This window comes from Lampetra fluviatilis, chromosome 71, assembly GCF_964198595.1.
Source record: "Lampetra fluviatilis chromosome 71, kcLamFluv1.1, whole genome shotgun sequence".
NCBI lineage: Eukaryota > Metazoa > Chordata > Hyperoartia > Petromyzontiformes > Petromyzontidae > Lampetra > Lampetra fluviatilis.
In genome coordinates this window covers 901,436-1,035,643 of record NC_136345.1, presented here as the reverse complement: position 1 = coordinate 1,035,643, position 134,208 = coordinate 901,436, and the positions used below count along the sequence as shown (strand labels likewise).

General features: G+C 46.5%; 1 protein-coding gene across 1 annotated transcript; it reads left to right on the top strand.

The window, feature by feature from the left end:
* The first annotated feature begins 37,173 nt into the window (after positions 1-37,173).
* LOC144952999 (guanylate-binding protein 2-like) lies at positions 37,174-133,964 on the top strand. The gene is made up of 15 exons (XM_078883483.1): positions 37,174-37,357; positions 51,485-51,542; positions 56,189-56,229; positions 57,090-57,146; positions 57,621-57,686; positions 60,517-60,543; positions 61,617-61,744; positions 80,999-81,108; positions 84,998-85,262; positions 102,176-102,353; positions 105,659-105,939; positions 115,977-116,183; positions 118,885-118,987; positions 120,151-120,254; positions 133,833-133,964. The coding sequence occupies exons 1-15, from the start codon at positions 37,174-37,176 to the stop codon at positions 133,962-133,964; spliced, it is 1,941 nt and encodes a 646-aa protein (XP_078739609.1).
* Positions 133,965-134,208: the final 244 nt, after the last annotated feature.

Genomic DNA, 134,208 nt, shown 5'->3' with positions numbered 1-134,208 from the left:
CGTCAAAGATGGCTGCACCCCCCCATGCAGCCTCGGACACAAGCAGAGTTTGATTTTAATTCTTTGCTTTCGTGGTGACTGCGAGCACGACATGATGGTAACAGTTGAATGATTTTAGACCTCCAGTTAGCTTTGTAATACTAGAAGGATTACTTTAATAGCGAACACAGATGGAAATTATGAAACCAATGTGCGGGTTTAGAAGTTTTGTTTGCCCGTCTAATGAAAGTGGTGGGTAAGGTGGCAGTGTTGAAGTGGGTTTTGGGCTCTCGTTGGAATTACACCTGTGTAGGACTCTACAACAGTTGTTAATCAATCTGAAACCTCTTGAGCCAACAACTCATGGAATGTGACTTTAAATCATGACCAGCATCGTCCATAACCAATCTAAACAGTCCCTACCATCATATTAAACGATTATATGTTTATCCATAATAAAACTATTCATCTGTTTGGCAATCTCACCTGATATGCCATGGAATGGCTTTATGACTCATCTGGGTAAAAATGCATTGAAGAAGCTTGAATTTATTTTCTGTGCCAACAGGGGTGCCACGGTGGTGAGATGTTAACTAAATCACCTGATATGCAGAAGGTCGTGGGTTCATCCCTAACCCTGACGCCTGTTGTATATTTGGAGTTTGCATGTTGTTCCCGTGGTCTCGTGGAATTTCTCAAGATACTCCAGGTTTTTCTTCCACATTTAGATTGAATGTGCGTATATGGCTGCTATACATTTCCACATAAGCCACTTTGGTGAGCTATAATGTGTGGCCAGGTCGCTTCTAAAAAAAGCTTTATGGATCAGTGAGCCTTACCTTGTAAATATAACAATAATTACTAGATGATTGAGCAATAATTGATTCACTCCAGCCACTCTAAAATGGTCACTAATATTGTGGTCATTATTCGTGAATTTCATGACAATGATTTGGTGAGATCATTACGTGGCCAAACCAAAACATCTAACATGAGTTAGTTTGCTTCTGGGACAACGGATTCAGATAGAGCGTTCAAGCCTCAAGACTGTCTCTTGTTTTGGATTCCACACTTTAGTTGTATTTTTATTTATTGTGGAATTAAGATAGGTGACAGCTAAATTGGGGAACCTGTCATCCAGCAATACATTTAACATCACGGATGGACTTCTGTACACCAAGAAAACATACTGAAGTTAGCTCATAATGGATAATCTAAACGAGTGTTATACATCCATGTAATAATCAGAGCTAAATGCATAAACACTTTCTGCCTCATGTTTAACCTCTACTAGTTATGAAATATCTAGACAGATAATATATAAACAAAACAGACAAATATTAATTATTCACTTATCTATGCCTTCTGGGAGTGCATGATTTCATGAGCATTGATTCCACACAAGCACATTTTTTAACTGACGTGTTCAGTGTCTCATCACTGGAGTGAGACTTGCTTGAACCAATGCTGAACTGTCAGATGTTTAGATAAGGGTTCAACGCAAAGCTAATAAATACATAACACTAAATAATTTGTATCGTTGTGGAAAATGTAAGTAACAAAAAAATTACTAGACAACATTACCTTTTCACATATCTGTCCTTCCTACTAAAGTATAAAAGTATCTTTAACCTTGTTAAAAATGTTGACCGGTAAGACCATTTCAGAAAAACAGCTTTGAAACTTTATCAACACTGTACGTAGATACGCGTACCATTCAAAGGTCATTCCAGTACACTGCAAACAAACCAGGCAACGGGTCTAAGCATGTGTAGTGACGCACTCAGATACACTATGAGTAGGAGGCACTCTATTTATTAACAGCCTTCACAGGTTACAAGAGGTAACTACAACTCTCAGTCAGGGCAGCTGGCAGACTGCCTGACTGACGACGCCGAGAAGGTGAAGGCGTAGATGGTGACGACGACTCCAGCAGCACGACGAGGGGATCCCACTCCAGGCAACAGCCCGAGCCTTCGCCAGGGTCCCCTTTAATCCTCCCGGCGTGGCCTCGCTCTGCCCCAACCACGCCCCCCTTCTAGAACCTACTCGTGGGTTCCCGGGCTTACCTCACATGCCCCCTCTAAAACCTTTCCCCTACATCCCTCTCTCTGGCTTATCACAAAACCTGCTGACAGACAGGGCTGCTGCAACTGCAGATCCCCTTTTCTGCCAGCAACCCTCGCTATGCTACGTAGTGACCCATTCCATGTCACTATACATGTAAAGGTGGGGTGATATATTTCCTTACCAAATTCTCTTTTAATTGTGAACAAGTATTACTACATTGCATCTGAGCACAAATCCGAGCTAAGTATGAATACAATTGTCATATTTATACTGGAGCAGCCAGTGCAGAATGCGGGGATTTAGGCAGTTGAAGCCTTACTGATAGCCTCTCACTGCCAATACATCAACAGCCACCGTATCGTAGTCCTGTTCTCACCAACTCTGTCCATGTGTCCGACAGGATATCCATTCCAGTAGCAGAAGCTGGCCCTTTTAGCGAGAAAAATGCTGAACCTGCCAATGTGTAAATGTATCATAACGCTCAGCAACATAATATTTTGCACCAAAGTCAAAGGTCATTGGAATATGAAAAAGGTCAGAAATATGTTTATCGATAACACACCTACAGCTAAAACCGTCATGTGGAACACGGACAAGTTATTCCCCGAAATAGAGTTAGGCAAAGGCTATCCACTGCAAACAACTCTGATCAATCTGTTGAGGAATCACCATGCTGCTGGATATAGGAGATTACGTGTGATAGAATGTTCTGGGTCACTGTGCAGTTCACAGCTAACATAAACAAGAACATGCCAGCCAAAGTTGTCTGAGATGTTGGGAAATAAGTTGAACATACATAATACGTCTTTGAGGATACCCCTTTTGCAGGTTAGCATTGTTATCATAACATGTGCTTATACCCCGACTAGACGAACGGATTCAGATAGAGATATTTCAAACCGGCTCAACAACGCCTCTTGTTTCGGATTCTACATTTTAGGTGTTTTTTTGAATCATGGAATCAAGATATGTGACAGCTAATTGGAGAGCTCTTCATTCAGCAGTGGATTTAACATAACTGATGATTACATACTTTTTTTTATACCAATAAAACGTTAAACTGAAGTTTGTTCATAAACGATCATCTTAAAAGTGATTCTGACTCCATGTTAGAAACCTCTCTTGCTAACAAAAAAGTTGGACAAGTAATACATAAGCAAACAAATATAAATTCTTTACTTATCTGTACCTCCACGTAAACAAGAAAAAAAATATTCTTACATAAGCCATCAGCTACGTGAACTGCTGTGAGTGCATCATTTCATGAGAATGTATTCAACACAAGCACATTTCTGAACCAGTTTCAACATTCTGTGTCTCATCAGCAGTGTGAGGCTAGCTTTAACCAATTCTGGTGAACTGTCAGATGTCTATAGGCTTTGACCCGTTCAGTTAGATAAGGGTTCAAGGCAAAGCTAGTAAATACATAACACGAAGTATTTAACGTTCAAATTCAAGTTCATTTGTAGGTATAGCCCTGTGAGCCATTCAACTCTTGAATCGGATGCAACCGTAACAAACAAAAAACATGAACAAGAATACATCTTATAGTGACTATGTGCAAACAGAAAATCCAAGAAAAGACAGCAAAATATTGCAGAAAAATCACCGTACACCAACACTGTGTGCAAAAATCCCAGTGGAATGCAAGTCAAACAACAACAACCACAAGACAACTTAGATTAAGGCCATCAGTCTAACAACGTTGTTGTGGAGATTATAAGTAACAAAGAAAATTTCCAGATAACATGCCTTTTTCACATTTGTCCCTCGTAAAAATATAAACTTATTTTTACCCTTTTTAAAAACGTGGAGCAGTAAGAATGCTTCCGAAAAAAAGTTGTTGGTGCAAGTCACGTTGGGAAGATATCGCATCAGTAAATAGTACTTAGCTTGCAGACTTTGGCTGAGTCAACATGAAATTGTGTTGAGACGTTTACCCACCCCTATCCACAGTATATAACTACAGGGTGACAAAGCCAGGCCTGGAGAGGCAATAGTTGGCACACTCAGAACAACTAATTTCGAGCTAATAAAACTATATTATACTCACCTACATATATATCCATGCATTTATGCATACTTACCCTCAGATACTATATATATATTTATCCATGCACCCACAGGCACACATCTATTCAAACACTCACACAGAAACTAATATAGACATTGGTTAAGGATGTTAGACATCCTTGAAAAGCGTCTTTGGAAGCCATGCAGGATATACATACAATATACTTATCTAAAACATTACATTTTACCAGGTAAGGCCCATTGAGCTATACAGTTGTCTCGCTTAACGAGCGTTCTTTTTACGAGAATTTGCTATAACAAGCAACAATCAATAAAAGGCGTCCCGTGAAAGCAGCGGGCGCATCACGACCGGCAGCTATTTGCTTGGCAGCTGTACCATGCTGCTTGAACCGCGTGTGGATGCAGGGGGGTTGGGAGGCGTGGGTGGCAGAGGGGTAAAGTGTGTGGAGTGGTGGCACAACAGTTAGCGCACGATGCTAGGAACCCAGTAACCAATTTCCATTCCCACTCATGGCCAACACCAGTGACGATTCTAAACCAGTCCTTGGCCTCCCCTAGGACGACTCAGACTCAAATGATTACCTTATCCGGTCTGTAAACATCACCACTAGTGAAACAAAGGCGGTTGGGCGTGGTGCTGGCCACCTGCCCCTCATGTGCATACTGGTCTTCATAGGTGTTCAATATCCGCACTTGACCTAACTGTCTATTTTGCCTCTACGGGGGATCTTTGTTTTGGGGGGGGCATATTTGTATGTGCAGTGACGCACTCAGAGACACTAGGAGTAGGAGGCACTATATTTATTATCAGCCTTCACGGGTTAGAAGAAGTAACTACACTCCCAGTCAGGACAGCTGGCAGACTGCCTGACTGACGATGCCGAGAAGGTGAAGACATAGATGGTGACGAAGACTCCAGCAGCACGACGATGGGATTCCACTCCAAGCAACAGCCCCGAGCCTTTGCTCGGGGTCCCCTTTTATCCTCCCGGTCGTGGCCTCGCTCCACCCCAGCCACGCCCCCTTTCTAGAACCTACTAGCGGGTTCACGGGCTTCCCTCACGTGCCCCCTCTATCACCTTTCCCCTACATCCCTCTCTCTGGCCTATCACGTGACCTGCTGACAGACAGGGCTGCTGCAATTGCAGATCCCCTTCTCTGCCAGCAAACCACGCTATGCTACATAGTGACCCATTCCATGTCACTACACATGTGTAGAGGAGTAGTGTGGGTATACAATGAGGGGGGCGAGCGGAAGGAAATGCGAACGGGTTGAGAGTTATGTGGGGCCAAGGACGATGTAACATTATGTGTTACAGAAGGGGCTTTCAGGTGGCACTTGCGAGAAGGTGGGCGGTACCAAGCTGGGGGGAGGAGCCGCCCAAAGGGGTTCTTAAGGAGGACCCCGGGATGGGGCGGTGTCGTCGATGGCGGCCTGGGTAAGAAGCGGCTGGAAGAGGGTCTCTCTCCTCATCGCGGAGCGGTGGTGGCTGATCCCCCGCTCCGGGCAGATGAGTGAGAGAGCTGAGAGTATAGCCGGGGTAGGCTCAAAATAGTTACTAATTGTCCGAGTGAAGGACCGAGACATAGTGCACCTACACTGGTGTGAGTGTAGGAAGACATGTGAGAAAGTGTTTAATAAACGACAATAGCCGTTATGTTATTCCTCATCTCTGCGTGGTTCTACTGCACAACACATGTGTAGTGAGTCAAACTGAGTCGCAGACGTTGACTTAGGAGAAACATGTTTATTAACTATTTGCACAAAATACTCCAGGCTATTAACACAACATACTCTCGTGTGGTGACTACCCAATTAACCATGCCACGGTGGAACTAGACACGGTTCCACTATCCCGCTCCGGACCACAATCTGGGTCCCGGACCGCGTAGCTGGAGGCTTCTTCAAACTTGATGTGGATCTCCTGCCTCTCTAAAAGTAAGAACCACGAGCCCCTCACAGGACCCCATTTTATCAGGCCGGGCTTGGGCTGGCTCCGACTCGCGCCCCGCCCACCTTCTGGATCTCTCTCGCCCTTGCCCGAAGGATCTCGAGAGTTCTTCCCGGACCATGTGACCACCCATTGGCCCCCTCCTCTGGTGGCCCCACTCCAGTATCATACGGTCACGTGTTGCCAGGTCAGTTAGATTATCATGCCCCCAAAGTAACCCTAACTGGCTGACACTCTCTGGCTCTCTCAACGGGAGCCCGCACCGCATGCTGTGTGGTGCCAACGCGCTTAACCAGCGCTCACCACAGCCCCCACTAGGGCTGGTACTACACCACGTGCCAAGGGTGTACACACAACAGTATACATCCTGCCGTGGCCTCGCAGTCACTACATCATCCCCCCTTCCATACCACTCAGCCGTCCCAGCTGTCAACTTCCCCTTAATGAAGCAATGACGAAATATAACAACATAACGCACATGTGCTCCAACAATAACAAAAACAATCAATAATAACCCAAACCCGCTTGTACAATTATACATTGGCTAACAATAAAAAGAATGCTGAACAACAATAACAATCGCGACATGCAGGGCCCCCACAATCAACATCTCCCACCCACAATATGTAACAACTCTCGTCAGCTCAATGGCGAGCAGGATCAGCCAATCACCTGCTATAACTCACGCGAGCACGACAACCTATGATGGTGTGGGAGTGTGTAACGTGCGGGGATTATGCAACCCGAGTCTTTGAGCGAGTCCGCGAAGCTGGGCCTCCAGGGGGGTTGGGCTCGTCCGTCCTGGACAAGCATGCACACCCACCGCCCACGGGCAATCTCGACAGGGCATCAGCGTTTGTGTGATGAAAACCTTTGCGATACATAACACGGAACGAAAAATCCTGCAGCATTTCAAGCCAGTGTGATAATTGACCCGAGGGCTGATCCACGCAGCGCGTATTGAAGTGCTGTGTGGTCGGAGCGCACCTCTAAATGTCTGCCATACAGATAAGGCCGGTATTGCTGCACAGAAACAACAATGGCCAACAATTCCCGGCACGTAATGCAATACCGCTGCTCAGCCGGGGACAGCACCCTGCTCCCATGAGCGACCACGTGCTCCACGCCATTGACAACTTGAGATAATACCGCTTCAATACCGGTATTACTGGCGTCCGTATCCAAAAGGAACGGTAATGAAAAATTGGGATAACGCAGGGGATGGCTTTGACCAGCCCATCGTGAATGGAGTGGAGCGCGGCTTCCTCCTCCTCCCCCCAATGACATTTTTGGCCCTTAGCAGTCAAAGAGTGGAGAGGCTTAGCAATGGATGCAAAGCTGGTGACAAATCGGGGATAATACGAAGCAAAGCTGATAAAAATGCGCACCTCACTTGCTGAGGTCGGGTGTCGGCCACGCACGGACACACGACGTCTTCTCCGGGACCGTAGCGATATCCGATTTGCTTACTATGTTACCCAAATATCGAACCGATTTTTGGAGGAGGTGACACTTCTGTGGTTTAAATTTCAAGTCGGCCGCACACATCTTAAGAAAAACAGCCCGCAGGCGATCCAAATGTTCATCAAACGCACGACCGAAGACAACAACGTTGTGAAAATATATTAGGCACAAATCCCACTGGAGGCCCGCTAAAAACAGCTCCATCAGCCTCTGAAAGGTGGCTGGTGTGGAGTGGAGGCCCATAGGGAGCCGGTTAAATTCGAAAAACCCTTGCAGCGTACGAAAGGCAGTCTTGGGCATGGAAGCCTCATTGAGCGGAAATTGACAAAATCCCGATAGAATGTCAAAGGTGGTAAAGAACCGTGCTCCCGCCAGGGTGGATGGTGAGATCATGTCCGCGGCCATCATCTCATCAACCACCACATGAACTTGTTCCTTCTCAGCCGGGCTCAAGCGGTAAGGATTTTGCTGAATCGGGGCAGCATTGCCCATATCAAAATGGTGGCTCAAAAGGGATCTGTGGCCAATATCAAATTTACTTTTACTAAAAATGTCAGAAAATTCACGCAAGAGAGCATGCAGCTTCCCCCTTTGTCCCATAGATAATTCGCCGCACTCAGAGCAAAGTTTATCAATCCATCCCTCGTCCACATCCCTGAACCCGCGAGCTTGAGCGCCGACCCTGACACTTACCACAACGTCCCTCTTTGGACACGCCGACGAATCATGTGCCAGCACGGTACCCTCCTGGATGACCGTTGTGACCGGCCCAGCATTAAGAATCTGAATAAAAGGTTCTTGGTCCTGGGACACCAATATCTGGGCTGGCACTAGCGACATACCGCGATTAAGTTAATTGGAGGATACCAAAACAACACCCTCTTCCGCAGTGCGCACATCAAACAGTTGTCGCAACCAGGGGGACACTAACATTTGTGCGCCAGGTGGAATCTGCACTGTTCGTCATGCAATCGCCTGCACCATTGCGTTAGCAATTCCAGACAGCCCTGATCAACACACATTTTCAGGGGTATTTTGCCCTAAAAATTGGTCTCGAGCAAACACGGGATGGCTAGGGCCGTAGAATCCAAAACGTGGCCTGACAATTTGACATCGGAGATACGCAACTCAGCCATTATCTGTCCAATTAATCCCAACGATCCGCCATTGGCTGCATAACACGAAGCATCCACAGGTTCCAAAACGAGACACCGGGGAGGTAAAATGTTATAGATAAATTCAAAAATAATGGTCGAAGATGCGCCGGTATCAACGAGCATATGGCTTTCCACTCCCTCAATAAACCCGAGCACGGCCGACGAACCCGCGGCTGCCGCGACCACTCGATGGGCCAGCTCTGACCACTGATCTGGTGAGAATGGGCACGCATCACGAACACGTCCCGACTCCCCCCGAACCTGCGCGCGACCCCAACCCTAACCAAACCCCCCCGATGGATGTAGTGAACTCCGGAGCTGAGTGTGGCGTGCGCCTCGACTCGCCTTATGAAGCGGGGAGTCGTATAAAGGTGGACTTCCTGGGGGCTGCCGTCGAGGTACCTGACAGCCCGATTGGATGTGCCCCGGCAAGCCGCAGTTGTAGCAGATGACCCCGCCACTCCTGGACTGGGACGATGAAGACCTCGCCCATCGCTGGTCGTCCCTCCACCAATTGACAGCACCCCAATGGAATCCACCCTGCTGGTGAAGCGAACCAGGCTCCGTCTCCGCGCAGGCCTCCGGCTCTGTGTAGGATGTGGTGCACGCTACCAACACCCTGTCGTGGTGCAGGGTCTGCTGCGCCTGGATGCACCTGGCGACCTGGAGTGAAGATACGACATCGTCCTCAGTGGGAAGCACAGTATGGAGGTCTTTCGCAACTCCCAGCATCTTCTCGAGGACCAAGGCGTCAAGACCGTCGTGGTCCATTGTAGGGAACGCGACCTTTGCTAGCGCCAAAAGCGCACTACGGTAGGTGAGAGACGACTCACCCTCCTCTTTACGTCTTATGGCAAACTTTTGCCGGGTGTTCACGCCTGTATGAGGGTGGATCTGTCGCCCTCGACGACAAGGCGTCGTCGTCGAGGGTGGCGGGCAGCGCTTTCAGCGCCTCTGCCTCCATCCATCCCGCCAAGTCGGCATTGGTGAAAAATCGCCGCTTAAACACTACCCAACCGCCGCTGGCAGCAACAAATTCTTCAATGAAGGGCAGTCAGCGGTGGAGCGACGGGATGCCCATCGGCGAGGACAGCTCCACTTCGAGCTTGGCCAGCTCCACCATCTGCGCCAGCAGTAAAATGGCGGCCGCGAGCGTGGGCAGCGTCGTCGACTTTCTCGCCCTTTGTGAAATGGCAGCGGAGTCGCTCTGTCCAGATGACTCCACCGCTCCCTCCTTCGCCGCAGCAGTTAGATGACACAACTCAGTGAGGATCGAGGATGCCATCTGAAGAAGCTCCGCAAGGCGACTGTGCGCATCTCTGACGAGCGCCTCCAACGATGGCGAGGCGCCGCACGCTCCTACGGCGCTCTGCTCCGCTGGTAGCCCCTCCGCTCCGTTGTCGGCGGCCGTGGGCGAAATCAACTCTTCATCGTCTTCAACGTCCGACGCCCATGTACGAACTCTGCGATGTGTAGACATGACCGTCTACTGCTAGCTATTTTCTAGCAGGTTGGCCATTTTCGCCACCAGTTGTAGTGAGTCCAACTGAGTTGCAGACGTTGTCTTAGGAGCAACACGTTTATTAACTATTGGCACAACATACTCCAGGCTATTAACACAACATACTCTCGGTTGGTGACTACCCAACTAATCACGCTATGGCAGAACTAGACACAGTTACACTATCCCGGTCCAGACCACAAACTACAGTAAGAGAAAAAGTATTTGATCCCCTGCTGATTTTGTACGTTTGCCCACTGACAAAGAAATGATCAGTCTATAATTTTAAAGGTATGTTTATTTGAACAGTGAGAGACAGAATGACCCCCTCTCATTCAGAAAGATTTCATACAGGTAACGAGCTGAGATTAGGGGCACCATCTTAAAGGGAGTGCTCCTAATCTCAGCTTGTTGCCTGTATAAAAGACATCTGTTCACAGAAGCAATCAATCAATCAGATTCCAAACTCTCCACCATGGCCAAGACTAAAGAGCTCTCCAAGGATGTCAGGGACAAGATTGTAGACCTACACAAGGCTGGAATAGGCTACAAGACCATCGCCAAGCAGCTTGGTGAGAAGGTGACAGCAGTTTGTGCGATTATTCGCAAATGGAAGAAATACAAAAGAACTGTCAATCTCCCTCGGCCTGGGACTCCATGCAAGATCTCACCTCGTGGAGTTACAATGATCATGAGAACGGTGAGGAATCAGCCCAGATGGATGGGTATTCCAGCATGACAATAACCCAAAACACACGGCCAAGGCAACAAAGGAGTGGCTCAAGAAGAAGCACATTAAGGCCCTGGAGTGGCCTAGCCAGTCTCCAGACCTTAATCCCATAGAAAATCTGTGGAGGGAGCTGAAGGTTCGAGTTGCCAAACGTCAGCCTCGAAACCTTAATGACTTGGAGAAGATCTGCAAAGAGGAGTGGGACAAAATCGTTCCTGAGATGTGTGCAAACCTGGTGGCCAACTACAAGAAACATCTAACCTCTGTGATTGCCAACAAGGGTTTTGCCACCAAGTACTAAGTCATGTTTTGCAGAGGGGTCAAATACTTATTTCCCTCATTAAAATGTAAATCAATTTATAACATTTTTGACAAGCGTTTTTCTGGATTGTTTTGTTGTTATTCTGTCTCTCACTGTTCAAATAAACCTACCCTTAAAATTATAGACTTATCATTTCTTTGTCAGTGGGCAAACGTACAGAATCAGCATGGGATCAAATACTTTTTTTCCCTCACTGTAGGTCCCGGAAAACGTGGCTGGAGGCTTCTTCCAGCTTGACGTGGATCTCCTGCCTCTCCAACAGTAAGAACCACGAGACCCTCACAAGGCCCCCCTTATATAAGGCCGGGCTGGGGCAGGCTCCGCCTCTCGCCCCGCCCACCTTCTTGATCTCTCTCGCCCTTACCCAAAGGCTCTCGAGAGTTCTTTCTGGACCATGTAACCACCCATTGGCCCCATCCACCGTTGGCCCCCCTCCGGTATCATCTGGTCACGTATCCCCAGGTCAGCCAGAGTATCATGCCCCCAACGTAACCCTAGCTGGCTGACTCTCGCTCTCTCAACGAGAGCCCGCACCGCATGCTGTGCCACCGCACTTAACTAGCGCTCACCCAAGCCCCCACTAGGGCTGGTACTACACCCCGTGTCCGGGGTGTACACACACCAGTATACATCCCGCCGTGGCCTCGCAGGCCCGGCACCACACAGTGACATTCCCAGTCACTACACATGTAAAGGTGGGGTGATATATTTCCTTACAAAATCCTCCTTTAATTGTGAACAAGTATTACTACATTGCAGCTTAGCACAAATCTGAGCTAAGTAGGAATACAATTGTCACATTTACTGTCGACCCTTCCACATCGCGCGGGTTAGGGGCGCAAGCCCCCGTGATCTGGAAAAACCCCATACTTTTTTTGACTACAGTTTAGGGCACTAAAACGGCACAAAAGAATACGAGAAACGCGAGATACAAAGATCACTGCGAGATAACTGCGAAATATCACGTGAGAGGCTGCCGTAAACACGCTTGGCGTCCGCCGATCAAGTGCACACTAACTTTTACTAAATGTATCTTTTTAAAAATGTGTATATTTAAGGTATTAAATGATAAAGTACATTAATATTATACAGTAGTGTACAAATATTTGATGCATTTATGAGTTACTACACTTTGTGTGTGTTGTCTGCTGGCCTTCGCGTGTTGTCTGCGGCTTTCGCAAAACTCCCAAAAACTCCCAAAAAATTCCCATTTAATTTATTATGCCGACCCTGCTATATATCGAAACCGCGATGGGGAAATTCGCGATGCAGAAGGGTCGACTTATTGTGGAGCAGCCAGTGCAGGGTGCGGTGTGTTAAGCAGTTGAAGCCTCACTTATAGTCTCTCACTGCTAATACATCAACAGACACCGTATCATAGACCTGTTATCACCAAGTCTGTACATGTGTCTGACAGGATACCCATTCCAGTAGCAGAAGCTGGCCCTTTTAGCGAGAAAAATGCTGAACCTGCCAATGTGTAAATGTATCATAACGCTCAGCAACATAATATTTTGCACCAAAGTCAAAGGTCATTGGAATATGAAAAAGGTCAGAAATATGTTTATCGATAACACACCTACAGCTAAACCTGTCCTGTGTAACATGGATAAGTTATTCTAAGAAATAGAGTTGGACACAGGCTATCCACTGCAACCAACTCTGATCGATCTGTTGAGGAATCACCATGTTGCTGAATATAGGAGATTACGCGTGATATAATGTTTTGGGTCACTGTGCAGTTCACAGGTGGCCTAAACAATTCAAGCACACGCCAGCCAAAGTTGTCTGAGATGTTGGGAAATAAGTTGAACATACATAATACGTACTTTGAGGATACCCCTTTTGCAGGTTAGCGTTGTTATCATAACATGTGCTTTTACCCCGACTAGACGAACGGATTCAGATAGAGAGCTTTCAAACCTGCTCAACACTCTCTCTTGTTTGGGGAGCTCTTCATACAGCAGTGGATATAACATAACTGATGATTACGGACTTATTTTTAATACCAAGAAACATTATACTGAATATAGTTCTTACATAAGCCATCAGATACGCGACTTGCTGTGAGTGCATAATTTCACGAACATTTCTGAACCATGATAATTGGTTCTTTACCCTTCTATCTGGCAACAAAACTGACACCTTTTTTACAAGGAGTCATGTTTGCATAGACCGCAATACCTGCAGTCATAATACAAACAAAATAACATAACTCTGATAATGTGCAATGTCCTTAAAGTTGATTGATCCACACCCGAGACAGCTTTCCTTAGAGCCTAGTCTCATATGGGTTGGACCAGATGACGCCAAAAGGCGCACAACTCAAAGACAATGCACCATCAGAGTATGAGAGCTCGGGGCAAGCATCTACACTATGGGAACCTCATTTGCCAGTAAAAATATGATAATTGGTTCTTTACCCTTCTATCTGGCAACAAAACTGACACCTTTTTTTTTTACAAGGAGTCATGTTTGCATAGACCGCAATACCTGCAGTCATAATACAAACAAAAGAACATACCTCTGATAATGTGCACTGTCCTTAAAGTTGATTGATCCACACCCGAGACAGCTTTCCTTAGAGCCTAGTCTCATATGGGTTGGACCAGATGACGCCAGAAGGCGCACAACTCAAAGACAATGCACCATCAGAGTATGAGAGCTCGGGGCAAGCATCTACACTATGGGAACCTCATTTGCAGTAAAAATATGATAATTGGTTCTTTACCCTTCTATCTGGCAACAAAACTGACACCTTAGTATTTCTGAACCAGTTTCGACATTCCGTGTCTCATCGGTAGTACGAGTCTAGCTTGAACTGCCAAATGTTTATATAGGCCGTAAGGTGAAGACGTTTTACGTTTAATCCCGTTCCCATATATGGGGCACTAAATTCTTTTCATTCTAATAAAAATATCTATTGCTTTTGGCCGTGAAAATAAAAGTTCTCCATGTCTAATCCTGCAGTTTATTTTTTATTACTGTTTAAAGTCGGCAATATTTCTTTCCTCGCGTAATCATATTTTGATCGTCAGTGATGAGGCTTTGCATCACGTGCTTCCCGCTAGACCAATAAGGTGGCCGCTTTTTTGGGACGAGAGGTAAATATTAGTCCAAGATGTCTGCGCCCTTGTTGTCAATATCGAGTAGTGAAGAGGAGAAAATTACGGCCAGACCTCCTTCAAAAGTCTGTAAAAAGTATTTTAAACAATGCTACATACATCTCACGTCCATAAAGAAAGAAGAAACAAAGGATTTTACACGCACACGGTGGGATACATTCAGAAACTGCGTCAAACGGTGGCTTTTTTTGCAAGGTGAGAATCGGAGAATAGCAAAAACATACAAACATTGTCTAGAAATCGAGTTTGACAATGTTCCCGAAGACGCTGGGTTTCACTCCACTTGCTACAGGCGTTTAATGAGTTAATGATGACGTCACCCTGCTGCTGCTCTATATAAGAACGGGAGACACAGCAGAGCCTCACCATTCTGGCGAATTGCCCGATGATGCTGGATGCAATTACCAGCGAAACGTCGTACTCAAATTGTAAATGTTGTGGTTTCACGCTTCAACACACCGGTGGGCTAAAGCAGTGAACTATTTGTCTTTTGTCAACGTGACACTTTTTTTACTGATTGGCCGTGTCGGGTGGTGGAGGGTTACGACACATTTATAAATAACGCGATCTAAACCCAAAAATCGTTGATTATGTACAGGCGTTTCATTGACAAAAAGCGCTTGGATGCGGCCGAGAAACGGGCCACAGCGTCCTGAAGCTCAAGATCAAGGCCAGTCTGTGCCATTGGGTAGTAACGTTAGTATCGCTGCAGTTGATTGTCCCGCAAAAAAACTTAGGTCCAGAACCGGCCTGCCAGTAGCTTGTGCTGGTCCTGTGCTTTCTGCCTTGTGCATAATTTGTAAGAAAACGGACAAGTACATTACTGTGGGAGGCAAACGCCAGAAGGACCATCTTTCAAAGGCAGAAACGTCAGCACGTAGGTAAAAACAAAACACACAAACACATGTTTGAACTTTTATTCCCTTATGCTGGGTACCATGGCTAACTTTCAATTACAATTACATAATTTATGTAATGTTTATTTTACAGTCAGAGACAGATTTGCATTGTTTTGCATACAGCTACAGCCAGAACACTCAATATTGTTTAACTCTTAACACAGTTTTTTATTAGTTTAATTAGTATTTATTTATTTACAGGCAATTTGCTGAAAGCTGCTGAGATGAAGGAAGACACTAGCATTCTTGTGCATATTCGAGACAAAGACTGTGTGTCTCTGGAGGTGCGATACCACAAGGCCTGTTATAGACAGTACACCAGGTTCTTGACAAAGTCTAGTGCATCAGTTACTGTGACCTCAGAAGAACAGTGAGTTAGCAATATTTTATATTAATTAATAATTCCCTCACATTTTCACATTTCAAAAGTAGGAGGTTGGCCCGTGATTTCCCCTAGCTGTTGTTTCACTACCCCAAGAAGCGCAGCATAAGTGAGATGGTTTTCGTTGAGACATTGTCTGCAGATAAGCTGATAGACAGGCTACCTCATCCATCAGGTACAGAAACAACAGTCAACTGAGGTAACTAGCGAAAGTGACTGTGAAAACAGGGCTAGTGCAAAAGCTGGTCCACAAAGACCAAGTTGAATGGCCTCCATCAATACTGCAGAGGACACGACGACGCTTTACAGTGCGGCATTAATATTAAAGATGCTTCTGTGTGACTCTCTCGGTATGAAATGCCCGTGGCCACCCACATCAGATGATCTAAATGTGAGCGAGGCAAAATCTGTCGTTCCAATTGAACTGTACAATCTGATTTCCTGGATTATTGGTGCAACTGAGGAACCAACACTGGCCCATTATGTTGATATTCCAGATGATTTGAACCTAAAAGTGATATGTATCTGTCAAGACATTGTGTATCTTGCATCTAAGGGTCGGAGGCAGACCCCTAAATCATTGTGTCTTGGTCTAACGGTTCGCCATTTAACAGGTTCATCACAAATTGTGTCACTTCTAAATAGACTAGGACATTGTGCAGCATGGGACACAGTTGTCAGTCTAGACACTAGCCTTGCCCAACTTCAACTAGTAGAGGGCAGAGACAAAATACCAAAGGGATTCTCAAAGAAGGTTCCTACAGTACTTGTGTGGGACAATATTGACTTTGGGGAGGAGACACTGTCAGGTCGTAGAACTACCCACCACACAAATGGGATTATGCTGCAAAGTTCTGTAGTTGAACCTGTGTCAACAACAAACAGACAACCACTACAGAAGGGAAAACCCTCATTGAAAGTACCCCCTAGCATCCCTGTCGAACAGTACCATCAGTCTAATAGACAAGGACCACAGAACTTGTTTCATCAGGAAAGTGTTCCATTACAGGCGGACACATACAAATTGAACACAGCGTCTGCTGTACAAACTGTACTGGCATATGTTTTTGTAAAGTCCATAGATGCTGAAAGATGCACAATACCAATCCGGACATGTTTACATACATTAATTCAAGGTGATGGCACTCTGCAAAAGTCAGCACTGTATTATCTTCCAGTCATTAAGGCTTCACCGACAGAGATGTCAACAGTAAACACAATTCTGAAGCGAAGTGTCCAAATTCATAATCAGTTAGAACTGGACCATATAGTGTTAGTTTTTGACAAAGCTATATATGCCAAAGCTCAGCAAATCTGCTGGAAAGATGATGACTTTACTCAGCGTAAAGTGATTAGACTAGGTGAATTTCACACATGCATGTCCTACCTGAGCATTGTAGGAAAAAGGTTTGGAGATGCAGGACTGCAAGACATACTCATTGAGTCCAAAGTTGTTGCCCCAGGATCCATCAATGGAGTGATCAGTGGAGCTATTCTCTTTGATGGCATGGCAGTCATTCAAGCCATTCGGTCAATACCAAGTACCTTTGAAGAGCTTGCAGAGACCATACTGCAGTACATAGTCAAACTTGCTCTGAAACAAACTGTACACGGATAGACTTTGTGATTGACCAGTATCCAAAAATGAGTATTAAAAACCTAGAACGGTCACGTAGAGCTGGTGGTGGTACACAAGTGGTGAAAATTTATGGACGGGATCATAAGACATCAACACAATGGAAAAAGTTTATATCAGATGGAACAAACAAAGAAGCACTGGCAGAATTCCTCTATGTTGTGTGGCGAGAGGCTGATCTTACCACTGTGGGAAAGGACTTAAGCTTGTACATAGCATATGGAGACCTGTGTCACTGCGTGACTGTAATGGAGGATTTACATACTCTCAGTGCTGTTGAAGATCTGACATGTGATCATGAGGAATGTGACACCAGGGTGTTTTTACATGCACAACATGCTGCACAGGAACATCAAACTGTAGTCATCAAGAGCCCTGATACTGATGTGCAAATGTTTCACAGGAAACAGAAGACCTACATGGGATGATGGCTCTGATAGTGATAGGGATGATACCGATGAGTAAATATGCGCTGTGTTATAATTTAGGGTGATTTTGGGCTGTAAAGAATCTGTGGTAGAATTGTAATTTTTTTTGGCAGCATTCCAAAACAAGGGGACAGTGTAGCATTTCGAGTCATTTCAGCCAACTTGGGCCAAACTGTGCTTATATTTGTATCTTTCTGTGATTACACAGTACCTACTGAAAATGTTGATGTACAAAACATCACAGTTTTGCTAAATTTAAAATGTTTATGTTTAATTTTGCTTAGTGCCAATCCGTGAAGTTGAAGCATATTTTCTACTAATTTGCCATATTTCATGGTCTACATTCACACTTGAGTATATAATGCACCAAAACCTGTCTCAAGTGTTTAGGTACATATATAAGTGTCAGTTTGAGAGATATTTGGTGTTGCTAAAATGTATATAAATAAAGTTACAAACAAAACCAGCAGCATAAGATTTTCGTTTTTTCCAATTCACAATTCTATACATTTATGGATTTGAAAAAAAACTGCAGGGTATTTTGCGGAGAACTTTTAACATAAAGTCGAAAATGGTTTTGTCTATGAAAATTTTCATTTAAAAAGTAGTTCCCAGGCGTGGGAACGAAAATCATTTTCTAGCCACTTTTTCCTTGTTCACCTTACGGCCTAATAGGCCTTGCCCCTTTCAGTAAGATAAGGGTTCACGGCAAAGCTAGCAAATACATAACACGACGTAATTAGTGTCATTGTGGAGATTATAAGTATCAAATTAAATTACCAGACAATATTCCTTATTCACATATCTGTCCCTCGTAAAAATATGAACTTGTTTTTACCCTTTTTAAAAACGTGGAGCAGTAAGAATGGTTCAGAAAAAAAGTTGTTGGCGCAAGTCACGTTGGGAAGATACAGTGAGGGAAAAAAGTATTTTATCCCCTGCTGATTTTGTACGTTTGCCCACTGACAAAGAAATGATCAGTCTATAATTTTAATGGTAGGGTTATTTGAACAGTGAAAGACAGAATAACAACAACAAAATCCAGAAAAACGCATGTCAAAAGTGTTATGTATTGATTTGCATTTTAATGAGGGAAATAAGTATTTGACCCCTCTGCAAAACATGACTTAGTACTTGATGGCAAAACCCTTGTTGGCAATCACAGAGGTCAGACGTTTCTTGTAGTTGGCCACCAGATTTGCACACATCTCAAGAGAGATTTTGTCCCACTCCTCTTTGCAGATCTTCTCCAAGTCATTAAGGTTTCGAGGCTGACGTTTGGCAACTCGAACCTTCAGCTCCCTCCACAGATTTTCTATGGGATTAAGGTCTGGAGACTGGCTAGGCCACTCCAGGACCTTAATGTGCTTCTTCTTGAGCCACTCCTTTGTTGCCTTGGCCGTGTGTTTTGAGTCATTGTCATGCTGGAATACCCATCCACGACCCATTTTCAATGCCTTGGCTGAGGGATGGAGGTTCTCACCCAAGATTGGACGGTACATGGTCCCGTCCATCGTCCCTTTGATGCGGTGAAGTTGTCTTGTCCCCTTAGCAGAAAAACACCCCCAAAGCATAATGTTTCCACCTCCATGTTTGATGGTGGAGATGGTGTTCTTGGGGTCATAGGCAGCATTCCTCCTCCTAAAAACACGGCGAGTTGAGTTGATGCCAAAGAGCTAAATTTTGGTCTCATCTGACCACAACACTTTCACCCAGTCATCCTCTGAATCATTCAGATGTTCATTGGCAAACTTCATACGAGCATGTATAGTGCTTTCTTGAGCAGGGGGGCCTTGCGGGCGCTGCAGGATTTCAGTCCTTCATGGCATAGTGTGTTACCAACTGTTTTCTTGGTGACTATGGTCCCAGCTGCCTTGAGATCATTGACAAGATCCTCCCGTGTAGTTCTGGGCTGATTCCTCACCGTTCTCATGATCATTGCATCTCCACGAGGTTAGATCTTGAATGGAGCCCTAGGCCGAGGGAGATTGACAGTTCTTTTGTGTTTCTTCCATTTGCGAATAATCGCACCAACTGTTGTCACCTTCTCACTAAGCTGCTTGGCGATGGTCTTGTAGCCCATTCTATCCTTGTGTAGGTCTACAATCTTGTCCCTGACATCCTTGGAGAGCTCTCTGGTCTTGGCCATGGTGGATGGTTTGGAATCTGATTGATTGATTCTGTGAACAGGTGTCTTTTATACAGGTAACAAGCTGAGATTAGGAGCACTCCCTTTAAGAGTGTGCCCCTAATCTCAGCTCGTCACCTGTATAAAAGACACCTGGGAGCCAGAAATCTTTCTGATTGAGAGGGGGTCAAATACTTATTTCCCTCATTAAAATGCCAATCAATTTATAACATTTTTGACATGCATTTTTCTGGATTTTGTTGTTGTTATTCTGTCTCCCACTGTTCAAATAAACCTACCATTAAAATGATAGACTGATAATTTCTTTGTCAGTCGGCAAACGTACAAAAACAGGAGGGGATCAAATACTTTTTCCCTCACTGTACATGCCGGTGAGTGTGTGCATGGGTATGTTGGCAGGGTGGAGGAACTAGGGCAAGGGTCACGGAGGACCTCGTCTGGAAGCCCCTGGAACCTGCTAGTAGGTTCGAGAAGGGAGCCGTGGCCAGGGCAGAGTTAGGCCACACTGGTAGGATAAAAGGAGCCGAGAGCAGGAGCTCGAGGCTGATGATCCTGGGATTGCACTCGTCTCGTCGATGTTGTCATCTCGTCACCGTCATTGGTGCCATCTTCACTCAGTATTGTGCTGCCAGATAGTAGTTGGCTGTCTTCGTCAGCGCTGTCAGTGTTAGATAGCTAGTGTTGTGTATAGCGACTGTAGAGAGTGTGTAAACGAGACCATGGATACTCTTCAGTTCTTTCGGTAAAGTCAAGTAGGTAGAAATAAAACAAAATAAATCACGACGTTTCAGCTGCAACACAAGCAGCCATCATCAGGTGGACTGTCGAAAAGCCACTTTAACAAGTGGGTTTATATAGGCATAAGAGAAGGGGGAGGATGAGGAATGGGGAGCATGTGGAAATAATTTGCATATACTCATTAGTTCTTTCAGCCAATTCGCGTAACTTTATCGAAAGAACCAATGAGTATAGCAATTATTGTCATGTGGCATGTGGATGTAAAGAGGTTCAAAAAAGGAGGGGGAGGATGAGGGATGGGGAGCATGTGGATGTAAAGAGATTCGCAAAGGGGGGGATGTGTAACGATCGTCAGCTCGAAAAGGGGGGCCACAGTGCTGGAAAAAGGTAGCCATGTTGTCAACTGCAGAGGCATAGAAAAGGTGCATTATCCGCTGTAGCAACAGTGCCGTCTGTTTGGCTGTGAGAGGATCACAGCGAGTTCGGACAAACCTGGTTAATGACGTCCCAGTTGTTATTTAGCTTTATCTCTATGTTTATAGATCTGGATGGCTTCATGGACAAATCTTTGATAGTAGCCTGAAGCTTTGCAGATAACGTTGGTCTCGGAAAAAAACGATATTGTGAGAACCCACAGTGTCGTAACAGTGGTCGGCAATAGCGGAGGTGTTGGTTCTGCCGTGTTTCAGGTCTGCCTTGTGTTAGTGAACCGTGAATTGTCGATGACATTGTCATTGCCCTAACGTGCTTACGTCATCATACGTAAGCACGTTTCATCCAACAATATAATTTGTCGCCACCTAGTGGAATCTTTAATAAAAGAAACTTGAGTGGATTGTATATTAATAGTGAGTATAGAAACAAACAAGATGTATTGTAAGAGTCACTTTATTTGTCATTAATATTAAAGAAGTGAAGTTGCCTTTACATGCTTAAGCTGTTAATTTATCCATTGCATGGGTGGACCTTATCCTTATCAATCATCCAGACATTTGCCCCCCCTGAGAGATTTTGCAGGAGCCGCCACTGCACGCTACTGAGGTGGTAGTGGTCTTGATTTGAAGCTTTCGTGACTGGAGGAATCCATACTCTCTGGTTCTTTCGGTAAAGTCGCGTAGATAGCAAAACTAATAAAAGAAAACACGAAGTTTTGGTCGCAACACAAGCATCTGAGTGATGAGCGGTGAGGGTGAGCAGTGATGGTGAGTAGTGATTGGTGAGGGTGTACTTGATGAGGATGAGTGGTGAGTAGTGAGGGTGAGTGATGAGGGTGAGTGGCGGTTGTGAGTGGCGGTTGTGAGTGGTGATTAGTGAGTGGTGGCGGTGAGTGGTGAGCGTGAGTGGTGAGTAGTGATGGTGAGCGGTGATTGGTGAGGGTGTGATTGGTGAGGATGAGTGGTGAGTAGTGAGGGTGAGTGGTGAGGGTGAGTGGTGGTTGTGAGTGGTAATTAGTAAAGGGTGAGTGGTGAGCGTGAGTGCTGAGTGCTGAGGTTGAGTGGTGAGGGTGAGCGGTGACGATGAGCAGTGAGGGTGAGCAGTGAGGGTGAGTGGTGATTGGTGAAGGTGAGTGGTAAGGGTGAGTGGTGAGCGGTGAGGGTGAGTGGTTGTTGTGAGGGTGAGTGGTGAGGGTGAGTGGTGAGTGGTGAGAGTGAGTGGTGAGGGTGAGTGTTGAGGGTGAGTGGCGGTTGTGAGTGGTGATTAGTGAGTGGTGAGGGTGAATGGTAGTGGTGAGTGGTGAGCGTGAGTGGTGAGGGTGAGTGGTGAGGGTGAGTGCTGAGCGGTGAGGGTGAGCAGTGAGGGTGAGCAGTGAGTGTGAGTGGTGATTGTGAGGGTGTGATTGGTGAGGATGAGTGGTGAGGGTGAGTGGTTGTTGTGAGGGTGAGTGGTGAGAGTGAGTGGTTAGGGTGAGTGGTTAGGGTGAGTGGTGAGGGTGAGTGGCTTTTGTGAGTGGTGATTAGTGAGTGGTGAGGGTGAGTGGTGAGGGTGAGTTGTGAGCGTGAGTGGTGAGTGGTGAGTTGTGAGTGATGAGTGGTGAGGGTGAGGGGTGAGAGAGTGGTTAGTGGTGAGGGTGAGTGGTGAAGGTTAGTGGAGAGAGGTGAGTGGTGAGTGGTGATTGGTCAGTGGTGATTGGTGAGGATGAGTGGTGAGTAGTGAGGGTGAGGGTGAGTGGTGAGGGAGATTGGTGAGGGTTAGTGGTGAGGGTGAGTGGTGATAGTGAATGGTGAGTGCTGAGGGTGAGTGGTGAGGGTGAGTGGTGAGCGGTGAGGGTGAGTGGTTGTTGTGAGGGTGAGGGTGAGTGGTGAGGGTGAATGGTGAGAATGAGTGGTGAGGGTGAGTGGTTAGGGTGAGTGGTGAGGGTGAGTTGCGGTTGTGAGTGGTGATTAGTGAGTGGTGACGGTGAGTGGTGAGGGTGAGTGGTGAGCGTGAGTGGTTAGTGGTGAGGGTGAGTGGTGAGGGTGAGTGATGAGTGGTGAGGGTGAGTGGTGAGGTTGAGTGGTGAGGGTAAGTGCAGAGTGGTGAGGGTGAGTGGTGAGGGTGAGTCGTGAGGCTGAGTGGTGAGGCTGAGTGGTGAGTTGAATGGTGAGAGTGAGTGGTGAGGGAGAGTGGTGAGGGTTAGTGGTGAGGGTGAGTGGTGAGTGGTGAGGGTGAGTGGTGATTGGTGAGTGGTAATTGGTGAGTGGTGAGGGTGAGTGGTGAGGGTGAGTGGTGAGAGTGAGTGGTGAGGGAGATTGGTGAGTTGTGAGGGTGAATGGTGAGGGTAAGTGGTGAGTAGTGAGTGGTGAGTGTGAGTGGTGAGGATGAGTGGTGAGGGTGAGCTGTGAGTGGTGAATGGTGAGGGTGAGTGGTGAGTACAGTCAATATGCACTGCTGTAATCATAGCAGGTACCACCACCGCAGTATGTACTGCTCTCATTAGAGCAGGTACCACCACCACCACAGTATGTACTGATGTCATCATCGCAGGTACCACCACACTCGGTATGTACTGCTGTCATCATAGCAGGTTCCACCACCACAATATGTACTCCTCTCATCATAGCAGATACCACCACAATATGCACTGCTGTAATCATAGCAGGTACCACCACAGCAGTATGCACTGCTGTAATCATATGTACCACCACAGCAGTATACACTGCTGTAATCATAGTATGTACCACCACAGTCAATATGCACTGCTGTAAACATAGTATCTACCACCACAGTCAGGATGCACTGCTGTAATCATTGCAGGTTAGTGGTGAGGGTGAGTGGTGAAGGTGAGTGGTGAGGGTTGGTGGTGAGGGGTGATTGGTGGTGGTGAGAGTGAGTGGTGAGGGTGAGTGGTGAGCGTGAGTGGTGAATGGTGAGGGTGAGTGGTGAGGGTGAGTGGTGAGCGTGAGTGGTGAATGGTAAGGGTGAGTGGTGAGGGTGAGTGGTGATGGTGAGTAGTGAGAGTGAGTGGTGAGTGGTGAGGGTGAGTGGTGATGGTGAGGGGTGAGTGGTGAGGGTGAGTGGTGATGAAGAGTGGTGAGGTTGAGTGGTGAGTAGTAAGGGTGAGTGGTGAGGGTTAGTGGTGAGGGTGAGTGGTAAGGGTGAGCGGTGAGGGTTCGTGGTGATGGTGAGTGGTGAGGGTGAGTGGTTAGGGGTGAGTGGTGGGGAAGAGTGGTGAGGGTGAGTGGTGAGGGTCAGTGGTCAAGGTGAGTGGTGAAGGTGAGTAGTGAGTTGTGAGGATGAGTGGTGAGTGGTGAGGGTGATTAGTGAGTAGTGAGGATGAGTGGTGAGTGGTGAGGGTGATTAGTGAGTAGTGAGGGTGAGTGGTTAGGGTGAGGGTGAGTGGAGACAGAAAGGGTGAGTGGTGAGCGTGAGTGGTATTGTCAAAGCCCACCGGGCTTTGACAATACCTTAGTATCTGTATATATATGTAAGGTTATTAAGAAATATATTTTTCACCCGGGCAACGCCGGGTACTTCTGCTAGTCTCTTATAAATGATCCGAGGTCTAATACTCCCATAATTATTATTTGGTTTAAGCTTAACCTAGATTTGTGGCAAACAGTAATTGTTACCAAGGATATTCGTAGAGTCCTATTAATCTTTGTTCCCCGTCTGTATCGCCAGGGATCCGTGTTTCTTATTGTCAAGTTATTTTTTTTATATACTGAGGTTGAAGATATAGCAAAGCTTGGAACTCTCCTGCTAAACTTTTAAATCCCAGCCAGCTTTTAATGATTATAACCACCTTTGGGTGGATTTCGTTGTCCTGTGCGTCCTCCTCTTGAAGTAAATTTCGGGGTTTCTCCAGAAATCTCATTAGCCCCCATTGGTCTTGCCGCTGTTTTTTGTATATGTTATTACTTCCCAAGCCAGCTTGTGAATCCAGATGTATTTTGTGTGGGCGAGACAGTGGTGGGGGTGGGGGGGGGGTGATTCACCACGTGTTTGTGCCACAGCGCTAAATTACTAAAAAAAGTATTCCATTAAAAATAGTTAGACTCACTCTTAATATAAGTTTTATGAAAAGGCATACATACAACAATGTGAAATTGTTGTTGATGCCCTGCATATACGTCAGCCATACGACATAATACGTTACACCTGTATATGCAATAGGCTACATTTCTGAAAGTGACCATTGTTCAGAGCACATATATCAGTAGCAAATATTTTGAGCAGATAAGGATTCGATAAGGATGTGCATGCACAGGGCGCTCATTAAAATGCTTCAGCAACTCAAAGCACGCTGCATATCATCTCTTTGTAATTTTAATTTCTATCGCACCTTGATTAAAGCGCTGAGCAATACTAAAATACAGTATTTGTACAACAGAATAGTGTGATATGACATACGTTTATGAGCAGGATGGTAGTGCATAATGAATATGATGGTAAGTGAAATAAACAATGTTGAAAGTGACAATGAGTGGTTACGATGAGCGAGTATGATGAATGGGTAGGAAAGATGGGGAGGATAATGATGTTAATGATGGGGAATGTAGGAGTAACAGGAGTTTGGGTAAGCAAGGGAAGAACATGGAGGGCAGCTTGTTCCAGTGTAAGGAGACCAGAAACGAGAAAGAATGGAATCTTGTCTCAGCCATTCCGTTCCCTGCTGCAGTCTACCATCGTGGACTCCGAGTGGCAGCCTGCAAGTGGGAAATCTGTCAGTCGGGGCGATGCTGACGTGTTTCATTTTCCCCCCAAATTGGAGAATTCTCAGGTAACATGGTAGATTGGTAGATGCTGCCCCCCGCCTCGTGACTCATCCCCTGCCCCATAAATGTGCTGCCCTCGTCACTTAACTCACCCCCTGTCCCCTCTAGGTGGTGCCCTTACCTCCTGCCCCACCCTGCCGCCTCAAGGTGCTGCCCTCAACTAACAACAACACTTGATCCAACATTTTTTTCGAGGTTATACGGGGGATCTTTGTCTATATATAATCAGTATCTGTGAGTGTGGATGCATATGTTTCTGTGTGTCTATGTTGGTGCGGATCAGTTTGTTAACGCGCTGCACTATGAGTTCGATTCCCGCTCACGGCCAACACCAGTGATGATTATTTGAAGTGGTTCTGTGCCTCCCCTAGACCGACTAAGTCTCAAATGATTACCTGGTGTGGTGTGTAAACATCGCCACTAGAGAGACAAAGGCAGTCTGGCGTGGTGCTGGCCACCCATCACCTCGTTTACCGTTCCCACCTTCATATGTGCTCCCTAACAGCACTTTCCTCATTCGTCTGATAAGACTATATGGGGGATTATTGCCTTGTCTATGTTGGTCAGTATATTTTCGTTTCATTACCTCGAGGCTGGGTTTGTTCTAATGGTTGCCAACTATTGCCCCTCAAGCGCCTGGGTTGGGCAAACATCAGCTCACCATTGCATGCTGATGCAGGCAAAGCCATTCAAGTTAACCACTATTGACTGATGGCATTAATTCCCAACGTGACTTATGCCACAAGCTCTTTTATTTTGAACCAGTTTTACTGGTCGAAATTTTTTTAAAGGCTAACAATACTTACATATTTTATTAAGAGGGACAGATATGTGAATAAGTCATTGTCTGGTAGTTTATTTTGTTACTTATATTCTCCGTGATGACGATCAGTAATTCGTGTTATGTATTTGCTAACTTTGCGTTTAACCCTTATGTAACTGAAAGGGTCAATGCCATCAAACATCTTGCAGTCCACCAGCATTGGTTCAAGCAAGGCTCATTCTGCTGATGAGGCTCTGAATGTCCAAACTGGTTCAGACATGTGCTTGTGTTAAACGAATGCTCACTCAAAGCATGCACTCACAGAACACCGTATAGCTGAATATATTTTTTTTACTTGGAGACACAGATAAGTGAGTAATTTGTATTTGTCTGCTAAAATATTTTCCATACAGCTATTTTGCTACAAGTAGAAGTAGAAAATTATGTTGAAAGTTTACGCATTTATCTCTATTTATAACATGGAGTCAGACGAACTCTCGTTAAGATGAGTCATTATGAACGAGCTTCAGTATCATATTTTATTGGTATGAAAAAGTTAATAATAATCAGTTATGGTTAATCCATTACTGGATTAAGAGTTCCCGAATTAACTGTCACTTTTCTTGAATCCACGATTTTAAAAATCCACCTAAAATGTGGAATCTGAAACAAGAGACAGTGTTGAGGAGGATTGAAAGCTCTCTATCTGAATCCGTTGTTTTAGCAGAGTAATATTGTATCTTTTCCCAACAGGGCAGCAAGCTAACTAAAATTAGATTTTGCGTTTGGCCACGCTAATGATCTGGCCAATTTGTTGTCATAAAATGCACTGAAATGGTGACCACGATATTAGTGACAGTCAGTAAGCGAGTGGCCCAAGTAAATCAATTATTGCTCGATCAATCTTAATTTTGGAGCTTTCGTGACTGCAGGAATTATTCTTTGGTTCTTTCGGTAAAGTCACGTATAAAGATAAAATAATAAATTAAATAATAGCATAATACGACGTTTCGATTGCAACACAAGCAATCATCATCAGGTATAAAAGAAATAGCAACAAAAATCTAACCAGAAAACTATAGACAGACATATAAGCAGACAGATATCACAAAGATACACAGAGAGAGAACACGTATCTTTGTGATATCTGTCTGCTTATATGTCTGTCTATAGTTTTCTGGTTAGATTTTTGTTGCTATTTCTTTTATACCTGATGATGATTGCTTGTGTTGCAATCGAAACGTCGTATTATGCTATTATTTAATTTATTATTTTATCTTTATACGTGACTTTACCGAAAGAACCAAATAATTATTGCTCGATCATCTATTATTTTATTTTTTACTCGGTAAGGCTGATTTTTCAGAAGCGACCTGGCCACAAATTAGAGCTTAATGAAGTGGCTTATCACATGGAAATGTATATCAGAAAAATACTCTTAACGTATGTTGGTTTCAAATGTGGATGGTAAAACTGGAGGACCTGGAGAAAAACCCAAACAACAGTCGTTTGTGTCGGGATCGAAACCACGTCCTTCTGCATACCAGGTGAGGGAATTAGCATCTCGCAACTGTGGCGCCCCTGTTGGCACAGAAAAGAAACCCAAGCTTCTTCGATGCATTGTTAGGCAGATGAGCAATATAGCCGTTCCATGAAATGTAAGGTGAGATTAGTGTGCCTAGCGGATAAATAGTTTTACTATGGATGAAAATGTAATTGTTAAATGTAATGAGAGGAACTGATTGGATTGATTATTGCTGCTGCTGGTGATAATTATTAATCCGCATTCCATGAGTTGGAAAATGAGATTGATTAACAACTGTTGTAGAGTCCTACATGGATGTAATTCCCACTTTAACCCACAACCCACTTCAACACCACCACCTTACCCACTACTCGACCCAATACACTTTCATTAGCCGCGCAACAAAAAAGACTAAACCCGCACGTTTGTTTCATAATTTCCATCTGTGTTCGCTATAAACGTAATCCTTCCAGTATTACAAAGCTTACTGGAGGGCTAAAATAATGAGCTGTTACCCTCATGTCGTGCTCGCAGCTACCAGAAGAGTAAATACTAAAAATCAAACTCAGCTTGCGTCGGAGGCTCGCGTGGTGGGAAACCATCTATGACGTCTCCTTGCCAAACCACATTCGGAGGCGCTAGGAAACTGTTGAGGTACCCACGCATGCCGCTCCCGTTCATCACGACGGACGACTCTGGGAGATTCCACATCAACAAGGACACGGCGCAGGTTCTGGGGAGAATCGAGAAGCCCCTGGTGGTGGTGGCGATAGCTGGAAAATATCGAACCGGGAAATCCTTTCTCATGAACCGACTCGCGGGTAAGTGGTTGAGTGAGTGAGAGATTGGGTGATTAAGGTGGATCAGTTCGTGATTGGATGGATCAGTATTTTAGTTCCAAGTTCGGTGAGTACATGCTTGAATGGATGTCAGGATCACTAAATGGTCTTGTGAAGTCGTCTGTTAAATGTTTGGGTGTTAGATTGAGTATCTGATCAGGAGAGGGAGTGATTGATAGACATGGATGTCTGGTCAGATGATTATGCAGTCGTCAAGTGAGCCAAGTGCATGGGAGGATGAGCAATTTCCGAGTATCTAATCAAGTAGCTTAAAGCTAGGAACTCGCAATTTAAAGATTGCGAGTTCAAATCCTTGTTGATAGCTGACACAGATTATCAGAAATCTTAGGTTAATGAAATGAGTATCACATTATGGGAAAGTCAACAATCTTAAAATTGTGTACGAAACGCACCCGTCCATATGAATGTAGAATTTACACCACTGTTTCTGTGCTCTGAACAGTTGTTGAGCACCATATCGATAATAATTTGAATAAATTTTGCCTCTATCTGGTCGGGTGAGTGTCAGGTCCGGTTAATAGTTGGGTGAGTGTCAGGTTAGAAGCCTTGCATCATATTTAAGACATTCTGGTTCTGGTGCGGGAGTGAAGCGTTGGTAACTGGTTATCAGGTAAATTTTTGAACCCAGTGACCTGAGTCTAATTCGCGACCATCACTAACGTCAGTGTCAAGTAGTTGCTGAACTTGTTCTGGACATTCCACTTCGGGGTATGAGCAAACATTTCATGTGACCATTCATCCAGCAGTGGAAGCCTTCATCAGACTCTGATCACATTTACAAAGGCACAACACTTCAAACGTGTAGATAAGAACCAACACGTGGGTAAGTTGGTTGGGTGAGTGGGTAAGTGGGTGGGCGAGTGGGTAAGTGGGTGGGCGAGTGGGTGAGTCGGTGAGTGGGTGAGTTCGTTGGTGGGTGGTTGAGTGGGTGATTGGGTGGGTGGGTGAGTTGGTAAGGGGGTGGGTGAGTGGATGGGCGAGTAGTTGGGTGGGTGACTGGATTATTTGGTGAGTGGGTGGTGAATGGGTGAGTGAGTGGGTAAGTGGGTGGGTGAGAGGGTAGATGAATGGGTGAGAGGGTAGATGAATGGGTGAGTGGGTAAGTGAGTGGTTGGGCGAGTAGGTGGTTGGGTGGGTCGATTATTTAGTGAGTGGGTATGTGGGTGGGTTAGTGGGTGGGTGAATGAATGACTGGGAGGGTGAGTGAGTTGGTGGGTGAGTGGGTGGGTGGGTGAGTGGATTATTCAGTGAGTGGTTTTATGGGTGGGTGACTGAGTGCGTGGTTGGGTGGGTGAGAGTGTGGGTTGATGAGTTGAGGAGTGAGTGTGTGGGTGGGAGATTGGGAGGGTGAATGGCTTGATGGGTGGGTCGGTGGGTGAGAGGGTGGGTAGGTGATTTGGTGAGTGGGTGGGTGAGTAAGTGAGTATTTGGTTGGCTGGTTGGGTGAGTGGGTGAATCAGAGGGTGGGTGAGAGGGTGGGTTGATCAGTGGCTGAGTGGGTCGGTGAGTCGTGTTGTGGGTGGATTGGTGAGTGGGTGGGTGAGTAGGTGGGTGGTCGAGTGGGTGGGTGAGTGGGTCGGTTGGTAGGTAAGAGGGTGGGTGAGTGGTTAGAACTTGGGTACGTGAGTTGGTGAGTGAGTGTGTGGGTGGGTGAGGGGATGGGTGTGTGAGAGTTTTGAGCGAGTGGGTGAATGGTAGGGTAGGTGAGTCGGTGGTTGAGTTTTGTTGTGACCTGCAGTATTGTGTTTAAAACAACAGTTTTTTGTTGATTCGTTGTAAAAATGTAATATTTGTTCAGAGTTAAATACATATTTGGCCTTGAACACAACAAAACAAGATTTTCTGGTGCCTACTTCGCCTGAATAGTAATACAGCCTTTCCTGAATGAGCAGATGACATTAATTTTCTAAACACATGGTTTTACTATGAATGAGTATATCATTGTTAAACATTATAGGAGGAACTGCATTATTGCTAGTCTTACGTGATATCATCACTGAATTTATATAGTTAATCAGGTTTTTGTCACACTAATCTTGAATTGTAACTTAGTTAGTGTTGTATAATCACCTCAAAGAAATGTCGTTTCTCTGAACTTCGCTTTGAGCAAGTTTGTCCTGAGAACATTGCCATTACTCCAAACAATGAGAATTGAGGATATCCCGATCATCTCTCTGTTTAGTTATCAAGTAGTCAATCGGATGCCAGTGTTTACATTGTGGATGTATCCATGATGTTTTTAGTCTATCTGGGAGGCGGAACAACATTTTCAATCATAGTAAAGTCATTTTCGCAAACCTGTGAGAGCAGCATTACTCCATTTGTTTGATATTTGCCAACACCATTCCTTCCATATAAACCTCTGCATGTCTTCATTTCCGTGTCAATCCTTGCACCCTCAATGATTATCTAGTCTTCATTGGGTGTTTCTTTTCCGAATAACGTGGAACAAATCAGAGTGAACTCTTTTCATACCTTTATCCAGATCGGTCGTGGTAAGGACATATGCACATGTAATGGTAAAAATGCGGTTCTGCAGAAAGAGCATCCGCAAAGTGTTTCATAGGGATGGAAGGAGAGCCGAAATTCTTGGAGTTCAACTATGTCCAGGCCATAAATCGTGTACGATGTTTCAGGCTCTGAACATGTTGTGTGTCAAGCAATGTTCTAACATTCCATTTCGTAAATGTCATTCTTGTTATTCTTAGTCGAATTTTATCCCCAACATCTCAGCCAACTTTGATGGGCTGGTTTGTGCTTACATTGTTTAGGTAATCTGTGGAATGCACAGTGATGCAAAACACCATATCGACCTTAAGCACCTTTTTTCCAGTGGTCTGGCGATTCCTCAACAGATGGAGCAGCGATGTTTGCAGTGGAGAGGCATTGCGCAACTCTATTGCTGGGAATAACGTATCCCTCTTCCACAGCACGGTTTTAGCTGATGGTGTATTGTTAGAGGAACAAATTTCTGACGGATTTCATGTTCCTACAAATTTGCAAACTTAGCATGCTCCAGTTTCTGAGAGTAGGTGGGTCAGGATCTAGTATAGACCACAAGTAGTCTCTCGACTTGTTGATGTCCAACTGAAAACTGCAATGTGGTGTATTACTGAAACCCTAAAGTCAACCTCAATACCCTGGCTGCTCGTCTTGTCACAAATCTCTCCCCCACCCATTCGCCACAATGCTGCATCCCTGCAGGAAGTCCTGCGAATCAATGAAAAGAGTCACCTTCACATTCATCAAGACCTCAACAACGTCCCTCGTCATTGCTTGAAGTTCCAAAAGCTATTTTGCACACATGTGTTTAACATGTAATGAAGTGAGTTCAACCCCGATGAAATTGGAGAGCTGAGTTCAAAAGAACTCAGAAACAAATACCTTGTGAAAGATCCAACGAAGAAGATCCCTGGGTTTGATCTTCCACAAAACTCATGTCTACCCTACAGCACATCCGCACAATCCATAGTAGATGTGGATACCTGATGGACAAATTGAAAGTAAATTTTTTTTATCCAATCTTCGACTGTTCTCATTCCGAACTGATCATATAACGTATAGCGACGCAATGCCCAATTCACAAATACAAAGGAGGCATCACAGGGATGATGTACTCCATTGCTCCTGACGCGGATATCTGGATTCACCACCTGAATGTGAAATTGTTGTTGTTGCCCTTCATTTAAGTCAGCCATACGACAGTTACACTTTCATATGCAATAGGCTACATTTCTGAAAGTAACCATTATTCAAAGCACATATGTTAGTAGCAAAAAATTTGCACAGATAAGGATTAGATAAGGATGTGCTTGAGCAACTAAATGCACTCTGCTTATCATCTCTTTTGTAATTTTAATTCATCTAGCACCTTGATTAAGGCTCTGAGCAATTAATAAAATGCAGTATGTGTACAACAGAATAGTGAGAGATGAGGTGATTTCATGAGCAGGGTGGTAGTGCATGATGAATATGATGGTACGTGAAACAAACGATGATGAAACTGACAATGAGCGGCTATGACGAGTGAGTATGACGAATAGGTATGAAAGATGGGAAGAGGGATAATGGTGTTAATGATATGAAAGGGAGGGGTAACAGGAGTTTGAGTAAGCAAGACAATAGCATGGAGGGCAACTTGTTCCAGTGTAAGGGGACCAGAAACGAGAAAGAAATGAATATTGTCTCAGCAATTATGTTTCCTGCTGAAGTCTACCAATGTGGACTCCGAGTGGCAGCCATCCCTACATGGAATGAGGTTCATGCAGTACCGGTGTGCAAGTGGGAAATCTGTCAGTCGGGGCGATGCTGACGTGTTCAATTTCCCCCCAAAATTGGAGAATTCTCAGGTAACATGGTAGATTGGTAGATTATGCCCCCCGTATTATGACTCACCCCCTGACCCCTCCTGGTGTTATCCTGGTCACGTGACTTACCCCTTCCCCATCCAGGTGCTGCTCTCGTTACGTGACCCACCCCCTGCCCCCTCTAGGTGCATATATTTTTGTGTGCCTATGATGGTGCGGATCAGGAGTATATTGGTTAGAGCGCTGCTCTATGATTTAAATTCCCACTCACGGCCAACACCAGTGACGATTATTTGAACTGGTCCTGGGAATCTCCTAGGCCGACTAAGTCTCAAATGAGTACCTGGTGTAGTGTGTAAACATCGCCACTCGGGAGACAAAGGCAATCGGGCCTTGTGCTAGACACCCAACCCGTCGTGTACTGTTCCGGCCTTCATAAGTGCTCGCTAAAAGCACTTTCCCCAACAGTTTGTTAAGGCTATATGGGGGATTATTGTCTTTGTCTATGTTGGTCAGAAAATTTTCGTTTCATTTGCTCGAGGCTGGGTTTGTTCTAAAGGTCGCAAACTCTTGCCCCTCAAGCGCCTGGCTTTGGCAAACATCAGATCACAATTGCATGCTGGTGCAGGCAAAGCTATTCAAGGGAGTAATTTTTGACTGATGCTATTACTTCCCAACGTGACTTGTGCCAAAAGGTATTTTTTTCTGAACCAGTCTTACTGGTCGACATTTTTTTTAGGCTACAAATACATTCAAATTTTATTAAGAGGGACAGATATCTTCTTGGTTCTTTCGGTAAAGTCACGTAGAAGGGAAGTAATAAAATAATACAAATAAAGCATAATAAAATAATTCTCACGACGTTTCGGCCACAACGCAAGCAGCCGTCCTCAGGTGGAGAACAGGTTTGTCAAGTAGACAGAGTCTGAATGGCACGCTCCAGGCTTGGAGCGACTATTTATGCTGGGATGGAGGGGACTAAGAGCGTCTTGACAAAATAATTTGCATATCAAGAGGAATTTAGCATATTTATGGGAAATGCAGATATGCGATTAGCATTACTTGTGAAATGCGTAGGAGGTTTGGCGAGAGGTTTAAAGTCATTATGCCCATGCATTATGCAGGATTAACAGATATGTGAATAAGGTATATTGTCTGGTAATTTATATTTTACTTATATTAACCGCGACAACGATTATTATTTGGTGTTATGTATTCGCTGTCATTTCGTTGAATCCTTATATAACTGAAAGGGTCAATGCCTTCAAACATCTTGCAGTCCACCAGCATTGGTTCAAGCAAGCCTCATTCTGCTGATGAGGCTCTGAATGTCCAAACTGGTTCAGAAATGTGCTTGCGTTGAACCAATTCTCATGAAATCACGCACTCACAAAATACCATATAGCTGAATATATATCTTTTTTTATTTGGAGTCACAGATAAGTGAGTAATTTGTATTTGTCTGCTTATTTATTTTCTATACAACTATTTTTTTAGAAGTAGAGTTTGAAAATAATGTTGAAAGTGTTTACGTATTTAGCTATATTTATTACATGGAGTCAGAATAACTCTCATTAAGATGAGCCATTATAAACTAGCTTCAGTATATTCTTAGGTTTTTTCGGTAAAGTCACGTAGGTAAAACATTAAAATTAATAAAAGTAAAATAAAATGAAGATCACGACGTTTCGGAGGCAACACAAGCTTCCGTCTTCAGGTGGAACCGTCACAGCCACGACAGCTGTATCAAGTAAATGAGAGATTGCAGGAGCTACCACTCCGTTTATATAATTGTTGGAGAGGGGGGAAGGGGCAAGTGCAGCACACTTTTTATTCATATGGTAAGGTGAGGCTTAAGAGGGTGAGCCTTTGTTATGGAGAGGTACGGTTTGTGACTCAACCTGGCCTACCTAACAATAGTGTGAAAAGGAGAAACAACTAAACATGGTAAACCTGTGATAGTTGTCTCTCAAATAAGATTGGCCAAATAAGTGTAGTTAAATCTTTTTTGCATGGTTAATCACATCTTTCCAATGATTACTCAGTTTGTAACCATCATCACGGTTGAAATTATGTCTGTGTTTGTATATTTGTATGGCTTCGTGTACAAACCTTTGATGGTAGCCAGGAGGTTTGCAGAGAACCTTGGTCTCAGAAAAGACAATTTCATGAGTTGTAGCAATGATCGGCAACGGCCGAAGAATCAGTTCTGCCGTGTTTCAGATCTGACTTGTGCTCGCGGACACGATCAGAAACATGACGTTTCGTTTCTCCAATGTAGCAATCACCACAAATGCAACTCAATTTGTAGATTCCAGGATACTGTAAGTCAGGAACGACATCCTTCACAGATGGAATCAGATCACGGATTTTATGCACTGTACTGAATCGGACTTGGATCTTATGTTTGTTTAGAATTTTGGAGATCTTTTTGGTCACGCCTGCTATGTATGATAGTTTTGGTCGGAGTTTCATGTGGCTGTTTCTGTGTGGTGGGAGAAATAGCTTGGCGGATAGTGCGGTCAGATCTTTATTTTATTTTACTTTTATTAATTTTAATGTTTTACCTACGTGACTTTACCGAAAAAATCTAAGAATATGAATCCTTGCAGTCACGAAAGCTTCAAATCTAGAATTAGCTTCAGTATACTCTTTTATTTGTATGAAAAGTTCATAATCATCAGTTATGATTAATCCACTGCTGGATGAAGAGCTCCAGAATTAGCTATCACGTATCTTGATTCCACGATAAAAAGAAATCCACCTAAAATGTGGAATGTGAAACAAGAGACAGTGTTGAGGAGGTTTGAAAGCTCTCTATGTGAATCCTTTGTTCCAGCACAGTAATATTGTACTCTTTTCCAACAGTGCAGCAAGCTCACGGAGCGAGTGCCCTAAGTGAATCAAATTATATCTTAACAAAATGGCTCATCACGTGGAAATGTAAAGCAGCCAAATACTCTTAACGTATGTTGGTTTTAAATGTCAATGGTAAAACGGGAGAACCTGGAGAAAAATCCATACAACAGGTGTTAGGGTCGGGATCGAACCCACGTCCTCCTGCATACCAGGCGAGGGAGTTAACATCTTGCAACCGTGGCGCACCTGTTGGCACGGAAAATAAACCCAAGCTTCTTCGATGCATTTTAGGCAGATGAGTAATATAGCCGTTCCATGAAATGTAAGGTGAGATTAGTTTGCTCAGCGGATGAATAGTTTTGCTATGGATTAAAATATAATTGCTAAATGTAATGAGAGGAACTGTTTGGATTGATTATTGCTGCTGCTGGTGATGATTTTCAATCCACATTCCATGAGTTATTGATGCAGGAGGATCAGATTGATTAACTCTTGTAGGGTCCTACATAGATGTAATTTCAACCAGAACTTACAACTTGCTTCAACACCGCCACCTTACCCGCCACTCGATCCAATCCAATTTCGTTAGACACGCAACTAAAATAACTAAACCCGCACATTTCTGTAATATTTTTCTGTGTTCTCTATCAACGTAATCCTCCCAGTATTACAAAGCTAACTGGAGGGATAAACATGATTTAGCTGATATCCGCCACCAGATGAGTAAAGAATAAAAATCAAACTTAAAGCTTTCGTGACTGCAGGAATTCATATTCTTTGGGTCTTTCGGTAAAGTCACGTACATATGTTGAAAGAAAATAACAAAAAAATCTACCACACCCACGCCCACTCACACACATACCTATTGATGTATACAATAGCTTTTGAGCATGACAAAGCTGCACCTGCTGAGACACAGACATACACACCTGTTGAGAAAAACACAGATACACACTCGATGAGAAAGACACACACAGACACCTGCTCAAAGAGACAAAGGAGCACACACACATACACCTGATGAGAGAGACACAGCTACGTATCTGTTGAAAGAGACAGAGACACTCACACATTCACAGAGATCAATACAAAGAAGTAATGGCCACGTCGTCTCCGTACCCACGCATGCCGCTCCCGTTCATCACGACGGACGACTCTGGGAGATTCCACATCAACAAGGACACGGCGCAGGTTCTGGGGAGAATCGAGAAGCCCCTGGTGGTGGTGGCGATAGCCGGGAAATATCGAACCGGGAAATCCTTTCTCATGAACCGACTCGCGGGTAAGTGGTTGAGTGAGTGAGAGATTGGGTGATTAAGGTGGATCAGTTTGTGATTGGATGGATCAGTATTTTAGTTCCAAGTTCGGTGAGTACATGCTTGAATGGATGTCATGATCACTAAGTGGTCTTGTGAAGTCGTCTGTTAAATGTTTGGGTGTTAGATTGAGTATCTGATCAGGAGAGAGAGTGATTGATAGACATGGATGTCTGGTCAGATGATTATGCAGTCGTCAAGTGAGCCAAGTGCATGAGAGGATGAGCAATTTCTGAGTATCTAATCAAGTGGCTTAAAGCTAGGGACTCGCAATTTAAAGATTGCGAGTTCAAATCCTTGTTGATGGTTGACTCAGATCATCAGAAATCTGAGGTTAATGAAATGAGTATTACATTATGGGAAAGTCAACAATATTAAAATTGTGTACGAAACGCACCCGTCCATATGAATGTAGAATTTCCACCACTGTTTCTGTGCTCTAAACAGGTGTTGAGCACCATATCGATAATAATTTGAATAAATGTTGCCCCTATCTGGTCGGGTGAGTGTCAGGTCCGGTTAATAGTTGCGTGAGTGTCAGGTTAGGAGAAGCCTTGCATTATATTTAAGACATTGTTGTTCTGATTCTGGTGCGGGAGTGAAGCGTTGGTAACTGGTTAGCAGGCAAATCTTTGAACCCAGTAACTTGAGTCTAATTCGCGACCATCACTAACGTCAGTGTCAAGTAGTTGCTGAACTTGTTCTGGACATTCCACTTCGGGGTATGAGCAAACATTTCGTGTGACCATTCATCCAGCAGTGCAAGCCTTCATCAGACTCTTATCACATTTACAAAGGCACAACACTTCAAACGTGTAGATAAGAACCAACACGTGGGTAAGTTGGTTGGGTGAGTGGGTAAGTGGGTGGGCGAGTGGGTGAGTCGGTGAGTGGGTGAGTTCGTTGGTGGGTGAGTGGGTGGGTGATTGGGTGGGTGAGTTGGTAAAAGGGTGGGTGAGTGGGTGGGCGAGTAGTTGGGTGGGTGACTGGATCATTTGGTGAGTGGGTGGTGAATGGGTGAGTGAGTGGGTAAGTGGGTGGGTGAGAGGTTAGATGAATGGATGAGAGGGTAGATGAATGGGTGAGTGGGTAAGTGAGTGGTTGGGCGAGTAGGTGGTTGGGTGGGTCGATTATTTGATGGGTGAATGGGTGAGTGGGTGAGTGAGTGGGTATGTGGGTGGGTTAGTGGGTGGGTGAATGAATGACTGGGAGGGTGAGTGAGTTGGTGGGTGAGTGGGTGGGTGAGTGGATTATTTAGTGAGTGGTTTAATGGGTGGGTGACTGAGTGCGTGGATGGGTGGGTGAGAGTGTGGGTTGATGAGTTGAGGAGTGTGTGGGTGGGAGGGCGATTGGGAGGGTGAATGGCTTGATGGGTGGGTCGGTGGGTGAGAGGGTGGGTTGATCAGTGGCTGAGTGGGTCGGTGAGTCGTGTTGTGGGTGGATTGGTGAGTAAGTGGGTGGTCGAGTGGGTGGGTGAGTGGGTGGGTTGGTACTTAAGAGGGTGGGTGAGTGGTTAGAAGTTGGGTACGTGAGTTGGTGAGTGAGTGTGTGGGTGGGTGAGGGGATGGGTGGGTGAGAGTGGGTGAGCGAGTGGGTGGATGGAAGGGTGGATGAGTGCGTCGGTGGTTGAGTTTTGTTGTGACCTGCAGTATGGTGTTTAAAACAACAGTTTTTTGTTGATACGTTGTAAAAGATAATATTTCTTCAGAGTTAAATACATATTTGGCCTTGCACACAACAAAACAAGATTTTCTGGTGCCTTCTTCGCCTGAATAGTAATACAGCCTTTCCTGAATGAGCAGATGACATTTATTTGCTAAACACATGGTTTTACTCTGAATATCATTGTTAAACATTATAGGAGGAACTGCATTATTGCTAGTCTTACGTGATATCATCAGTGAATTTATATAGTTAATCAGGTTTTTGTTACAATAATCTTGAATTATAACTATATTAGTGTTGTATAATCACTTCAAAGAAATGTCGTTTTTCTGAACTTCGCTTTGAGCAAGTTTGTCCTGAGAACATTGCCATTACTCCAAACAATGAGAATTGAGGATATCCCGATCATCTCTCTGTTTAGTTATCAAGTAGTCAATCGGATGCCAGTGTTTACATTGTGGATGTATCCAATATGTTTTTAGTCTATCTGGGAGGTGGAACAACATTTTCAATCATAGTGAAGTCATTTTCGCAAACCTGTGAGAGCAGCATTACTCCATTAGTTTGATATTTGCCAACACCATTCCTTCCATATAAACCTCTCCATGTCTTCATTTCCGTGTCAATCCTTGCACACTCAATGATTATCTAGTCCTCATTGGGTGTTTCTTTTCCGAATAACATGGAACAAATCAGAGTGAACTCTTTTCATACCTTTATCCAGATCGGTCGTGGTAAGGACATATGCACATGTAATGGTAAAAATGCGGTCCTGCAGAAAGAGCATCCGCAAAGTGTTCCATAGGGACGGAAGGAGAGCCGAAACTCTTGGAGTTCAACTATGTCCAGGCCATAAATCGTGTATGATGTTTCAGGCTCTGAGCATGTTGTGTGTCAAGCAATGTTCTAACATTCCATTTCGTGAATGTCATTCTTGTTATTCTTAGTCGAATTTTATCCCCAACATCTCAGCCAACTTTGATGGGCAGGTTTGTGCTTACATTGATTAGGTTATCTGTGGAATGCACAGTGATGCAAAACACCCTATCGACCTTAAGCACCTTTTTTCCAGTGGTCTGGCGATTCCTCAACAGATGGAGCAGCGATGTTTGCAGTGGAGAGGCCTTGCGCAACTCTATTGCTGGAAATAACGTATCCCTCTTCCACAGCACGGTTTTAGCTGATGGTGTGTTGTTAGAGGAACACATTTCTGACGGATTTCATGTTCCTACACATTTGCAAACTTAGCATGCTCCAGTTTCTGAGAGTAGGTGGGTCAGGATCTAGTATAGACCACAAGTAGTCTCTCGACTTGTTGATGTCCAATTGAAAACTGCAATGTGGTGTATTACTGAAACCCTAAAGTCAACCTCAATACCCTGGCTGCTCGTGTTGTCACAAATCTCTCCCCCACCCATTCGCCACAATGCTGCATCCCTGCAGGAAGTCCTGCGAATCAATGAAAAGAGTCACCTTCACATTCATCAGGACCTCAACAACGTCCCTCGTCATTGCTTGAAGTTCCAAAAGCTATTTTGCACAGATGTGTTTAACATTTAATGAAGTGAGTTCAACCCCGATGAAACTTGGAGAGCTGAGTTCAAAAGAACTCAGAAACAAATACCTTGTGAAAGATCCAACGAAGAAGATCCCTGGGTTTGATCTTCCACAAAGCTCATGGTCTACCCTACACCACATCCGCACAATCCATAGTAGATGCGGATACCTGATGGACAAATTGAAAGTAATTTTTTTTATCCAATCTTCGACTGTTCTCATTCCGAACTGATCATATAACGTATAGCGACGCAATGCCCAATTCACAAATACGAAGGAGGCATCACAGGGATGATGCACTCCACTGCTCCTGGCGCGGCTATCTGGATTTACCACCTGAATGTGAAATTGTTGTTGTTGCCCTGCATCTAAGTCAGCCATACGACAGTTACACTTTCATATGCAATAGGCTACATTTCTGAAAGTAACCATTCTTCAAAGCACATGTGTTAGTAGCAAAAAAATTGCACAGATAAGGATTAGATAAGGATGTGCTTGAGCAACTAAATGCACTCTGCTTATCATCTCTTTTGTAATTTTAATTCATCTAGCATCTTGATTAAGGCTCTCAGCAATTAATAAAATACAGTATGTGTACAACAGAATAGTGAGAGATGAGGTGATTTCATGAGCAGGGTGGTAGTGCATGATGAATATGATGGTACGTGAAACAAACGATGATGAAACTGACAATAAGCGGCTATGACGAGTGAGTATGACGAATAGGTATGAAAGATGGGAAGAGGGATAATGGTGTTAATGATATGAAAGGGAGGGGTAACAGGAGTTTGAGTAAGCAAGACAATAGCATGGAGGGCAACTTGTTCCAGTGTAAGGGGGCCAGAAACGAGAAAGAAATGAATATTTTCTCAGCAATTATGTTCTCTTCTGCAGTCTACCAATTTGGACTCATAGTGGCAGCCATCCCTACATAGAATGAGGTTCATGCAGCACCAGTGTGCAAGTGGGAAATCTGTCAGTCGGGGCGATGCTGACGTGTTTAATTTCCCCCCCCCAAATTGGAGAATTCTCAGGTAACATGGTAGATTGGTAGATTATGCCCCCCGTATTATGACTCACCCCCTGACCCCTTTAGGTGCTATCCTGGTCACTTGACTTACCCCTTCCCCATCCAGGTGCTGCCCTCATCACGTGACTCACCCCTACCCACTGTAGGTGCTGCCCTCGTTAGGTGACTCACCCCCTGCCCCCTCTAGGTGCATATATTTTAGTGTGCCTATGATGGTGCGGATCAGGAGTATATTGGTTAGAGCGCTGCTCTATGATTTCAATGACCGCTCACGGCCAACACCAGTGACGATTATTTGAACTGGTCCTGGGCCTCTCCTAGGCCGACTAAGTCTCAAACGATTACCTGGTGTAGTGTGTAAACATCGCCACTAGGGAGACAAAGGCAGTCGGGCCTTGTGATAGACACACAACCCCTCGTGTACTGTTCCGGCCTTCAATAGTGCTCGCTAAAAGCACTTTCCTCAACAGTCTGTTAAGGCTATACGGGGGATTATTGTCTTTGTCTATGTTGGTCAGAAAATTTTCGTTTCATTTCCTCGAGGCTGGGTTTGTTCTAATGGTCGCCAACTACTGCCCCTCAAGCGCCTGGGTTGGGCAAACATCAGCTCACAATGGAATGCTGGTGCAGGCAAAGCTATTCAAGTGAATCATTTTTGACTGATGCTATTACTTCCCAACGTGACTTGTGCCAAAAGGTATTTTTTTCTGAACCAGTCTTACTGGTCGACATTCTTTCTTATAAGGCTACAAATACATTAATATTTTATTAAGAGGGACAGATATGTGAATAAGGCATATTGTCTGGTAATTTATATTTTACTTATATTAACCGCGACAACGATTATTATTTGGTGTTATGTATTCGCTGTCATTTCGTTGAATCCTTATATAACTGAAAGGGTCAATGCCTTCAAACATCTTGCAGTCCACCAGCATTGGTTCAAGCAAGCCTCATTCTGCTGATGAGGCTCTGAATGTCCAAACTGGTTCAGAAATGTGCTTGCGTTGAACCAATGCTCATGAAATCATGCACTCACAAAATACCATATAGCTGAATATATGTTTTTTATTTGGAGTCACAGATAAGTGAGTAATTTGTATTTGTCTGCTTATTTATTTTCTATCCAACTATTTTTTTAGAAGTAGAGTTTGAAAATAATGTTGAAAGTGTTTACGCATTTAGCTATATTTATCACATGGAGTCAGAATAACTATTATGAACTAGCTTCAGTATACTATTTTATTTGTATGAAAAAGTTCATAATAATCAGTTATGGTCAATCCACTGCTGGATGAATTGCTCCCGAATTATCTGTCACGTATCTTGATTCCACGATAAAAAAAATCCACCTAAAATGTGGAATGTGAAACAAGAGACAGTGTTGAGGAGGTTTGAAAGCTCTCTATGTTAATCCTTTGTTCCAGCACAGTAATATTGTACTCTTTCCCAACAGTGCAGCAAGCTAACTAACATTAAATTGTTGGGTTTTACCACGATAATGATCTGGCCAAATTGTTGTCATAAAATGCACAGGAATGGTGACCACGATATTAGTGACCGTCACGGAGCGAGTGCCCTAAGTGAATCAAATTATATCTTAACAAAATGGCTCATCACGTGGAAATGTAAAGCAGCCAAATACTCTTAACGTATGTTGGTTTTAAATGTCAATGGTAAAACGGGAGAACCTGGAGAAAAATCCATACAACAGGTGTTAGGGTCGGGATCGAACCCACGTCCTCCTGCATACCAGGCGAGGGAGTTAACATCTTGCAACCGTGGCGCACCTGTTGTCACGGAAAATAAACCCAAGCTTCTTCGATGCATTTTAGGCAGATGAGTAATATAGCCGTTCCATGAAATGTAAGGTGAGATTTATTTGCTCAGCGGATGAATAGTTTTGCTATGGATGAAAATAGAATTGCTAAATGTAATGAGAGGAACTGTTTGGATTGATTATTGCTGCTGCTGGTGATGATTTTTAATCCACATTCCATGAGTTATTGATGCAGGAGGATCAGATTGATTAACAACTCTTGTTGGCTCCTACATGGATGTAATTTCAACCAGAACCCACAACCTGCTTCAACACCGCCACCTTACCCGCCACGCGACCCAATCCAATTTCGTTAGACACGCAACCAAAATACCTAAACCCGCACATTTCTTTAATATTTCTCTCTGTGTTCTTTATTAACGTAATCCTCCCAGTATTACAAAGCTAACTGGAGGGCTAAAAATGATCAGCTGATACCCTCATGTTGTGCTCGCAGCCACCAGAAGAGTAAAGAATAAAAATCAAACTTAAAGCTTTCGTGACTGCAGGAATTCATATTCTTTGGGTCTTTCGGTAAAGTCACGTAGATAGGTTCAAAGAAAATAACAAAACATCTACGACGTTTTGATCACAACACAAGCGGTCATCATCACGAAAAGAGGGGGGATGACGACCGCTTGTGTTGCGATCGAAACGTCGTAGATTTATTTTGTATAGGAGGCTCACGTGGTGGGCATCCATCTATGACGTATCCTTGCCAAACCACTGTAGGAGGCGCTAAAGAGACTGTTGAGGAGCATGGAGAGCAATCCAGAGACACAAACCAGTTAAAGCCCCAGACAGAGATGACCTCCAAAGTCATGAGAACATTGGAATTACTCCAAACAGTGAGACTTGATGTAACTGTGGATGCATAGGTGTTGCATTTGTTGCATTGGGAACCCCCTCCAGGTGATTATTACCACTCGTCTGTCCAACCAATACATTCCTTATAAGGGAAACAAATACCAATGAATAACAATTGAATGATTACCAATCTATATAATTACAATACCCTCCCCCTCTTTGCCTCGAATCACTGCACCAGATTGAATTGAATTAAATGATGACGTCACCCTGATGCTGCTCTATTTCAGACCGGAAGCAACAGGAGAGCTTCACCATTCTTGCCCGATGAAGCTGATTGTAATTACCAGCGAAACGTCGTACTCAAAATTTAAAAATGCGGTTGATTCTCTCTTCAGCACACCGGTGGGCTAAAGAAGTCAATTAATTTGTCCTTTGAAAACGTGACGCATTTTTTTCTGTTTTGCCGTGTCGGGTTGTGGAGGGTTACGACGCATTTATAAATAACGCGATCTGACCCAAAAACCTCTATTATGAATAATATTGGTCGCGAAAGCCTACGTGTTAAATTAATATATATTGTACCCTTTACCCTATATTTGTTTACGTGGAGGGAGAAATATGTGAATGAGGTAGATCTGTCTGCTAACTTCACGTGTTTTTTATATTCCTCACAACGGCACTAATTATTCCTTTGCGTTGTGTATTAAATATTGTTGCGTCAAAACAATTTCTCACAAAGAAGTTCCTCCCTTTAAAAATCTGGCGTTCACAAGCCAACCTTGTTCAAGCAAGGCTCGCTCTGCTGAAGAGACACTGAATGTAGAAACCCGTACAGAATGTTGCTTGTGTTGAACCAATTATCTGAAAACAATGTACTCCCAGAAGATTGTGCACAGTGACCTTCGTGCAGTATGTTTTTAATGATATACTTAACGAGACCCCCCTGGAAAACTTTGGCCAGATACTTCCCTGCTGTTCACAGGAGAGAGATTCTGCAGTGGATATTGCAATCACTCCAGTCACCTTTTCTCTTGTATTTAGCAACAATAAGGAAATCCTTAAGTAGTATCTTGTTCAAGCCTTTCCACAATTTATGACCTTCTCCATTGCTGGAGCGGCATCAAGATGGTGATTTTCTTTTTCAAAAGCTCAGAGAAATGCTCCCTGCCATGGTCAAGAATTGTATTGATCTGTGTGGAAACAAAAACTTGACACATCTGCATACCTAAGAAAAGCTGATCCATTCATTGAGGGACCAAATATTCCTTTCATGGCCTCACACAAACCCTTCTGATCCTTAAAATCGCCCAAGACCTAAATCTGTTTCCTTATCGTCCAAGCAATGATTCTAGAATGATCACAAATTTTTGTGTGGTACAACCCAGGATTTATGGAAGGCCAACGTCTTTGCCTGTGACCCCCTTTCCTGCATGAGTGCATTGGGTGCAGCCCTCTTCTCCTTGAGAAATATGCCAATGGTGGTGTTCTTCTGGTCAAGACCTGTCGTGGTGTTTGTACCTTGTGGTGCTAGGCACCCTCACAAACACCTCCTGTGCTGTGTATCTGAAGAACTTCCAATGATCCTCCAAATCTAAAGATGAATGCTGTGCAGCGACCTCCACTACTGCTGCTGCCATGGCTTCCTGGAACTGGGTAATTGTTGCATCAGAATCCAAATGGAAAATGTTGAATTTCGTTTTGGTAGTTTGACACAGACCTCTTGAACTAAAGGCGGATGTAAAGGGACCTCATAGTATGCCACGTAACATGCTCTGTATCCAACTCAGCTCCATGCATCACCCTGGTTAAAGATATCCCGAACATCTCTCTGTTTAGTGATCATGTAGTCAATCGGATGACAGTGTTTACATTGTGGATGCATCCAAGTCGTTTTTAGTCTTGTCTGGGAGGCGGAACAAACATTTGAATAATTGTAAGGTCATTTTGATAAACAGTAAGATCAGCATTTGTCTATTAGTGTGATATTTGCCAACTCCATCCCTTCCATCTATACCTCTCCATGTCTCCATCTCCGTGTCAATCCTTGAATAGAGAGCACCCTTAATGATTATCTAGCTCTCATGAGCTGTTTTTTCCCCCGAATAACATGGGACAAATCAGAGTGAAATCTATTCTTACCTTTATCCGGATGGGTCGTGGTAAAGACATATGCACATGCAATGGTAAAAAAAGCAGTCCTGCAGATGGGGCATCCGCAAAGTCTTCCTAAGGAAGAAAGGAGAGCCAAAAATCTTGAAGTTCAACTATGTCCAGGCCATAAATCATGTATGACGTTTACTACGTGAACATATACCATCATATTAACATCTAACACAATTTATGATAGTCTAACATACAATTCTACATTTATTCAAATACATTACACTTAATGTATGTTGAAATTCTTTCACACTGTATGTAGCCAACCATGTTAATTGGAGGTATTGCCTGCCACGTCTTGGTACCTGGTGGGCACATAATGATCACATGACTCCACACGTATTTAAGGCCCAGATTGGTGAAGCAGGTTGTAACTACATCATACCCAATTATATACGCTATTGATTTTCAACACACCGGTGTCCTGAAGCAATATAAATTGTCACATTGTTGACATGACAAATTCAATAATCGACTGTGTGTATGTATGTTGAACTTTATTAACATCGTACGTAACCAACTGTGCTAATCGCCAGTACGCTGAGTGGAGGAAGGTTTACGACACGCATTTTACTTATGCAATCTGACCACACAAAAAATATACAATGAATCAGAATATAGGGGGCATCTCTAGGCACTTTCCCTCATTCCACCTTAGACGAGATATATGTTTTACATATGGCTTAAAATCCTTACCTTAGGTGGATTCAGAGACAGCATTTGAAGTTGCTGAATGTCTCTTGTTGTAGCGGGAAGTAGCTGATGATGCCTTGATAATTTCTGTTGAGAACTCCTTAGGTTTAGGTTTTTTTCGGCACAGTTAAAACCCATTGGTCATTGAATGCTCATATTCTTTGGGTTTTTCGGTAAGGCCACGTAGATAGAAAATAATAAAATAATAAAAATAATAATAACAATATGCCGACGTTTTGATCGCAACACAAGCGGTCGTCATCAGGAACATGGGCGGTTAGCTTCTAAAGACAACTGCTTATAAAGTTTTGAAATGGGCGTAGAACAATTGTCAGCAGCCAATGCCAATGCAAGTTGTGGGCAGCGACCGTGGCGGTGGTGAACTTTCCATCAATCAGAGGGCTGCCAGGCAAAATTAGCATGTCAATGCAAGATCGCCGACACTTCTACACGGCGAGTGCGCCAAGGTGGTTATGTTAATGTTAATGTGTCTGCTTCACAGTGGACATTAAATATATTATTACGTCATTCAAAAGAGTAGGCCATAGTGTGCTCGTGTCATGGTCCAAATTTGAGTCCTAAATTGCTCAGTTGAGATTGCACATGGCAACACAACCCTCTTTAGAAAGAAAAACAATAAAAAGAGACTGCAGACTATTTCCTTCGATTGAAGGTGTCGATCGAGGGCTTTTATTGGAGGCATTTGATTGAGGGTTTTGATCAAAGGCGCTATCCCATCACGGGACACCAGTATGTTGCATGTTTAGTGGCATAGCATTGTAATGTAGCAGCATAGCGCTGGCTGCTGGCAGGGAAGGGGATCTGCAGCTTTCAGCATCCCTGATGTCAGCAGGCCAGGTTATGATGGGAGTTACTCCAAAATTAAAAACGATCCCACTAAAAGCCTAACGACGAAAACCAACAGTATCATCACGAGTTCGACTTCCCTAATCGAACCAAGCAAACGTCCCTCTCTAATACCATCGGTGGCAAGACCTCCCAGACTCTATGGTCTTCCCAAAATCCATAAGGAAGGCACCCCGCTACGACCCATCGTGTCGACGATAAACTCTCCTACGTACAAACTAGCCCGTTTTCTATCAGATACTCTGCTCCCCTTCACAGGCAAGACCTCTTCGGCAGTACTCAACTTAACCCAATTAGTCTCTATGGTTAAGGACATGGTACTATCCCCTGATGACATCCTCGTCAGCTTTGATGTAGTATCTTTGTTTACCAAAGTCCCAGTACCGGACACCCTAACAATAATTGAGGACTTAGTCCAACATGGATTGAATTCTGATGCACCTGCGCTGGTTAGGCATTGCCTCACCAACACCTATTTTACCTGGAATGGCACCTTCTACAAACAGAATGAGGGTACCCCTATGGGCTCCCCCTTGTCACCAGTTATAGCCAACATGTTCATGGAAAAGTTTGAATCAGACGCCATCCAGACATCCACCCTGCGTCCTTCCCTGTGGAAGAGGTATGTGGATGACACTTTCGTCATCTGGCCACATGGCCTCCTAGCATTGAACCACTTCTTGGACCACATCAATTCTAGACACCCATCCATCAGATTCACCATGGAAGTGGAGAAAGACGGTAAACTACCATTCTTGGATATTCTGTTTGAGAGGAGGCCTGACGGATCCTTGGGACATTCTGTCTACAGGAAAGCCACCCACACAGATTCCTACTTGAAACCGGATTCCCACCACCACCCATCTCAAAAGAATTCTCTCATCAAAACGCTATACCATAGAGCCCATGGCATTTCTGACCAACACCACCTGACCGGTGAATTAAGACATGTACATCGGACCCTCAGGATGAACGGATACTCTGACCGTACTATCCGCCAAGCTGTCTCTCCCACCACACAGGAACAGCCACATGAAACTCCGACCAAAACTATCACGTTACCATACATAGCAGGCGTGACCAAAAAGATCTCCAAAATTCTAAACAAACATAAGATCCAAGTCCGATTCAGTACAGTGCATAAAATCCGTGATCTGATTCCATCTGTGAAGGATGTCGTTCCTGACTTACAGTATCCTGGAGTCTACAAATTGAGTTGCATTTGTGGTGATTGCTACATTGGAGAAACGAAACGCCATGTTTCTGATCGTGTCCGCGAGCACAAGTCAGATCTGAAACACGGCAGAACTGATTCTTCGGCCGTTGCCGATCATTGCTACAACTCGGTGGGCTCTCATGAAATTGTCTTTTCCGAGACCAAGGTTCTCTGCAAACCTCCTGGCTACCATCAAAGGTTTGTACACGAAGCCATACAAATATACAAACACAGACATAATTTCAACCGTGATGAGGGGTACAAACTTAGTAATCATTGGAAAGATGTTATCAACCACGCAAAAAATGCTTAATTACACTTTTTTGGACCATCTTATCTGACAGGCACTATCTTACTTTACTTTACCGAGTGTTAACATCCCTAGTGTTTAACAGTACTCTCTTCATTGTTCAGCCAGCATTGGTATAAACATGGGCATTTTCGTTCTTTTTTCTATCATGTGTATCAGGCCTCCCCCTCCCCCTCTCTGTCCAATGCGTTGGCGTTGTGCAACAGCAACCGCGTCCACGCCGACGTGCATTATTTTGGCCCCGCCCCCCCCTCCCCCTCCCGATGCGTTCCATTCATTGGCTACCACATTCTGATGAGCTCCCCCTCTCCTCCCCCTCAACTTGCTTTTTAAGGGATTACATCTTGAATCATTGCCTCACTTGATGCAGCTAATCCGGCTGTGACGGTCCCACCTGATGACGGAGACTTGTGTTGCCTCCGAAACGTCGTGATTTTTGTTTTATTTTATTTTTATTAATTTTGATGTTTTACCTACGTGACTTTACCGAAAAAACCTAAGAATATGAATCCAGAGGAGGATCTAGGGAAAGTTCACAGAAGGAGCACACCAAGAACCCGCTAGTAGGTTCCAGAAAGGGGGCGTGGTCGGGGGCAGAGCCAGGCCATACTGAAAGTATAAGAAGGGCTCCTGTAGGGGACCTCATGGCTGTCATATGGAGTGGGATCCCCTTCGTGCTGCTGAAGTCTTCACCATTCTTCTCCTTATTCTTTTCGTCGCCTTCACCATCCTCCTCGTCGTCGTCTCCATCTTCACCATCTCGGGGCGTCACCAGTCAGGCAGCCTACCAACTTTCCTGACTGAGTAACGTCGCTGATCATAGGCTAACTTATTATAAAAGTGTTAACCCCGATGGTGCTTGTTAATAAAGAAGTGCATCTAACTCTTAGTGTCTCCGAGTTAGTCACTCCACATGTATAATAGCAACAGAAACAACAACAGCAACAATAACAGTGAGAACAAAAGCAGCAACTGCAACAATAACAGCAATAGCAATAGCAACAACAGCAGCAACAATACCTTACGATGACGATGTTGCAACTTCTGCTTCTCTTGTGGGACTCCAGCTGAGCAAGCCCAATGGTTTTGTGAAGCAATGCCTCCCTCTTGAATCGGGGGCCATACCCAAAACTTATCTTGGCCTGGATCGGCAAATCAATTCTACCTCATCCAGTGCCTTACCAAAGTTGGTACATCTGGATTCAGTCCCTGTTGGACCAAGTGTTCAATGATTGCAATGGTGTCAGGTACAGGTACCTTGGTGAACAGGGAGACTACATCGAAACTGACAAGTAAATCATCTGGAGACAGTCAGATAGCCTTGATTAGAGAAACTAAGTGAGCTGAGTTAAGTGCAGCTGAGATAGTCTTGCCCGTGAAAGTAAGCAAATCAAGATTACACTACATATATTCCATCCATGCATCATCTCATCTCCCAGCTCCCGCCACCACTCTCTGCCCAACACCAGAGGAAGGGGGTGAGAAAAGCCCCTCCTCCTCCTAACAAACACTTACCCCGTTACCTCATCCTCAATCAACATCATCGTATTCACCATGGAATTCAATCCTCAGTATTTAAGGTAAATAAAATTATTTAATTGTTTTTTATTATGTTATTTGAAAATGTATTGTTTTTATTATTTTTGCCTCAAATTTTTGTTCAGTTAAGGATAGGCAACTTAGGCATTGCCCTAATTCCCCATATCCCAAAAGGCCTTAGGATATACAACTGTGGTTTTGGCCAAACATTTAGGGCCACAGAGCTTGCTAATTGGTTGCACCAACATTTGCAACCTGCTCACTTGAATGTGATTTATCGTGCTTTAGAATCATTATGTCCCTGATGATGAATTAAACATGTGTGCATTTTAAATTCTGAAACTTTTGAGATTACATATTCATTAATAATGCTGTATATATGTTTTGTCAACTATGCTTATTTTACCACTGCTTTGTCTCCTCACAGCAGAAGAAGTGAATCCTGTCCTGAATCGGCACAAAATGCACGCGTTTGTGACGAAGAGGTGATTCTTATCTGTCTCCAGTGGAGATATGAGGTGGCTGGGTTGGCTTAGAAATCAGTACCGAGTTGGCAAAAATGCAGTCCTTGATTTGAATTTGGGTTTCAGCAGCCTATAATTAAACGGGCTTCTGAAGTGCAATTTATGGTCTCAACCTGGCACCTGAGTATGGAGAAACAAGATTGAACTTACATTAAGTTTAAAAATTGTAAGACTTGTCCTTACTCCAATTTTATATGGAACTATCTTAACTACCCGGCTTCGCCCAGGACTTAGATTATTGTCTTGGATTAATTTCATATTCCCTTATATTTCACTGAAAAACCCTGAAAAAAATTGATGCTTGCAAGAAAGAAAAAATCCGAAACATATTAAATTAACTAAATCGGATGTTTTTCACTCAAGGAAATGCAACCTTAACCCACTTGTATGTAAGGTCGATTTTGGCAACTCTGGAAGGGAATGATGTGGCGAGCTGAAAATGGTCGCGTTCACTTAGAAAATACAGACAGCATAAGCTGTGCAAATTTCATGACACCAAATCTCAGCGTTCGAGAGTTTTTGCTGCTTCACACAAACAAACAGATGTATTTTCTGCTTTATATTTAAGATAGCAGTTGTACCCGTTGTTCGCACGGATATGTATTGAAACTCCGAGGAGCCAATGGCCTCATCGGCCAGGAGCGAAGCGCCACCTAAAATCTCCCGGCATGCTGTTAACAGCTCTAGAACTATGGCGCGCGAAGAGCCATATGGTAGGGGTAAGTATTGCAGACCGCTTAACTCAGGTGTGTTGTGTGTTGACGCCACACACTTCATGGTAATTTCTCCCCCCCCCCCCTCCCAAAATACAAAAGTCTATTTTCATGATTTTTACATTGTGTACAGTATGGAACCTACCCACATGCCAAATTTCTAGTTTGTAGCATGTTGGGAAGTATGCTAAACATTTCGAACACACATTCACAAATTTCCCTTTTATATATATATAGAAGATAGCAGCCCGTGCCTCCTTTGGACGTGTCCGTCCAGCCAGAAAGTAAAACGTTAGTCTAATATGACAACAATTGGCATGCATTTATGCGGGATACACGGCCGACGCGGAGGGTGGGGGGAGGGATGCGTGACATCAGCAGGCACACTGCGTAACGCTGCCGCATGCGGGTGACATCACAGATGTGACGTCACCGCTCACTTGCCATGCTATATATTATATCCATTATTCCTCCCCCCCCCCCCCAAATATAAAATTAAATTTTTAATACTTTTTACATTGTGTACAGTAAGGAAGCTACCCATATACCAAATTTCAAGTTTGTAGCATGTTTGGAAGTATGCTAAACATTTCGAACAGACACACATATCCACAAATTTCCCTATTATTTATATAGATTAATGGGCAAAACATTAATACGTTCCATTATAAATAAGGGATGATCAATACCACCCTTTAGATAGACATTACTCATCTTCACACACAAGTGCACTCTGATAAGCAGACACACAAATCCAAAAACATGAACAAACGCCTCCACCATTAATTTTAAAATACTCTCCCTACACTCTTATAAATAATGACGCAACTATTTTTAACGGACTACTTTCGACTTCCGGTTTCACCATGAACAGTGCCCAATCGGACCTCTTCGACCCCTCCATAATATCAGCCTAATGCATGAGGTTTCAGAGAGTTTTTTGGTCAGAAAACCCCAATTCTTGCGAGCCTTTCTTCCTGCAGAAAAGTTTTTTTTTTACTTCGGCCTGTCTCATGTAACTGAATCTTAGGCCTGTGTTTGCCTGCCTCACACTCCACATGCTCAATGGCGGAAATATCCATGGGAAATAAATCTAAGGCATCTTCTCCATTGACCTCCGCAATAAAGGAAAGACATGAGACAACTCCTGGAGGGACTCGTGGGATGTTACAAGCTCTACTTGAAAAGGTCGATCAACTTTTCCAAAACACCTGGGAAGTTGGTCAGCAAACGGAGCCAAAAACCACTTTACTCCATGCTGTAACAAAACACTAAGTGGGATCAATGAGAGGATGGAGAAACAAGAGTTAGCAATGGCATCTCTTCAGATCACGTTTGAGCAACACAGGGACTTGAGCAAGGTGCATAACCACAACTCAAGGAGCTAGAGAAGACGTTTAATAAACAATATGGTAATGGCAGGGAAATTCAACTGAAGGCATCTGGTCTCCCAGAGGGGGTAGAAAACACCGCTTCCGAATGAACCCTCTACTCTTCTCAAAAACACATACTCTCTGCACTCAAAAACCTAAAAACTCCATATCAACAACCGATACAATTGGTTGAAAGGTAAGGTTAAATGGAAGCAAACAACCCTAGACTCGTCCCCATGTTAATCCTCTTCTCCAATTGGCACAGGGCTGCAGAAGCGCTAAGTATGGCAAGAATGCCAAAGGGCAATGCCAATCAAATTTAAGGAAACAAGCTCTTCATAGTCCCTGACCCTACTTTGGCTGACTCGAAGAAGAGAAACCTCCTCCCACTGCACAGAGATCTGGTGAACAGGAATGGGGTGAGCTCGCAATTGCTCTACGCAGCCAAACTTCGGATCCACATTGGAGGGAGGAGGTGGGATTTCCTAACCCGAGGTGAGGTGATGAGGTGCCGGGGGTTCCAGGAAGTGCTACTGAGACTGAGGGCAAGTGAGGGGCAACTGAAGGAGTGCTGCTTGAGGCTGCTGGTCGCTGGGTGGAGTGGATTTGGAGCACCAGTCCTGCATCTTCCGTGCCTTCACAGCACATATCTTTACCTGGGCTGAACAAAGCACGGAACTTTCCCTTCCCAATGAGCTCTCCACTTTCTCTTTTTAGACTGCCTCTCCTCCCATCTCCCCCCTCAATTTCTACTTTTTCCTCATCCCCTTCTTCTCGGCATAGGGCTCTCACCCGGTGATGACGGCTCCCTTATGCGCTCACCTGAGGGTACAGTGGGGCACGTGCGGTGTGCAGCTGTGAGCGATGCACGTGGTGACAGGAGATTGTGAGTTGTGACGGGAAATGGATAAGGTACGAAAAATCAAGGGAGGGTACGTAGCTTCCATGGATAGAGCAGCGCGAGTGTAGGCGCCGATGGCCAGATGTTTAAATAACTGCGCACGGATATTGTTAGGTAAACAACAAATAGGCCCCCTCCCGTTAACTAAGGCCAAATAAATTAACACATGTTTTAAGGACATCTATGAGGCCCTTTTACATCAGTTTCTCGTTAAAATAAGGTAATCGACGCTAACCTGATAAAAATTCTTCTCCGTAGCCTAGATCTTAAATGGATAGAGGACTTGGGCATATCCATCGAGACACAAGAGTTAAACGAGGCCTTGGCATCATCACATTCGGGGAAGACAGCAGGTCCTGACGGATTCCCTCTGGAAATTTACAAAAATCAAATGGAGCCCCTATAGTCTTCCAGTTATCGCTGACCATTAATGCAGCATTTCACTATCAATTGCCTTCCAGGCTACCTTGTACCTCATGTCTGTTCACGAGTCCTTATCCTCTGTTTACGTTGGTGTGTTCAACCTTAAGGTGAACACAAAATTGATCAGTCTTTTGAAATACGTGGTCAACCAGGTTTAGTGTCTAACTGTGTTGTTGGCCGACTGGGTTGCATCGCATTATATTTCTAAGCTTTGCCGAGTTCGCGTCTTTCATCTTCTTGCTGTATTTGCCTCCGTGCAGTTTGCCGTTTTCGGTGTGCTCTGTGTGTGATGTGCATCTGTGTGTTCCCTCACTGTGTGTTTTACGACATTTTCACCTGAGGACGAACGCTTGTTTTGCGTTCGAAACTTCGTGATCTATTTTAATTGTATTCTTATTTTATTTCTACATACGTGACTTTACCGAAAGAACCAATGAGTATAGTATTTCCGGCAGTCACGAAAGCTTCAATCCTATACATTGGACGCTTTACCACGGTTTTACAAGTATGTAACAAAATAACCATTAAACCCAAATATTCACAACCAGTGAACTTCAACTCAAGCATCCGAAAACGTCACAATTAAAACACTTTCCTCACGTGACAAATTCTGAAACACCACAATCACAAATTACAAAACACCACAATCAAGTACACAACAAGAATGGTAACATCGCCACAATATCCAAGATGAAAATGTATAATTTCCAACCTCCACACAACGCTGATTGTGCTGAATTTAATTTAACTTGACTGACATGTATTTGTTGTAGCAAAGGGATCAAGCAGAACATACAATTGTTTTAATCTCTTCCCCAATATCAAAATAACATGTTGCATGAGCCACGCAACCTCTGGGAGTGCATACTTTCAGCAACATTGGTCCAACACAAACAAACAATTGTACTAGTTTTGAAAGTGACTTATCGGTAAAGTCACGCTTGTTTGAACTTATGCAGGTGAACAGCCAAGTACTTTTAGATAAGATATTATAGTCACGGGTCCTAGCTCACTACAAAAAGATATATCACATTTAACAAAATAATCACAAGTTTTGTTGTCGATAATTTAAAGTGGGATTTGAAAATACACTTTATTTTGTATATGTAGAGGCAGAAATGTGAAGGATACATATAGTCTACAGATATATGCTGTTAACTATAGGCTCCACAACGACACTAATTATGAATTATACAGGTCAGATGGACAATCAAGCCGAAATCATACTGAAGAAGCAGGTAAACCATATGTACTTAACATATACACGCAGTGTTGTACCACACTTAGAAAATAGCTGTTTGTGATTTGTCAAATTTGCAGTGGATGGGGTGAAAATAGAAAGGATTTTAACAACCCGCACTATATCAGCATGGCAAAGTACGGTCAAACAATACCCATATAACATGTAGAGACATTTGTCCAATTATTAGACATACATATATTTTATAATGATAATTGAGTCTCAAGACTCCGAAACTGTCCTGGTCACACACGTTTGATAGATTTAGCTATTTCTAAACTATGTAACGCTGCTCTTTAACTGGGAACCAGGGGCCTGAGTACAGAAACAGTGCATAACTCCTGCTAGGGAGGGGTTTACATAGGCTCCTAAAAGGCATCGTGCAAATTCGGGAGTATCTGCACCCGTCCCAGCCACTTTAGAAATATGGACACGCATCAGTGGTTGCAAGATCAATGGGCCCGCATAATGCGCATGCATAATGTACTTTGACTCAAGAGCGCAGAAGTTTGGTCACCACATCGAAACAGGTGGACTTCTTCACAAATATGGCTGTCGCCTGATGAAGCTGGTTGTAATTACTGGCGAAACATTGTACTCAGATTGTAAATGTTGTGGCTTGGCTCTCCAACACACCGTTGTGCTGTACTAGTGACGAAATTGCATGTTCTGTTTACGTGACAACCCTTACTAGTTGGCTGTGTTGGGTGGTGGCGGGTTTAATGACACACTTATATATTTACACGATCTAACCCAAAAAGCCTCTTATGAACCACAGTACAGTTGCACCACATGCACACTCAATAGCCATGCCACTGCAATGAAGCACTGACTTCCCCTGTGTTTTTGTTCCCACAGATGAAGAGGAATTCGCCGACGTGAGGAGCATGGTCAAGTGCTGGTCGATGAGAGTGTGTGTCACGCAGAAACAGATGTTGAATGTGTGTTCGATGAGAATTAACAAAAACATCACAGCGGGTGCACCCTCAGGAGTCGTTTCACTCTGAGAACCGATTTACCAGCGGTTACCAGGCACATGGTCTTGTACAGCCCTTTTGTCAATCCAACACTGGATGAGGGCCTCCACTGCCGTGCAGGTCATAGGTGTTAATTGACCATACTTCACCAATCTAGCCATTGCCGACTCTGAAGGCAGTGAGCACACAGATGCACGATCATTTAAATACTTATGAGGGTAATGGATTCGATGTAACAACACGCACACACACTGTTTTTTTGCTCTTAAACATCTTCATATGAAGGCCAATGATTCAGCTTCACTACATTAAGCTGGGTGTTGCTGTGTTGCTATGCAAAGAGAGACAGCCGTTTGATAGTCTTCTTTTAATATATTTTGTGTTGTGTACTTTTTATATTTGTAACACAGAGATGGGCAATTTGAGCAGAAGCAACCAAAGGCCAGGTCTGCGCTTCCCAAACCCCTGCAGACTAGAGGTTGGTTCATATCAAACATATTCCTGTGATAGGTCCTGCACTGCAGTGGTGTTAGGTGTGGGTGGCTTGGAAATAGCCCAGTGTATACACTGTTATGCAGCCATTTGGGGTCGTCCTTAGCTCTGTACAAGTCTGGCAGCTTGAGCAGTGATTGTAAAGTTTTGGGACCCCATAGACATGGACATTAAGCATTGGGTGACGTTTCTAGTGTCGTACATAGCGACGGATCTTCTCGGTGCTCTCGCTGGGGCAATGTTATAAAAAAAACTCCCGCTTTGCAGTCCACATTAAACCATTTTGGAGAGTTACATTTCCCTCAAGTCCTGAAATTTGTAATATAGGTTGCCATGCCAACTACAATGAAACAAAACAATAGCTTACATTTCTAACGTTTCTATAATGTAACAGATGTCTCAGAGCACGGTTGTAAAAAAATAACCCATAAAAACAAAGTTTTTCACTATAAATCCTTTATATGCGTGGCATCGGTTTTATTTTATTTTTCATTTCTGTTTTTCTTGAGTAAGAGTTTCATTTTTATCACATTGGCATTTTAAATTAAATATGACATTTTTTTTTTCCTAAAAATTGGAAAAATCTGGAAAAAAAATTTTCACGAACATTAATTGTCTCGCACAACGAGTCTGTGTGCAAAATGTCAGCTCGATTGGATCACGGGAAGTGGGTTAAAAAACGACCGGAAGATTTGCACGGTCGTAAGCAAGCAAGCAAGCACGCAAGCACGCAAGCAAGCAAGCAAACTTAATATAAGTATATAAGTATAACCCGTAAAAAAAAAGTTTTTCACTATAAATCCTTTATATGCGTGGCAGCGAACTTAATATAAAGGATTTAAAAATATATTCGCCTGTGGAGGACGCGGGGATCGATCCCGCGACCTTTGGCATGGGAAGCGAGGGCGCTACCAACTGCGCTACTCCGCCACGGCCTGGGGAGGGGTTACGCTCTGGGCTCTTACACTCTGACGTTCAGCCAAAGCCATGAATGCGTTCTATTTGAATATATGTAAAATATTTTTTTTTTGCCTAAAAAGTGTAAAATTTTGGGAATTCTTTTTTCACGAACAATAATTGTCTGGCACAACGAGTCTGTGTGGAAAATGTCAGCTCGATTGGATCACGGGAATTGGGTTAAAAAACGACCGAAAGATTTGCACGGTCCTAAGCAAGCAAGCAAGCACGCAAGCAAGCAAGCACGCGAACTTAATATAAAGGATTTAATAAAGGATTTACAAGTAAACCCGTAAAAGCAAAGTTTTTCACTATAAATCCTTCATATGCGTGGCGGCTAGAGTCCTCTCGTCCTCTGGCTTGAGATGGCTGCCACCTATGCGTCAGATGATTGTCTGCCACCATTAAGCAATTGGTAATTAAATATTTAATTTGTTTTCCCTAAACAGTGTAAAATTTTGGATTTTTTTTCACGAAAATTAATTGTCACACACAACGAGTCTGTGTGGAAAATGTCAGCTCGATTGGATCACGGGAAGTGGGTTAAAACACGAGCGAAAGATTTCCATGGTCCTAAGCAAGCAAGCAAGCACGCAAGCAAGCAAGCAAGCACGCGAACTTAATATAATGGATTTAAAAAAGAGGAAAATGTCAGGGAATGGGAGGGACCAAGCAAGAGAAGGATAATCAAAATGCAATTGAGTGGGTCTAAAGTCACAAGGGTTTAAAGATTAAGTTTTGAGGAGCGACCTGAAAGCTGAGAGAGAGGAAACCGTATAGAGTTTCCTGGGGATGCAGTTATAGAGAGTGGGAGGACATTGACCAGGAAAATAATAATGATATCATTAACAATAATGATGGGGAAGTGAGGGGTTTGGAGGCATTGGTCCTGTTTAAGTAGACCCCGTGCTGGTCCCGGGTAGGCTGAGCAAGCACCCTGTGGGCCTGGCACCTGACCTCAGAGACACTCCAAAGGTGGTCAGTGATAGAGAAAACGCCATCGGTAGGGGTTAGGGATAGGGTTGGGTGGGTGCCACGTACCTGCCCACTTCTAGTGTGGTGCCTGGTTACCTTTTTTGTACTGCACACCTGAGCCACACGATTACTGTGCCAAGTCAGCCGGTCACGACGATGTTTTTTTTCCCCGGCAGAAAGCAAGCCAAGGTTGCTGAAGTCACTGTTTTTGTCCTGGGAACACTTGCAGATTTCCCAGGATAGCTACCTAGAAAAACTTAAACAGGTGGCAGCCCTAGCTCTGCCATATGCACAAGTGTGTGCTGTGCAAGAGGTATTGTAAGTGTGTTGGGTGTATGTTTGTAATATATATGATGGTTTATGGATAACTCTGGTTTCATATTCTTAGGTTTTTTCACGACGTTTCGGAGGCAACACAAGTCTCCATCATCAGGTGGGACCGTCACAGCCAGATTAGCTGCATCAAGTGAGGCAATGATTCAAGATGTAATCCCTTAAAAGCAAGTTGAGGGGGGAGGAGAGGGGGGGGGGAGCTCATCAGAATGTGGTAGCTACCACATTCTGATGAGCTCCCCCCCCCCCCTGGTAGCTACCACATTCTGATGAGCTCCCCCCCCCCCCCTCTCCTCCCCCCTCAACTTGCTTTTAAGGGATTACATCTTGAATCATTGCCTCACTTGATGCAGCTAATCTGGCTGTGACGGTCCCACCTGATGACGGAGACTTGTGTTGCCTCCGAAACGTCGTGATTTTTATTTTATTTTTTATTAATTTTGATGTTTTACCTACGTGACTTTACCGAAAAAACCTAAGAATATGAATCCTTGCAGTCACGAAAGCTTCAAATCTAGAATTAACTCTGGTTTGTTTTATTCGCTTTACAGAAATTGGTGTTTCTAGCACAATGTCAGGTAACACAAACTACATGCATGTCATGCATATATGGCATGTATAATACGACTCTTACTCACGTTACACCATGTGCTTTGAAACCAGAATGTTCCCACCACGTGTGTGTTTGTGTACTACTTTTTCCCGTGTTATTTATTTGAATAACACAAAATTATTCCTAACGTGGAGAATATGAGTAACAAAACACACAAGCAGACAACGTATTCTTCCTCTATCTGTCCTGGCACATAAAACAAGTATTTAAAGACAACCCATTGGTCCCACGGCTTTCTGGGAGTACATCATGTGATTATATATGTATATCGTCCGTTCATTTGTTAGTTTTTCAATCCGCTTGTCCTGGTGAGGGTCACAGGGGCAGCATGATGAGTAGGGCAGTCCAGACCTCCCTTTCCCTGGCGACAGACTCTAGCTCTTCCTGGAGAATTCCCAGACATTCTGAGGCCAGGCGAGCAAAATAGTCCCGCCAGCGTTTCCTGGGTCGGCCCCGGGATCTTCGCCCAGTGTATATCATGAATATTTAGGAAATGTATTTATTTATTTCAGTATATTTTCTTTAACAAGTATAATTGGCCATTGATGGATGACAAACAATGAGCACTTTACAATGATAAAGAGGGCTGAGAAGTCGGCAATGTGTCACCACATGTTTAAACAAGGACACAATTATAACAACAAAAGTGTATGCATAATTGATTTTATCCCTGTGCATATAGGCAGAAGAAGGTTCCTGACGTCACGGTACAGTTATACATCACTTGGGCTTAGAAGGGGAAACACTATTGGGCAACCACAGGAGGAAGGCGGATTCTAAAAACTTAGAGGGAAGGACCAGATGGGGAATACATCTGTGATACTTAAACCGGGTCACAAGTGAAGAAGACAGAACATCCAGGAGACACGAGGTTGTGGGACCAAACATCCACTTACAGTTTGCAACAAGGAACCTCTTGTCCTGTCACTGGACACATCCTGTGAGTGCACCCGAGGTAGTAGAGCTCACAGAAAAAGTGTGTGGGCCATATTGTACGTTATACACAAGATGACTCGTTTATTTGTCTGGCTTCCTCAGGTTTCTCACTGGGTAACACAGTGCAGTCGCAGACCAAGGGCATCTGGATCTGGCCAGTCCGTCACCCCCGCGACGAGAGGAAATGTCTGCTGCTGCTGGACACAGAGGGGCTAGGCGATGTGGAGAAGGTGAGGGGCTGTTGTGCTTATACCCTGAAAACAAAACATTTGGTGTTAAGAAGGATTAATTGTCTCAATAAAATTATGTGTTTCCATAATAAGCACAATGATAATGAGGGAAATTATAATTAATTCGTTAATGGGAATCCTGATTCAGCTGTGGAGAAGGTACATTCTTGATTTTAAGCTTTCGTAACTGCAGGAATCCATACTCTTTGGTTATTTTGGTAAAGTCACGTAGGTAGAAAAAATTATAGATCACGACGTTTCGATCGCAACACAAGCGATCGTTATCAGGTGGGACAAACACTGCAAGAAAAAGCTGCTGAAGTAGGCGAAAGATCTGCCGTTGCACGAGGTTATATATGCCTCGGCAGTAGGGGAGCACAGATAAGGGGGAGGGGGGGAAGGAGGCGGGGCAGAAAGTGGACCCGCAGCAGCACCCGGGTCACTGGAGTAAAAGTGGACCACCACGGCAGCACTGGAGAGATTGGCTGCAGGGGGGAGAGAGAGAGAAAGACAGAGTCGGAAATAACAGCTGACATGGGCAGGTAGGATGGAAACATCACAGTCAGTTAAGACTTTACCTGGTTAATAACGTCCTTCCAATGATTGCTCAGTTTGTACCCATCTTCTCGGTTGAAGTTGTGTCTGTGTTTATATATCTGGGTGGCTTCATGAACAAATCTCTGATAATAGCCTGGTGGGTTTGCAGAGTACCGTCGTCTTGGAAAAGTCAATTTCGTGTGAGACCACTGCGTTAAAACAATGATCAGCAACGGCAGATCTGCCTTGTGTTCGTGAATGCGGTCCGAGACATGTCGTTTCGTTTCCCCAATGTAACTGCTGCCGCAGCCACAACTCAGTTTGTAGACACCCGGGTATTGCATATCAGGAATCACATCCTTTACAGATGGGATCAAATCACGGATTTTGTGTACTGTGTTGAAACGAACCTAGAGCTTGTATTTGTTTAAGATTTTGAAAATATTTTTGGTAACACCTGCTATGTATGGCAAAGTGATGGTATTGGTTGGATCCTCAGGTGTTTTCTCCCCATGGCTGGGGAGACAGCTTTGCGGATTGTATGGTCAGATTATCCGTTCATCCTGAGGGCATGGTGTACGTGCTCCAGCTCACTGGCTAGGTGATGCTGGTCGGAGATACAACAGGCCTAATGGTGTAGTGTTTTGATGAGGGAATTCTTCTGGGCTGGATGGTGTTGGGAGTCAGGCTTTATATAGGCATCCGTGTGGGTGGCTTTCCTGTAGACACAATGTCCCAACAAGCCATCAGGTCTCTTCTCGATCAAACATCCAGGAATGGTAGCTTGCCATCCGTTTCCACTTCCATAGTGAATTTGATAGATGGGTGTATGGAATTGATGTGGTTGAGAAATTGGTTCAGTGCTGGCAGGCCATGTGGTCAGATGACGAACGTGTCATCTCCGTATCTCTTCCACAAGGAAGGACGTAGGGTGGATGTCTGGATGGCATCTGTCTCAAATTTCTCCATGAAAACATTCGCTACCACTGGCGATAAGGAAAAACCCAAAAGGGGTACCATCATTTTTTTCGTAGAATGTACCATTCCAGGTGAAGTAAGCGTTGGTAAGGCAGTGTCTTACCAAAGATGTGACATCTGGATTCAGTCTCTACTGGACCAAGTCTTCAATAATTGCAATGGTATCAGGTACAGGTACCTTGGTTAACAGGGAGACTACATCGAAACTGACAAGTAAATCATCTGGAGACAGTGAGATGTCCTTGATTAGATAAACCAAGTACAGCTGAGGTGGTCTTGCCCTTGAAAGGAAGCAGGGTCTCAGACAGAAATCGGGCCAGTTTGTAGGTGGGTGAGGTAATGGTGGAGATGATAGGACAGAGCGGGGTACTGCTGTATATATTGGGTCTTGAAAATGTAATAGAAATAATAGATATTAAATGAAATTATAAATGTGTAATTATGCTAATTTATGTATTTTTGTAATTATGCGAACTATTTATGCTAATTGGGATGTGTTATTGTATTAAGTTATGCAAGTGTTTGCAATCATGCTAATCAGGCTCTGCCTCATTGTCTCGGGTTGTATTCTCAATCGGGATAATACAATGAATTGTATGAAGTTATGCAAGTGTGATGTACAGCAATAATGCTGATTAAGCTCGGCTTCATTGTCTAGGGTTGTATTATCAATCTGGATAATACAATGATTCTCGCTTCCACTTTTACTGATTATGTCTTAGTGTGTTTATGTCAGGTCTCAAGATTCAGATCTCTCCGCAGGATACAGTTCTTTTAATTAAGATTATTATGCATGAACTTAGGAAGGCACCGAGCAGACTCTTCTGTGTTTAGCAACTTTAATCTCTAAACAAAAAACATGACACTCTAATGAGCGAACATTTATGCTAGGAATTGTCAACACAGTACTCCTCGAGATGCCCTACTCATTGATTCGTACATTTAACCCTCAATGATTACGTTTGTTAAACTGGGTAACAGAACAATCGGTTAATTCCTCAGAGTAAAGCAAACATACACAGCGATGGGAAAAAGTCCTTAAAATTCAATGTGACAATATTCATACAAACAGCAATAAAGAAACATTTCCCGAAAGCAAAAGTAGACCTCAATGAATTCATTGGTAAGATTATGCAATTAACGAAATGTCTTGGAACAATGGTGTGCGGCAGTGTGGCTGCTTGTCTAGCAAATGTTATCAATTGGCGAAGGTTTCAGTAAATTCGCGGGCAAAATTCTGTGATTTAAAGAAAGATTTCAACACAATAGTATCCCTGTGAATGTGTAGATTCGTAACATAGATGTTTCTAAATGTTTAGTTTCATCAGTGAATTCATTGGTACAGTTAAGCTGTTAACAACAATAATGACTAAAATACTTCTAAACGACCGTTTCTATGTAACTCAATAGGCAGCAATGCTTTTCATGATCAGCTAACAGTTGATGCACCACCTCAGGATGGCCCTGTTCGAAACACAAGGAGAACTTTTGGAGTAATCTTATTAGTCCCGATACGTGCATTATGTGTGTGTTGGTGTATTGTCTCCTTGCTCAACTCTTTGCGTTAAGCAGACGCCGTGGTGGGGCATTTCTTGTACCAAAAATGCCTTGGTTCCCTGCTGGGCGATGAATCGTGGGTGTGTGAGTGTGGGCGTGTCATACACACGGCTCTCTCTCTTTCTTAGCGGCAGACCTATCTGCTGCTGGATCAGCTGAGTCGGCACGATGCTTGTCTTTGAAGGTGCCCGATTGCGCTCGCAGCTCGTCCCCAGGTCGCCGGGGCTGGCAATCTCGCTCGGTGGCGCTGGTTACGCGCACTCGCTCCTGCTCAGTGCTCTGGCAATGCACGATTGCGCTAGCAGCTTGTCCTCTGCTGCTGGTCCTGTGCGATGCTCGCTTGGTCGATGCTTGGCGCTGTCCGCCCTTACTTCAGGGCTGCGCTGGCTCAGGCTTTTTCCACTGCTACGTTTTTTCTCCTTTGGCGGGCAGTTGCCAGCTTCGCGCTGGCATTCAGTGGTGCCTCTCCCACCCTTCCTTCAGGGCTTCGCCTTGTCGTTGCTCAACTTCCATGCTCTCCACCCTTCCTCCAAGAGGGCTCCTGCTGTGAGCTGCTCGTCGCTGGCTGGGTCACTCACTCTTAAAACTTGTAAATTGTATTCGCACACCTGTTACACAACTCTGATAACTGAGTACAATACAACTGATCGCAATCCTTGACTCTGCAAGCGACTCAAGACATCAGGATAAATGTAGAATACAACTTTCAGTGATACTCTGTCGGTCCATGCCGAACTCAGCACCTAGCAACACCTTGCCCCTCTTCTCTGCGAGACACGACACCCATGGTTGATCTCGAGGCCATGCCCTGGAGCCTGCCCCTCGCAGTACTAAGTTGCATGATCTGTGTCCTTGCGAGAGAGAAAAAAAACCAGATGCCCTTTGTCTCGTTCTCCTCCCATGGCTGCAGCCGCCTGGTTGCCCTCCCCCCCACCTTTGACTGGCTGCTTTTAATCACCATCTTCTTGGTTCTTTCGGTAAAATCACGTAGAAGGGAAGTAATAAAATAATAAAAATAAAACATAATAAAATAATTCTCACGACGTTTCGGCCACAACGCAAGCAGCCGTCCTCAGGTGAAGAACAGGTCTGTCGGGGAGACAGCGTCTGAATGAATGTTAATAGTATGTAGCTGCAGTAACTACAGCTACATACTATTAACATTCCTTCCCTTTATTAATGTTACCCCTATCCCCTCCCTTTGATGCTGCTAATCCTGCATAATGCACGGGCATAATATGACTTTGAAACCCCCCGCACACCTCCTACGCATTTCACAAGTAGTACTAATCACATACCTAAATTTCCCATAAATATGCTAAATTCCTCTTGATATGCAATTATCTTGTCAAGGCGCCCTTTCCCCCTTCCAACCCAGCTTAAATATACGCTCCAAGCGTGGTGGTGTTTCATTCAGACGCTTTCGTCCCGACAGACCTGGTCTTCACCTGAGGACGGCTGCTTGCGTTGTGGCCGAAACGTCGTGAGAATTATTTTATTATGTGTTATTTGTATTATTTTATTACTTCCCTTCTACGTGACTTTACCGAAAGAACCAAGAAGATGAATCCCTGCAGTCACGAAAGCTTTAAATCGAAATTCAATCACCATGTTTATGTTTTTGTTTGCAATTCCCCCCCCCCCCTCTGTCTTCGTGGTGTTTTCTATCTCCAGGGGAGGCACCCTTCTTTCATACGTATTTTATTGCTATCATGTGCCGTGTCAAATTGTTGGAAGACAAAGGCGGCCGGGAGGCTCTGATTCCATGGAATACATATTATCTGGTCTTGTGTGTTTGACCTATTTTCCTTTTTATCTCTTTTGAGTTACCCAAGGTCTAATACCTCATGATTATTATTTGGTTCATGTTTAACCAAGATTTGTAATGTACCATTAGTTGTTACCTCCGGTATTTCAAGGGTTTCATTAACCTTTGCTCTCTGTCTGTATCCAGGGATCCGTGCGTTTTATTCTCGAGTTATATTTTGAAATCCTGAGGTTGGAGATGTAACTAAGTTTTCACTTAAGCTTTATTGACTGCCGGAATTCATATTCCTTAATTCTCTTGGTAAAGTCACGTAGATAGAAAGATACAACAAGAACCAATATATGAGGTGAATAAGGGTGAAATAAAATAATTAATAATAAAAGGCACTTATGCAGACTGCAGCCAAGCTTCGAACTTTTACCATTAAAGGAAACGCCAGTTGTAATGTCCATTTGCCCCTGCTCTGTGTCTGTGTCTGGAGATGTTTGTGAAACGTCCAAAACGTCCGTAGAGGTCATGTCATATGGTCCTTTGACAACCTGCAGATTTTCCAGAGCGTCGTTAACCTCCCTTTGCCCCGGAGTTTATTATTTAATAGCTCTTTATGGCCTCCTCCCTCGAGTTGATTTTGATGTGGCAAGGCAGCTTGGTGTGAGGGGTGGGGTGTGCCTCACCCTTTCATTCCCCATGCTCACCCCGATCGATTATTTAAAAAAATACATATATATTGGCAGAATTATTCTTAATATAAATTTTTGGAAAAAGGCCTATATATACAACAGTACCTTCTTTGTGGATCTTTAGAAGGCCATAAAATCTGGGTGGTCTAGCAGCCGAAGGTTTTAGAGAGCGCTGTTTGTTCGATTCGATTAGAGACGTCGATTTAGTGATGATATTGTTGGTTTTTGTAGCTAGGCGGTTGGTGGGATCTCTGTTGATTTTGGTATAGCTGCAATCATTAAGAAGGTCCTGATTTTGTTGCCTTACGTGGGTTTATCCAAGATGACAGTGGCATTGCCCTTGTCGGCTGAGCGGATGACTATGTCATCTCTGTGTTTTAATTGAGAGAGTTCAAAACGCTCGTCCTTGCTGATGTTGCTTATGGGTTTCTTAGCGTTTTTGAGGATAGCAGCGATTTCAGATCTTGCAACGTCTGCCGGGATGTTTCCCAAGCCTTTGAGGGCTACGTAGACCTGGGAATATGTTTAAGGGTGACTGCGAAATTCAACCCTTTAGATAGAATCGATTTTAGGCTGTCGGACATTGGGATGTTACTATGATTGATGACAATCTTGTTAACATCTAACTTTTTAGCGTGTGTCTCTGGCTTCTTTTTTGACAGGAGGTTGAATTTAGCAATCAAGTTAACTTTACATTTTGTTGACATAGAAGCTAAAGAAACTGTCATGTTATCTACGTGGTTCCAATCAGACGTGGACATTTTATCTGTTAATTCGAAGTGTGATTGTAAGAGAATCTTGTCTAAATTATCAAGTTCAAATCGGAGCAATCTTATTCTCTCTGAGATTAGAGCTAGACTGGCCCTAAACAAAATCCGTGTAGAGTTAGTAGAAGTGACAGCAGCAGATGTGAGTGTAAAGGCGATCGGTATTACCTTGGTGTCGCAGCATCTCTTCAGAAAGGCGAGAGACACGATCAGGTGAGCCTTCTTGTCTCGCAGTCTGTTAAAAGGTATAATAGCTGTGTGGAAACCCTCCCCGTAGAGGCGGTTTAATCTTGATTTGAAGCTTTTGTGACTGCAGGAATCCATACTTTTTGGTTCTTTCGGTAAAGTCCCACCTGATGATGGTTGCTTGTGTTGCGATCGAAACGTCGTTATCTATTATTTTTCTCCCTATGTCACTTTACTTAAAGAACCACGTATCGACATGTCTCGGACCATGTTCGTGAGCACAAGGCAGATTTGAAACACGGCAGAACTAATACTTTCGCCGTGGCTGACCATTGCTATAATGCTGTGGGCTCTCATGATATTGTTTTTTTCCGAGACCAAGGTGCTCTGCAAACCTTCCGGCTACTATCAAAGGTTTGTTCATGAAGCCATCCAGATATATAAACATAGACATAACTTCAACCGAGAAGATGGATAAAAATTGAGTAATAATTGGAAGGATGTTATTAACCAGGAAAACCCTTAACTGCTTTATAGTTTGCCTTCATATCCGCATCTGCAGTTCTTCAGCCTCCTACCCCCCAGCCCCACTCACTTCCCAGCCCCGGCATTTTGTCGTAATCGTGTTGGAGCTGGCACTTCCCAGCCCCGGCATTGTGTTGTACTCGGTGTTGGAGCTTGCACTTCTCCACTCCCCCTACCCCACACCCCCACCTTCTCTATCGCTCCTCCCTGGCTCCTCCCCTCTCTCTTACTTATATAGCCTCTTGTTGCAAGCAGCCCCTTTAACCCACTTCAGCAATTGTTTATTGCTGTGGTTGTCCCACCTGATGACGGGCACTTGTGTTGTGCCCAAAACGTCGTGATTCAATTAATTTTATTTTATACCTACGTGACTTTACCGAAAGAACCAAAGAGTATGGATCCCTGCAGTCACAAAAACTTCTAATCTAGATGGTCACGAAAACATAAAATCTAGATCTCACTGTCTCCAGATGACGTACTTGTCAGTTTCGATGTAGCCTCCCAGTCAATCAAGGTACATGTACCTGATACCATTGCAATAATTGAAGACTTGGTCCAACAGGGACTGAATCCATATGTCACAACTTTGGTAAAACAATGCCTTACCAAAACTTGCTTCACCTGGATTGGTACATTCTGCAAACAAAATGAGAGTATCTTAATTTGGAGCTTTCGTGACTGCAGGAATTACTCTTTGGTTCTTTCGGTAAAGTCACGTATAAAGATAAAATAATAAATTAAATACTAGCATACGACGTTTCGATTGCAACACAAGCAATCATCATCAGGTATAAATGAAATATAAACACAAATCTAGTATACTTAGAAATGGAATGTAATACAACAGAGAGTCGGATAGCATAACAGTCAACACCCTACCTGGTTGATTACATTCTTCCTGAGAATGCTAAATTTGAGAGAGAGATAAAGCACAGAACCAGAAACATATAGACAGACATATAAGCAGACATATATCACAGAGATACATAGAGAGAGAACAATTTATTAATCCAAGACAAGAATCCAAGTCCCGGGTGAAGCCGGGTAGTAAAGTTAGTACCTGATAAATTAAACTGAAACTAAAGGTACATGAGCACAAGTCAGGCTTGACTAATCCAACTACAAATAACATCCACAATAATGCAAGTGGCAGGCTTCGTTGTTAACTAGGCCTCATATTCATCATAACAATTTAACAGCATTATAAAGGCATTAACAGCAATCCTAACATCATAACAGCATTCTCAGTATTATAAGAACATAAACGAACTTATAGACAATGCTTCTTAAAGTCCCACAATGAACAGATGCACTTGTCTTCACTGAAACGCTATTTATGCCTCCATTTTGTACTCTGTGGAATGGCTGACACCCCTGCCTCTGATTTAGAGAACCCTAAATCATAACTTCCTGGTCACGTGACCAAACTCAACACCATATCAGGAAGTTCCTGTGTAAACACACCCCCATATTTGCCGTGGGGCAGAACACCTACTCTGTTCCACACTGAAAATGCATTGCAATGCCACCTTCTGGGTCATTTAATACATCATCACGAATAGTCAACAAAGAAACGTTGTGCCTATCGTGTGAACTCTTGGGACAGCATTCACAAAACTGATCTTGCTGCCATTTCAGGGTCAAAAGTGATTTGTTTAAACCATGTGTCAAGGAGGTGACTATGGGGACAGCGCCATTCTATTGCAGGTCACTCTGCTTCAAACGTCGACCGCCAATTGAAGTGAGCAATTTGCTGGAGTTTGTGCATCAAGTTGGGCAATGCATCCACAAAGTGATAGCTGTTTCCTTTGAAGTAAGCTCTCAATCTATAGAAGACTGGTCAGTCATAGATGTAATCGTGACATTTATTACAAAATGTTACCATCTGACGCCAAAAAGGCGTCTTTAGTATCGCCTGTGGAAGGACTGCAGCTGACCCAAATCAGCTTGGAGAAATGTCCAACAACAACAAAAATGAAACACAGTAGTGATAGAATCTCCATTTGGTGCCCCGACTTTGGGACCAAATACAGTTTAGACCCTTCATTGTTCCTCAGGCCAGACCAATTCAGTGCATGACATGAGGCCTACATCATCCATCAGAGGTGCAACAACTAATAACTATGCTTGGTCGTGTCATGCAGCCTATGTACCTAACCAATACATTCCCAGCTTACTCTTGTTTATCTGGCTAGAGGACACGAATCAGTCATAACATGCACAAAAGAAGACGTGAGCTGATGGGTTCAGAGTTACACGAGGATCTGGAGCTGAATTGACTGGTGATTGTGGGAAGGATTTGGAGCTGAATGTAATTGAACGGTCTGGGCATTCCCATTCGTGAGCCCATTTGGTATGGAAGGTTGCATTGGTAGGGCCATGTAGCCCTCATGGGCAGCAACTGCATAACCAGAAAGCTTATGTGTGGCTGGATAGAGGGGGTTAAATGAGCATGGCGCAGATTACTTAAAAAATGGGGTATTGTATTATGCGACGATTTTGAGCTGATTAAACTTGCCACGAAAAGTACCAGTGGTGTAAACATTGGCCCCTGCAGAGGGGACTCGTGAAGGACTATGCCAGGCAGTTGGAGGAAGTTGGCCCTCCAGCAACCACGGAGGGCGGAGGCATATTCACAACAATGAGCATCACGATGAGTGGCTAAACACATGGTGACAGTGGGGAGCACAGGTGGTGCATCTGCGAGTCATCTCAGTCACTGCGTGCTTGTGAACTTAAACACTTCGTGTGGCCTCAAACTGCACCTATTCGAGAAAAATGCCATGGTGATATCACCTCAGTTTATTGGTGAATAATGGATGTGTATGTTGATTCCATATTCATTCGTAATAATCTTATCTTTTCAGCAGTTACTTTCTCATTTGTTTACATATTTACCAGTCAGGAAATGAAAGTTGACCAGATTTGCTTCATATAATTACGAGTGGGATGATGGTGATTTTCTGACAGGGACTCAGGATTCAAACCAAATGTATTGAGCCGTGCTGGCTGAGTATTCTAGCTTGGGAATGAGCAAAGACATGAGTCAAAATGTACTTTTGGCGAGGCCACCTGATTATCTGGACAAATTGTTGTTGTGTATCCCTCAAATATCCGATACAGTCAAACATGTCAGCAAGTGTTTAAAGCACAAAATATTATATTAGCACACCGGTAATTTGAAGAACAATTCTCAAAACTACATTTTGCAATGAGAATGACATTTTGCTTAAAACTTCCTCAAACATTTAGGCCAAAAGCCCAGAAGACTGAATTGTAACATTAGCAATGAAAACACAAGTATACAAAACCGGTGCAAGTATAGTGGATTAAAACTGAGTCGCAGACGTACTTCTAGGAGGCAACACATTTATTTATACCAACACATTAACACAAAGGGGTAACTGCTCCTTCACCATATAACTGCCTATGGTGGTGGACCACCAGGCTAAACTACAGGGTGTTTGAAAAAGATAGACCCAATTTCAAAACTGTATATTTCACGATGACAACATGTTACAATTACACGAAAAGTTACAAACGGTTTAAAGAGTTATAAAGTTTTACTAACCATTTTATAAATGCTCTAAATGCCCTCCACCTGCTGTATGGACAACATCGAGATGATAGTTGAATTCGTTCCAAACGCCTCTCTTCTCACGTTTACCTCTGAGGTGCGTGGTCGCCCTGTGCTCTTCCCCTTACATAAACAGCCTGTTTCCTCAAATTGTCGGTACCAACGACGAATGCTCTTTGACATTGGTGGATCAATGCCAAAACGCCATTGAAACGCACACTGCACCGCAATTACGGATTCAGTCTTGCTGAACTGCAGAGCGCAAAACGCCTTGTGTTGCAGGGTCACCATCTTGCGAATGACTGAGGCCAGAGGCTGTTTGTGCGCTAGGAGAGGCACCTAGCAATAATCATTTTAAACTCTATGCCCCGCCCTTTCAGAGTGGTAAGAGTTTCATTCATGAGTGGTTCATGGTTGCAGAGATATAGCGATTTTAAATCGGGTCTATGCATTTTAAACACCCTGTACATTCACCACACTGGGAGTAGCTACAACGGACCGGACCCCAGCCTGGGTCCAGGTCCACGTGTTGGTGAATCTTCCCGGACGTTTAACGTAGATATTCAGATGACGACAGCAACGCTGGACTTCAGTCCCTGTGGGGACTCGGTTTATATGCTCCCGGGTCGTGGCTGGCCCCGCCCTTAGCCACGGCCACCTTCGAGAACCCTCTTGTCGTTTCTCGACCTTTCCCGTAGGATCTTGCCCCGACACGTGACCACCTCCTAGCCCCCACCTGGGGGACTTGTGTTGACTTTACTGGAGACGTGTCCTTCGGGATAACCATAGTGCCATGGCCCATTGTAACCTTGTTCCTCTGTCCCGCAATCTCACAACCTACCCTATAGGGGTCAGCACTACACGAAGAGCGTGGTGCCACACACCGCTGTCAATCAGCGCTCACCGAGCCTCCTCTAGGGCTGGTACTACACCCATATATACGGCGTGTCCGTGATGGCAATACATCGCACGACGTGCTTCACTAGAGCTGGCATTACCCAGTGACATCCACGATGTCGCTACACAAGTGTTAAATTACATACAGCGTGGTCTTTGTACAGTAGCCAACATAACCATAAGGATATTATTCAAATACCACGTTTCATATAATGATGCATATGTAGTGGTGGTATTGACGTGCGCCGACTGTGACAGTGATGGATCACGGGGCGGCGCGGGGTGCGGGGTTGGGCACGCGTTGTGGGCGTGGTGTGGACGCGCGCGCCGGGAGTGACAGATGACGGGGCGGCGCGGAGTGAGTGGTGAGGCACGATGAGATGTGGGAAAAGAGGATCGTAGCCAGCGCCCGGCGATTGGTCGAAGAAGTGGGTGCTCGCAGCGACGTCCGCAGGTGGGGTATAAAGGGGGACGCGCGAGAGCACTCGGGGAGAGTTACCCAGTTGAAGACCCGAAGACGGAGCTGAAGACTTAGTCGCCGAGTAGCTAAGTGGATGTTGGTCATCCGAGTAGCTCAGTGGCGTTAGTCGCCGAGTAGCTAAGTGGATGTTGGTCATCCGAGTAGCTCAGTGGCGTTAGTCGCCGAGTAGCTAAGTGGATGTTGGTCATCCGAGTAGCTCAGTGGGCGTTAGTCGCCAAGTAGCTAAGTGGGTGTTTGTCACCCGAGTACTAAGTGGATGTTGGTAATCCGAGTAGCCCAGTGGCGTTAGTCGCCGAGTAGCTAAGTGGATGTTGGTCATCCGAGTAGCTCAGTGGGCGTTAGTCGCCAAGTAGCTAAGTGGGTGGTTGTCACCCGAGTACTAAGTGGATGTTGGTCATCCGAGTAGCTCAGTGGGCGTTAGTCGCCAAGTAGCTAAGTGGGTGTTTGTCACCCGAGATACAAAGTAGGTGTTAGTCACCTGTAACCAAGTTTGATAAAATAAAGAGTGTGTTACCCGTGAAGTCGTCTCCCGCCGAGTTACTACATTACAACTGGCGTCAGAAGTAAACCTGTCTTCAAGAAGTATGGACACAAGGAAGACTACCCGTACCCACGAGCGAGGTCGGGATGACGACGGCGTACCGGGGACACCGACCTCGGGAGTAGAGGACGAGGAGTTGCCGCCGATGCAGCACTTCGCGGTGATGGCCGACGCTCCGCTTGCCTCCGACACCAGCCTCCAGGACGCGCACTCCCGGTTGGCGGAGTTGCTACTCGCCGCCGCCGCTGTCTTGGCCGACATCTCCGTTCCGGCGAGCGGAAAAACGGCTGCGGGGGTCGTGGAGGAAGCGACGTTGGAGGATTCCCGCCAAAAGGCGCTTCGCGCCAAAAGTCTGGAAGTTGCCGCCGTTTTTGGGGGGCCGCCACCGATTGGCGGGAAAGACGGACGCCACGTGGCCGGACACCTCCGCGCAGCGCAGCCCACGTCATCAGCGCGCGCCGGAGCCCTCCATTTTGCGCCTGACAACCGAGCCGACATTTTACACAACTCCAGCGGAGCGCGGGAAAATCTCTCCGACGGCGACGACGATCGGGTCCTCCAGCAAAGATTGCCCGCGCTGTCGGCATTCAAGGCGGATGGGGGCGACTGGGGAGCCTTCCAACGAAGGTTCCTCGCTCATCAGGAGATGTCGGGGTGGTCCGACACCACTGCCCTGCGTGCGTTGCCAGCGATGCTTGACGACGACGCGCTTGCAGCCTTCACATCTGCTGCAAGGTCGTCCCGCTCTACGCTCCAGGCCGCACTACACCTGATGGCGAAGGTGTTCGGGCCGCCCTCCACGTGTCGCCACCAGTTCTACGATCGGCGGAAGGTGGCTGGGGAAACGACGCTAGCCTACCGCACGGCACTACTCGCCTTGGCGGACGCAGCTTTTCCCCGCATGGATAAGGAGGGGAAGGACGCCATGGTGACGGAGCAGCTGCTGGTGTTGGCCCACGAGTTGGGGGTCCCCATCAACGTGGCAGACGAGATGGAGATCTGCTCCCTGGCGATCGCCACGAGCATTCACGCGTACGAGGTCCTCAAACGCAAGCCGGGGGTCGTCTGCAAATGGCCGGGGAACGCGGCACTGGCCGCCACTATCGCCGAACCTCAGCCAGCTGCGGTGCAGGAGCAGGCCTTCACTGCATCGCGTCCGGGGGAGTGGAGAACGGGAGGTCGTTCGCCCACACGTTCGCCCCGCAAGCTGGAGCAACCGAAACCTACGACGTCCGTCGTCTGCTACAACTGCGGCCTTCGGGGTCACGTCGCAGCCGGGTGCCGGGCCCCGCGTCCGCGCGCCGCAGGACCACGTCGGGACGACGACCAGGGCCACAAGTCATCCCAACAAAACCCGGCAAGTCGCGGCACCTCACACGTTCGGTCCACAAACACGGCACATTCGGGTCGCCGCTTCGCGGTGGGGGGTTCGCGGCTGGGTGCCGGGGGTTCAATTCGGCGAGGGGGGTCCGTACGCGGCCCGCAAGCAGTCGAGTGGTCCGAATTGGCCCACAGGATCGTGGCTGCGTCAGCCGGGTCGTCCGTGGTAACGGGGTTCATTGACGGGGTTGAGGTCCGGGTGCTTGTTGACACGGGTGCGTCGGCCACCATCATCTCGGACCTTATTTATAACATTCTTCCCGTCCAGAGTAGACCCCTTCTGCCAGTAGACGTGCCATTTTATGCGGCGAATGGGGGATCCCTGGGGATCATCGGCCAGATTCGGGCGACTATTTGCATTGGGGACATTAAATTAGCGGGCCCTATTTTTGTATCATCATCGCTGGCCGTTCCCTGTTTGCTAGGTACGGACTTTTTGTCAAAAATGCCCATCAAAATTCTTATTGATCAGGCCTGCATAGAGCTTCCGTCAGGTCGGCGGGTTGCCTTCTTGTCGAGCCCTATCAAAGTGCGCACGGTTTGTGCGACGGTGCAGGCGCTGGCGACTCACACTGTACGGGTACCCCCGGGATCGCAAATGTTAGTACCCCTTCGGTTCAGGAAGCCACTCGAGGTGGGTGCGGAGGCACAGGGGGTGCTGTTGGGGCCGTCAAACAGAGCCAGTAAGGGCCTCGACTTAGCGGTTGCTCAAACCGTGGTGAGAGGGGACAGTGAGCCGTTCGTAATGGTCCTGAATACGGGGTCGCGGCCGGCCGTAATTGCGCAGGGAACGGTGCTGGCTCACGCCGCGCCGCTGCCCGTTGAGGAACGGCTCGTGGCTCAAGCAGATTTTACTGTCGAGTCGCATCCTCAAAGTGATGAGGGGACTGAGTGGTTGGACTCGCTGTGTGCGGGTTCTGCTAACTTGTCCGGGGTGCAATTGGGAGCATTGAGGGGTTTGCTCATCGAGTTTGCTGACGTGTTCAGCAAACATAAGTACGATATCGGCTGCACTGACCTGTTGCGCCACCACATAGCTACAGGGGACGCGGCCCCTATTCGTCAGAATCCCTTCCGGCTCAGCCCGGCCGAGAAGGAACATGTGCAATCGGCGGTTAATGATATGTTGGCGGCCGATATCATTTCGCCCTCTTCTAGTCCGTGGGGTGCTCCTATTGTCCTAGTAAAGAAACAGGACGGGTCCTTGCGGTTTTGTGTCGATTTCCGCCGCTTAAACAAAATCTCGATGGCGGATGCGTATCCGCTCCCCAGGATGGATGAGTCGCTGGATGCCTTGGCGGGAGCGCAGTTTTTTTCCACACTCGATCTGCTTTCTGGATTTTGACAATTGCCACTCGATAACGAGTCAAAACCTAAAACTGCTTTCCGGACACCTGGGGGCCTATTTGAATTCAACCGTTTGCCCATGGGCTTACATTCCGCTCCCGCCACGTTCCAGAGACTCATGGAATTGGTTTTGTCGGGCCTCCAATGGGATACCTGTTTGATTTATCTTGACGATATTATCGTCTTTAGTCGGACTTTCGAGGAGCACCTCCAGCGACTGAGAGCGGTGTTCCTCAGGATGCGTTCCGCTAAGCTTAAATTTAAACCGGCTAAATGTTTTCTGCTTCGGGAATCGGTCAGGTATTTGGGCCATATCGTGAGTCGTTCCGGGTTCTCGACGGACCCTGCTAAGACGCATTGCGTCAGCTCATGGCCAACGCCAACCTCGGTCACGGAGGTTCGTAGTTTCATTGGTTTTGCCTCCTATTACCGTCGTTTTGTCAAGCAATTTGCCACCATAGCCAAGCCCCTGCACGCTTTGACGGCTAAGGGTGTGAGGTTTCACTGGGGGGCGGAGGAGGAGGCTGCGTTCTGCTCCCTCCGTGACGCTTTGGTGCAGGCTCCCCCCTTGTGTTACCCCGATTTCACACAACCGTTTTTGCTTGACACGGACGCCAGCAATACGGGTATCGGGGGGGTGCTCTCACAGTTGGTCGGGGGGGTTGAACGGGTGGTCGCCTACGGTAGTAGGGTTCTTTCCCCCGCAGAACAACGCTATTGCGTAACTCGTCGTGAATTGTTAGCCATTGTGTTTTTTACACAGCAATTCAGGCCGTATCTTTACGGCCGTCATTTTACGGTCCGGACGGACCATGCGGCTCTACAATACGCTATGCGCGTGGCACAGCCATCGGGCCAATTGTCCCGATGGTTGGAGGTCCTTCAAGACTACCAATTCACGACGATTTACCGCAAGGGGTTGCGGCACTCAAACGCGGACGCCTTGTCGCGGTTGCCGCCGTGCACGGACTGCACATGTTTGTTGGGATCAGCGCGGTGCAAACCCCCGGTCGCCGGCACCCCGGGAGTTGCGCTCGCCGCCACTGACACCCCGGGAGAGGACGCCCCCACGGGGAGGGATTCGCTGTTGTCGTTGCCCCTCATTGAGTGGGGCCGCCTCCAGATGTCCGACAGCTCCCTACTTACGCTGCGTCGGAAAGTTGGCGCTCCCGAAGAAGGGGAGGCGCGGGTCGGTTCCTGGGTGTGCAGACAGGGCCTTTTGATGAGGTGGGACAACATGTCCCGGCGTCACGTGCTCGTTGTGCCTGTTGCTATGCGGGGTAGGGTTGTTCTGGCAGCTCATGAACGGCTCATGCATCTGGGTTTTCACAAAACGCTCGCCCTAATCCAGCGAGACTATTATTGGCCGGGGATGGGTAACGACGTGGCGAATATTCTTAAGGGATGCGTAGGGTGCGCCAAAAGGAAACCGCCACCATTGGCAGCTAATCCACCGCTGCAATCCATTCAGGTTTCGCGTATAAACGAATTGGTAGCGTTGGACATCTTGGGGCCCTTTCCGGTTACACCAAGGGGAAATAGGTTCCTGCTGGTTGGCGTGGAATACTTCACCCGATGGCCTATGGCATGGCCGCTCGCCAACCAGTCGGCTGCGGCGGTGGCGGACGCCTTTGTCCAGGGTTATGTGTTGGACAAGGGCGCCCCCGAACGCTTGCTGACGGATCAAGGGAAGAATTTTTCGAGCGTTTTGTTGCGCGAGGTGTGCGACCTGTTGGGTACAAAGAAAGTGCGTACTTCCCCCTACCACCCGCAGACTGACGGGATGGTTGAGCGTCTGAACAGGACGATTACGTCTATGTTGTGCCAGCAGGTCTGCGACGATCAGGTTGATTGGGACTTACAGGTGCCGGGGGTACTCGCGGCCTATCGAATGGCCCCTCATGCGGCGACGGGGTTTTCCCCATTTTTTCTTATGTATGGGCGGGAGGCCGATCCGGCCATGGACGTCCAACTGGGGATTTCCCAGCCACGTGCAAAATCTAAATTGGCAGACCACATCAAATTTAATATCGCCAAATTGACTGAAGCGCGCGAGGCGGCAAGGTTGAATTCGCGGTCGCGGCAAATGGCGAACGAGAAATTGCATGAGCGGAGGGTGCATACGCATGATTGGAAACCAGGCGATAAGGCCTGGCTGCATTGTCCACATGCACCGTTGGCTACGTCCCCCAAGTTGTTGAGACCTTGGAGGGGACCGGTGGAAATTGTGCGGGTTGCACGACCCCAGAGTATACAGATTAAATGGGGGAAACGCCGTTGGTATGTGCACCCCTCCCGACTGAAGCCCTATGCGGCACCGTGTGACCCCGTTCTGTGCCGTGACGACCGGGCGTGTGATGTGACCGTCGACTCGGGGAGGGAGGTGTCGCAGGCTGATCCTCACGTGTCTCCACCTGACCCACCCCCAGGTGCCTCGGGCTTGACGGCTGCTGACCGTCGAGAGCCTGAACCCCGGGGCACGCACGAGTCCTCGGTGCCTGGCCGATGTCTTCCTGAACCGCCGGCACCACCGGACGTTCAACCGCGTCTTGTGCCGTACGACGGACCGGCAAGGCGGACTCGGGCTAGGTCTCAACAATTTTCATGAAGACGGTTTTTTTGTGCTCTACACCGAGCTCGCCCGGTGTTCCCCTCTGCCGGGGTAATGTCCCGTTGTAGGGACGCTCGGAAGAAAAGGGGACACTGCACGAGTCGAAAAAAAAAAAAAAATTTCCATTTATTTTTTTTGTATACACATGGCTATTGTCACTCGCCGGTTTGTATATATTGTTCTATTGTCGCGGTGGCATTGGTTGAGGGTTGCGGATGGTAGTGTTCGCGTCGTGTTGTGTTGTTAGCTTAGTTGTTGTTCTTGTTGTTGTGTTGTGTTACGGGGCACACAGGGGGGGTTTGTATATTTTTATAGCAGCCGGGGCGGCTGCGAGCTATGTGGTAGGGGGTGATGTAGTGGTGGTATTGACGTGCGCCGACTGTGACAGTGATGGATCACGGGGCGGCGCGGGGTGCGGGGTTGGGCACGCGTTGTGGGCGTGGTGTGGACGCGCGCGCCGGGAGTGACAGATGACGGGGCGGCGCGGAGTGAGTGGTGAGGCACGATGAGATGTGGGAAAAGAGGATCGTAGCCAGCGCCCGGCGATTGGTCGAAGAAGTGGGTGCTCGCAGCGACGTCCGCAGGTGGGGTATAAAGGGGGACGCGCGAGAGCACTCGGGGAGAGTTACCCAGTTGAAGACCCGAAGACGGAGCTGAAGACTTAGTCGCCGAGTAGCTAAGTGGATGTTGGTCATCCGAGTAGCTCAGTGGCGTTAGTCGCCGAGTAGCTAAGTGGATGTTGGTCATCCGAGTAGCTCAGTGGCGTTAGTCGCCGAGTAGCTAAGTGGATGTTGGTCATCCGAGTAGCTCAGTGGGCGTTAGTCGCCAAGTAGCTAAGTGGGTGTTTGTCACCCGAGTACTAAGTGGATGTTGGTCATCCGAGTAGCCCAGTGGCGTTAGTCGCCGAGTAGCTAAGTGGATGTTGGTCATCCGAGTAGCTCAGTGGGCGTTAGTCGCCAAGTAGCTAAGTGGGTGGTTGTCACCCGAGTACTAAGTGGATGTTGGTCATCCGAGTAGCTCAGTGGGCGTTAGTCGCCAAGTAGCTAAGTGGGTGTTTGTCACCCGAGATACAAAGTAGGTGTTAGTCACCTGTAACCAAGTTTGATAAAATAAAGAGTGTGTTACCCGTGAAGTCGTCTCCCGCCGAGTTACTACATTACACATATAGAGCTGAAAAGATGTGTAGAAAACCCAAGAGGACGGGGTAGAACCATTGCATCAGCTCGTCATGAATAATAGATAAAGAAAGGAGTACAAGAAATGAGAGAAGAATAAAAACAGCACTGACCATAACTTGGAGGCAACAATTACAGTATGCACTAAATCAGCAATAACATAAGCACAAACACCAAGGCATTGGAAAATAAGTGCAGGGGTAAGACATATTGGTGTATAATTTGAAAGAAACCCGTTGTCCCACAGGCCAATGAGGAGCATGACATCTGGTTGTTCGTCATGGCCGTGCTGCTCTCAAACATCCTGGTCTACAACACTGTGGGGACTTTGGACCACTCCGGCCTGGAGCAGCTACTGTATCCTTCACAGAGCGATCAGTTACTCACACGGCAGCACATTAAGCAGAGAGAGGCGAGATACTTGCGTGGTTCTAGATTTGAAGCTTTCGTGACTGCAAGGATTCATACTCTCAGGTTTTTCGGTAAAGTCACGTAGGTAAAAAATAAATAATAAAGATATAATTGAAATAATAATAGAAATAAAATAATAAATCACGACGTTTTGGAGGCAACACAAGTCTCCGTCATCAGGTGGGACCGTCACAGCTAGATTTACTGTCTCAAGTGAGGCAAAATTCCAAGAGTCAAGCTCTTAAATACAAGTTTAAGGGGAGAGGGAAGGGGGAGGGGGTTATCTGAATGTGGAAGCCAATGAGTGGAACGTGTTAGGGGGGGGGCGGGGCTAAAAGAGAACAGTTGGTGCATCTTGTTGATGTATTACCCAATGTTGGTTGACAATCCAAATACAAAAAAGGAGAGGAGAGTTGTTGGTTGGCAATCCAAATACAACAAAGGAGACGAGAGTACTGTTAAACGCTGGGGATGTCAACACTCGGTAAAGTAGAATAGTACCTGTCAAATAAGATGGTCCAAATATGTGTAGTTAAATATTTTTTGCATGGTTAATAACATCTTTCCAATGATTTCTCAGTTTGTACCCATCATCACGGTTGAAGTTATGTCTGTGTTTGTATATCTGGATGGCTTCGTGTACAAACATTTGATGGTAGCCAGAAGGTTTGCAGAGCACCTTGGTCTCGGAAAAGGCAATCTCATGGGAACCCACAGAGTTGTAGCAATGATCGGCAACGTCGGAAGACTCAATTTTGCCGTGTTTCAGATTTGACTTGTGCTCGTGGACATGATCAGAGACATGACGTTTCGTTTCCCCAATGTAACAATCACCACAGCTGCAACTCAGTTTATAGACTCCAGGGTACTGCAAGTCAGGAATGACATCCTTCACAGATGGAATTAAATCACGGATTTTAAGTACTGTACTGAATCAGACCTTGATCTTGTGTTTGTTTGAAATCTGTGGAAATATTTTTGGTAGCATCTGCTATGTATGGCAAGGTGATGGTTTTGATTGGGTCCTCAGATGGTTGGTGATACAGATTTGCGGATTGTACAGTCTGCGTATATTCATTCATCTTGAGGGCTTGGTGTACGTGCTCCAGTTTACTCGCAGCGGGCCCTGTGGTGTATTGTTTTGATGAGGCAATTATTCTAGGCCGGATGTTGGTGGGAATCAGGCTTTAGATAGGAATCCGTGTGGGTGGCTTTCCTGTAGACAGAAGTTCCCAACGAGCCATCAGACCTCTTCTCGATTAAAACATCCAGGAATGGTAGCTTGCCATCATTTTCCACTTCCATGGTGAATTTGATGGAAGGGTGTATGCAATTTATGTGGTTGAAAAATTGGTTCAGTGCTGGCTGGCCATGTGGCCAGATGACGAAAGTGTCATCTATGTATCTCTTCCACAGGGAAGGACGGAAGGTGGATGTCAGGATGGCATCTGTTTCAAATTTCTCCATAAAAACATTCGCCACCACTAGTGATAAGGGAGAACCCATTGGGGTACCCTCATTTTGTTAGTAGAATGTACCATTCCAGGTGAAGTAGGTGTTGGTAAGGCAGTGCCTCACCAAAGTTGATACATCAGGATTCAGTCCATGTTGGATCAAGTCTTCAATGATTGCTATGATGTCAGGTACATATACCTGCATCGAAACTGACAAGCAAATCATTTGAGTACAGTCAAATGTCCTTGATTAGAGAAACCAAGTGAGCTGAGTTAAGTACTGCTGAGGTGGCCCGTGAATGGAAGCAGGGTCTCAGACAGAAATCGGGCCAGTTTGTAGGTAGGCGAGTTGATGGTGGTAAGCGATAGGACGGAGTGGATTTCCTTCTTTATGGATTTTTGGACGGCCATAAAATCTGTGTGGTCTAGCAGCCGTAGGTTTAGGGAAAGCTGTTGGTCGGTTCGATTAGAGAAGTTGAATTAGTGATGATATTGTTGTTGTTTGTGGCCAGGCGATTGGTAGGATCTTTGTTGATTTTGGTATAACTGCCATCATTAAGAAGGTCCTGGATTTAGTTGTTGTATGTGGTTTTATCCATGATGACAGTGGCATTGCCCTTGTCGGCTGAGAGGATGGCAATGTCAATTCTCTTTTTCAATTGAGCGAGTTCAGAGCACTCGTCCCTGCTGGTGTCTACAAACTAAGTTGTGGTTGCGGCAGCAGTTACATTGGGGAAACAAAACGATATGTCTCGGACCGTGTTTGCCAACACAAGGCAGATTTGAAACACAGCAGAACCAATACATCTGCCGTGGCTGGTCATTGTTATAATGCAGTGGGCTCGCATGATATTTTTTTGTCCGAGACCAAAGTACTCTGCAAACCTTCGGGTTACCATCAAAGATTTGTCCATAAAGCCATTCGAATATATAAACACAGAAACAATTTCAACCGAGAAGATGGGTATAATCTGAGCAATCATTAGTAGGACGTTATTAACCTGGTAAAGTCATAACTCGCTGTGATGCTTCCATCCTTCTTACCGTTTGGATGTTATCTCCGACTCTGAGTTGCATTGCCCTGTGGGATGCCTTTTCATTAACGGGCTAGGGTCTCACTAACATGGCCACTGTTTCGGTGGTTCACTTGCGTTGACGCGCTTTCCTCTCACAGCACAGGCCTGGCCACAGCTTGTGCTACACATAGACTTGACATTAACTTGCTAATCTCCCCAATCTCTCCCTAATCTCCCCCATTATCATAGTGCTAATCTTCCATTAAAACTACTGCTGTGCGCATGTGCAGCGACAGTGCTCTCATGCGGCAATGTAAGCTCATGTACTTTGACATACTAATCTCTCTAATCTCCCCCATTAACACAACTGATGTGCTTGCGTGTGGGGAAGAGACTCCATTCCAGCTCGGACCCCGCTTGCTTACCCTTGGGCTACACCCCCTTCAAACATATATAACCCTTGTTGTAGCAGCCCTCTCGATGTGTTCTTTAGCAGCTCTACTGCTGGGTTCTGTTTTGCCTGATGACGATCGCTTGTGTTGCGATCGAAACGTTGTGATATATTATTTATTTATACCTACGTGACTTTACCGAAATAACCAAAGAGTATTTATTTGGCAAATGAACAAAACACATTTTTCAAGCTCGTCATTCAATCTCTTCTGTATTCCGCAGAAACTCATTTGCTGCAAAGTGAGTTACTCGGATTAAATTGTACAGTAGCGATGTTTGAAAGCATAATTAAGTTGTAAATATTTAGTTTATTGTTAAACATTGTTTCAGATGTTATTGATTTATACATATAACTTAAATGTAGGTATTTAACAACTATACAGCTGCCTTCATGTAATCGTTAGCACACTGGATTTGCAATAGAAGTTGTTGTTTTGATTTGATCTCGCTTGTGGCAGTTGAAACAATGGGGGTTTATTTAATCAGCTCCACTGTCTCTGTACACCCCGCAGTATGAATGGTTAATACTCCACATAGTCGATCGGCAGGTCGCGTGCAGTGAGTTAACTGTGGGTGGTCCCACCTCTTCCTACAACCTGGAAAAATACAGCAAAAATCCTCCAGAGCTATCTCCAGTGAAGGACCTTCCACAACAGTTGTATGAGGAAGGAATTTCAGGGCTGCACCTTTACCTTTTTATTGAAAAATGATAAAATTATTGAAAGTATGCCACACCCCCCCATATATGGAAAGAATCGTTCGCTATTTAGTCCAGCTTTGAGAAGTTTTACTTTGCGTTTTTCATAAGTCTTGTATTTTCACAAATTTTCTCTTGATCTCAAATGACTCCTTTTCTGTAAAAGGTTCGAAACACTGATGCAGTAAATGTCCTTGACTCCGATTCCAATCCAGGTATGTAAAGGATATGGCGCAGTACGTCCAAGCAAGGGTAGGATCTCGTAAAGACAACCCAAAGAATCTGGACAAGTACTTCCCATCCCTCATCATCTGCGTGCGCGACTTCACCCTGACGTTGAAGTTGAATGGATCGCCTTGCACTGCCGACGACTACATGGAGCATTGCTTTAAAATACGCAAGCCAGAGAACCAACGTGGTAGAGAAGAAGCAAACAAGTCATTCAACAAAGAGCGCGAAATAATGTGCCACTATTTTAAGGTAAAGACTCCATTAAATACCCATTCATCCATATATGCTTAGCCTGCTTGACTGGGCAGAGACAACTATCCCTACTGAAAAGGAGTGGTGAAACTGGTCGAAGGACTCCTGTCCCTAACACTAACCTAGTCTCAACTGTAATTGCTATTGTTTTTTGCTTGATTAGACAGAAAGCCTCACCGAGTATCACAACTCTTTTTAAGGAGGGATCTGTCCCGCAGTGGCATGAGAAATAGCACGCGATGGGTGAGATGCATGTGTCAGATTTGACCAGGAGTCACTTCCATATATATGCATACCATGAGATAATTCAAACCCAAACAGGAGCACAGTGACACAGCAATTAACACAACTTAGTTTATGCCAAACAAGAGCAATAATTCAGCTTATAAACAACCCTATTTTCCAGCATCTCCACACCGCAAGGTATCAACACAATAGCTCTTCAGAAACTTGAAGTTATTTGTTGGTCCAAAGTCCTGTCTGTTGGTGAGACGCAGGTGCTACGGAGCACGTGTTTGCTGGATAGAGATGTGTTTATATACATCCCGAAGTAAAGCTGGAGTCATTGTGGCCTTTTTATGTATAGGGGGTGCCTTGGAGTCCTATCGCATGACCTGATGCACACCTGAATACCCTCTCAACAGAGTTGTACACGCTTCCAACTGATCTTCAGCCCTTCAACTGATTTCAGCGGCACGTCAGTCTTTTTTGACAATAAACACACCTCTGTCACATTAGAAATCCTGTAACAAACACTTTTACAACACTGGTTAAAATTTCTATCATATTTTTCATAGACGATGTGCATCTCTGTCCATGTAGTTGATCCAACTCAAAACCAATTTGATCCAGATTCATCCTTCCTCCCTCCTCTCGATGTGACTTAAAGAAATCCAGCTCAAATCATTTTCATACTTTTGTAACGGCGTAAGTAGCGCAGGAGACGTTTGATGGAGGCAACACGTATTTATTAACAAATGGGTACCATACAGTACGTAGCGCACCCTAACACTGGAAGGGGTAACGGCCCCTTCACCCGGTCTATCCGAGGCAGTGTCCCTCGGCTAACGTTTCCCCGTTAGCTCCTACACTTCTCTAACCCAGACCATCCTATAGAGGCCAACTCACCTGGCCCAGCTTCGGCTCAGGTCCGACCTTCAGCCACACGAGCCTGGCCCTCACAAGGACAGACCTCGCTGCTCTGAGGTCGACCCTGGCTTGCCCTGCTCGGCTGTTATAAGAGCAGCGAGTCAGGGTAGTCCCAGGGCTAGCTAGCTGGTCTTCAGTCTTCACTGGCTCTTCTGCTCCAACGACTGCCTCGAGCTCTCTCGCGCACCGCCTTATATACCAAACTGCCCCCCGAGGGGCGGGGCTGTATGCGGACGTTGATGTAGACACCCCACGCACGGACCGTGGTGTACACCCCGGTACGTAACACCTCTACACTTTTGTGAAGCTCCTTGGAGACGTCCATTCTTAAAAAGGTGAAGTCTTTATTTATAGATAATATCGTATTTACAACCTCACGATCAGTCAGCCCAGATCATTTCCACTATTGTCGCTTCGCAACCAGTGAGCCCCGATGTCGTCCACCTTATTGATCCCTGGGCAAGCGCCCAGACTACGGGCATTGCTCCCCTTAAATACCCGACCCGATCGGAAAGTGCCCTCCACCCCCCTATGACACGTGTCTTCAATTATCTCAACGTGTACATTGCGCTGTCCCCTTTATGGCGCCCCTCGGCCACCTGTTCCCAATCATCTCAACGTCTATTATTTATTGAATAATCTATACAGTACCTTCTGGCCACCTGTTCTCAATTATTTCAACTTGTACCCTCTAACACTTTCTCCTTACAGTCCCCTACACTTTTAACCGGGGATATTTCTCAATACAGATCATACAAATTCCAGGATGTTCACAGGGAGGTTTCAAATATATTCCCTCGAATTGCATTCCTCCGTTTCATACACAACCTCTCCAATATGCACAGTGTAAATTAAGATGAATCTAATTTGGTCACAGGGGCCATGATTACCATTCAGTTTAATTTATCTAATTCGGACAATGACGCCATCAAAAAACGACCTACGCTTGCGAATTACGCCACAGCATCATTCAGATCCACCCTGACGTAGAGGGAATGTAGTATTGTTATGTTTAAGAGGCCCGCATTTGTACTAATAGCCAGGGTGGCCACTGGAATGGAGTAGTGAACCTCTGCAAACAAGCTGTGAATATCCCACGGCTAGGCAACATGACCACGCCCCGAAACGTAATCCACAACCAAGAAAGTATAACCCCTGGCTCTAAATAAACACTAAACCATTCCCCTAAACACAAACTATAAAATGAAAAGTAACGAAGTGGCCTTCCTATATATTCCATCAAGTGACATCCAGTGTCTCATCAGCAGAGTCAGATTTAGTTTAGTCAGGATTAATTAAGTTCATGGAACTTACACTTATTGTCTGGTGGCATTCAACAATGTGTAGAGAAGCTCCCACGGACGCACTTGGAGACGGAGGTAAGTTATGTGTAGAGGTGTTACGTAACGGGGAGAAACGGGCAGTTACACTGGGGTGTTTACATCCACGTCCGCAAACAGTTTCCACCCTGGGGGGCTGTGTGGGGGTGAGGCTGGGATCCCACACAGCCCCGCCCCTCGAGGGCATGTTGGTATATAAGACGGAGAGCGAGAGAGCTCGAGGCAGTCGTTGGGTACAGATCAAGATGAAGAGCCAGTGAAGACTGAAAGCCAGCTAGCTAGACCTGGAACTACCCTGACTCGCTGTTCTTGTAAAAGCCGAGCAGGGCAAGCCAGTGGGCGACCTCAAAGCAGCGAGGTCTGAAGTCCTTGTAAGGGCCAGACTCATGTGGCTGAGGGTCGGAACGTGCGCCGAAGCTGGGCCAAGTTAGCTAGCCTACATTTGGGGAAGGTCTGGGATATAGGGAAGTAAGGAGTTAACGGGGAGCGTTAGCTGGCGAACACTTCCTCTAATAGACCGGGTGAAGAGGCCGATACCTCTTTGAGTGTTAGAGTCGTTACTCTACTGTATTGAATTAAATTGTAATAAATACGTATTGCCTCCATCAACTTCTCCTGCGTCACATATGCCCGCTACAACTGGAGTCAGAAGTGGTCCTGTCTGCACGAGATGGATACGAGGAAGACAGTTCGTGCCCACGACCCGGGCCAAAGTGACGACCATGAGGAGACGAGTCAGCAGGCCTCGGACAGGGAATCTGAGGCGATGCAGATGCTACAACAACCATCGCGGCCGCCTGACATACCGCTGCAGTTGGGGGGTGGGCTCCAGGACGCTCACTCCTGCCTTGCTGAACTGCTGTTCGCCGCTGCCTCCATACGCGGCGGAGATTACCCAGTCCGGAGGAGGGGCCGCCAAACGGCGGCTCCCACCAGCACCGCACCGCGACTTGGAAATTGGCGCCAAACACAGGCTCCCGCCACGGGCACCGCGATGCAGGTTGAATTTGGCGCCATTTTACCAACCAGTGCCCCGAGTGGTGGAGGCCAGGAGCACCACGTGGGAGAGGGTCTCCAATCACCGCCTGCCACGTCATCTCTACGTGACAGACGTCGCCACGACCAACCTGTGGCCTCTGCGAGAGGGGCCGCCATTTCACTGTACAGCGGCGCTGCACGGGAACATCGGGAGCCGGGAGCAGAGCAGACGTTCCAGCAGCGACTGCCCGTGTTGATGGCCTTTCAAGCAGAAGGAGGCGACTGGGGAGCTTTTCAATGGTGATTCCTCGCTCACCAGGAGATGTCGAGATGGACCGACGCCGAGGCACTGCGCACGCTCCCAGCGACTCTGAACGATGATGCTCTGGCCACCCTCATGGCGACTCCAAGGTCTGACCGCTCTACACTGCATGCAGCACTTCAGCTGATGGCCAGGTTCTACGGACCACCGTCTGCCAGTCGACAGCACTTTCACGGTCGCCGTAAGGGGGAGATGGAAACTCCTCTCGCCTATCGCACTGCACTTCTGGCTCTCGCTGATGCCGCTTTTCCTCGCATGGACGAAGAAGGCATAGACGCAATCATCACAGAGCAGCTTTTGGTGCTGGCACAAGAGTTGGGTGTTCCCATCAACGTGGCAGATGAGGTTGATATATTCTCCTTGCGAGTCGCTATGAGCATTCATGCGCAAGAAGTCCTTAAACGGAAACGGCCCATCGTTGCCTGCGCCTCAGCCTCAGCGCCCAGCGAACCACAAGGTGCTCTACCGCAAGAGGAGGTCTTCGCCACAACGCGTTCGGGGGACTGGAGGTCGGGAGGTCGGTCGCCCCAGCGCATGGCACGCAAGCTGGAGCAACTGAAACCAGCGACGGCCCTCGTCACATGTTACAACTGCGGCCTCCGGGGCCATGTTGCTTCTGGGTGCCAGGCTCCGCGTCAGCGCACCACAGGACCTCGGCCGGACGACGCCCAAGGTCCCAAGTCATCCCAAGAGTCCCTGGGAAGTCGCGGCACCACACATGCTCGGCCCACTCACACATTGCACACGAGTCACCGCCCCCCGCCTGACGGTCCACGGGATTTGGGTACTGGTTCAGTGAGGGGAGGGGAGTTTGTATGGGTGCTCTGACCAGGCCAATGGTCCGAGCTGGCCCATAGGGTGGTGGCTGTGTCGGCCGGCTCGTCCGTGGTTACAGGATCGATCGAGGGTGTCGAGGTTCGGGTTTTGGTCGACACGGGGGCGTCGGCAACGATAATTTCCGACCTTATTTACAATTTACTTCCCGTTCAATGTCGACCCTTACTCCCAGTAGATGTTCCATGTTATGCGGCAAATGGAGGATCTTTTGGTATTGTGGGTCAAATCCGGGCGGGTATTTGCATTGGGGATATTAAGTTGTCAGGACTAGTCTCGGTCTCATCATCTCTTGCAGTCCCATGTTTGTTGGGAACGGATATTCTAGCTAAAATGCCGATCAAGATCCTCATTCATCAGGGTTGCATCGAGCTCCCCTCGGGCTGCCGCATAGCGTTTTTGTCCTCCCCTAGCAATCAACACACGGCCTGTGCGATGGTACAAGCGATGGTTTCCCAGACGGTACGCGTACCGCCGGGGTCACAGATGTTAGTGCCCCTATGCTTGCGTAAATCTCTCGGTGTGGGTACGACAAAGCATGGTGTACTGTTAGGCCCATCTAATGCAGCGGTGAGGGATTTGGATTTGGCGGTGGCTCAGACGATGGTGTGGGGGGACAGAGACCCCTTCGTCGTGGTTTTAAATGCGGGGTCACGGACAGCTGTGATTCCACAGGGTACCGTGCTCGCTCAAGCATCGCCGGTACCCATGGGGGAGCCGGTAATAGCACATGTAAATGATGGTCCGGCTCCGCATCCAAAATCGGGCTGTGATCAAGGGTGGCTGGATTTATTGTGTTCTGGATCTCGTGACCTGTCCAGTTCACAGCTTGCTGCATTACACGCCCTGTTGATCGAATTTTCTGACGTTTTCAGCGAACACAAATATGATATTGGTTGCACTAATCTGTTATGCCACAATATTGACACGGGTGACGCTGTCCCCATTCGTCAAAATACGTTCCGGCTGAGCCCAGCCGAGAAGGAACATGTGAAATCGGCTGTTAATGATATGTTGTCTGCCGACATAATTTCTCCCTCTACCAGTCCATGGGGGGCTTCCATCGTGCTCGTAAAAAAGCACGAAGGGTTCCTGAGGCTTTGCGTTGATTTTCATCGCCTTAATAAGATCTCTGTGGCTGACGCATATCCGCTCCCCAGGATGGACGAATCTTTGAATGCTTTAGCAGGGGCACGGTATTTTTCCACATTGGACCTGCTATCGGTATTTTGGCAACTCACCGTTGATGAGGAGTCAAAACCCAAGACTGCGTTTTGGACACCTGTGGGCCTATTTCAGTTCAATTGTTTGCCTATGGGACTCCACTCAGCTCCCGCAACGTTCCAGCGGCTAATGGAATTGGTTTTGTCCGGCCTTCAATGGGATACCTGTTTAATTTACCTGGATGACGTCATCGTCTTCAGTAGAACGTTCGAGGAGCACCTCCAACCTTTGAGGGCGGTGTTCCTCAGGATGAGGTCTGCCAATTTGAAGTTTAAGCCACAAAAGTGCCATTTACTCCGGGAATCGGTGCGATACTTGGGGCACATCGTGGGCCGTTCGGGTATCTCCACTGATCCCGCTAAGACACATTGTGTCAGTTCTTGGCCTACGCCCACTTCAGTCAGCAAGGTCCGCAGTTTTATCGGGTTTGCCTCCTATTACCGGCGATTCGTCAAACAATTTGCCACCATAGCCAAACTCCTGCACGCTTTGACAGCAAAAGGTGTGAAATTTCGCTGGGGCCCGGAGGAGGAGGCTGCTTTTCACTCCCTTCGTGACGCCTTGGTGAGTGCTCCGCCACTTGTGTTATCCCAATTTCACCGAGCCGTTTTTGCTTGACACGGATGCCAGTCACACTGGTATTGGCGGAATACTCTCACAGGTGATCGAGGGTGTCGAACGCGTCGTCGCTTATGGAAGCAGGGTTTTGTCGCCGGTGGAGCAGAGGTACTGCGTAACCCGTCGCGAGTTACTGGCTATTGTTTTTTTTATCCAACAGTATCGACCGTATCTCTACGGCCGACACTTCACTGTCCATATGGACCATGCGGCGCTTCAATTCGCGCTTCATGTTGACCAGCCATTGGGGCAGTTGTCCCGATGGTTGGAGGTCCTTCAGGACTACCAATTCACAATCACGGTTGTCACCAGGCACGGAATGTGCGTGTTTTTTGGGATCGGGACGTTGCAAACCCCAGACTGTTGTCTCTCCTGCGGCTCTGGCCGTCGCGGCTGATGCACCGCGACCCGAGATTCCCTTCTCTCCCACGAGTGGGGATTCATTGCTCCAATTGTCCCTCATTGACTGGGGCCGGCTCCAAATGGGAGATGCGTCCCTGCTCACGCTGCGTCACAAAGCCAATGGTTCCGCAAAAGGTGTGGTTGGTGTCGATTCATGGATATTAAAACAGGGGCTCCTTATGAATTGGGATGGTTGGTCCCTTCACCATAGACTCGTTGTGCCATCTGCCGTGCGGGGTAGGGTTGTTCTGGCCGCTCATGAACGGCTGTTACATTTGGGGTTTCACAAAACCTTTACCATGCTCCAGCGTGATTACCATTGGCTGGGCATGGCAAGGGATGTGTCCATCATTCTCAAGGGGTGTGTGCAGTGCGCCCAACGGAAACCGCCTTCCAATGCGGCTAACCCGCCGTTGCAATCCATTCAGGTCTCGCGCATCAATGAATATGTTGCGCTTGATATTCTGGGGCCCTTCCCGGCGACACCTAGGGGTAACAAGTACCTGCTGGTTGGTGTGGAATATTTCACTCGATGGCCCATGGCTTGGCCACTTGCCAACCAGTCGGCAGCAGCCGTTACCGAGGCCTTTGTCCAGGGCTATGTTCTGGACAAGGGTGCACCGGAGTGGTTGCTGACCGATCAGGGGAAGAATTTCTCAAGCACCTTGCTACGGGAGGTGTGCGACCTCTTAGGCACTAAAAAGGTGCATACTTCCCCGTACCACCCGCAGACTGATGGAATGGTGGAGCGGCTCCACAGGACAATTACGTCCATGTTGTGCCATCAGGTGTGCGAGGCTCAGGTGGATTGGGACTTACAAATTCCAGATGTCCTCGCCGCCTACTGAATGGCTCCCCACGCGGTGACGGGTTTTTCCCCTTTTTTCTTATGTTTTGTTGTGTTATTGTTATTGTTGTTGTTATGAGGCACGCACACGGTTCTGTTTTTTTTGTATTCTTTATTGGAAAATGTTGTTGCAGCCGGGCCGGCTGCGAGCTATGCAGGGGGGGGGGGGGGTGATGTAGAGGTGTTACGTAACGGGCAGAAACGGGCAGTTACACTGGGTGTCTACATCCACGTCCGCAAACGGTTACCACCCTGGGGGGCTGTGTGGGGGGGAGGCTGGGATCCCACACAGCCCCGCCTCTCGAGGGCATGTTGGTATATAAGGCGGAGAGCGAGAGAGCTTGAGGCAGTCGTTGGGTACAGATCAAGATGAAGAGCCAGTGAAGACTGAAAGCCAGCTATCTAGACCTGGAACTACCCTGACTCGCTGTTCTTGTAAGAGCCGAGCAGGGCAAGCCAGTGGGGCGACCTCAGAGCAGCGAGGTCTGTGTCCTTGTAAGGGCCAGACTCGTGTGGCTGAGGGTCGGAACGTGCGCCGAAGCTGGGCCAAGTTAGCTAGCCTACATTTGGGGAACGTCTGGGATAGAGGGAAGTAAGGAGTTAACGGGGAACATTAGCTGGGGAGCACTTCCTCTAATAGACCGGGTGAAGAGGCCGATACCTCTTCGAGTGTTAAAGTCGTTACTCTGCTGTATTGAATTCGGGAGGGGTAAACATAACAAAACGCTTCCCCCACCTAATCCGAACACATTGTGGGTGCGCAACCTGTACAACCTCGACCGGTCCTCGCCATGGCCTTAGCAGTTTTGGGGACGTTGCCAATGGCGCCTGCGGGCAGTGCAACCAGGCCTTATCGCCCGGCTACTACTCGTGCATGTGTATCCGATGCGCACATAACCGCTCGTTTGCCTTCTGGCAAGAGTTCGAGTTCTGTGCCGCTGCTTCCCGTGCCTGAGCCATTTTCGAAATGTTAAATTTGATGTGATCAGCCAATTTGGATTGAGCACGGGGTTCGGGAATCCCCAACTGGGCATTCACGGGCGGATCAACATCCCGGCCAAACATAAGAATGAAGGGGGAAAACCCCGTCGCTTTCGTGGGGAGCCATTCTGTAGGTGGCGAGGACACCTGGAATTTGTAAGTCCCAATCCACCTGAGCCTCGCACACATGGACGTAATTGTCCTGTGGAGCCGCTCCATCATTCCATCAGTCTGCGGGTGGTACAGGGAGGTACGCACCTTTTTAGTGCCTAAGAGGTCGCACACTTCCCGTAGCAAGGTGCTCGAGAAATTCTTCCCCTGATCGGTCAGCAACCGCTCCGGTGCACCATTGTCCAGGACATAGCCCTGGACAAAGGCCTCGGTAACGGCTGCTGCCGACTGGTTAGCAAGTGGCCAGGCCATGGGCCATCGATTGAAATATTCCACGCCAAGCAGCAGGTACTTGTTACCCCTAGGTGTGGCCGGGAAGGGCCCCAGAAATTCAAGCGCATTAATGCAGATACTTACCCCCTGCCGCGGATGGACGATTCTTTGGACGCCTTGTCGGGGGCTAAATTTTTCTCTACCCTGGACCTCTCGTCGGGATTTTGGCAGCTTCCCCTCGATGATGCGTCGAAGCCAAAAACTGCGTTTTCGCACGCCACAAGGCTTGTTCAAATTTAAATGCCTTCCCATGGGCTTGAATGCCTTGCCCGCGACGTTCCAACGCCTGATTGAGTTGGTATTGACAGGACTGCAGTGGGATGCGTGCCTCATATACTTGGACGACGTTATTGTCTTTAGTCGCACTTTCGAAGAACACCTTCAATGGTTGAAGGCTGTTTTTCAAAGAATGCGTTCCGCGATCTCAAGTTTAAGCCCAAAAAGTGTCATTTGTTACAGCATTCTGTCCGTTACCTTGGCCATATCGTCAGCTCTGGCGGTGTCTCCACTGACCCGGACAAGACTTCTTGTGTCCGTGAGTGGCCGACGCCCACTTCCGTAGGTGACGTGCGACGGTTCATTGTCTGTGAGTCTTATTATCGTCGGTTCGTTCAGAATTTCGCCACGCTGGCAAAGCCTCTGCATGTCTTGACGGGCAAGAATCAGAGGTTCAGATGGGGATTGGAGGAGGAACTGGCCTTCCAGTCCCTCCGCGATCAATTGGCTACCGCACCGACGCTTGACTACCCGGATTTCTCACAGTCTTTCATCCTTGAAACAGACGCTAGCGACACCGGCATCGGTGCTGTTCTGTCTCAACGTAAAAATGGCATTGAACGGGTTGTGGCGTATGGCAGCAGGGTGTTATCCCCCACTGAAACTCGTTATTGCGTCACTCGCCGGGAGTTGCTGGCGATCGTCCATTTTGTTTGCCAGTACCGGCCCTATCTTTATGACTGAAACCTTTCACTGCACCACATACCTTCCCTACATGTCAAAATGGCCGAGCATGTGATGTGTCCGTTGACTCGGGGAATGAGGTGCCGCCGCCTGATCCTCACATGCCACAGACTGTTCCGCTTCCAGATGCCCCAGAATTGACGGCCTCCGAATGTCAGCAGCTGGATCCCCGGGACACGTGCAGAACCGGGGGACCCGGTTCGGGCCTTCAAGGGCTACCAGCCCCACCCGTCGGACAACCATGCCATGTCCCGTACGATGGACTGGCCAAGCGGACTCGCGCTAAATCACGCCACTTTTCGTAACAAATGACCGGATCCACCAGGTTGCCCGTGTCAGGGCGGCCCCCTTGACTGTCCAGATGTCCCGCTTCTCCCCACGTCGGGCATGTCGGGTCGCGGGCACGGGTCATGTGGAGGGGGTAATGTCGTTTTAATTCCTTTTTCATCAATGTTGTATATATGTTCATGATGTTGAGTATGTTGGTGGGTTGGGTTATTTATTGGGGCGTTCGGTTGTTGTTGTTATTGTTGTGTTATTGTTGTTGTTATGAGGCACACACACGGTTCTGGTTTTGTTGTATTCTTTAGTGGAAAATGTTGTTGCAGCCGAGCCGGCTGCGAGCGATGCAGGGGGGGGGGGGGGGTGATGTAGAGGTGTTATGTAACGGGGAGAAACGGGCAGTTACACTGGGGTGTCTCCATCCACGTCCGCAAACGGTTACCACCCTGGGGGGCTGTATGGGGGGGAGGCTGGGATCCCACACAGCCCCGCCCCTCGAGGGCATGTTGGTATATAAGGTGGAGAGCGAGAGAGCTCGAGGCAGTCGTTGGGTACAGATCAAGATGAAGAGCCAGTGAAGACTGAAGGCCAGCTAGCTAGACCTGGAACTACCCTGACTCGCTGTTCTTGTCAGAGCCGAGCAGGGCAAGCCAGTGGGCGACCTCAGAGCAGCGAGGTCTGATGTCCTTGTAAGGGCCAGACTCGTGTGGCTGAGGGTCAGAACCTGCGCCGAAGCTGGGCCAGGTTAGCTAGCCTACATTTGGGGAAGGTCTGGGATAGAGGGACGTAAGGAGTTAACGGGGAGCGTTAGCTGGGGAACACTTCCTCTAATAGACCGGGTGAAGAGGCCGATACCTCTTCGAGTGTTAGAGTCGTTACTCTGCTGTATTGAATTAAATTGTAATAAATACGTGTTGCGTCCATCAACTTCTCCTGCGTCACATACGCCCGTTACATATGGGCTTTCGCCAAGGGTTTATTACTGGTTAACAATAACACACAAGGGTACACAACTCCCAGTTGCTAGGGGTCCTACACTGAGTCCTGGTCCCTGCCTGGCTAGCTCCGGTCTCTCTCTCGTGTCGGATCGGGGACTCTGCCAACTCCACCGACCAGAGAGAGAGCATCTCTCTCTCTGGTCGGACCCAGAGAGAGAGACTCACTACTCGGACCCTCTCTACCCCTGGTTCCCTCTTCACCCTTCGTACTCTACCCGTTCCCACAGTGACCCCGCTTTCGTCACGGGGTCTCCCTTAAATACTCTAGGAGATGTGACGTCATCGAGCCGCCCAGCACGCATGACGTCACGTTCCGTCATCGCACTGGAAGGCACACACGACGTCACGTCCCCATATTACTCCTCTACAAATGTAATAATAATACAAATTCACTTGTAAAAAAAGTTATTACCTTTTAAGATTATAGGGGATCTCAGTTCACTCATGGGCTGTAGAATACTTACATAATCATTTAATGAATTTTTAATGTTTGTATTTTCCCATTCTACTAATGTAAGAAAGCTGTAGAATGCACATATTTAAGTGTTTGAAGTCCTTTATTAAGACTCGATATACAAATATATTTGAGTCTGGCTTTCCTTGAACCTGCTCTACAGTTATTCCTACTTAAGTTTATTTAGCAACATGTTATCACTGGTTTCCTAGATAATGTACAACTCTTGCCACTCATTACTGCACTATTTTAATTTCCTTGAGGACCCTCTGATGAGGTATCGGGATGTGGAACAGCACTGGAGGGAGTGCCTCATTATCAGATTTTCTTTTTTTAATCAATTCAATATTTACCCCCGAGCAAGTCATTAAAAGAGTGACCACTAAGTATGTAACCTCTTAAGTTTATACACCACATTGCCTTCTCGGGTGTATTCAAAATATATACATTTGATGCAAAAACGCAGATACATTTATTCTCAGTTTGCTCATATGAGTTGACTCCACTAGACAGTCTAGATCTGTCTGCAACACCATGAAATTTTCCACCATTCTGTTTTTTTTTTTAATCAATGAATGCATTGTCAGCAAACAGCCTATCGAAGGGACAGTGACATGGCCTAGTGCAGGGGTCAGCAACCAAAATATCAAGAGAACATGTTTTTTAATATTTCAAGAGCCGCAATGTATATGAATATAAGATGGAGGTCCTTAATACATAATGCCACGAAGCAGTCCTTAAAGAGCTGCATGCGGCTCCAGGTTGCCGGCCCCTGGCAGAGTGGTATCGCTTTCACCACTTGTTGCAGATGCTCATATTTCGATTTCAGCAGTCACCATAATAAATTATTTTGGTGTATGAACCTTAAAAATATGTGCCATCTACTTCACAGCAGACGTTAAAGGCTGTGTGACGTTATCTTGAAGTGTATGTCATTGTACGCTGGCATCATGGTCCAAATTTGCCAATTTTTTTAAATTTACTCAAATTTTTAACTAAAAAGCAATCACCGCCCACTTCTACCACAACTTGGCAAGACACTCCTGAAAAAATACTCACTGAGGTTTCCTGGGTATACAAGTGTAGTGTCCTCCTTCCTCCAGGCGTGTGTGTGCGTGTGGTGTGCGGCGCACACACTCAGTCGGAGACGAGGTAGTTGCAGGAGGCACCATCTCTCTCTTTATTCTCTGTTCACACCAACTCCAGCCTCCTCTCTCTCAACCATGCAGCCGTACAGTCCGGCTGAGACATAACCCTGTCCACGTTGCACTGACTCCATCGACTGAGACAGCCAATTACTGTCTGGCCGCATAATGCCCGGGCGAAGGCGGCAGCGAGAAAGGCGTTGCTAGAAAGGCGGCGGCGACGACGACATAGACGACGAGATGAGTCCACTCCCAGAACCGGCAGCCTGGAGCTCTCGCTCTCTGCTGCTTATATTCTACTCGGCGTGGTTTGGCTCCGCCCTAGCCATGCCTCCTTTCTAGAATCCACCAGAGGGTTCCAGGAGCCTCTCTATGAGGTCTTCCATGAGCCTTGCCCCAGTTCCTCCGCCCTGCTGGCACACCTAAAAAAGCAATCACCGCCCACTTCTACCACAACTTGGCAAGACACTCCTGAAAAAATACTCACTGAGGTTTCCTGGGTATACAAGTGTAGTGTCCTCCTTCCTCCAGGCGTGTGTGTGCGTGTGGTGTGCGGCGCACACACTCAGTTGGAGACGAGGTAGTTGCAGGAGGCACCATCTCTCTCTTTATTCTCTGTTCACACCAACTCCAGCCTCCTCTCTCTCAACCATGCAGCCGTACAGTCCGGCTGAAACATAACCCTGTCCACGTTGCACTGACTCCATCGACTGAGACAGCCAACTACTGTCCAGCCGCATAATGCCCGGGCGAAGGTGGCAGCGAGAAAGGCGGCGGCTAGAAAGGCGGCGGCGACGACGACATAGACGACGAGATGAGTCCACTCCCAGAACCGGCAGCCTGGAGCTCTCGCTCTCTGCTGCTTATATTCTACTCGGCGTGGTTTGGCTCCGCCCTAGCCATGCCTCCCTTCTAGAACCCACCAGAGGGTTCCAGGGGCCTCTCTATGAGGTCTTCCATGAGCCTTGCCCCAGTTCCTCCGCCCTGCTGGCACACCTAAAAAAGCAATCACCGCCCACTTCTACCACAACTTGGCAAGACACTCCTGAAAAAATACTCACTGAGGTTTCCTGGGTATACAAGTGTAGTGTCCTCCTTCCTCCAGGCGTGTGTGTGCGTGTGGTGTGCGGCGCACACACTCAGTTGGAGACGAGGTAGTTGCAGGAGGCACCATCTCTCTCTTTATTCTCTGTTCACACCAACTCCAGCCTCCTCTCTCTCAACCATGCAGCCGTACAGTCCGGCTGAAACATAACCCTGTCCACGTTGCACTGACTCCATCGACTGAGACAGCCAACTACTGTCCGGCCGCATAATGCCCGGGCGAAGGCGGCAGCGAGAAAGGCGGCGGCTAGAAAGGCGGCGGCGACGACGACATAGACGACGAGATGAGTCCACTCCCAGAACCGGCAGCCTGGAGCTCTCGCTCTCTGCTGCTTATATTCTACTCAGCGTGGTTTGGCTCCGCCCTAGCCATGCCTCCCTTCTAGAACCCACCAGAGGGTTCCAGGGGCCTCTCTATGAGGTCTTCCATGAGCCTTGCCCCAGTTCCTCCGCTCTGCTGGCACACCCGTGTATATGCTCGACAGCGTGTGTGCTAACTGTCCACCGCAGTTGCCACTGCTGGACAGCAGTCGGCGCTGCGTCACTACATTACCCCCCCTCCATACAAAAATAAACAGCCATCTCGGCTGCCAATACAGTAGCCGCAACCAGTGTACAGGCAGAGAAAACCACTAATCTGGAGGAACACCCCTTACATTAACCCAACCAAACTCAAAAATGAAAAAAAAAATAGAAAATAAATTCAACAATCCTGCTACCACCGCGGTGCCCGCCGCGAACAAACAACGCACTCACCAAATGCAACGCCTCCGATCTCGCAATTCGGCAACCTTTCTCAACAACTCGGTGCCCCCCTCTGTGAATAAGTAACACCTTACTCACCAGTGCGCCTACGTCCGTGAACTGGCAACACTTTGCACAAGGAGAGTTCTCCTGATACCTGGACGTAGCTCACGCGACCTGGTCCATAGCACCAGTCACCCCCATCTCAGCAGGGTCTTGCACCTCCAGGACTCCAAGGGATAAGAAGACATGATGAAGGAGAAGGAGCCCGCGGCTACAAGGGCGTGGCCCCTCACTGCCCTGTTTTCCCGAGCTGTCTGGATCAGGTTCCTGAGACTTCGCACATGGTGGTCTCCATAGGCCTCAGAGACCCGGGTCCGGTGAGGCTGGGGTCGACGTTGCTAATGGGTTGGAGGGTGTCGGTGACTATGCTGTCACCCCAACACTCCACAGCGATGTGGCCTGACCGGCCACACATGAGACACCTGGACATGGGTTTCCAGGGCAGATGGAACTGCCCCTGCTGTGGGTCCCCCCACGGGGATCCTCTTGCTTGCATCCCCCAGCCACCCAACCGCCACCATCATGTCTTCCATACTCCATGTCGCAGCCTCCCACCTTGCTCGTTGCTGGTGTTCTTTGAAGACTTGTATCTACCGGGCCACCATTGAGGATGAAATCTCTGTGCCCGCAGTCGAGGACAGGTCAATCCTCAGCTTTCTTGGCAGCTCCCGCAACCTTTCCGCCACCCAAAGGTCGAGCGCCCCCTCACCCAAGAGCGGGTATGCCTCCCATCCCAGCACCAGCAGCACCACCCAAAAGGCTTAAGGCGTCTCGGCCTCCATTCTCTCCCTCTGGAGGAATCTTGTGCGAGCCTCCCGTGCCAGGTCTGGAGCAGCTTTTTGCAGCTCCATCAACCTTTGCACCTCCTCCGTGCATTCGCGCGCTCTTCTCAAAATGTCGCCCACAAGCCACGGCAGGTCCTCCAGGGGCAAAATGGCGCACACCATGTGCACGGTCCCCCGTCCGGAGTCTGCTGCTCCCGCTCCGATGGATGCTCCAACTGGGTTTTCACTGCCACTCCTCTCTGCGCCGTCGCCTGGGATGCGTCCTCCGTACCGTCCCGCGCTCCTCTCTGCATGGCGGTCCTCCGCCATGCCATGTGGTCTGCGCGTGCCAGCGGAAAATCTCCACTGCTCCCCCCATCTAAGCACAGCTCTCACTCTCTCTGTTGACATCCAGCCACTCTCCCGTTGATGTACAGCCGTTTTCTCTGTCGGAGCGCAGCTCTCGCTCTCCCCATCGATGTGCACAGCCGCTCTCTCCATTGGCGCACAGCTCTCACTCTCCCCGTCGATGTGCAGCCATTCTCGCCATCAGTTCGCAGCTGTTCACTTTGTCATGCATAGCCGCTCTCCCCGCAGATGCGTAGCAGCTGTCCCGAAGATGCGTAGCCAGTCTCCCACAACTGCATACCGGCTGTCGCGCCGATCCGCAGTGACTCTTTCGCTGCCCCACAGCCAATGTAACCGAGATCCTGGGTCCCGGGGCAGTCGGAGGGATGACCGTCTCACCATTCTCGTCCCGACAACACTACATGTGGGTTTTTAGAACCCCACTTCTGACACCAAATGTAGTGTCCTCCTTCTTCCTGGCGTGTGTGTGTGTGTGTGGTTGCGGCTCACACACTCAGTCGGAGACGAGGTAGTTGCAGGAGGTACTGTCTCTCTCTTTATTCTCCGTTCACAACTCCTCTCTCTTTTATCAAGCAACATGTTTGCAATGATTTTTTATGGATATTTTTAGTGGAATAAGGAGACTCAACAAGACCTAGTCACCACTAAACATTTCAGAGGGCCCCATGTAACGATGAGAGAAAGAGAAGGGCACCAGACAAGGAGGGGGAGAGCCGTCGGATGCCTGGCACGCATCCACACCGACATCCACCTTGCTGCTGATGAGATGCACTCTGAGGTTGTGTTCTCAATGGGTGGTGTGTGAAAGAAAAAAATACGGTTAAGTTTTGTGTGGAGAGACAAGTATGAGAACGAGACGTTATTTGTTTTATTATTGTTGTTTTACAGAAGCGCAAGTGCTTCATGTTTCCCATGCCGGTCAACCCAGAAGACTTAAGCAAGCTGGAGAACATTCCAGATAGAGATCTGAAGCCTGACTTCCTCAAGGTTGCGAATGAATTCACCTCCCACATCCACCAGGAGGTGAAGTACAAGAACATTGATGGAGTCATCCTCACGGGACAGCGTAAGCTTGCTAATTAAACACCACATTTTTGCTGCACGAAAGTCAAAATCTATAACGCTACTGATGACTCCCAATGAGGATGAATCTGGTCTTTTTTATTCACTATCACCTGCTTGGACGGACAGATCTATGTGGTCTATATGGCCTAGCTTTCACATCCTTTGAGTTGGTGGTCTATACTTGGGAATCAAACTGAATTAATTATCGGTTACGGTTCAAACTATCCAAAAAACACTTGGACCAGTTACTGTTCAATCAGTTCAAATAGTTTTGTAAGGTTTAGTTCTGGTTAACCACTTGCTAAAAACAAGTTTAATCCGGTTTAATTTTGCATTATTTCTAAGACTTAGCAAGACTAAAATGTAGGTTACATGTGTCTTTCGAATAAATTATCTAAAATGCAATGTTGATTGAAAAGCAGACAGAGAAACATGTTTGAAGCACGTTGTATGTATTGTGTTGTAAAAAATTCTAAGCAATTTTGGAGAAAACTAAAACATGAAAATGTTTGCAATTTTATGAATGTGTAGTGGGTTCAACTGAGTTGCAAACGTACTCTTGGAGCATCACATTTATTTAACACCAACACACGGAGTAACTTCCCCTTAATAAAATAACAAGCTATGGTGGTGACCACCAGGCTAACCACACTAATTGCAACGTAACTAGCTACGACGGACCAGGACCACAGCTCGGGTCCTGGTCCACGTGTTGGAGACCCGGTAGAATGTAGAACGTAGACGAAGGTTTCTTCAAGACGAACAACAATGCCAGCCCTTCTGGGGGACTCGGCTTATATTCTCTCCAGCGTGGCTGGCTCTGCCCTTGGCCACAACCACCTTCCAGAACCCTCAAGCAGGATCTGGACACGGACCACATGACCACCCCTAGCCCCCACTTTGGGCCCCTTTGTAGACTTAACTGGTCACGTGTCCTCCCGGGTCAACCAGAGTGCATAGCCCTCAGTAACCTCTTCCCTACAGCCAGCACTCTCACACCCGATCCTCTAGGGCTGGCATTCCACGCCAAGCGTCATGGCATCCAGCGCTATCAATCAGCGCTGACCGAGCCCCTCTAGGGCCAGTATTGCACCCACATCCGAGTGGTGTCCGTGATGTCAATACACCGCATGCCGTGCCTCTCTAGGGCCCGCATTACACAGTGACATCCCGCGATGTCACTACAAATGTATGCAAATGACTTAATTATGCAAATGTATGCAATATTAATACAATAATTAAACGTGTGTGTGTAATTAATGTTAAGTGATGTTAATTTAGTTTAAGTGTAATGTGATCAATCGTGTGTGATAAAATGCTCTTTCATTGTCTACGGGGGTGGATTATGTGTGATTGATTTGTATGTGATGTAATGCTTGTCTTCGTTGTCTAGGGGGTATTATGTGTGTGGATGTGTGACTGTGTGAAGCTTAGCTTCGTTGTCTACGGGGTGTACTATGTGTGTGTTTGACGGTGTGTGATTAACTTGTGTGTGTATGTGTGATGCTTGCTTCGTTGTTTAGGGGTGTATCGCCAAACAATTGTCTTTGAGTTGTGCGCCTTTTGGCGTCATCTGGTCCAACCCATGTGAGACTAGGCTCTAAGGAAAGCTATCTCGGGTGTGGACCAATCAACTTCATGGACAGTGCATATATTATCAGAGTTATGTTTTTTGTCTGCATTATGGCTGCAGGTATTGTGGTCTATGCAAACATGACTGCTTGTAAAAAAAGGTGTCAGTTTTGTTGCCAGATAGAAGGGTAAAAAACCAATTATCATATTTTTTACTGGCAAATGAGGTTTCAATGGTGTAAATGCTTACCCCGAGCTCTCATACTCTGATGGTGCATTGTCTTTGAGTTGTGCGCCTTTTGGCGTCATCTGGTCCAACCCATGTGAGACTAGGCTCTAAGGAAAGCTGTCTCGGGTGTGGACCAATCAACTTCAAGGACAGTGCATATATTATCAGAGTTATGTTTTTTGTTTGCATTATGGCTGCAGGTATTGTGGTCTATGCAAACATGACTCCTTGTAAAAAAGGTGTTAGTTTTGTTGCCAGATAGAAGGGTAAAAAACCAATTATCATATTTTTTACTGGCAAATGAGGTTCCAATGGTGTAAATGCTTACCCCGAGCTCTCATACTCTGATGGTGCATTGTCTTTGAGTTGTGCGCCTTTTGGCGTCATCTGGTCCAACCCATGTGAGACTAGGCTCTAAGGAAAGCTGTCTCGGGTGTAGACCAATCAACTTCAAGGACAGTGCATATATTATCAGAGTTATGTTTTTTGTTTGCATTATGGCTGCAGGTATTGTGGTCTATGCAAACATGACTCCTTGTAAAAAAGGTGTCAGTTTTGTTGCCAGATAGAAGGGTAAAAAAACAATTATCATATTTTTTTACTGGAAAATGAGGTTCCAATGGTGTAAATGCTTACCTCGAGCTCTCATACTCTGATGGTGCATTGTCTTTGAGTTGTGCGCCTTTTGGCGTCATCTGATCCAACCCATGTGAGACTAGGCTCTAAGGAAAGCTGTTTCGGGTGTGGACCAATCAACTTCAAGGACAGTGCATATATTATCAGAGTTATGTTTTTTTTTGCATTATGGCTGCAGGTATTGTGGTCTATGCAAACGTGACTCCTTGTAAAAAAAGAGGTGTCAGTTTTGTTGCCAGATAGATTGGCACCTCTATTTAAGGATGGTGGACAGCCTCTTACATCGAACAAACACGATTTTTCAACCAAACCCAATCGTAGTTCAGAGCTCTGCATGTGACGGAGACGTCTTTGGTCTGGTTAACAAATTATCTCCTTGTCACACTGACCTATTGCGACACCTGAGGTCCCTTGCTGGATTTGGAGTATCAGCATTAAGCTGGCTCTTTTTCATGGGGCCTTGTGCCTCTCCTGTTGGTTCTTCTCCATTTAGGATACCATCATCATCATCATCATGTGCATGCACCTTGGGGTGTAGCAGTCCTCAAGAGTCGCCACCAGGCAATCTTATCCTGCGATAGCCGCCATGCTGAATGCAAGTCAAGGCCTAATCACACATACACAAGTTAGAGAGATCACGTTAATAACATAAGTAAGCGAGCTTGGGCAGGACAATGCCGAGAAGGAAGGATGGTCGATGATCAAGAATAGTGGGGTGGTGGCTATGAAATGGAACGTGTCTGAGAGGACCGTCCATCGAGGATATGGAGCAATGAGTCGGTTAATATGCTGATAGGAGTTATATAGCAGGACCGTGAAAGGTGGTGACTGCAGTGGATCGATCACAGCTGATGATGATGATGTATCAGTGTTCCTGCAGGTTGCAGAGCTGTACGTTGCGGCTCAGCGTTCTGGTGACATGGTCTGCATCGAGAACACACGGGTACAAGTGGTGCAGCTCGCCAACCTGCAGGCAGTGGAGGATGCCAAGGAACTCTACCTGCGGAAGATGGAGGTCATCGAAGTCAAATTTCCTCTGAAAATATCGCAGCTCCACCGGCACCACGAGGAGTGCATGGATCAAGCTCTGGATCTCTTCTATAGTCATGCTGTGCTCGATCGGGAGCATAAGCACGAGAAGGAGTTGATGGTGAGTATGGGTGAGCTGGGTGCTGGTGGCTATGCATGCCTTGCACTGCAAAGGTGTGGTATCGTGGCTTACACATGTGAAGTATTGGAAATGACGGCAGGAAACTCCTTGACGGGTAACACACTTTTTATTAAATCTTGACTTGTCACGATACAACGTGTGGTCTCTATTCTTCTGACTACTGTCTCGATACAACGTTACAACGTGTGACCTCTATTCCTCTGACTGCACACTTCACTTAGCTCGTGTAGACTCTACGCCTCTGGCTACACACTTCACTTAGCTCGTGTAGACTCTATGCCTCTGGCTACACACTTCACTTAGCTCGTGTAGACTCTATGCCTCTGGCTACACACTTCACTTATCTCGTGTAGACCCTATGCCTCTGGCTACACACGCATCACTCGTCTCGTGTAGACCCTATGCCTCTGGCTACACACGCATCACTCGTCTCGTGTACACCCTATGCCTCTGGCTACACATACTGCATGCTCACACTGCATGCTCACCCTACACTCCGCCTCTGGGTTACACAGAGTCCCGGTCCCTACAGGACAGCGGGACTGGGTACCACAGGGCCCTATCTCTTCCTCTCCGTCTTCAGTCTTCGCTGGTTACACTCTCCCCGTGTGCCTGTGTGCATCACCTTATATAGTCCCTGCTCACGGGAGACGGAGCGGATGCGGACCTCGACGTGAGCATCGCTCCTTAGTTAACCAATCACGACGCGCTATTTCTACGATCCGTTTTCCCCCAGCGCGTGTTTCCACTACCCAACCAATCACGCCGCGCTGCCACCCGATCACTCCCTCTCAAGCGCGTCACCGGCACACAGCCAATCAGCACCACATAACCCACGACCCCGCGCTGACCCCTGATCCTTCACCGTCAGCGCGCGTCACCACACACACAGCCAATCACTATGCGCTGGCACCCGATCCCTACCCCAGCGCGTATCACCACTACATCACCCCCTCCCACATAGCTCGCAGCCGGCCCGGCTGCTAACCAACAACACAACACAACGTCAACACAACAAAACCCCACCCCCCAGTGTGCCCCGTAACGCAACAACAACAACACAACAGCAACCTATATACAAATTGACAACTAACACAAGAAAAGTCAACAACAACACACACAACACCTCGATAAGAAGCTATGTACAGCCCGACGAACAACACAATAAAAGCGATTTCCAGAAAATGAACGCGCCCAGCGTCTCTGTGACTAACGCAGTGACGAGGCGCTCCAGCTTCCTCGACTCCTCACGTGGTAGGTCATAAAAAGTAGCGCGACCTGGCGCGAGTCCGTCTGGCCGGTCCGTCATATGGGACGGGACGCTGACGACCGTCCGGTGGCTCCGGCTGCTCTAGACGGCGCGGATCGGGCCTGAAAGGACCGGCCCCGCCGCGAAGATCCGGCCACCGATGGTCGGCAGCTGTCAGTTCCGAGACACCTGGGAGGAGATCAGGCGGAAACATGTGAGGATCAGGCAGAGACATTTCCCCCTTTGGGTCGTCGGTCACGTCACATGCTCGGCCCTCACGACACAAGGGGAGGCCATATGGAGGCGACAACGGTTTCAGTCGGGAGGGGTGGACGTACCACCGTCGCTTTCCCCATTTTATCTGAACGCACTGGGGGCGTGCAACACGCACGACCTCCACGGGTCCCCGCCATGGCTTCAACAATTTAGGCGACGTAGCCAAAGGTGCCTGAGGGCAATGCAGCCAGGCCCTGTCACCTGGTTTCCAGTCGTGCACGGACACCTTCCGTGCACGCAACCGCTCGTTTGCAATTTGGCGAGCCCGCGAATTAAGCCGTGCGGCCTCCCTTGCCTCTGTCAGCTTATGAATATTAAATGTAATATGTTCTGCCAATTTTGAATTAGTTCGTGGTGCGGACAGGCCAAGCTGCGTTTCCATGGGCGGGTCGGCTTCCCGACCGTACATCAGATAGAATGGGGAAAATCCCGTCGCTGCATGGGGGGCCATTCTATACGCAGCGAGGACCCCCGGGACCTGCAGGTCCCAATCAACATGTGCCTCACACACCCGCTGGCACAGCATAGAAGTCAAGGTCTTGTGGAGTCTCTCCACCATCCCGTCCGTCTGCGGGTGGTACGGGGAGGTACGCACCTTCTTAGTACCCAACAGATCGCACACCTCTTGCAGCAATTTTCTTGAAAATTTTTTCCCTTGGTCGGTCAGCAAGCGTTCGGGAACCCCCTTGTCCAGGACGTAGCCCTGGACAAAGGCGTCCGTCACAGCCGCCGCCGACTGGTTGGCGAGTGGCCACGCCATAGGCCACCGGGTAAAATATTAGACCCCCGCCAACAGGTACTTATTACCCCTAGGCGTGACTGGAAAAGGCCCCAGAATATCGAGCGCAACGAGCTCGTTAGTGCGCGAGACTTGAATAGATTGCAGCAGTGGATTAGCTGCCACGGGCGGTGGTTTCCGTCTGGCGCACTCAACGCATCCCTTCAGAATATTCACCACGTCACTCCCCATCCCCGGCCAATAATAGTCACGCTGAAGCAGGGCAAGCGTTTTGTTTACTCCCAAATGCAAGAGGCGTTCGTGTGCGGCCAAGACAACTTTCCCCCTCACAGCGGAAGGCACCACAAGTGCGTGCCGCCGGGACAAACTGTCCCATCTCATTAACATGCCTTGCTTAAGTACGTAGGAGCCAGTTCGCTCCTGGTCCTCTTTGGGACCCCCCACCCTGCGGCGCAATGCTAGCAGGGAGCTGTCCGCCATTTGGAGACGGCCCCACTCGCTCAGCGACAGTGAGAGCAGCGAGTCCTGACCCTGAGAGGTAGCGGGGACATCCCCGATTGGTGCGCCCGTGGTCGCAGCCAATGCCCCCATATCTTCCACAACCGGCGGTTTACAGCGCGCCGATCCCGATAGACACGCACATTTATGACAAGGCAACAATCGCGACAGGGCATCGGCATTTGTGTGTCGCAACCCCTTACGGTATGTAGTCGTGAACTGATAGTCCTGGAGGACTTCCAACCACCGTGACAATTGGCCCGAGGGTTGGGCGACCCTCAATGAATACTGTAGCGCCGCGTGGTCCGTCCGGACCGTAAAGTGATGACCATAGAGATACGGTCTGAATTGTTGTACAAAAAAAACAATGGCAAGCAGCTCGCGACGGGTGACGCAGTAGCACTGCTCCGCCGGTGACAACACCCTGCTACCATAAGCGACCACCCTTTCGACTCCCCCAACGACTTGGGATAGCACCCCCCCCCCAATGCCCGTGTCGCTAGCATCCGTATCTAGCAAGAAGGGACTCGCAAAATCCGGATAGCGCAAGGGTGGGGCACCCACCAAGGCGTCCCGGAGGGAGCAGAACGCGGCCTCCTCCTCCGGTCCCCATCGGAACTTCACTCCTTTCGCCGTTAGAGCGTGCAAGGGTTTTGCAATAGTGGCGAAGTGCTCAATGAATCGGCGGTAATAAGAAGCAAAACCGATGAAACTGCGCACGTCCGAAACTGACGTGGGTGTCGGCCATGAACTGACACAGTCCGTCTTCGCGGGATCGGTAGAAATCCCCGAAGAGTCGACAATGTGACCCAAGTATCTAACGGACTTACGAAAAAGGTGGCATTTGGCCGGTTTAAATTTTAATTTAGCCGATCGCATTCGTAAGAACACCCCTCTCAATCGCTGGAGGTGTTCCTCAAACGTTTTACTGAAAACAATGACATCGTCAAGGTAAATCAAGCATGTATCCCATTGCAAGCCCGACAAAACCAACTCCATAAGGCGCTGAAACGTCGCTGGAGATGAGTGAAGTCCCATGGGTAACCGGTTAAACTGGAACAGGCCCCCTGGAGTCCGAAATGCTGTCTTAGGTTTAGACTCTTCGTCGAGTGGCAACTGCCAGAATCCCGATAATAAATCAAGAGTCGAAAAATATCGCGCACCAGACAATGCATCGAGGGACTCGTCCATCCTGGGGAGCGGATACGCGTCAGCCACAGAGATCTTATTCAGGCGACGGAAATCTACGCAAAATCGCAAGGACCCGTCCTGCTTCTTAACCAGCACAATAGGTGCTCCCCAAGGACTGGAGGAAGGCGAAATAATGTCGGCTTCTAGCATATCGTTAACGGCCGACTGAACATGTTCCTTCTCCGCAGGACTCAGTCGGAAGGGATTCAGCCTGACCGGTGCCGCATCGCCCGTTTCAATGTGGTGGCGTAACAAATCCGTGCACCCAATGTCATACTTATGTTTACTGAACACATCCGAAAATTCCATTAGCAACTCGAAAATTCCATTAGCAACTCGCGCAGCGCACCCAACTGTACCGCTGACAAATCGTCCGAGTCCGCGCACAGCGAATGGACCCATTCAAGGTCCTCCCTCGGTTCAATGTTCTGCGTGGGGCTCGGATCAACCTGCGCAACCAGCCGCTCATCCGCAGGGACCCGTGCCGCGTGAGCTAGCACGGTGCCCTGCTGAATGACGGCTGGCCGCGACCCAGCGTTTAAAACCATCACAAACGGATCCTTGTCAGCCCGAACCAAAGTGTGAGCCACCGACAAATCGACACCCCCGACAGCCCTGTTAGAAGGACCCAAAAGCATGCCTTGTTCCGAAGTCCCCCCCACCCATGGTTTCCGCAACCGGAGGGGAATTAACATCTGTGAACCCAGGGGCACGTGCACGGTCTGTGTCGCCAACGCTTGTATCGTAGCGCACGCCGTCCGAATTTCAGTAGGGTTCGTCAAAAATGAAATACGGCGACCCGATGGTAGTTCAATGCAACGCTGATCAATGAGAATTTTAATGGGCATTTTAGCCAAAAAATCAGTGCCCAATAGACAAGGAACCGCCAAAGAAGACGAAACGAAAACGGGTCCCGACAATTTGATATCTCCAATGCAAATGGACGCCCTAATCTGACCAATAATGCCCAACGATCCCCCATTAGCGGCGTAAAATGGCACATCCACTGGGAGCAGCGGACGGCATTGGACGGGGAGAATGTTGTAAATGAGGTCCGATATAATAGTCGCCGACGCCCCCGTGTCCACTAACACCCTGACCTCGACCCCATCAATCGATCCTGTAACGACGGATGAACCCGCTGAAGCAGCCACAATTCTGTGCCCCAACTCCGACCATTCAATGTCTCCCCGGTCCCGGCCGAACCCCCCTCGCCGAACCGAATCCCCGAACCCTAACCGGCCCTCCTCCGCCGCACCGCGACGGCCCATGCGTGTCGAGTATGTAGGCCGAGCATGTGAGGTGCCGCGACTTGCCGGGGTTTGTAGGGATGACTTGGGGCCTTGGTCGTCGTCCAGCCGAGATCCCATGGCGCGCTGACATGGAGCGCGGCAACCGGACGCCACGTGGCCCCGGAGGCCGCAGTTATAACACGTGATGAGGGTCGTCGGAGATCTCGGCTGCTCCAGCTTGCGGGCCGATCGCAGAGGCGAACAATCCCCCGACCTCCAGTCCCCTGGTCGTCCCGCGGTGAACGCCTCCTCTCGTGGGCTGACGACTTGGGGTTCGGTGACCACCGGACCCGGAGCTGAGGCCACGGCAGCGTTGCAGACGACCCCCTGTTTGTGTTGAAGGACCTCGTGCGCTTGTATACTCGTAGCGACCCGCAAGGAAGAAATATTGATCTCGTCGGCCGTGTTGATGGGGACCCCCAGGTCCTGCGCCAACTTAAGCAGCTGCTCCAAAACCATCGCATCTTGGCCCTCCTCGTCCATACGAGGGAATGCGGCATCGGCGAGAGCCAGCAATGCCGTGCGATAGGCGAGCGCGGTCTCCGTGTCCGCCTTCCGCCTTGCATAAAAATGATGGCGACACGCAGAGGGAGGTCCGTAGACCTTGGCCATGAGACCCAGCGCTGCCTTAAGCGTGGAGCGGTCCGACCTCCATGCGGACGTGAAGGCCGCGAGCGCGTTGTCGTCCAACATAGCAGGCAGTGCCCGCAGCGCCGTAGCGTCGGACCAGGCGGACATCTCCTGATGCGCCAAAAACCTGCGCTGAAATTGGCCCCAGTCCCCGCCTTCCGCCTTGAAGGCTGACAATGTGGGAAGGCGCTGTTGAAAAATGAAGTCGTCCTATGCCTCGTGGTTCCTTTCCGCCGCCCCGTCGGTGTGTAAGATGGCGGCCCCAGTGGCGGGTGTCTGATGGCGGTCCGCAGCGCGCGTTGATGACGTAAGCGGGCGCGCTTGGAGAACCGCCGCCACGTGGCGGTCGCCGTTCCCGCCAAAAGTCGGCGCAGATGAAATGGCGGGAATCGCCAAGTCATTTTGGTGGGAATCTGCGGGGCGACCCTGTAGAATGTCCGCCGCCGTCCCCGCTCCTGCCGACGAGCTGATTTCCGCCAGGATGGACGCGGCGGCGAGCAGCAGCTCTGCCAGACGGGAGTGCACCTCGCGGAGCACGGCATCGGTCCCCAGTCGCTCGCCCGGCGCCGTCGGCGGATCCTGCAGCGTGGGCAATTCTTCGTCGTCACCCCCCGATGCCAGCTGGCTCGAGTCGTCAAGGTTATCCTCGCGGTCAATCCCGTGGGTCCGACGGGTCTTCCTTGTATCCATGCTTGGAAGACTGTTTCACTTCTGACGCCAGTTGAAGTATTGGAAATGACGGCAGGAAACTCCTTGACGGGTAACACACTTCACTTATCTCGTGTAGACCCTATGCCTCTGGCTACACACGCATCACTCGTCTCGTGTAGACCCTATGCCTCTGGCTACACACGCATCACTCGTCTCGTGTACACCCTATGCCTCTGGCTACACATACTGCATGCTCACACTGCATGATCACCCTACACTCTGCCTCTGGGTTACACAGAGTCCCGGTCCCTACAGGACAGCGGGACTGGGTACCACAGGGCCCTATCTCTTCCTCTCCATCTTCAGTCTTCGCTGGTTACACTCTCCCCGTGTGCCTGTGTGCATCACCTTATATAGTCCTTGCTCACGGGAGACGGAGCGGATGCGGACCTCGACGTGAGCATCGCTCCTTAGTTAACCAATCACGACGCGCTATTTCTACGATCCGTTTTCCCCCAGCGCGTGTTTCCACTACCCAACCAATCACGCCGCGCTGCCACCCGATCACTCCCTCTCAAGCGCGTCACCGGCACACAGCCAATCAGCACCACATAACCCACGACCCCGCGCTGACCCCTGATCCTTCACCGTCAGCGCGCGTCACCACACACACAGCCAATCACTATGCGCTGGCACCCGATCCCTACCCCAGCGCGTATCACCACTACACATGTTATGAAACTCCTTTACTATGGGCATCAAGGTGCAATACTCTGGCGTATCTCGATGCTCCCAATCTCTACTGTCCCTCTGGCACCGGCAGCCCGCATGGTGGTGGATCACACTGATTCACCATGAAGACATCTACGTGAAAGTCCTGAGCAACTCATTAACAATCCTTTAATTCAAGTTGCTGCTTGCAAAAATAACGAACAACACGCGGGAGCTTACAATCGCTGTCATCTATCGGCCGCCGTCTTCATCGCTGTTGGAATTCTTTTCCAAGTTTTCTGGTCTGTTAGACTGTGGGTCACTTGGCTCTCGCTACATCATCTGTGGTGATCTGAACTGTGCCGGACTCACTGATTATTGGGGTAACATGAACAGTGATCTCGCTTAAATGATCGACAATCACAGTTTAACCCAGCATGTCAGTGGCGCAACATGTCCCTTGGGAAATATTCTGGATCATATCTTCCCACCCACTAATGCAGTAAATGTGAGCGACGTTATCGAAGATGTCGGTATTGCAGATCGCAGAGTGCAAAGGAGCATAACCGATAATCCGCCCACCCATCACAACGATATCATACCGAGACTCTAATCAGAAGATCCGGTCATAATTGGCATGCCTAAATCCTGCATTGACGATCGATTCATTTGCAACTCAATTAATATATGATATCACTGCTGTTCATGAATAACTCGTGCCTATCTGAACAAGCACAAACGAAAATGGGGAAAGTGCGCCATAACTGGCTGTCACTTGTGGCAATCATTGAAAAGCAGACGTGGAGGAGGCTCGACTATCTTTGGAAGAAAACTGGTTTCAAGACTGTCAGACTCGCTTACAGAGTGGCTTGCAGATCTGGCAACCAACTCATTATTGAATCTCGCAGATCGTTCTGTGCTCTGCGTGTCAATGAGTCTGCTCACATCCCCCATGATCTGTGGCACGTCAGGAAAGGTCTGCTGCAATCCAACCACCCATCAACTAGTAAACCCTGTTTTTGCATAGTACTTGCGACGCTTTTCGTGAATAATATAGTGATGGCAGTTTATAACTTGAAGGCATCACATTTTGCCAGTCTGCCATCTGAGTTTGATCAACCTGGTGGCACCTATGCCTGGTGTCAATGTTAAATAAGACATTGCTGCTCAACTACATCCACACGTTGATTCTCAAATCATGCTGGGACGTACTTGCACCACTGCTTATCCACCTGGAAAGTCTTTCGTTCAGTGAGGGCTGTTTCCCAGACCAGGTCAAAATGGCGCTGATAACGCCAATCCTGAAAAATGTCTCAAACCTGAATAGGATTTCAAAAGTTATAGATTGACTTTGTCTAAAGCAGTTCCCCACATCGCTGCGATGGGCAGATTAAACCCATTACAGATGGTGTACCGGAAGTTCCATAGCACTGAAATGGATCTACAAAAAATCACTGATGACCTCTACGAGATCATGGATGACAGGTGCGACACAGTGTTAGTTGGCCTCGATCTCGCAGCCAATTTCGATACCATGGACCATGATATTCTCATCGGTAGATAAGATCAAGGTTTGGTGTATCAGGTACAGCACTGGGGTGGATTGAGTCGTACCTGAATGGTCGATCACATTTCGTAAAGCTCGGTGACGAAAGTCATCGCCTATGCTGTGCCGAGTCTGCATACCACAGGGGTCCATCCCCGTGCCCTTCCTAATTTTTAACATATGTCTCTCTGATCGGCGATATCATCTCATCGCATGACACCAAGTTCCATCAATATTCTGATGATACGCTATTGTACACTGCAGTGAAGTTAAAGTTAGATATCTAGAGCCTTGGTAACCTCGAAGATTGCATGCGAGCAGTGCACGTGTGCTTTGCACAAAACGAAATGCTGCATAATTCAGAAACATCGGAGCCTCTGCTGGTTAGTACTCAAGTTCAAGTGAAAACATTTGTGGAAGGATCAGGTGTGGCATTCGCAGACTCCACAATTCAGTTTTGTACTATTCTAAAGAGCCTCAGCCAAATGCGACCGGAATGTCATTTGATTATCACGTGCAAAGTATAGTCAATTACCCAATCATTACCCCAACCCTTAGCACTACCCCTATCAATTTTCCTACCCCAACCCCTCCTTAACCACTTCCACTTGTCCTCCTATGATCATAACTAGAATTATAACCACACTATAGTATTCAAACCACTAACGTCTGTAAAGCGTATTGGACTAAAGTGGATAAATGAATAACAGTGAGTAGGTGGCTGAGTGCAACTTTGAGGGACTATGTATTGTCTTGTGTGGTCTAAGACTTTGTTGTTTTGCTTCCTTGTCCAAGAATGCATTTGATGTTGAAAAATTGGGAGGAATTGATGTATTTATGCAAATTTTACTTATTTTTTATATTTAGTTACATGCTTAGCTTTACTATACTTTTAATTCCTATCTATTTATATTGATTTTTGTTCTAACTTTACGACCCACCCCTACTGGACATCTGTGAAAAAGAGCTCCATAGCTCATCTGATTCTTCCAGTCTAAATACACATTCTGATTCTGAGTGTGTGGGTAAGCAAGCAATTTCGTGGGCGGGTGAGTGAGTGAACTGGAGGATAGGTGACTGGGTGAGAGATTGAGTGGGTGGTTGAAAGGCTGAGTGCAATTTGTCAGGGGCCTTTCTTTTTAATCCTTGCTCTAGGGCCCATGTTAAAAACGCTACACTACTGCAACAGCCCAGGATCATCATCACTACCAATGCGTGTTGTTATGATTACAGGAGCACATGAAGACGACATTTCTGAAGCTGGGGACACAGAACAAGCAGCGATCACAGGAAACGTGCAGCATGCGACTTAAAAAACTGTATTGCCTCGTGGATGAGACGTACCAGGGCTTCATGCAGCCCGGAGGCTTCAGGAAATATCAGGCTATGATGAAGAAGATTGAAGAGGATTACTATAAGACTACAGGGCTCGGAGACGAGGTGACTTGCCACAACAACCACATATATAATGCACCGATTACTAATGAGGGAATGAGGGACCCACTAAAGAAAGCAAATAAATGAAGCAATGCTTGTAATTGGACTCAATACATCTTAACTGGTCATGTGGCTCAGCAGAATAGTAAGTAACTCTCAAACAAATCCTGATTGGTAGCTGTCTCAATCCATCATCCCTCCGGGCTCAACAAATGAGCGCCACATTGTGGAGAAGTCAATAGTGGGTTTTGAACTTATATACTTGAGCCACAAGAGAAATGTGTAATTTAAACCACTTACTCGGGGTTGTAATCAAAACATGAGCACTGCCTTAATGTTCATTTAAATAAAACATAATTATTTTTGTTACTTTGTTGAAATGTGGCCATATCTTCGCAATGAGAATGGTTGGAAATGTTTCTGATTCCCAATTATAGCAATGCTACAGGCCTTGCTCTAGTAGGGCACTTTGAGTGGCAGATTGCCCAACTCTTTAGCCTCCAAACTAGTGTAAAACACAAAAGGACCCTTCACAAAAAAACATCAAGCGAGGGATCTATCTTCAATTACACCAGAATTGGCTTAAATTTATTTACAAGACCACACCACCATCAGTACAGAGTAAGTGAGGAAGGGTCTGTATGTAATTGTAGTGGGACCAAGACAAGGAGAGATGGTTCGCTAGAGGCAACACGTTCATTTCAACTAGGGGAACATAACACAGAGGGGTAACGACCCCTCACACCCGATATCCTAAGGAGGTAGACCCTCTGGACTAACGTGCCCTCACTCTGGTTATAGCGCTAACCCTACACTGGTTATGTCTGAACCCGACCCTAGCCAGGGGTTCGGGTTCTGCCCACTGGATTCTTCGCTTCAGGTCTTCAGGGTAGCTCTTCTGGTCTTCATGTGGACGAGGACTGCCGGACCCGGAATTTATACCCGTTCCAGGATCTCTCCACCCCTAGCCACACCTCCCTTCTGGAACTGTCTAGGGGGCCCTGGAATATCCCCCAGCCCCTCTCTTGGGGTCTGGGGATCCTAGTGGCCCAACGGCCCGGTTTATCCCACCTAGCCTGTTTACCAGCCCCTGTTGACACATGTCCGCTACTACAGGTAAGTTCCAATGGTAACATGCTTACAGCCTAACAATGGCGCTACACAATGAAGAAAGGAAAGGCTGCTGGCACAGATGGTATAGCTCCCCAGAATCTCTACATTACTTAGGCCATAGGGAACTCCAATGGCTGGCAATCTATACACAAAAAACATGACAACTGGATTCATCTAAAAAGCATGGCGGAAGAATATAGTCATTGGCATTCCCAAACGGGGCAAGCCAACTGATGACCCAGGAAGTTATAGGTTTATGTCACTCTTGTGCACAACCTACAAAATCTGGAATGCAACATCCTCCAGAGAATCCGCCCGCTTGTGGAGTCAGTGATCCCTGAAGAACAAGGAAGATTCCGCCCTTGATGCAGCTTCTGTGAACAAGTTTTGCCCTTGCGAATCACATCAATTCCACATTCTAGAAGAAATCCAAGACCGGCACAGCCTCTCTGGACTTGTCATTAGCCTACGGCACAGTCTGGATTAAGGGCTTGATGTTGAAGCTCGCAGGGACCATTCCTTTCCTCAAAACAATACGCCTGATATGGATGATGCTAATCAATAGGCAACTGTGTGTCTATATGGGCAACAAAGCTATCTCACACTGGTTCCTCAACCATGGATTGCCGCAAGGTTCATGTCTACATGAGTGACGTGCCATCAACTGGGTTACGCAAATGTTATATGCGGATAACCTTGCACTGGCAGCCACTTTCAATGACCAAGATCTAAACACCATTGGGGGATTTTTTTTCTGAAATGAAGGCTCAAGCCATATCTCCAGAAAACAACAGTCACTGCATTTCATCTTGATAATAGGAGTGCCAAACACAATCTGAAAGCGACCTTCTGTGGCAACAATGTGCGACGCGACCTCACTCCAACCTATCTTGGAGACCATACGCTAACCTTCCACGACTATCTGAAAATGTGTCCAAGACCAAAACAAGGGTCAAAATGGGCTATGAACTAGAAAGCACAAACTGGGCAGCATCAGCACCAGTGCTACGGACATCAATGATGGCCCTTGTGTGCTCTGTAGCCAAATACTCTTCCCCAGTATAGACTAGAAGTAGTCACACTCGACGTATTGATGTCGAACTGAACAATGCAATGCGGTGTATCACTGAAATTCTCAAGTCGACCCCAACATACTGGCTGCCTGTACTATCACACATCTTTCCCCCACTCATCTGCCGAAATGCTGTAGCAACTTCCAGGAAGTCCTTCAATTAGAGGAAAACAGTCGTCTTCAAATTCGTCAGGACCTTAATAAAACCCCTAGTCATCACTTGAAGTTACGCAAGCCCTTATTGTACCCATGCACTTAATCCACAACAATGCAGTTCAACCCCTATGAAGTATAGAGAGCTGTGGTGGAGTTAATTCACAGACTATGTCACTGTGTACATGGCCTTTTGTGTTGGAACATCCAATAAATAGCAGTAGCAGAAGATTGTACAGCAGCATAAGCCTGGTTCATGAAGTTGTGTTGGGCATGAGATTCACACAATGTGGCTTCTTATGACCAGGTGGAACCTTGTGTTAATGTAATTAAAAGGCTGTACCTTCACTTTTTCCACCTTTGCAGATGGAGACGATGTACAAGGAATTTCTGGAGCAGAAGAAGGAGAGTGGTAATGCGATCCTAATAGTAGACAAGACGTTGACCAGCTTTCAACAGCAGGACATGGGTAAGAAAATGCAACTTTATTCCTCAATCACAAATAGCCATTGGCATCAGGTTAATCCAAGAGGTCAGCAATGTCTATTCACTCAGTAACAAGAGAAAAACGCATGTATATACATGGATAATGTCGTGCATTTTAATATGTCTTAGGAAATATTAAATCAGTGATAATAATGGTAGCAGTCTCATTGGGTACGCAAGAAGGCTGCGATAGGACAATGAGTAGTTTAGCAGCTGTGCTTGTAGGGCACGCAGGCCTTTAAGCATTGGCTTTGTCTCAAGTTTTAGGCACCTGCTTGATACATTTTTAATGGCATAAGCTCCTAATATTAACATAACTTTAAATGTAAGTTGGATTAATATAGAATTCTTTATAAGAGTTATCATGCCCCCCACCTCCCCATTATAAAAGTGTAGCGTCATCCCAGATAGTGATGAGCCGATCTCGTGACGACCCCACACCTCATTCTCACATGCTCCCCAGAGTCACTCTTGTAGATTTAAATATGTATTAGGACTTCCACGGAACTTATAACACAAGATGGGATTGGAGGGATTTGGTAGGGATTCATTCCAATTGAGCATACGGTATACTGCCTCTGACTCGGGCACACTCAGTGCCCGCACTGACTTGAGCAGAAACAGTACTTTCAATTGACACTACTAATTACATTGTTTTGGATCTGGCCTTGTAACCCAGATTATTCTACCCCGCGGTTGCACACATCGACACAGGTCTGCTCTCCAGGGGCTTTGTAAGCTTGCATAATCTCTCCCCCAATGGCCCTGCACATGCCGTCATATACTCTAGTGGGTTTGCATGGTTGTCAGAGCCAGACTTAATTAATAAAATGTTCAAAATGGGCCAATAACAGCCCAGCAGGGTGGCGGGGCAGAAAGTATGTTGGGGGTGCCTTCAATCGTATGTTGGATGTTCCAAAACTGCTTCTACAAATCCTGGTGGAAAAACCTCTGTAAACTGGCACTTCGTGCCTACCTTCTTCTGCCTCTATTAACAGCCTGGCTCCACACCTTATTATGCTCTACATTATGTGGAGCACGACTGATGAGCAGACAAACATAGCTGATTAAAAAACGCTTTCAACATTAGAAAGCATTGACGTTGGGCGGAGGTGTGTAAATAAATGTCGTTGAATTATTTTCCAGAGAACAAGCAGAATGAAAAGATCATGGCACTGCAGATAAAGAACATGAAAGCAGAACAAGACAACCAGGAGAAGAAAATTTCATTCCTTAAAAATCAGTACGAGGTGATTATACCAGGTTTTCTACGTCACTTTGGTGGGGCTGATGGTAAGGCCCCACCTCTTAATAGCATGCTCGAAGTTCAGTAAGTGAGGCTCCATATCATGTTTTGAGTAAGCAGCAATCACCAGATCCTCTGCAATCATAACTTGGTTGACCAAAATTGAACCATCCCTCTACCGCACCCGGGCATCGATCAGCTGTATGTGTACCAGATAGGAATTCTTCCAGTAAAGCTATAGAAATATTCCCGAAGTACATGGACGAAAATGTTATTAAATTATGCAGGAGACAGAGGACATCCCCGTCGCACCCCAAGGTGAACAGGGAATGGCTGTGGCTCCCAGCCACGTAGCTTTACCTGGGCATACCCACCATCATGAAGGTCCCTAATAATTGTGAGCAGAGAGTCTGGGATTCTGAATAGACGAAGAACAACCTAGAGCCCTGACCTATTTATGGGATTTTAGGCCTCGACCAGCTCAATTAGCAGAGCTGTTGGTTCTGTTGGAACATGGTGTCTGTGCAAGGCCGCCCTGGCCTGATAACACATTGGGGCTCTGCAAGCCTCTCCTCAGCGTGCCTGGTAAGGCGATCTTGAATTATTATTTCAATCCTGCGGAACCCATCCAGTGGTCCAGACTGTGGTTGTAATCATGTCATATAGGACTGTCTGCATACAAATGCCACCCTCCCGCAGCAGTTCGTTTTGGAGATCGACTCTGACCAGCGCTTTTCCTGTTCACAAACTTTAGATCGCCTTCCGTACTTCCTCAATAGATGGCGCCTCAGCAATTCCCTCAAAGGGGTGACTACTTCCAATATTTGATAAATCGCAGTCCCATCATCCCCACCTTTGCCCATGATGTTATCTGAGATGAGGGATTTCCCCTCCCCCAAGACCTCAGAGAAATGCTCAGAAAACCTGAAAACCTGTTCCTGGGGTCAAAGATAGTTCACCATCCTTTCTTCTAAGAATGGGAATAGATGAGGTATTGCAAGTTACTTTTTTAATGGAATTAAATTGTGATTTGTGATCGCAGGCTAATGAGGCCGCGTCCGTTTGCTCAGCAAACCGAACAGCCACTTATCCTTGCAGTGCTGCATGGCTCTCTAAGCTTCTGACATGGCATGCTGTAGACTATGGCAGTGCGCCTGACACTTTTTCTCACCAAGCCACAACATCTCCTCCTGAACCTAGTTTTCTAAGGAGGTCTGGACCACGTATCGAATGCAGCCATGGAAGATGCATGATCCACAGTCCTGACACAGAACTATTTCCCCTCAGCATCAGGAGGAGGGGGGCGATGTCATCTCCAGCTGCAAGCGATTATAACATTTTACAGATGATAAGCCGATGGCCAGCTCCACGGTAGGAAATGGGCCTTCATCTGCTGTTGTCACCAGCAGATTTTCCTGCTTGGACCAGGCATGTATCAATGCTGTGTGGATCCACCGATACTGGAAGTGTGCTGGTAATTACAAGCACATGGGCCCAAAAAGAAGTCGAGCAGCCTTCTACCATTATTATTGAACTGACGTGGTTCATGTTTTCCAACCATTCCAGCCTGGGTGCCAGTGTCATGACCCACTCGGCATTAAAGTCACCCAATGAGATGAATTCATCCTGAGGTGCCACTTTAGCAAGTACTTGTGACAGGCGCTCATAGAATGCATCTGACCCATCGGCTTTGCCTGCATCCCTCCACTGATATTCGTCTTCAGTGGGTGCGTAAGCTACCACCACCAACACCACCATTCCGCAACTTCCATTGATTGGGGGCGAGCCTACAGTAGTCTGGGAGTTACAGCTTCCCACACCTCACTGTCATGCTCCCAAACTTCCTTCTTTCTTTTGTTTAGAAGAGGAGATAGTCCCTGTTGTTTGGCAGATTCCTGCTCTGAGTAGAGGACTGTCTCCCCGTCATAGTTTTCGTGGAAGGCTTTTCACATATAAAATGTGATGTGCCCCCCAAGTGTTAAACCAAAAAAAATATCGACGTTCTTGTGCTCCAGGAAACCCATGCTGGAGACTCAAACTATTAAATCAATTAATAGGACGTTAATTTTCACCATCAACCATCTAAAATTGGTCCTTGCCACTTACATCAAGCAAGCCCTTACAGACTATGAGGTGACAGAAAGAGTCGCCACCAACGAAACATCGGCCAACACCATCAGAAGAAGCCAGGAGTCCAAAATGTCATAACCGCTGAAGAGTCCTTGGCCAACGCCAATGATTCCTAGTGCAGCCCATCCAACGGTATTCGTGGGTGACTTTTCCAGTCACCATCTGCAATTGGGGCTACTCACAAACAATGAAGTAGGAGATCAACTCATGGACTGGTCATCCATAAACGATCTGCATTTGCTTTTGGGCCATAAATAGAGGCAGTTTCGATTCTGCTCGATGGAAACGGCAGTACAACCCAGACCTCTACCTTTGTTTCCAAAAATTACCATAGCCTCCCACTCGCCACAATGAGTAAAATTCTAGGACCATTCCTCAGAAGCCAACACTGACCAGCAGTTATCCACATGATGAGTCAAATTCAGATGATCATATCCGAACCAGTTGCCCGCTGTAACTTCCGGAAGAAGAACTCGTCAGCCTTCCAGGTCGAAACATAAATTATGCCACAAACCATCGATCCCGTGCCAAATAACGACAAACTTTTTGCAGCTGCCGTCATCTGAGCAGCCACCAAAAACATCGCCCAGACACTCGAAGCCAGAACCTGACAAACGATGCACTCCTGGAAGCAGTTCAAAAGCACTGGTGTTGCGGCAAAGGCATCAGTGCTATTAGGGAAACTAAATCTGACCTGACAATAGCTATGGTGAGAAAAAATTGAAGAGATTAACTTTGCACATTCCAGCTACAAAGCGTGGAATCTCCTTCACCACCTTGGTACCAGCATACTACCTTTAAAAAGGCACTGCAAGTTACTGCCAACAACATTGACTCTCACCACCTCACCTGCACAAAAGCCACAATAAACACACAGCACAACCAAGATGGACACAAAGATCTCACCGCAACCAAAAAGAGCTTACCAACAAGCTCCACATTCTCTGGTCCGTACTTTGCGGAAAATAGATTATTGATGCATGACGAACCGCCATAGTCTAAATGCTGCAAACAACATTTATCCCTAATTACTCAACAACCTGGGACTGCTTGGCTAAAACTGTCGAGTGGCCTTATTTTAATTCTATTTATTTAAGCCTGGCAGTGAGCAATAGTCGTTGCCCTGCTGAAAAAGGGAAAACCAGAAGTTCAGACCTCAAGTTACAGGTAAGGGAGGGCATACTAATTGATGGAGCGTGGACTGATTTCTCACGAGCCATATCGAAGCTGGATTCTAGCAAAAGCATATAACTAAAGTACCGGCATGATAGACCTCTCATCCATCTATAACACTATTTAGAAACAAGGGCTCCTTCTCAAGGCAGTATGCAACATCAAGCGCTGCTATGCACTGAAAATGTTAAAAGTCGATGCTCATCAACCAGTATTCCCAGGTATACCTTTCTAGTAATACAAGCCATACAAAAGTATACATACAAAAGTGGTCAATGACGACCTACCACAGGGATCAGTACCGGCTCCATTCCTATTCTTAGGTTTTTTCGGTAAAGTCACGTAGGTAAAAAAAAACGATAGCTGTATCAAGTAAATGAGAGATTACAAGAGATACTACTCCGTATATATAATGGTTGAGGGGGGGGGGATGGGCCAGGAACGGCCCACTTTTTATTATGATGGTAAGGTGCAGCTTGAGACTACGGCTAGACTGCATAACAAAGGACTGAGCCTTTATTATGGTGAGGTGCGGCTTGAGACTACGGCTAGCCTACATAACAAACTGTTGCAAATGAGACCGAGCCTCTGCCATGTAGATGGTAAAAGCACAAAAGCAGGTCAGGAAGAAACAGTCTCCTGCTATGTTGTTTGGTGGGTAAAACTTATAGCAGGAAACCAGTGTGTGAAAAAAGAAGCTAAACCTGGTCAAACAAAACTGGCTGTCTATCAGTAACCTGTACAGTAACTCAAGAATAGTTGTCTGTCAAATAAGATGGTCCAAATATGTGTAGTTAAATCTTTTTTGCATGGTTAATCACATCTTTCCAATGATTACTCAGTTTGTAACCATCATCACGGTTGAAATTATGTCTGTGTTTGTATATTTGTATGGCTTCGTGTACAAACCTTTGATGGTAGCCAGGAGGTTTGCAGAGTACATTGGTCTCGGAAAAGACAATTTCATGAGAGCCCACAGAGCTGTAACAATGATCGGCAACGGCCGAAGAATCAGTTCTGCCGTGTTTCAGATCAGACTTGTGCTCGCGGACACGATCAGAGACATGACGTTTCGTTTCTCCAATGTAGCAATCACCACAACTGCAACTCAGTTTGTAGACTCCAGGATACTGTCAGTGAGGAATGACATCCTTCACAGATGGAATCAGATCACGGATTTTATGCACTGTGCTGAATCGGACTTGGATCTTATGTTTGTTTAGAATTTTTGAGATCTTTTTGGTCACGCCTGCTATGTATGGTAACGTGATAGTTTTGGTCGAAGTTTCATGTGGCTGTTTCTGTATGGTGGGAGAAACAGCTTGGCGGATGGTGCGGTCAGAGTATCCGTTCATCCTGAGGGCCCGATGTACGTGTCTTAATTCACTGGCCAGGTGGTGTTGGTCAGAAATGCCATGAGCTCTGCGGTATAGCGTTTTGATGAGATAATTCTTTTGAGATGGGTGGTGGTGGGAATCCGGTTTCAAGTAGGAATCTGTGTGGGTGGCTTTCCTGTAGACAGAATGTCCCAAGGATCCGTCAGGTCTCCTTTCAAACAGAATATCTAAGAATGGTAGTTTACCATCTTTCTCCACTTCCATGGTGAATCTGATGGATGGGTGTCTGGAATTGATGTGGTCCAAGAAGTGGTTCAATGCTGGGAGGCCATGTGGCCAAATGACGAAAGTGTCATCCACATACCTCTTCCACAGGGAAGGACGCAGGGTGGATGTCTGGATGGCGTCTGATTCAAACTTTTCCATGAACATGTTGGCTATCATCTTCTTGGCTCTTTCGGTAAAGTCACGTAGAAGGGAAGTAATAAAATAATAAAAATAAAACATAATAAAATAATTCTCACGACGTTTCGGCCACAACGCAAGTAGCCGTCCTCAGGTGAAACCAGGTCTGTCGAGGCGACAGCGTCTGAATGAAACAGCACACGTGCTTGGAGCATATATATAAGCTGGGTTGGAAGGGGGGGGAAGGGGGCGCCTTGACAAAATAATTTGCATATCAAGAGGAATCCAGCATACCCATGGGAAATGCAGGTATGTGATTAGTACTACTTGTGTCCGTGCATTATGCAGGATTAGCAGCATCCAAGGGAGGGGATATGGGAAATGCAGATATGTGATTAGTGCTATTTTGCACGTGCATGATGCAGGATTAGCAGCATCACAGGGAGGGGATAGGGGTAGCATTAATAAAGGGAAGAAGTGTTAATAGTATGTAGCTGCAGTACCTAAAACCACCACGTAAACAACTAAAGTATAAACTACATAGTATCATCATTATACTAAATATACTCTACAATAAGCTGAGTTACTAACAGTAAGCAATACATTACAATTCTACGTCGTAAAAAATATAATATGCTTCCATCTAAACTTTATTCTCTTACATCACACGAGTCTACACCGTACTATATATTGCCATAGACAAACCAACCATTATGTTACATACTGTATTGCTATAAACCAAACTATACCTTATCCATTGTAATATTACACTATATATTATTCTACCCACCCTAATGTATATCACACTGCTGTATATTCACTATACAATTACGATACTATATATTACTTTGTACATTGTATTAAGCATATACATTTTTAAACTATTTGTTATTATACACTGTACCGTTGACCGTGGTGTGAAAGATACTGAGAGGAAGCAGCAAAATATGTCAATGCAGCGGAGCAAAGAATCCATTCCCTGCGGAGAATACAATGCCAGTGAGTGGAACGCGGTCTGAAAGTCACCGTAAACTTGAATACAATCAGTTAAGATCCGAAATGGTTTATTACGTCCTTCCAATGATTGCTAAGCCAGAATCCATCTTCTTGGATGAAATTGTCTCTGTGTTTGTATATGTGAATAGCCTCATGTACGAATCTCTCATGGTAGCCAGATGGCTTGCAGAGAACCTCTGTCTTGGAGAAGTCAATATCATGTGAGCCCACTGAATTGTAACAGTGATCTGCCACGGCTGAGATGTTTGTCCTACCGTGTTTCAAGTCTGCTTTATGTTCACGGATGTGGTCCGAGACATGTCGTTTGGTTTCTCCAATGTAACTGCTACCATAGAGGCAACTTAGTTTGTAGACGCCAGGGTACTGTATGTCTGGAACCACATCTTTAACAGACGGGACCAGATCACGGATTTTATGTACTGTGTTGAATCGGACCTGGATCTTGTGTTTTATCAGGATTTTATAGATCTTTTTTGTGACCCCAGCAATCTAGGGTAAGGTGATGGTCTTGAAAGGCTCCTCAACGGGATCCTTCTTGCTGGGGTCACAAAAAATATCTCCAAAATCCTGATAAAACACAAGATCCAGGTCCGATTCAACACAGTACATAAAATCCGTGATCTGGTCCCGTCTGTTAAAGATGTGGTTCCAGACATACAGTACCCTGGCGTCTACAAACTAAGTTGCCTCTGTGGTAGCAGTTACATTGGAGAAATCAAACGACATGTCTCGGACAGCATCTGTGAACATAAAGCAGACTTGAAACACGGTAGGACAAACACCTCAGCCGTGGCAGATCACTGTTACAATTCAGTGGACTCACATGATATTGACTTCTCCAAGACAGAGGTTCTCTGCAAGCCATCTGGCTACCATGAGAGATTCGTTCATGAGGCTATTCACATATACAAACACAGAGACAATTTCAACCGAGAAGATAGATTCTGGCTTAGCAATCATTGGAAGGACGCAATAAACCATTTCGGATCTTAACTGATTGTATTCAAGTTTACGGTGACTTTCAGACCGCGTTCCACTCACTGGCATTGTATTCTCCGCAGGGAATGGATTCTTTGCACCGCTGCATTGACATATTTTGCTGCTTCCTCTCAGTATCTTTCACACCACGGTCAACGGTACAGTGTATAATAACAAATAGTTTAAAAAATGTATATGCTTAATACAATGTACAAAGTAATATATAGTATCGTAATTGTATAGTGAATATACAGCAGTGTGATATACATTAGGGTGGGTAGAATAATACATAGTGTAGCATTACAATGGATAAGGTGGTTTATAGCAATACAGTATATAATTTAATGTTTGGGTTTGTCTATGGCAATATATAGTACGGTGTAGACTCGTGTGATGTAAGAGAATAAAGTTTAGATGGAAGCATATTATATTTTTTACGACGTAGAATTGTAATGCATTACTTACTGTTAGTAACTCAGCTTATTGGAGAGTATATTTAGTATAATGATGATACTATGTAGCTTATACTTTAGTTGTTTACGTGGTGGTTTTAGTTACTGCAGCTACATACTATTAACACTTCTTCCCTTTATTAATGCTACCCCTATCCCCTCCATGTGATGCTGCTAATCCTGCATCATGCACGGGCAAAGTAGCACTAATCACATATCTGCATTTCCCATATCCCCTCCTGTTGTATGTGTCGGGTTATGAAATTTTGATGAAAATAATAAAAATTAATAATTTTCAGAACAATGCGCAAATCGCATTAATTATGTTAATGTGTGTATTAACATGCATAAATTATGATAATGTGTGTAATTATATGCATAAATTATGATAATCGCGGAGATAAGCGTAGTAATTTATGCGGATGCTTGCGATTATGTTACTGTGAGCAGTTATGATAATTAGGCTTAGCTTCGTTTATCCATTGTTATATCAATCAGGATAATACGATTATCATCGATTAAATGTTTACCGATTATCTTAGTGTGTGTTATGATATTTTAGGTCTCCATTTTCATATCTCATCGCAGGATACAGTTATCAAGAATAAGATAGTTTTGCATGGACTTGGAAAGAAGCACTCGAACAGTTGGTGTTAAGCAATTTTATTCTAAACAAGCACATGACACTCTCTTATCCGAAAGCAAGTATACGTCAATAAATTCATGGACAAGATTATGCAGTAACGAAAATGAATGACTAAAAATACTTCTTCATTGGCGTGATTATGCAGTTAACGAAAATGAATGACTAAAACATTTCTTATTCATGTAACTCGACGACAGCAACTGCTTTGCACGATCCGTTGATATTGAACGCACCACCTCGAAATGGCAACCCTTTTTGAAACGCAATGACAATTTTTTTTTTAAGTCTTATTCGTGTGCGTGCTGTGTGTGCGTTGTCCCCTTGTAATATTAATTAATTCTTAGAGCCGGGAGTTGTGTCGTTAGCTTGTGTGGTGTGGGAGGATACGAACAGCGGCCAGAAGTTTTCTCTGGGTTGGGCGTGGCCGCCGCTCTGCTCCTGCTGCTCCCTCGCTCGGCGTGTCTCGGCTTGTGCGCTCTCTCTCTCTCCACTGCTGGACGACGAGTTGGCACGACGCTCGGTGACGCCCGGTGACGTCCGAGTCGTGCTGCTCTTGCGCTCTCTCTCTCTCCACTGCTAGATGACGAGTTGGCACGACGCTCGGTGACGCCCGGTGACGTCCGAGTCGTGCTGCTCTTGCGCTCTCTCTCCCTCTACTGCTAGATGACGAGTTGGCACGATGCTGTCCTTGAAGATGCTCGGTCGCTCGTGGCGCTCGGTGGCGCTCGGTGGCGCTCGGTGGTGCTCGGTGGCGCCCGGTGGCGCCCGGTGGCGCTCGGTGGCGCTCGGTGGCGCTCGGTGGCGCCCGGTGGCGCTCGGTGGCGCTCGGTGGCGCTCGTTCGGAAGACTTTGACTCTCTTTCTCCACTGCGGGATGACGAGTCGGTTTTGGTTGATGCTGGTTGATCTGGGTGTGTATTAGACACACGGCGCATTCGATGGCGCTGTCCTGTCCCTCACAGCCGTTTGACCAGGCTTTCTCCACTGCTTCGCGCTCTCTGCTTTGCTCACTTGGTCGACGCTTGGCGATCTTCGCCCTTTTACAGGTTGATTGCTTGTCGTCGCTCGTCACTCTCTCTGCTCCGTGCTTCCCTTGTTCGTGCAGCTGCCAGCTTCACTCGCACTTAACTTCGTTCTGCGAGAAGCGACACCTGCTATCAGCATCGGTGTTTCGTTTCCTCACGACGCTCCGCCAGCCGGAGCACGGCTGAAACCCAGCCCTGACCCAGGTTGAACTCAGACTTCTGCGACTCGAACGACCCCTCCTCGTTCCATCACTTCTCGAGGCACGATCTGCCCCCGCTCTCTTGCGAGCCCTATCGCAACGCTGCGTCGCAAGCCGAGTTGCGAGACCGAGCACGACTCGACCCAGACTGCTCTCAGACTGTCACTTTAACGACGTCTCGTCGTCCCATCTCTCCTTGAGGCACGACTGCCACACCTCTCTTGCGAGCCCCGTCGCAACACCGCGTCGCAAGCCGAGTTGCGAGACTGAGCACGACTCAACCCAGACTGCCTGTTCGCTGTCTGCGCCCGTGCCTAACTCAAAACGTGACTCCCCTCTGCGCATTCCTTGCGAGCGGGCAACAAAACACAAACAGAGCGAGAAAAAGCAGACACCCCCGCGACTCCTCCTCGCGACCTTTCCTAACCCTCCAAGCATTCATGGGCCATCTGTTTGTGCTGCGGGGAGACAAAGACGGCCATGTTTAACTCAAAACGTGAGCACCCTCTCCTCTCTCCGCGTCTCTTGCGAGAGAAAACAAACAATGTCAGCACAAACCCCCCCCCCCCTTGTGACCTTTTTGCTCCCTCCTTGCTTGCCAGACCCCGCTGGAAGACAAAGGTGGCTGAGGAGATGTTTGTAATACATTTATGTGGTCCTGTGTGTTACATTTATTCTTGAATTATATTTTATGAGTTCCTTCGGTCTTAGTATCGTGGTTATCATTCGTCTATGTTTAATGAATATTCGTAATGATCCTCGTCACATTATTATTTTGGGGCTTCGCCAAGTTTAGTTCTCCAGAGACTGGTGTTTTATTCTGAGTTATATTTTAATGTCCTGAGGTTAAGTGTAACTATTTTTCCACTTAAGATTTCTGGAATTCGTACTCTTTAGTTTTTAGGAAGGTCGTGTAGGTAGGAAACATATACTACTAATAAAAATATTATTGTTTGTTGGTTAACCATCTTTGTCAAGTTTCTACTTTTCGGTAAGGAAAACGTTAAGAAAACGCGAAGTCTCAACCGCTATTTACTCTGCACCTTATCTGTACATCTCCAGATGTCTTGGGAGGCCAGTCCATACATCTTTTTGTCCATCTGGATGTCTATGACCTTTTTGTGACCGACTTCTTACCAGTTTAATGGCCGTTTCACAGATTCCTGGTGTGCTTGTAGTGGGTTGTTTTCATTATTTAATTAAAAAAGTATATATAGATATAATGAAAAAAATATATATATTTTTTTCTTAATTATTCTTAATATTAATAACGGAAAACAGGGCATAGATACAACACTCCCTTGGATGCTGCTAATCCTGCATAATGCACTGACACAAGTAGTACTAATCACATACCTGCATTTCCCATGGGTATGCTGGATTCCGCTTGATATGCAAATTATTTTGTCAAGGCGCCCCCTTCCCCCCCCCCCTTCCAACCCAGCTTATATATATGCTCCAAGCACGTGTGCTGTTTCATTCAGACGCTGTCGCCTCGACAGACCTGGTTTCACCTGAGGATGGCTACTTGCGTTGTGGCCGAAACGTCGTGAGAATTATTTTATTATGTTTTATTTTTATTATTTTATTACTTCCCTTCTACGTGACTTTACCGAAAGAACCAAGAAGATGAATCCCTGCAGTCACGAAAGCTTTAAATCGAAATGTTGGCTATCACTGGTGACAAGGGGGAGCCCATAGGGGTACCCTCATTCTGTTTGTAGAACGTGCCATTCCAGGTAAAGTAGGTGTTGGTGAGGCAATGCCTAACCAGCCCAGGTACATCAGAATTCAATCCATGTTGGACCATGCCCTCAATTATTGTTAGGGTGTCCGGTACTGGGACTTTGGTAAACAGAGATACTACATCAAAACTGACGAGGATGTCATCAGGAGATAGTACCATGTCCTTGACCATAGAGACTAATTGGGTTGAGTTGAGTACTGCCGAAGAGGTCTTGCCTGTGAAGGGAAGCAGAGTATCTGATAGAAACCGGGCTAGTTTGTAGGTAGGAGAGTTGATCGTCGACACGATGGGTCGTAGCGGGGTGCCTTCTTTATGGATCTTGGGAAGACCATAGAGTCTGGGAGGTCTTGCCGCCGATGGTTTTAGAGAGGGATGGTTGGTTGGTTTGATTAGGGAAGTCGAACTCGTGATGATTTTGTTGGTTTTTGTCGTTAGGCTATTAGTAGGATCGTTTTTAATTTTGGAGTAACTCCCATCATTAAGTAGGTCCAGGATTTTGTTGTTGTATGAATCTTTATCCATGATGACCGTGGCATTGCCCTTGTCTGCCGAGAGGATGACTATATCATCTCTCTTTATTAGGTCCGCGAGTTCAGAGCGTTCGTTTTTGCTAATGTTACTAGTGGGTTTCTTAGCATTCTTAAGAATAGTGGCTATTTCAGCTCTTGCTACATCCGCATGGATGTGTCCTATGCCTCTGAGGGCTACATCAATCTGAGAAATCACATCCTCTACTGGTATATATTTAGGGGTGATGGCGAAATTTAGTCCTTTGGCCAGTACCGTTTTTAGATTGTCAGAAATTGGGATGTTACTCTGATTAATAACGGTCTTGTTAACATCCAGCTTTGTGATGTGTGGCTCTGGTTTCTTCTTAGATAGGAGGTTGAATTTAGAAATCAGGTTAGCTTTGCATTTGGCTGACATTGAGCCAGCAGAAGCAGAAGTCATGTTATCAACGTGGTTCCAATCGGAAGGTGAAATTTTTTGTGTTAACATTAAATGTCTTTGTAAGAGAGTCTTGTCTAAATTATCGAGTTCAGATCGGAGTAACCTTATTCTCTCCGAGATTAGTGATAGGCTAGCTTTAAATAAAATCTGTTTAGAGTTCGGTGAGGACACAGCAGCGGATGTGAGTGTGAAAGCGATGTTGTTATCTCGGCATCTCTTGAGGAAGGCCAGCGTCTCGAGAAGCTGTGACTTCTTGTCTCGTTATCTGTTAAAAACTCTAACAGATAGGTGGAATTCCTCCCCGTAGATGGCATTCATTCTAGATTTGAAGCTTTCGTGACTGCAAGGATTCATATTCTTAGGTTTTTTCGGTAAAGTCACGTCATCTTCACCAGCGACTTGCAAATGTATAATCCTGCAAACGTATCTATGAAGACGAAATAGCGATGGCTTCTCAGGGAACACACCTGAAGATCATTAAGCGACACACTAATGGAAAACCTATCTGTATTAGAAGACTACTTCTGAAGGTAATGAGTACGGCTCCATCTTTCCAAAACTACTGTATCAATTTACCATCTAAATAACAACGACATAAATATCCATTTGGAAGTCACGTTCGATGGTAACTGTGCCAAAGACAAGCCATACCCTAAATACTTGGATTATCTATAGACGGATGCTATAGATAATCACCAAAACTTTTCATATGGCAGATTTCGCACTCGTAGTTTCCTGTTTTGAGAATTGTGCACCAATCTGGGCTTCGAGTGCCCACACGAAGAAATTGTATATTACACAATTGCAAAATCACCCACAATCTGCCCAATATCGGCAGATCTCGCAAGCTGAGTAGTAACGATCATGGATAGTGCTTGGATGGGCAAGAACCACTACGCACCACAAGTTGTCATAGGCGGCTGCGAGGTTAAGTGGTGGGCACGTCTATGCTTCCTATCACCACCCCGTAGTGACCAGTGGGGTAAAATAATCCCCAGGGCTTGTACAGCTTGGTGAAGCCCTCAACCAACATTGGACTGACGAAAGGGCTGCATGGGTACTACAGATACTGGTGGCCAGGCCTATCCCCTCCTGTCAACGATATGATGATCATCATCCACATCACCTTTATCATCGTCGTTTTCGTAATATGTATTATGTCTACCGTGCCTCCCTTGCAGTACATCTGCGCTATTCTAGCCAAGAGAACCTGCAGTGGCAGCTGTCCCAATCTGAAAGTGGACAGCCTGTCAGTCGATTCATTCATACAATTTTGAAAATTTGGACTGTCATTCCAGAACATACAATCTGGTATTTTCAGAATGTCACAGAATATTAAACAGTGATTTGTGTATGGTAAATACATATATCAGTATTTACCAGGGTGGCTGATGTCATCGAACTCCTGCAACAAGCGGAAAACCTGCTGCCGCTCAGCCATCTCACCTCCTCCTGAGGTCACCTCTATAAATTATTTCGACAAAATAAATTCGGTCGTGAGCATGATATGGTTTTCTTTCAGAAATTGCAGAATACATTCAGCAAGTATACGCAAGTGATCAAGACGCACACGGATGAGAACATCCAAGAAATACAGCAGAACCACGAGAAGACGATGAAGAATGAATCAAAGAAAACATGCATCATCAGCTAAGCATGGTTGTTGGATAGTTGTACTCAAGATGCGAGTATTGCTGCAGATCAATTGTTCAATATATCAACACTATCATCCATTATTAGCCAATAATCATTATCAGCCATGATCAATCCTTGCTGGATCATATTTCTCCCAATGGCAAGGGATATTTGAGTTGGTTCTGGGCCTCTATTGCACCAACCCGCACTGTCCAGTGTGGTGAAGTATAGTAAAATAACCCACATGACTTAGCCATGATTAG

Excerpts from the sequence above, each read along its gene's own strand:
- LOC144952999 (XM_078883483.1), top strand. The coding sequence starts at position 37,174 with ATGGCCACGTCGTCTCCGTACCCACGCATGCCGCTCCCGTTCATCACG. Across the intron at positions 51,543-56,188 it reads CACGCGTTTGTGACGAAGAG|GTCAGATGGACAATCAAGCC; the intron begins GTGATTCTTATC and ends TGAATTATACAG. Across the intron at positions 61,745-80,998 it reads GGCTAGGCGATGTGGAGAAG|GCCAATGAGGAGCATGACAT; the intron begins GTGAGGGGCTGT and ends GTTGTCCCACAG.